This window comes from Dromiciops gliroides, chromosome 1 (assembly GCF_019393635.1).
Source record: "Dromiciops gliroides isolate mDroGli1 chromosome 1, mDroGli1.pri, whole genome shotgun sequence".
In the NCBI taxonomy this organism is placed as follows: Eukaryota; Metazoa; Chordata; class Mammalia; order Microbiotheria; family Microbiotheriidae; genus Dromiciops; species Dromiciops gliroides.
In genome coordinates this window covers 651779805-651923983 of record NC_057861.1, presented here as the reverse complement: position 1 = coordinate 651923983, position 144179 = coordinate 651779805, and the positions used below count along the sequence as shown (strand labels likewise).

The window sequence follows — 144179 nt, the reverse complement described above, 5'->3', positions numbered from 1 at the left end:
ACATGTCTTTAGATTAGAAATATATTTCTTTAAGTTTTTGCAAGCCCAAGTAGGATTTAACTTTCAGGTTTTTCTTAGTTTTATAACAGAAAGTCAGAGAATCTGGACTCAAACCCTGTTCTGACATTACCTATTGTTATTGTTGTTGTTGTTGTTTGTCTTTCATTCCCGAAGAGGACAATGACATCAGGGTGATGTCATGACTTACACTGAACTGGATTTAAGTAAGGGAGGGCTGTGCAAAGTCACAGCCTCACTTTCTCCTCCATAGCCATCTGGGTCCAGTGGCAAGATATACATCAGGATGCTTAAGGGAATTGGGTTAAGTGGCTTTCCTGGGGTCACACAGTTTGTAAATGTCTGAGGTGAGATTTGAACTCAAGTCCTTCCAACTTCCGGGTTCACAGTGAACAGTGAACATCCACTGAACCACCTACCTGCTATGACACTATCTATATGATCTTGGGCAAGGCAGTTACCTCTTATGGACCTCAGTTACATTATCTTTCAAATAAGAGGGTTGGACTAACAAACCTCAAATGCTCCCTAAAGCTTTTATAATACGTATTGTCCTAACCAACTATTTTATGCAACTGTAAAGAAGAGTCTAATGTTATTTTACCATCTGTTGTTTTTTCAGGTTCGCCCATCATCTGTTTATAGAAATGGAACAGATATCACTTTTAGAGTAAGAATTCTCTGAATTATCCCATTTGACACTTGGTTATATGTCGTATGTCATGCTTTGACTATACTTAGGGGTAGAGATTGTTTCACGCAACAACCATTTCCTTTCTTTCGTCTAGATGCATTTTCCTTTAAGGACTTTTTTGAGTTTTATCTTGTAATGTTTTGTAGTCAGAATTTTGAAAAATTGGCTATTTTTTGCATTTAGTCAAATAAGAAGTAGCTGATTTTTGTCTTGTATGAATATTTGTTGTTTCTGTCTTAATGTTAAGTACCATGGTATGGTTGCTGTAAGAGTAGAGGATGACAGCTCTATAATAAACATGGAGAAGGCCAGAGCGTCTACTATTAATCAGAAGCCACAAAAGCAAAGCCGGAAAAAAGAACCCCTGCCGACAGATAAGGTGGAACAAATGCCCTATTTGCACTCCCCCAGTCAGGTAGGAATCATTTGTGACTTTTCCTTAAGCTTTCCACAAACTATTTCTTAAGTCATTGACACCTGTAAGTTTCTAGACTGGTCCCAATATTTGGGGCAGTTGACTTAGCATAAAGGCATGCAAACCAAACTTAGGGCTTTTTAAAGTAATAGTTTTAGAGCTAAATCCATTTCCACCGTCTTTTGTCATCCTAGGAGCAGCCACCATCCTTTCCAAAGAACTGCACATTAGCATTAAAGGGACTGTTTCATTTTGAGGAAAGCCTCCAAAAATTATATCACTGCAATGGAACTTCATGGCAGCCTTGGAGTCCAAAAGACAAGGTGGGATGCATGCTTTATATCTGCTGTGGAAGCCTGTGCTTGTGTGGGGTGGGGGAGGGCATTAATATGGCAGACAATGTCAGCATTTTGTGTCAAAGATTGTGTGACCATTCATTCATTTAACAAACATTCATTTAAAACTCACTAAATGCCAGGCAAGCACTGCGTTAGGCACTGGGGAAGACATGAAGGTTAAATGAAATTTAATTCCTGTCCTCCTGGTACTTAGAGAAGGAATAACACACAAAAAGGTTATAAAACACACTCTTTCATGACCAGTATGTCAGATTCGGAACTAAATGCCCTGTGAGGACCAGAGTGAAGATTGTCCTAGCAGGTTTTTGGAGAAAGTTGCATGTGGGAGGTAACATTTGAGTTATGCTCTGCACAGGTAGGTAGAAATTTGTCAGATTAAAAAAAAGAAACTATGTGTTCCAATGGGAAAAATACTCCCCCCAAATTTTTTTTTCAGTAATTCATTCATTAACTGGTTAAATACACATTTAAAAATTTTTTTTTACATATAAGGTATTTTATTTTTTCCGTTACATGTAAAGATAGTTCTCAACTTTCGTTTATACAAGCTTTACAATTTCAGATTTTTCTCCCTCCCTCCCCTCCCTCCTCCCTCCCCTAGACAGCAGGTAATCTGATATAGGTTATATCTATATATCTATAGACATATACATATACACACACACACACACACACACACACATATATATACACATAATAACATTAATCCTTAAATACACATTTAAACTTCTATATTGATGATAAAAACAATCAGAGGAGAAAAGCTATAACCTATAAGACATTGCCTTATTCCACGTTGCTTTTGACGAAAGCTACTCTTTGTAAAGGTGAGGGATTAGCATACCGTCTACTCTTTAAATAAATACATGAACAGGGAGCATTCATCCTGCCAAGGGATGACTGTAGATTGCAAAGGGCATGACCGTGTGAACATTGACCACTTCATTTCAGGAAGGGAATGGAAGAACCTGTCCCATTGGATGGAGCCATCAAAACAGACACTGCTATTCCTTGATTACAGAGCAGAAGGTCACCTGGAATGCAGCTGCTCGAGCTTGCAGGGAGCAGTAAGAGACCTTCTTTCATATTTTGACTTCTATTTCCTTAATCAGTTTTCCCTTTATGTAGTTTATGTGAATGTATGTGTGGTGTTTTGGACATGGAATTCTGGGGGGGAGAAGTGGGTGCAGATGGATGGAGGCCACAATCTTCCTTTTGCCTCAGAGGACTTCTGAAAACTCTACCGTAGATCAAAGATTGCTGTGATAACCTGAGAACCAATTGACCCTTAGGCTCAAGTACTTGGATACCAGTCCTTGCCTGTCTTGACAGTCCCTCTTCTCTGGCAAACTTCATTCCTTACCACCTCCACTCTTGGCAAGTGGGAACAGAAGGAGGTTTTTTTTTTTTTTAGGTCATCAGCTTTACAGGCTCCTGTTTTACAAGATAGGACTCCGGGCAATTTGATTTGAAAATAACATCAGATGATAATGAAAGGCTTGTAGCATCAGGCCTGGGGCAATGCAGAAAGCAAATATCTGATGCTGTTGAAATAATAATGTTGCAGAACATTATAAAGAGTCCTGGCTAGTGTTTGGTGTTATGAGACCTGGGTTCAAATCACACCTCTGAAAATTACTGATTCAGCCACGGTTTCCTCATCTGTAAAATGAGGGGGTTGAAGTCAGCTTCCAAGGTCCCATCCAGCTCCAGAGATATGATTCTGTGACCCTAAGATGATGTGGGACCAGTTTAAAGAATGAAAAATTATTTCAGTGCCATTGAGAACTTTCTGTGAAGGGATTCTTCATTAGCCCTTTCTGATGCTCTGTAGCATGGAGAGAGCCATGGGTCCTGGAAGTCTCTGGAAGCAAAATGGCCCTGGCCCATTTGCACAGCAATTTCTAAAGGATTGTGATCTGCACCAGTAAAGGGAGAGCTCACACCTCCGAAACCACAGGTCTTTGGAAGTATAAAGTGTTATTGGCTCTCGTGTCCATTCCTGACACTCTGGGAACGGGGTCAATGGAATGCAGCCAGACCTTCATCCTACTAGCTGCCACTTCTGGAAAGATTGAGTAGAATGAATAGTCTTGCCCCTCGTTAAATTCTCTTTCATGTTCCACCTATCAGCCAAGCCCTAGAAAAAGGAGGCTTGGGGTTCTAAGTTGCCCTGTTATTGCCAAGGAGGTAGGTTGAAGTGAACCCAAAAAAATGTTTAAAATATATATCCTTCTGGCACTTGTTGCTAAAAGAGGAATAAAACATTAATTTTGTGTTTCCATTTATAAATAGGGAGGAAAAGTGTCATAGCTCTTTTTCCTCACCTCATCAAATCTGAAAACTGCCTTAAATTTTCTAGGAGAGCTCCTTTCTACTTTTTGGGTCTACCGTGCCTTACTTTCCTCCATGTATTCTGTGATGCAGTGACACTGGTCTCCTTGTTGTTCCTTGCACATTACACTCCATCTCTCATCTCCAAGCATTTTCACAGACTGTCGCTCAGGCTGTGAACACTCTTCTTTCTCCTCTTTGTTTCCCAGAATCCCTGGCTTCCTTCAAGTCAGTGAAAATCCTACCTTCTGCAAAAAGCTTTCCCTCTGACAATAGAGCTGTTGAGAGATTCAAATAAGATATTTGTAAAAAGTGTTAAGCACTCATCATGTGTCATATAAATGCTTATTGCCTCTTCCCCTTCCCTCTAAGATTACCCCAGTGTATCCAGTACATTGCTTGTTTCCATGCTGTCTCCCCCAGTAGACTGTGAGCTCCTTGGCAGCAGGGGCTATTTTTTGCCTTTTTTTGTATCCTAAGCATTTTGTACAGTACCTGGCACATAGTAGGTTCTTAATAAGTGCTGGTTTACTTATTGACTGAATTAGACTGTTGCATTATGGTATAAAGGAGAAGGTTTTGGCAACAGCTCCCTTGAACTGAACAACAAATGTAGCAATTGCCCTTTTGCCAATTATAACAAAGAAATCAAGGGGCACCTGGGATTTTCTGGTGTACTATGAGGAAGAATCAATAAGGTAAATTTATGTTATTCAGGGAGGCATTGTAGTACAGTGAAAAGTATCAGAAGTTCTCGGTTCAACTCCCAGTATTTATCACTTACTACATGAGTATTCTTGGGCAAGCAACTTAACCTTTCTGGGCCTCAGTTTCCTCATTTACAAAATGAGTAGATTGGACTAGAATGCCTCTGAGCTTCTTTCCAACTCCAGATCTTCTATATGGTGATCCTACTGGCCTATACTTTATGCAATAGCAAATATTCTCATGCATGTACTATAATTTGTAGTACCCATTACTTTCCTAAATGCAAAGTTGGCACCCTCTGGCACATGTTGGCTGTAAGACTCTTGGCAAGTCACTTACACTTTCAATATCCCAGACAAAACTATCTAAGACTGTAAATTGCAGAGCAGATGCCCAGCTACATTAGTAGAGTGAGGTTCTTCACCAGGAGTTTCCTATATTATTGAAATCAACATTTATTAAGCACCTACTATGTGTCAGGTACTTTGCTGGGGACACAAAAGGAGGCAAAACACAGCCCCTACCCTCATGGAGTTCACAAATCACAGATCAGGTGGTTTTTGTTCATGCTTTTACAACATAATGTTACTAGATTGTAATCTTCATACAGAGAACAGTGCCTTTATCTAAAGTTGGTAACCTCCCTCCCCAAACTAGTGTAGGCCTTAGCATCTATTTGTCCATTGAATAAATGAATAAACGTGCTTAATTTCCACCATGTTTATTGACTACCTCTAGGATGCCTAAGGTAATGAAACTCTGAACTATTACAGTAATGGAAGGATTTAGGAAAAAAGTTGCAGTTGGGATTTTAAGGATTTTTTAGGAGCCGCTGCCCGATTTCATAGGTGTGAGTATAATTCCCTTCAACGGTGCAGATAACAGATGCTCGACAAATTAGCAGATGGTCTTTGAGAGCTGCTGAGGCCAAATAGATGATGAGCCTCTCTGAACTTTGCTAGGCTTGTCCCTGGGTAACATAAACAAAGTCCATCATGGCTCGTAGTCAGAACTTTTCCAGCTGGATGGAACCTGCCATCCAAGCATGCTCTTGTGGCATCACTCTCAAGAATCCAGGGTCACCCCTGACCACAACAGGAGGAGACAGTCAGTTAGGTCTAGTTATTTTCTCACTTCTCCACTGAAGTCCTGACTATTTGCTTTGCTATTTTCTTACTCCTTTACTGGGCTAATTACACAGACCTTGGTTTGTATTATTCTTTCACACATGCACACATGCACACACACACACACACACACACACACACACACACACACACACACATACACACAGATCTCAGTTGTAAATCTGTAGCCCTGTTATTGTATATGATACTTCTTTATTCCCAACATCTCCCCACAACTTAATTTTAAGCACCTACCCTCTACCTACAAAAGGAGCCCATGCAGATTCACTATTTATTTACCTAATAGAAGACATTTGTGCAACAAATAAGTAGTGTTAAATGCCCTCCATTGTCTGGTTCCAACCTGCCTATACCACCTTATCTTAACAAGGCCCTTTGTAAGTCCTGTGGGCTACTCACAGTTCCCTAAACACATCCTTCACTTTCAACAATTCAATTCAATAAACATTAATTAAGAGCCAAACTCATAAACATTAGATATACTGGAGAACTCCAATGGAGTATTATACCAGACTGCATATACAAAGATGAAAAACTACACAGTCTCTGCTTTCAGAGAGTTTACATTCTGTTTGGATAAATGGGAAAAAATCAAGGATGTACAAGGATATAAGGAGTGAAAAGTTCAAAGAAAAACTTAGGCATGCAGAACTTTTATGAGAAATGCTAGGAAGAAAAACCCACTTTCATCTGGGAGTGTGCAAAGTGAAATCAGGGAATGGCAGTTACTTATGGTTTCTCTCCTCTGCATATATTCTTCTCCCTCATCTCTGGCTATGGAAATATCACCCATCCTTTTAGGCCTAGATAAGACCTGTGAAACCTTCTCTGATCATCCCAGCTGGAAGTGACTTTGCCTTCAGTAAATCTCTATAGTTCTCTATTTTTTTTCTTAAAGAACTCATCACATACTATCTTGTATTTGTGCTTATACACATACACAAAGACACAGGCACACACATAATCTCCTAGTAGACTATGAACCTTTGGGCAAATGGTGCATTCATTTCTTATACTTCCCAATACTTCTCATCAGACCTTGTATAAATTCAATAAATATTTATTGAAGGAGTGAAACTATAAATGTATTATTTTACTTGCTTATGTTGTACATATTCTTCAAATACACATTATTTAATTGTCTCAATACCTTGCTGAAGTCCTCCTCCAATGCCACCATTTGCCATGAAGGCAAACATTAGTTCTCAAAGCTCAGGTCAGCTAGAAAGACCTCTAAAACTAGAGATGCTTTGAGGACTAGCCCAGGAGACAATGGCTGACTGTTTTCCAAGGACCAACCTAGGTCAGATTGGAAAGGTTTGCTATAAGGCACTGAATCTTTCAGCCTCCCCAGCTCCCAAATACTATCTGTTAAGGCTTCGCAGGAGGGGTGTGCTGGAGCCAGCTCAAAGGGCTCATGTCTATTGTTAAGTTTGTTACATAAGCATTTACCCTCCAGAAATCAGCCAAAATGTAAATCAGAGCCTATTTATTATTTCGTTGATTATCTAGACTTGAGAAAGGGATGGAAAGACTGTTTCTATTTTAGATTATACTTAAAAGTGTGCTATGAGTATATATATATATGTACATGTGTATATATGTATCTATGTATGTATGTGTGCGTATGTGTATGTATGTATGTTCCTCCCCGAGAACTGGCTGTTAAATGTCTACTAGTACATTCCTACTTAGAGGAGTTGTGATCTTTATCTGATCAAAGAATACTTATACCTAACCCACATGTCCTCGAAATATTGAACTGTTTTGAAATAATTTTCTCAATTGCCCTGCTAACCTAATTAAATTCTGAGGATTAGAAAGGCTATCTGTCAACTTTGTTGGAATAAAATTTGTATATAAGAAACTAGATGTCACAGTGGATAGATAAGATTGTTGAACTAGGAGTAAAGAATACCTGTCTTTCAATCCTATGTCGTTGAGTAAATCACTTAACCTGCTCCAGGTTTCATGGTCTTCATCTGTAAAGTGAGGGCGTTGGACTAAATAACCTCTAAAACCCCTCCCAACCAGAAATATAGAATACTATGACTGTCCAGGTGCCCCTGATTGGGGATGACATGGCACTGATTGCATCAATCCCCACAACATTATGGGACCTCCTCAGGGAGATCCATCATAACTCAAAAGTTCAGCCAATGATCCATTCAAGAAAATGAATGAAAAATGCCCATTATCCAAACCACAGTAGTCAGCTATACAGCTAGTCCATTAAGTTAATACATATATCTTGGACATGTGCTACAGAGAGACAGTAAATTTGTCTAAGAATTGATTAGGATGAAGAGAGTAAACTGGATTGCATTTGAGAATTGTATACAATACTTGTAATGAATTGTACAGCATGAATAGTTATGGATCAATATCAGAAGAGGAAATATCCACATCAATAATATCATAGTTCATTGAAGTAGACACCAAGTTTGTATCTCTTTTCTGCAGAACTTTAAAAATCCAACAATATCTCCCATTTGGGACACAGAGAAAACCAGAAATCAAGTTTTAAAAAGCTTTTGAATGACCCATATAGCAGTCTCAAAGTCCCTATTCACAAATTTATACATTTTACTTATTAGAAAATACCCTGGGGTAGCTAGTTGGCACAGTGGATAGAGCACCAGCCCTGGAGTCAAGAGTACCTGAGTTCAAATCCGGCCTCAGACACTTAACACTTACTAGCTGTGTGACCCTGGGCAAGTCACTTAACCCCAATTGCCTCACTAAAAAAGAAAAGAAAAGAAAAGAAAATGCCCTTTCAGGGGCAGCTAGGTGGTGCAGTGGATAGAGCACTGGCCCTGGATTCAGGAGGACCTGAGTTCAAATCCGGCCTCAGACACTTAACACTTACTAGCTGTGTGACCCTGGGCAAGTCACTTAACCCCAATTGCCTCACTAAAAAAAAAAAAAAGAAAAGAAAAGAAAATGCCCTTTCAGGGGCAGCTAGGTGGTGCAGTGGATAGAGCACTGGCCCTGGATTCAGGAGGACCTGAGTTCAAATCCGGACTCAGATACTTGACATTACTAGCTGTGTGACCCTGGACAAGTCACTTAACCCCAATTGCCTCACCAAAAAGAAATGCCCTTTCTCTGAGCCTATTTGCTTTTACTTTACACACAATTCTAGCAAGCATAGAGACTGACTTCTAATCCCATAGTATATTAGAAGAGCAAATTTAAAAAGTGCTACTACATACAAATAAGTTGACTAACAACTTCAAGAAGTGACATCAGATACCTCGACAGGGAGTATATACCAAAAAAAAACCACAACAAAGAAAACATTAGAAATTAGAGAACATGACTATCTACTAAAGAGGTTATTAACTGGGATCCAAAGACCCCCAGGGGTCCCAGAAATTAGATTAGGAGGGAAATGACATCTTTATTTCATGTATTACTTTTAAGTCTATGTATTTTATTTTACATATTTAAAAATATTCTGAGAAGGGGTCCATAGACTTCACCAGACTGTCAAAGGGATCCACAACATAAAAAAAGACTAGGAATCCCTGATCTCAAGCCATTTAGTGTGGTGGTAAAGAGGCCTGAACACTTAACTGGTCTGATGTCATGTCTGTATTACACAATAGTTAAATAATTAATGTTCATAAAAATGACCTTGACTCAACGAGAAAAAGTTAACCTATACTTAGTATACTCTGTTTAAGAAGCAGAGATATGTTTAATATATTTTCAAAAGGCTCCAATCCAAAATGGTTAAATTAAAAAAATGTTTTGGCACTTAAATGGGTAAATCCTCAGCTCTTCAAAATTATTCCTTTCCCTGGAGATCCAGAAAGCTGAGGTTTTACTGTGGAAATGAGGGCTTGTAATCTCAATCAGAAAATAAAGGTTTGTTTGGGGTTTTGTTTATATATAATCAATGGCACTGGAGATTTGGCAGTTATTCTGTTAATGTGATACATATACAGAATAAAATTGCATAGAGTCCAAAGGGATTTTTCTTTTTCGTAAGGGGAGTGGGAGAGAAATCTTAATGATTTGGTCTGGTTGTGAAATTGATCAGATTAACTGAACAATTGCCAAGTCACCATTTCAGTTTGCTGATGAATTTCTTAGATAAGTGGTATTGTATTGCCTTTAAATAATTAATATAACCATGTAGTTTCTGGTTTCTGATTTTCCAGAGATTTTAAAATAATCTGTTGAACAGTCGTTTTGTTTTAAAAGCACAGATTCAATAATAAAATATATTGAATGTGAGGACATCATCCCTGTTACCACCACAGCTGGAAAGAACATTTAATATTAAAACACCTGGAAAGAGCCTTAAGTTAATTTTTTCCCCATCATTTTCACTCACATATTCCACGTTAACAGAAATATGTCTTTTCCCTAAGAAATGTCGACTCTTGGGTTCTGATTCTTTCATTTCCTTTTGTTTGAGTCTAGACATCAAGGCAACCTTGCGAGTGTGTTTACAAAACAGCATATGCAGTGGCTATGGCACTTCAGTGGAAGAAAGTCGTTCTGGATAGGCAAGTATCCATGGGCTCTTTTATATCCATTTATCTGGTGTAACTATGATAAGTGATCTAATATAATTCCACTTCTTAATAGGTAGAGAAGGAAAAGGACACCATTTATGAACAAATTAATCTCATTAGTGGCTTACAACTGACTGATCTCTTCCTCCCAATCAGAAAAGTAGGATAATTGTCTTTATAAAATTCCTTGGGAAAAGTATGATTTCCACAGAGCCTTGCTTGTGCCACGAGATTTACTGGTTGGGGAAGTGGAAAGGCTACTGGAGCATGGTGGCCAAGGCATTGTCCAGGGAGAGAAGGCAGAGGTGAATGATCAAGAAAGAAGTATGGAGACCCGTGGTTTCTACCAGTTCTGCCACTAATTCACCATGTAACCTGGAATGAGTCATTTTGCTCTCCTGGGCCTTGGTTCTCTCCTTTGTAAAATGAGGTGATCAGATTAAATGATCTCTAAGGCCCCATGACTCTCATTCTTCTGATTCTAAGGAATTTCAAAGGATCCTTTTTAGTGCTAAAATTCTCCATGTTCTTATAAATTTTCCATGTACAAGTACAGAACTTATTAAAAACTGAGAAATTCTTATGTCCACTGAACTGAAAATTCAGTAAATCCAAAGGGTCCCCTGCTTCTGAATCCTAGTAACCATAATCTACATTTCTCTGGTGATATGAGTTTTATAAAATACTGCCTTCAGAACTCAATGAAATAGGTAGTGCAGATATCATTGCCCCCATTGTACTGAAGAAGAAACTTAAGCCCAGAAAGGCGAATTACCCATGGTCACAGAGCTAATAAGTGGGAGAATTGGAGTTTCTTGGGACAGTCAGGATAAGAAAGCAATTTGAGATGGAAACCAAAAAAAAAAATCATAAGTCATGAAATTTGACTTTTCTTTTGAAATATGAAAGTCAAGATTACCATTTGTAGATAAAATTGAAGAAAATCAAACATGGGTCCCACCTGATATATACAATGAAGAAAATGTTTCTAAGAGTACAGTAAGTACCCTTTGTCTTATGATTCAGGCCTCAATACATTTTTTTGCATATGGTCTATACGGTCAATTGAGAACAATGGTCTAGAAAAGTATCCGTCCCAAGAATAATAAATCAATTTGTTTGTGTTTCTTTGTTTCATGGTAGGTTTGAATGACCAAGAGACTTCTGGTCACTGGGAATGGGATGGAGGTGAACCTGTAACCTTCACAAACTGGAGGAGAGGGGCCCCTCCACATTTAAAGAAAAGAAAGAACTGTGTTTTGGTCAAAAGAAGGGGAAAGTGGCAAGCTAAAGACTGCAGGAAGGGTAAAGCTCACAACTATGTGTGTGCCAGGAAATTATAAACACAAGTGACATTGGAGACATCCACCAGAGCTCCCTCACAAACTGATTCTTTTTCACATAGGATTTTCAGTGTTCGTGAATTTATATGTTTAAAAAAATCAATGACTAAGGTTTACTTAGTAAATTAATATCCTGTGGACTATGAGCAACTTCTGAAAAAATGAATTGTGACTGCAAAGTTTGTTCAGTGGTTTCCCTTCTTACCTATCCTGGTCTCTTGCAAGAAAAGAAGCATTTTTGTACCTTATCTTGTCCCTATATTCCTTTCCCACCCCATCCCCGCAAACAAAAGTTGAGTCTTTTGTCAGATGTAGAATTTTGCTTATTTAAGTAGAAACCATTCCAGGCCTCAGTCATAGCTGGCTTCTTACTCTCTTAATGTCTGGCTTATGGTTTCAATGCCCATCACCCCAGTAGAGACTACCATGAAACCTGTATTGCAAGTTTCTTCTAATGAACCTGTCTCTCTCCCAATTCAGCCCCCATAAAACCAACTATACCAGCCAGACAAAAATTGAAAAACAATGAGAGAGTTGGATCTTTTATCACCTTTAAGAAGGGTGAGGCTGCGAGTGGGGGGTCAATAGGCTAAAAAGTGGCAGTTCTCAGGGTAATAAGTAATAGTTGAAAAGATAGGCTGTAAATGGATGAATCATGGTGCATGTGATTCTCTGAAAAGTCAGAGTTACTTTGATCCTGGATATGGGTTCAGATAAGCATAGAGATGTCAACAGACTGGCCTGCCAACTCTTTTGGTGAATCGTACATCACATATCACCCAAGCAGATCAATTTTATGAAAGGAGGGTTAGTTTTGATTCATTCTGAGAAAATGGTTTGGTTTCCCCATGCAGAGCTATAACAAACCCACATAATCTTCACTTTTTTGGCATTTGTGCCATTGATTGGCATTTCTCAAAGATATAAACGGTCTTTCAAGAGATAAAAAGGCTATTTCCTCAAAAATAAATGACCCTATATGGTTGATCAAAGATCCCTCTTGAACACAATATTCTTGTACATTACATTGCTAATTACTCATGATCTCTGAAGGGAATCTTGATGCAATGATGAATCCAGAATGTTCTGACCCGGTTCCAGACATGCTCTTGGAGAGGATTCATGAGTGTCAACACACTTACCTACATGTGTGTACAGTATCAATATTAAACATGTCAATGGTGATAGAGCAAGTGGAATTCTTAGCAGGCTACATATTTTTGTTACCAAGATTCTGAAAGAAGTTTCAAAACATAAGAATTTCATTCCAAAACCAATTTGCCTCTAAAAATGTTTCTTTTCTTTTTTATCTTTTTTACGATTACTACAAAATATGTGATTTACCTCAGTAGTATAATTTTAATATCAAAATTTCTTAAAAGCTCATTTAATATATTCATGCCACACCACACATTTTATGAAAATCAGGTAAACTGACAGCACTTGGACCAGGTCCTTCCTGTAACCTAGAAACATAATAGGCCCAGGTCCTATTTCTGTCCATAGAAATATCATTTTGAAAACTAGAAATTTTGCTCTGTTTTTATAGTTTGCCAAAAAAGATACCAGGTACTCTGCATTAACTCCCAGACAATTATCTGGGTGAGTTCTCTTGACCAATATTCACCTGACACAATGGTATGAATATGAGTTGTTGTAAGAAAGAGAATTTGGCCAAACAGGGATCTGACTAGCACTATCTCCTACTCTACCGTGTTCTGATATATGAGGAAGAGTGTGAGGCAAAGAATATTTGAAGTAAGGATTTTTTTTTTATTTGAAGGATCAAATAGTTGAAAAAACTACATACTTGGGAAGCAAAGTTCAGTGTGTGAGGAATGTGTTTGTAAAGAGATGGAAATCTCTTTGCATCTCTACCCCAGAATTCATGAGCTATTGTTGTTTACTTGGAATTAAGAATTATTCCAAGGAAAGAATTTAGAAAAATAAAAGTACAAACTATAAAACTGTGTGAAGAGTCACCAAAGTTTCTTTGTTAATTTTAAATATTTAATGAAATTGTGGATATTATCAAAATGATAGAAAATGCAAGTTTTTATAGTCATAAAGATTAGAACAATTTTGAAAAAAAAACAAAACCAAATTATTTCTGTGGTCATTAAACTTTTAGGTTACCAGGCATTTATTTTAGTGGTCAAAACAAGATTTTCATTTCCTGTTTAAAATTACTTAAATGCAATTAAAGAATAAAAAAACATATACTGTAAGATCACAGAGTGGGTTATGGTGGTTAACCCCACTCTAGCCTTGAACAGAGGTGATGTGGGAAAGGAAGAATGGTAGCACAAAGAACAGAGTAGAAAAACGAGGAAGGAAAGAGGAAGAGAGAGAAATGTGATAGCTTCTAAAGTATCCAGGGAAGGTAGCAGGAGAAGTTGACAGATGACTCAGAATTAAATCCTCCTGTGAAAGAACTCTTCCCAAACTCAAACCTCGACTCAGAAAAAAATTAAAAATGGACTTTGTCATCCCGTGTCAACAAGAAAAGTGATTTGGCATAGTGGATAGAGAGCTGCCTTTGGAACCAGAAAGACCTGACTTCTAGTCTTGCCTCTGACATGCTCATTGGCTGTGTGACTACACAAGCCACTTAACTTCTCAAGGCTCTATGCAACTCAGACTATAATTTGTAGTGGTTCTGATGTGCATTGTAGAGGGAGTTTCCTCACAGCAGAGTTCCCAATACCAATGAAATCACAGGTCCAAGCCCTCTCCCTATCCTATGTCTACAGACAGGAAGATGGGTTTGTAATTTTTAGGGATCTTCAACTTTTGAGAAACAAATTCTCAGCCCATGTTCGTTAAAAATAGACTTGAAAATACTTACTAATCACTGTTTCTTTCACAAGGGTGCTGGGAAGGAATTAGAAGTTTATTTACATTTCTCTTCATGTTTACATTTTTTAATACAACAAAGAAGACGATGGTTTTACTTTCATGAATACTGGTTCTGGATAATTGAAATCACAGATTCGTGCTAATCCTGTTTCTGTAATAAAGTAGCATGCCATGTGCACTATATTTACTGTTATACCAAAGCTAATAAAACATATGTAATTAATGGTCATGACTGATACTTCCTTCAGCTTTCCACATTAAGAATTTTTTCTGGGACCCAATATGTGAAGACAAAAGAGTCTGCATCCCTAATGACTCCATTTCAGGCTCAATGTGAAAGGATCCCAGCATCACCTTAGGTCATTTTTTTCTATCCAGAACTTTTAATTGTATGTGATACAAATATGATACCATAGTATAGTACTATAATACCAAGTGCTGAATACTCGTCGAAAGGTGAGCTGATTTCTCAGACTTCAGTTTCCCATTACTACCTTTCTAAAGTGAGAAAAAGGAGTATTCCACCTCTTTCTTCCACTGGACACATTGTCATTGTCACTATCATTTTTTACCATTTTATTCCTTCCTCAAGGAATTAAGAAATTGGCCTGTTTCCTAACAAATTAAGTAATAATGGTGGCAGCAGGCCCTCAATTTTTTTTTTTTTGCCTTAAGAGGCAGGTGGGCAACTAGAACTTTGAAACTGTGGTATGTAGTCTACTTGCTGAAATGTTTGAAAAATAAGTCTGGAGTTCATTAAAAAGGTGGTTGAAGAAATTGATGACTAGGCCATAGGAGGACTGATTGAAGGAGCTAGGAGAGTTCAGCCTGAAGAAGAGAAAACTCAAGTAAAACAGGTTATTATCTTTAAATACTTGAAGAACTATAATGTCTAAGAGGGATTAATTTTGTTATTTTTCAACCCCAGAGGATAGTGGAAGATGCAGAGATGCAGATTTCAAAACAACAGAAGAAAAAAATTCCTAATATTTACTGTTGTTCAGTTAGTCCAGTTGTCTGACTCTTTGTGACCCTATTTGGAGTTCTCTTTGCAAAGATACTGCAGTGGTTTGCCATTTCCTTCTCCAGCTCATTTTACAGGTAAGGAAACTGAGGCAAACAGAGCTAAGTGGCTTGCCCAGCATCACAATGCTAGTAAGTGTCCGAGGCCAGATTTATCATGAATATGAGTCTTCCTGATTTGAGGCCTGGCACTTCACCCACTGTGCCACCTAGCTGCCCTTCTAAAATTTTGGGTGGCCCAAAATGTGAAACAGATTACCTCAAAAGAAAATGAGTTCCAATCGCTGGAGGCTGGAAGAGCAGATGTCACACATATTGTATAAAAAGTTATTTCTTTGATTTAGATTGGTCAAGATGACTTCAGAGATTCCTTCTAGCATTGAAATTCCATGATTCTGTGATTGAGATTTATCATTCATTCATTCATTCAGTTAAGTTCATTCAACAAGTATCTATTGATCATCTTTAATCCCTTGCAAAGTATTTTAATATGTCAGGACTTACAAAGATGAACCATTCCATTCAACAAACATTTACTATTGTACTGTAAGAAACGATGAGCAGGCAGATTTCAGAGAAACCTGGAAGGACTTGCATAAACTGATGCTAAGTGAGATGAGCAGAACCAGGAAAACATTATACATAGTATCATCAAGATTATGTGTTGATCAACTGTGATAGACTTGATTCTTCTCAGCAATACAACAGTACAAGATAGTTCCAAAGGACTCATGATGGAAAATGCTCTACAAATCCAGGAAAAAAAGAACTGTGGAATATGGATGCACATTGAACCCTACTGTTTCTTTTGTTTTTGGTGCTGTTGTTTTTCTTTGTTGAGGTTTTTCTTTTTTGCTCTGATTCTTCTCTCATAACATGACTAATGCAGAAATATGTTTAATGTGATTGTGCATATATAACTTATATCAGAGTACTTGCTGTCTTGGGGAGGGAGGAGGGAGGGGAGGGAGGGAGAAAAATTTGAAACTAGAAATCTTATAAAAACAAATGTTGAAAACTATCTCTACATGTAACTGGAAAATAATAAAATACTTTTATAAAAAAGAGTCATATGTACAAAAAACAAAACAAAAAACAAACATTTACTAAATGCCTACTATGTGCAAGGAACTGTGGGATTCGGAGACAAAAATAAAACAGACCCTCCCCTCAAGAAACTTGTTTTCTATCAAGGAAATGCAACATGTACACAGTATGTAAGTATACATATACAATAATTTCAAGAAGGCCTGAGTAACAACTGGAACTGTCTAGTAAGGCTTCCCAGGTGAGGTGGTACCCAGGTGGTTTTGAAAAACACTAGGGATTCTAAGTGGCAGAGGTGAGGAGGGATTGTAAACATAGGGGAAAACCTTTGCAAAAGCATGAAGATGGAAGGTGGTATATCTTATAATTCCTGTATCTGGTCAGAAAGTCAGGAGAGCTGAGTTCTAGTCCAAGTTTGACCACGAATTAACTATGTGACCTAGGTAATGATGATAATAATAAATGATAATAAATAATGTCACCCATAAGGCTTTACCATTTACACAGTGCTTTCTACCAATTATCTCATTTAATGATTTGGGTAAGTCACAACTCTTCTAGACCTGGGTTTTCTCATCTGTAACATAAGGAGTAGGTGATATTTCAAGTCCTTTCCAAATACACGATTCCATGACTTTAGAACAGGAAATGAATATGGTAGCTTCATAACTTCCACAGAACTTACTTTTTATTCTCTGAGTATGTGTTTTATGGATCTTATACTCAGCTTAGCAATAAAACTCGGTTTATTTTAATAAGACAGAAAGGAATAAAATTCAACCAACACTTTCTGTATAAGGCTTGCAATAGTAACATTTTCCCAAACCATGTAGTATGCTTTTATGGTCCCTTTTACTTCAGAATCAATCAACCAGTCCACAAACAACACTTTCTATATGCCAGAAGCAGGGGTAGATGGTGGGGAGGGAGGGAGGAAGGAAGGAAGGAAGGAAGGAAGGAAGGAAGGAAGGAAGGAAGGAAGGAAGGAAGGAAGGAAGGAAGGAAGGAAGGAAGGAAGGAAGGAAGGAAGGATGGATGCATGCCAACTTTTAGGACCTTACTTTCTGTCAATGGGAGACATTCATATAAAGTATATATAGAATAAACATATACAGAAAAATACCAAATAAATACAAATAGTTGAATAAATGAGAGAGAGGGAGAACTCTAGCAGTTGAGGAAATTAGGAAAGCTTTGTGTAAAAGGTGCGTCTTGAAGGAGTTTGAGAAGGAATGAATTTAGTCAGTCACTAAGCATTTATTAAGCACTTACCATTTTTCCAGGCACTGTGCAAAGTCACCAGCCTCACTCTCTCCTCCAGAGCCATCTGGGTCCAATGACAAGACATACATCAGGATGACTGGAGATGGCCAAAGATGCAGTGGGAGACCTTGCCCTTTTTAAAGCTAAGGCCCTTCCCGGGTCTTAGTTTGTGTGAGGCTACACCCATTCAGTGAGTAAGACTAGGTAAGAAATAAGGCAAAATGGCTTCTTTTACCTATTCCAAAATAAAAATCAATCTGGGAGGGGATGACCCTCAGGGTTTTTGGCCAGAACAGAAACAATTGCTATTTACACTCACTCTGAGCCAACAAAACCTAAATAATGACCAACTGGGGCTTGGACTGGGGCCCATTATTGGGCTATCAGTGAGAGCCAGAGTGATTGGGTTTAAGGCATAGTCAAGTGGCTCCATTTGAAACCAGTGGGTTTTATCAAATCCTGGTTTCCCAGAGCCTATTTCAAGAAATGTATGTTCCTTTGGGAAGAGGGCCCAAATGTAAGTGTATAATTTCCCATAGGGAAGAAGATAGGAAGGGATGGAGGAAGGAAGGAAGGAAGGGAGGGAGGAAGGGAGGAAGGGGCATCATTGCCCAACTGGAACTGACCATTCTTGACTTACAAGTGAATTGGATTTAAGTGAGACAGGGCTGTGCTTGAAATAACTAGGTACACACAACATATATGCAGAGTAGATAGAAGGTGATCTCAGAGGGAAAAGTATTAGCATCTGGGAGGATTGGGGAGGTTGAGATCTGAGCTAAGTCTTAAAGGAAGCCAGGGAAAGAGAGGTGAAGGTGAGGAGTGAGAAAATTCCAGGCACAGCATTCACTACAAAGGCATAGAAACAGGAGATGTTCCTTGTATGCACAGGACAAGAGTTAGGTCAGTGTGGTTGAATCATAGAGTATGTGGAGGGGAATAAAGTCCCCTTCTCTCCTCTGTCACTGCTACTACCATAACACAGTCCTCCATCACTTCACCACTGTGCTATTGCAATAGCCTGCTGGTTGGTCTTCCTGCCACAAGTCTCTCCTCATTCCACTTCATCCATTTCTTGGCAAATAAAAATACAAGATAATATCTAACACAAGGATTGATCTGGATCAGGCAAAAATTAGCTAAAAGGAAATACATGGTGTAATGGAAAGACCACTGGACTCAGAATCAAAATATCTGAGTTCAAGTTCAACCTTGAACCATGACTTGTGTAACTTTGGTCGGCACCTCATTTCTTTCAGTCCATTTCCTTATCTATAAAATATGGAGGTTGGACTAGACCATCTCCAAGATCCTTTCCAACTCTAGAGCTTCAATCCTTTGATCCTATTGGCCTATAATTTATGCATTAGTGTATGTTGTCGTTGCTTTGTTGGAATCTGTAGGAACCATTATTCCTCTTGTTATAAAGGTGCCATACCAACACATGCTCACTCTGTGACCTTAGACAAGTCACTTAAACTCTTGCTTCTGCAGACAATTCTTTAAGATGAGAGATTGCAGAATAGTTGTCAACCTGCAGTGGAAGAGGGAGTTCCCTATACCAATAAAATCATAGGTTCACTTCTAAATCCTTCTAAGTATTGAGATAGGAGAAGAAAGTAAGTGAGGGAAGAGATCAGAGTATAAGCGGGGAGACTAAGGTTCAGGCATGATTTATCCCATATTATTGCCCTCTGTATACTCCATACTCTAGACTTGTTTCTTTTTCCTCTGAATATTCCCAAATTTTCCTGAATCTGTGCTTTCTCTCACCTTTCTTATACCTGGAATGTCTTACTTCTCTGTCATCACTCACAGAATTCTGAAAGATCACTAGATTTAGAGTCAGAGGACCAGCATTCAAATCCCAGCTCTGACATTGTTTTAACTAGGTAACATTCAGAAATTTAACTTCTTTGAGCCTCAGTTTCCTCACCTGTAAAATAAAGGGATTGGACTGAAAACCCTTTAAATTCCTTCTGGCTGTGATCTCTATGACCCAACTAACATACTACCTCATCCAGAATGTCTTCCCTGATCTCCCCATTGCTTATGATTTTTTTCTCCCTCAGACCTCACATGGCACTTGATTGATAGTACAAAAGACCTTCCCTTAGAATCAAAGAAGCTCAGAATTGGGAGGGTACTCAAGGAGGCAGCCTAGGTGGTACAATGGATAGAGTACTGGAGTTAGGAAGAGATGAGTTCAAATCCAGACTCAGATACTTTACTAGCTATGTGACCATATGCAACTCTGCCTCAGTTCTTCATCTCTAAAGTGGGGATAATGATAGCATCTACCTCCCAAGGTTGTTGTGAGGCTAAAAAAAGATGATATTTGTAAAGCACCACATAAATCTTAGTTATTTTACTTCTCTATAGTACATTTATTATGTAGTATTATATTTCTTGATTTGCCTATCTGTTCTATGAAGGTTAAACTTTGTTTCTCCCTAGTGCTAAAGGTAGTGTTCAGTGCAGAATAAGTGTTTATTGAATGCGTGACTGAGCAAATGAATGAATGAATACTTTGAATGCCTGGTGGGGATCTTCAAGATAGCGATACCAACAGGAACTGTGATCAGCATTGGGGAAAATGTTCTCCTTGCCTGGAGATTTCATGCCCTTATGACCCACTGGGATGTGCTTTTGGTGATTCTTAGCAAATAGAAGCTTTCTTAGAATTTCCCGTTTGTTCCAAACCTAGCTAAACGTCCCCAGATTTGTCTGAGGGTTCACCAACTTTATGGCAATTTGGGGTCAAGATTCAGGTTCACAGAAGAAACCAAAGCTAACTGGAAAGTTTTGCTTTGCTTTCAAATTTCCTTCAATGTTTTTCACAGTTTGTCTCCTACCACGTTATTATTTAAATTCTACACCTCAAGTGGGGAAAATGTATAACATGTTAATATTTACATTATAGACACTTTAATAATATTTCATTTCTGCACGAACATTGCCAAGATAGTCAAGCCAACTTTTTATTTATAAAGACTTGAAGATATAAATCTGAATGAAAACCCTTCATAAAATGACATATTAATATTTCCTTTACTTACCTCATTGGATTATTATGAGAATCAACAGTATGGTTTCCCCAGCATCCTTTGAGTGCCTTGGAGGAAGGCTTATCAAGGTAAATACAAAGGATGATTATTTCTAGCTGTTCCCCATTACTTCCTTGCCCTCCCCCATCTGCCCTGTATTTTGGCATATTTTCCTCACATTCTGTCCCACATTTGGCCCTGAGTCAGTTGAAAGCTGTGCAAGTTGTTCTCTCATTCCCATCTGAATTTTAGCTTAGCCGTGGAACTGTTTTCCATGTGCTCTTAATCATTTGTCCATGTGTTACAAGATTAAAGGGACAATGCATTTTGCCTGAGCAGGCTTCCTTGTGCATTCAGGGGCCAGGTGAAGTAGAGGAGGGTTCCAATGGGAAAGGCACGTTCAGACATAGATGGTGTCCCCATACTCCTGACAGCTGAGAACACTGCACCTCCATCACAGAAGTGACAGGGGAATCTTTTCTCAGCTACAGAAAGGTATGGCCTCATTAGCTTACATTTCAAAGGAAAGTTAGTATTGGGCAGGGTGCTATCAGTATGGTGATATTCATAGATTAAGTGGGAGGATGTGACTAAGTTCAGAAATGGAGCCTTTTAATATCTGAATAATTCACTGGATATTTATTAAGCACCTATTATGGGCAAGGCACTATGTTACACTGAGATTTATATCTACTTATTTCAAAATCTAATAATATTTATCTATCTATCTAATATCTATCCACCCAGGCCAGTGCCCTGGAGAGGACACTCCAGCTACTCTTCATGGGGTAGATACAACATGGGATGCGGCAGTTACCGGTTATAAGTCACTCAGGAGCAGCAGCTCCCATATTGGTCTGCACAGCCACACTGTGGCCTGTGGCTCTTCAAGGCACTGATCCGTGGTCATCCGCGACTGGTGGAGGCCTTCTATCTATCTATCTATCTATCTATCTATCTATCTATCTATCTATCTATCTATCTATCTATCTATCTATCTATCTATCTATCTATCTCCTTTTTAGCCTCTGAAATCCAACTCAAATGCTACCTTCTCCAGAAACCTTTTCTGATCCCATAGTCAAGAGCTTTTCCCCCCTTGGACCTCACTATTTGGACCTTTCTGATGAACTTTTGTAGTATTTTTTCTTATAGTGTATTTGTCATATTCCCCTACCAAACTGTCAGCTCCATAAGAGAAGAAAATATATCTTATCTAAATTTTGTATCTGCTTCCATCACCTAGCACAGTACTCTGTCCATTAATTATTTAATAAATGTTAGTTGAATTGAATTGGAAACTAAGGCAAATAAGGCATAGTCTCTGCCTTGGGGAGGATTTGTAATCTAATGAGAAGCTATTCTGAGAGACCTCACTAGATTCAGTGATAGCACTGTGAAGCCTATGGCCCAAAGAGGTCAAAAAAAGAGGAAAAAGACCTATATGTACAAAATATTTAAACTAGCTTTTTTTGTTGGGAAATGGCTAAACAAATTATGATATATGAATGCAATGGGATATTATTTCTTTGTGAGAAATATAAAGGGGATGGTTTCAGAAAAACCTGAGAAAAATTGTAATAAGTAGACCATTTGACCTTCATGAAGACCTTATAGTTATTTTTTAATGTTTTCCTTATATTTCTTCTGCATGAATTTTCCAATGAGTTCTGGTCTTTTTGTTACAAATACCTGAAAGTCTTTCAGTTCATCAAATGTACATTTTTCTTTCCATTCAGGACTATATTCAACTTTGCTGAGTAAGTTATTATCTCATTGGCCCTTCAGACTAAAAATTATAGCCTGGGAGGGGGCAGCTAGGTGCAGTGGATAAAGCACTGGCCCTAGATTCAGGAGGACCTGAGTTCAAATCCAGCCTTAGACACTTGACACTAGCTGTGTGACCCTGGGCAAGTCACTTAACCCTCATTGCCCCCCCCAATATATATAAATATGTATATACATATTGCATTTCTTTGATATATATACATGTATATATGTATATGCATATTGCATTTCTCATATATATATATATATATATATATATATATATATATATATATATATATATATATATATATATATATATATATATATATATATATATATATATATATATATATATATATATAGCCTGGGAAATGTGATTGGTGACTCTTCAGAGGTGAAAGAATGGAAGTGTGAGCTGAGGCAGAAGTTCAGAAATAGGATGGTTATATTCTCAATGCATAAATAGTATATATAGAATCCTACTTACTGACTCCTACCTGAGAAGTAACACTTTAAGAAGATTCCCCTATCTTTAATGAAAAGCCTTAGAACCCATCTGAAAGAATTCCTTTTCAGTAGAGTCATGAGAGTCCAACAGAACCACAAGCATCAACCATAGTGTAACATGGTACGAAAGAAAAGTGGGTAGATATGACTGTATTTTTTCTACCAGACCCTGAAGAAGGAAATTAACAAAAACCAGTTTACCATGCTAGGACTTCTCTGTTAGGCAGTCCCTGGTCCTCTGTGTTGAATTTGTGTAATAGATACTATCAGAGTGGTTGATTAGTTGGTGTCCTTCATTCTCCAAGAGTACCAAAATGACATCACTATGTTAGAGTCAAGTTACAGTGTATCCAACTGTGGATGATCAAACCAATGTGAGCTCAGAATGTTCTACCACAGGTCAGGCACAAATAATCCATATGAACATTTGGGTTAGATCTTCTAAATTTGCATGTTGTGTTTCTTTTGAGCTATTTCAATTCCACTTTGTTCAGAGAGCCCAGCACCTTCTTTGATGAGGGCATGACGATGGGTGGTCTTGTGCCAGTGTCTCCCATGTCATGCAATCAATTCCAAAGTTCTTAAGAGAGACCTTGGGAGTGTCCTTATATCACTTTTTCTAACCACCAGTGTGGGCACCTGATTTCTGTAAGTTCTCCATAAAATAGTCTTTTAGGTAAGCATACATTTGACATTCGAACAATGTGGCCAGCCCATAAGAATTGTGCTCTCTGCAGTAGTGTTTGAATGCTTGGCCGTTTAGCTCAAGAGAGAAACTTAGCGTCTGGCATCTTATGCTGCCAAGTGATCTTCAGAATCTTCCCAAGATAATTCAAATGGAAGCGATTCAGTTTACTGGCACGGTACTGATATACTGTCCAGGTTTCACAGCCATACAACAATGAGGTCAGCACTGAACAGCTCTGTAGACCTTCAGTTTGGTACTCAGTCTGTCTAATACCTCTTCTCTCCCACACTTTCCTTCAGAGCTTCCTAAATGCTGAGATAGCTCTGGCAATGCATGTGTCAACCTCATTATCAATGTGTACATCCCTGGAAAATATACTGCCAAGGTAAGTGAACTTATCCACAGAATTCAAAACTTCTCCATTTGCTGTAACTGATGGTTCCACATATGGATGGTGTGGTGCTGGCTGATGAAGCACCTGTGTTTTCTTGGTACTAATTGTTAGGCCAAAATTATCACAAGCATCAGAGAATCAGTCCATATTTTGTTGCATCTCAGCTTCAGAGGCTGCACTGAGTGCATTATCAGATTATTGTAGCAGAAGAAGACAAGAAGATAGCTTTCATTGGATAAGCTGCATTTTACTAGTTGCTCCAAGGCTTCACGAGGTCACCTGCCAATTTCCAATGATTTATAGAAAAAGTAGATGGAGACATGAATTTCTTGAAGGTATTAGAGCACCTAGATGACCTCATTGTTTTTGAGAAAGCACTGGGAAGAACATTAAGAGAGAATAATGAATATATTAGTGCAGCTAGAAGAAGTTGCTCTGAAGCTATCAATTGACAAGTGCATGAATAGGCAGCGTATAGAGTAAATCAACACCACATCCATATGAACATCATATAAACAAATACTTCATTTAGTGCATTTTATAAGTGCAGCAATGACAGACACTTTTAATTTATTGTCCTATGGTGTGTTGATCATGAATGAAAGAATGGCAGGGGAAATTCCAAAAAAGGGGGGAAATATAAATCCTGAAAGGAAGCTTCCCTATATGGAGATCTGTGGAAGTGTTTATGTGTTGTGATGCAAGGCTATGAACACTATACTCAGAGGGTAGTGAGTCTACCTCCACTCCTTAGTCTGCTACTGATCAGTCTCCTTATAAATTTTCTTTCACCATACTCAAAAGCTACCTAGAATAATCTAAACAATTATCAAAGTTACAAATCTCACTAATCTATTCAATGTCCACCCCTAAGTTAAGTAGGGATATCTCCTTCCCCATGAGCTAATTTCCCCTTTCAATTTTCAACTACAAATTTTTTTTGCTTTTTAAAAACTTTAAAAAATATTTTTAAAGTTTTGAGTTCCAAATTCTATCACTCCCACCCTCCCTCTCTTACTCCCTTCCTGAGACAGTAAGCAACCAGATATAGGTTACACATGTGCAATTATAGAAAACATTTCCATATTAGTCATTTTGTACAAGAAGACTTGAATAAAAGAAAAAAAATGAAAAATAGCATGCTTCAGTCTGTATTCAATCAATGTCAGTTCTTTCTCTGGAAATGAATAGTGTGCCCCATCATTAGTCCTTTGGAATTATCTTGGATCATTGTATTGCTGAAAATAGCTAAGTCATTCACAATTCTTTATCAAAAAATATTGCTGTTACTGTGTATAATATTCTCCTGGTTTTGTTCATTTCATCATGCATCAGTTTGTGTCTTTCCAAGTTTTTCTGAAATCATCCTGCTTGTCATTTATTGCAGCACAATAATATTCCATTATAATCATATACTACAGCCTGTTTAGCCATTCCCCAATTGATGGGCATCCCTTTGATTTCCAACTCTTAGCCACCACAAAAAGAGCTGCTATAAATATTTTTGTACAAATAAGCCATTTTCCCTTCTTTGGATATATTTGGGACATAGACCTACTAGTTATATTACTGGATCAAAGGTATGCACAGTTTTATAGCCCTTTGGGCATAGTTCCAAATTGCTCTCCAAAATGGTTGGATCAGTTCACAACTATACCAACAACAGTACATAAGTGTACTGTTTTCCCACATCCCCTCCACCATCCACCATTTTCCTTTTTTGTCATATTAGCCACTCTGATAGGTGTGAGGTGATACCTCAAAGTTGTTTTAATTTGCATTTCTCTGATTAATAGTGATCTAGAGCATTTTTTCATATGATTATAGATAGCTTTGATTTCTTTGTCTGAAAACTGCCTGTTCATATCCTTTGGCCATTTATCAATTGGGGAATGACTTGTATTTTTATAAATTTGATTCAGTCCTCTATATATTTGAGAAATTGAGCCTTTATTAGAGATAGTTGTTGCAAAATTTTTTCCCTAAACTTATCACTTTTAATGCCATGTAATTTATTAGCAGAATCAAATAATAAAGAAATAGAAATAAACATTTAAACAAAATATAGACACTTCACTGAGGTTCTTAGTCACATCTGTTTTCTGGGAAAGCAGGGCTGCCAACAGTATTTCACTATCCTTCACCGTAAATAGTTACATCTGCTGGTTTAGCCTGGTCTCAGCTCTAATCTATTCCTCTGCCACCTGACCATATTCTCTCCTCTTTCTCTATGGTTCACATACTCACGTGCTTTCACTTTACTCTTGCCTCTCAGTCTTCTCAAATGGTCCCTCCATACTTGGGGGAAAGTCACTTAAAGTCATGAGGGGGGGCGGGGGGGGGGGCAGCAACTAGGTGTCTCAGTAGATAAGGCACCACTGGCCCTGGATTCAGGAGGACCTGAGTTCAAATCCAACCTCAGACACTTGACACTTACTAGCTGTGTGACCCTGGGCAAGTCACTGAACCTTCATTGCCCCACAAAAAAAAATTTTAAATTTAAAGTCACTGGGACCCTATAACAAACTAAGTTCTTCAGGACTATCTGAGTTCTTTTTAGGATGTCTGGGGGTTTTTTGTTTGTTTTGTTTTGTTTTTTGGTGGGGCAATGGGGGTTAAGTGACTTGCCCAGGGTCACACAGCTAGTAAGTATCAAGTGTCTGAGGCCAGATTTGAACTCAGGTACTCCTGAATCCAGGGCCGGTGCTTTAACCACTGCACCATCTAGCTGCCCCTTAGGATGTCTGTTAACAGAGTAAGCCATGGATTCTCTCTCCTTCAGAAAAATCTTCCAAAGTCTCCATGGTAGTATTAAAGGTACCACATAAGTATCCAAAGTCTCTGCAATATTGGAACTCTCTCATAGATAATGTCAAAAGATCTAGTATGTTGGGTGGATTTGTGAGAGAACATGAACATGAGTCAATGAGGACAAGTAGGCTTGGATAGATTACTATATGCATTATCCTAAGGACTACTCACATCAATGAAATCATAGGATCATCATAGTATCAAAATAATGTAACACATTTCTCTAGTGGTTGGAGGTTTGCAAAATGCTTTCCTCACCAACCTTAGGAAATAAGTAATACAAAAATCCTTATTACCATTTGACAATTGAAAAAAAAAACCTGAAACCTGGCTAGGTGAAGGGAACTTGATTAGTCTCACTCAAATGGTAAGCACTAAAACCTCGATTTGAACTCAAGTATAAGATTGCCACAATCGTTGTCAGGAAACATGCTTAGCTAAACTCACTGGATAATGAGATGTACCATAGATAAGGGGTTTGGTTGGATTAGATGATTTGGGATTGCTTGGAGGGTGGGCTGGAGGAGTGCAGTGGGTCCTGGAAGCTAGAATCAGGGAAGACAGACATGGATGAGATTTTGGATTGGGGGACAACCTAAGGGAAGATGGGGTAGGAGCAAACATGGCAGCCCCAGAAGCCTGAGTCAGCACTTAGTCATGAAAATAAAGTGAGAGGGTGCCAAAGCAAATTTGACTGACTTCACAGTTTGTCATAAGGGTTATCTGAGTTCACTGTGAGTAAGCTGTTCAGCCATATAGTCGTTTCAACCTGAAGTGCAATTAACAGACATGCACAACCTTGGCATACCCCAAAATGAAGTGATGCTCAAGGAATGAGGTGTAGATATTTGGGTAGACACCGTCTATTATCAACAATGGGAGATTGTCCCACTGCTCCATTTAAAATCTCAAGAATCATTCAATTTCAAACTGGTTTGGGGCACCTAAAGGTGAAAAAGGACAAAATTAAGTGGGAAGTATTTGAGGTCAATCAAATTATTATGGTATGGTTTTTATCTTTACTTCTTGTTCATTTATTATGTGCCTGGTTTTCTTTGAGTAGTTACTAAAACACACTGTATAGATCCATTTTCTTAGGATATACACGTGTGTATATTATATACACAATGTAATATACATAAACATGAATCTTAATTATAATCATATGAATGACAAATATAAAAAGCTTTGAAGTTCATAAAACACTTTACATAGATTATCTCATTTGATAATCATTTACAATACCACAATATCACATGTAATGTGTATATATGTGATCTCTATTGGGCTGTGAAGAAAATACTATCACTAGGATTCAGTTTTATCTATATTAACATATGAAGTGTTATGTGCATATGTATGACATGTATATAGGTAGAAAAATGCACTTTACTTTCCAAAAGTGCCTACTTGCAAATCCTCACATGCCACATCCCATCTTTGGATTTCTAGTCTCAGTGCCTTTATATAAGCTGTGCCATTTGATTGTAATCCCCTCTCTCCTTACCTCTGGCTCTTAGACTCTCTAGATCCCCTCAAAACTTAGCTCAAATGATACCTCCTCTATGAGATCTTTCCTAGTTTCCTCAAAATTGAGTTGGGGGAGGCAACAAAGGACTTAGTGTTTACTTTCTATATATTTTGTATTTACCCCATAGAATGTAAGCTCCTTGAAGGCAGGGACTGATTTGTTTTTATCTTTGTATCTTTGGCACCTAGTACACAATGCCTGATGCACATCACATCTCACAATGCCTACCTACCACATGGTACTCTCATCCATGCTATCCTATAAGTTCACGCAGGGGGTCCACCAAAAGTGCTGAACTCTTTCCTCACCTTTTCTTGACATAAAAAAAAATCTACTGAAGCTCAGGAGATGTAATTCTCCCTGTCTACCTCCCCACCCATAATATATTCTGCTTGTCAGTTCCTTAGTTGTAATATGTTGGAGCCTGCTCTTTCTCACCATGTTCCTTTCCAGTTCATCACTCTAGTAGTGAGCCCCCCATTCAATGTATTTTCCATGTGTACAACCAGGCACTCACAAGATAACACATCCATGCAGTGTGTGATATTTATAAAATAAGCCATTCACAATAATAACACCTTTAGATTGTAAACAAAGCCATTTACTTAAGGCAAAATATGATAGATATAATATATTAAAGCAAATAAGCAAATAATAAAAATATATCACAATACATATATAAACTCAGACCTCATATACTCTCCCCCCCCACCATGTACACAAAAGCTATGGTGAAGAGTGGGCACACACTTAAAGAAATCTGGCAGCAAAACCCATGAGGAGGAAACCTAGAGTAATTCAGAAGTCTAGACTCCAGACTTCAATATTAGTGGATATTCGGGGGCAGCTAGGTGGTGCAGTGGATAGAGCACCAGCCCTGAAATCAGGAGGACCTGAGTTCAAATCTGGTCTCAGACACTTAACACTTACTAGCTGTGTGACCTTGGGCAAGTCACTTAACCCCACTTGCCTCACCCGCCCCAAAAAATATTAGTGGATATTCCAATCAGATATATTTGCGCCACATGAAACTGTTTCTCTGCTCATTGCTTGACTCCTTATCATTCTCCAGCTGGGGAAATCCTCTTCTCTACTTGAATATAGTCTTTCCTATATCTTTCAATTAAGCACCAATCTTAAAAAGGGGCTTAGAAAATTTTAGCTTTTAAAGTAAATAGCAGTTCTCTTCAAGCCAGAGAACAGTAGAGCTGAACACTCCAGCTATCTCTGGAATATACATACAAAACAGTCTAGGCAATTATTTACTCGCTTGGCTGCTATCCAAATAGAATGGGACTCTCAGGAACACAGGTTACAGAAGCAGCTGCAAAGCCCACTCTGCATTTCCTTCTCGAGCCAGAGGCGACAGCAGAGAGTAATAAGCCTTTATGAAAAACTTCACCTTCCTTTAACTCTAGGGCAATTGCAAGCCCTAGAATTCTTGACCAAATGAAATCGATTTTCTCTCTAACCCATCAGGAATTGCTCAGCTGAAGCCTTCTTTAGGCTGACTGCTTTTACCTGCCACAACTCCAACTGAAACGCCTTTCTGCCCCTTTCTCCATTTCTCAGGTTCCTCTTCCTCTCCGGCTGCTGATTTCCATGATGCCTGCCCTGTTTTGGTTTTTGGGGGGTTTTCCCCTGTTTTCATTGGCTTAAATGAGATCTTCTTGACTCTGTGACTCACTTTTTAACTTTAAACTCTCCAAATTAGCGCAATCACACAGAAAGACTTTGTGAAACCATAACTCAACATTTCCAAGTGATTATGATTCTAATTTTGTTTGTTTTTCTCAATGTACTTGTAAAACATGTGAATGAAAATTATTAGGGGAGCCCCTTATACCTCAGATCCAAAATCTCCAGCAAGTTAGTGTAGCTCTTGAAACTGTTTTTCTTAATCACTTTTCCCCTAGTTTTTAATAAACAAAGGATCTATCTCTGATTCTTTATAACATAATTGCTCTTGGCACTAGCAAGGCATTATTCCATCGTGTTAACAAAGATTCCAGTCCTCAAATCTATATAACAGATTGTTTTCTCTCCATAACTGTCCAAATCCCAATTGAAAGCCCTTTCTTTATATTAAATTATGTTAAAAGTTATTTTTCTTCTCATATTAGGTATCAAAATGTTCATCTATAACAGTAGCAATAGCTATACCCTTTGACAATTAATAGAAAATTTACCCTTTATACAAATCACTTTTTTTCCCACTTTTCTTCCCTTCCCTCTATCATCAACAGCTCCTTAGGAAAAGGGCCTTAAAGAGACAGATAATTTTACACCTAATTTGCAGGGTTGTTATGATAATCAAATGAGATTACCAAATGAATACACATTGGAAATGAAAGTGTTATAATCCTGATGTAGTCTTCTACTTTCCTCTATGTTTGTTCAGCTGTGTATATATGTTCAGGTATATTGCTTGTGCTTTGTCAAGTAAAGGGGGATGAGATTCAGGAGACTGGAGTTGTCCTCAGCTTCTCTTTCTCACTGGTACATGTGAACACTGAACAGACTATCAAATACTGACCCATTATGAAAGATGTAAATAAAACAGGGCTAGGAGGGTGGGCACAATGACTGATGCACCGAGCCCCAAGATTCACTTTTATCCCCTATATTAAATGTTGTCGTTGTTCGTCCTTGATGCTGGAAGAGGACAAATGACATCACAGGGAAGGGGGGATGTTTTGACTTTTGGGTGAATTGCAGGTGAGACAGCTGCGCAAAGCTGTCAGCTTCACTCTCCGATGGCTCTTTGAGGTCAAAGACAGTTTTTTGTTTTGTCTGTGTCTCCCCAGCACCCAGCATAATATCATGTAGATGCTTAATAAGTGCTTATTGAATTAGATCGGATCAGACTAGTGGATCCTTCTTCATTTGAGTTCTTTAAGCAAAGGCTGGAAAACCATTTGTCAAGTATGTTGTAGCATATTCTTGTTCAGGTACAGACTGGATTAGTCAACCTCTGAGATGATGTAAAAGGGGAAATCATTCTTTTGAATTACTTTAATAAATTACATTCTAGGGGGCAGCTAGATGGTGCAGTGGATTAAAGCACCAGCCCTGGATTCAGGAGGACCTAAATTCAAATCTGGCCTCAGACACTTGACACTTACTAGCTATGTGACCCTGGGCAAGTCACTTAACCCTCACTGCCCCGAAAAAACCAACAACATTCTAATCAGAGTTTCTGATTACATTATATATAGTTGTATGAGTCCAATGTATACATGCATGTTATGTGTATGTGTATTACATATACAAGTATATATTATATGTGTATGTTTTGTGTGTATGCATCATTCTGTACATATATAATAATACATGTAAATGTGTAATAAATATATTAGCCTGTGTATATGTATAATTTACAGAAATGGATATGTATGATATATGTATATATTAGTCTGTATATTTGTATCCTGTATCCTTTTATTGGGAATAGAAAGATAAATTCATATATTATATATACAAATTATACATATGTTTATATATTTTTGTGTATACATTTATATTAATATACATAATGTGTATATACACAGATCATTGACTGAGGGACTCAGTTAATACAATGTTGGAACTGGAGTCAGGAAGACCTGAGTTCAGATTCAGCCTCAGAAACTTAATAGTGACTCTTGGCAAGCCACTTAACTAGTTTGCCAGTTTCTTTATCTGTAAAATGGGGGTAATATTAGCACCTAATTCCCAGGGTTACTGTGAGGTTCATGGCAATTGTTATGTAAATAACAATTAACATTATTATGAGCAAGGAGCAAGCAGACAGTAAAGTAGCAGGAACTAGAGTCAAGAGACCCGAGTTCCAGCCTTGACTGTGTCATTAATCAGCCTTCTGACCTTGGGATGGTCCTTTCCCATCTCAAAATTTAGTTTTCTCATCTGTGAAATGTGAGGATTGGAGAAGAAAGTGTATAAGTTCTCTTCCACTCTAAGATTTTTTTTTTATGGGACAATGAGGGTTAAGTGATTTGTCCAGGGTCACACAGCTAGTAAGTGTCAAGTGTCTGAGGCTGGATCTGAACTCAGGTCATCCTGAATCCAGGGTCGGTGCTTTATCCACTGTGCCACCTAGCTCTCCCAGCTCTAAGATTTTATGACTTTTTGACAGAAAAATGATCATTACCTTCACTATTTCCTGCAGTCACAAAAGAAGCTTGAGAGGCAGTTACCTACTTGTGCTATTGTTTCAGACTCTTCATGACCCCATTGGAGGTTTTCTCAGCAAAGTTATCATTTCCTTCTCTAGTTCATTTTTGTTTGTTTGTTTGCTTTTGGGTGAGGCAATTGGGGTTAAGTGACTTGCCCAGGGTCACACAGCTAGTAAGTGTTAAGTTCTAGTTCATTTTTACAAATGAGGAAGCTGAGGCAAATGAGGTTAAGTGACTTGCCCAAGGTCACACAACTAGTATGTCTCTGAGGCTGAATTTGAACTCAGATTCTCCTGATTCCAGACACGATGCTCCATCCACTGCACCACCTAGCTGTCCACTATTGGCACACCATATTACCAATACTAGTTATCATGACCTCTCTTCTCCTTTCTCTTTAAAGTGCAACAAGTCGCTTAATTTTAAAATAAAAAATAAATTATAATTACCTTTGATTTGAGAATTTTGTGGGACTGTGTATGTGTATGGGCCTCAGATATAATCGAAGATATCCTAGGGTTTCTCAAAACCAGTGCCAGGAAGCACTACAGAAATGAGTGAGACAGATTCATGCTGAGTGTGAGTAGTACTAAGGCACGATGAATTATGAGACTGATGCTTTCTAAACTCTGTTGTTGGTCCAGGAAGCAGGTTTACCATGCTTATGGTCACAAACTCTCAGGGCTTCCTCTCTCTGCAGCATCAAGTACTAATTGCTCTAACAGTTGTGTTATTCTTTTGGACCAAACAACTTCCTTGATGTTTTCAGATGCTTCCCCCCAACCCCCTCCCACCATCCTGCTGTCCATTTGCCCTCACCAAATTGGGAGAAATCTTAACGTGCCTATTAGGTATGGATCTGGGAGCAGATTGTTTTTATTAGGGAGCTACAAAACTGTTGTTCCGTTTTGGGGTAATTAATGATAACCACAGTCAAGTGAATTTATTATGTACATGAAAGGAACATCGTGGTGAGGAGCGACCTCTCCTTAGCAGTACAGTTTAGGTTGAAAATGAATTTTTTAAATATTCTGTTGTTGTAGTCAAGGAAACTTGATCCTTTCGAGCAGAGGTGTCAAACAAGCTTGTAATGTTCCTGAGTGCAGGCAGATGAAGATGTTTCCTCCAGGATACCAGTTTGTGACACAAAGATAGGATTACGATATATGACCTTTGTTTTCTTTTTTTTTAATTAATAAAGTATTTTATTTTTTTCCGTTACATGTAAAGATAGTTCTCAACTTTTGTTTATACAAGCTTTACAATTTCAGATTTTTCTCCCTCCCTCCCCTCCCTCCCCCCTCCTCTAGACAGCAGGTAATCTGATATAGGTTTTATATATATATATATATATATATATATATATATATATATATATATATATATATATATATATATATGTGTGTGTGTGTGTGTGTGTGTGTGTATATATATATATATATACACACACACATAATAACATTAATCCTATTTCTGCATTAGTCATGTTATAAGAGAAAAAAATCAGAGCAATGATGGATAACCTCTAAATAGAAAAAAAACAACAGCATCAAAAACAAAAGAAATAGTATGGTTCATTTAGCATCTATACTCCGCAGTTCTTTTTTTTTTTTCCTGGATTTGGAGATCCTCTTCCATCACGAGTTCCCTGGAACTCTTCTGTGCCATTGCATTGGTGAGAAGAATATAGTCCATCACAGTAGATCAACACTCAATGTTGATGTTACTGTGTACAATGTTCTTCTGGTTCTGCTCATCTCACTCATCATCAGCCCACGCAAGACCCTCCAGGTTTCTCTGAACTCCTCCTGCTCATCATTTCTTATAGCACAATAGTATTCCATTGTATTCATATACCACACCTTGTCCAGTCATTCCCCAATTGTTGGGCACCCCCTCAACTTCCAATTCTTTGCCACCACGTAAAGAGCAGCTATAAATATTTTTGTACATGTGGGTCCCTTTCCCCCTTCCATTATCTCTTTGGGAAAAAGACCCCAAAGTGGTATTGCTGGGTCAATATGACCTTTGTTTTCAAACCCAAGCAACAGGTTTCAAATGGACCTGACAAGAGGGTTGAGCAAATCCTGGAATTAAATAGGATTTAAGTCATAAAAATTCAATTTAACAAACACATCGAATATCCAATATGTAAAGAGCACTGTACTAGCCTCTGGGGGATGTATAAAGTTTAGGTAAAACTTTGAGAAGTGACCTGACATAATGAGGTGGTTTCAGACTTGGTTTCAAGTCCTCTTTCTGACACATAATTGATTGTGTCACCTTGGGTAAGTAACTTAACTTCTCGGACCCTCAGGCAGCTCTCTAAAAGGGAATCATGGGAATCTGAGAACCTGGGTTTAAATATCAGCCCTGCTATTTGTTACCTGTGTGACCTTTGGAGAGTTGCTTGACATTTTGGGGGCCTCAGTTTCCTCACCTGTAAAATAAGGGGGTTGGATTAGATAACTCTAAAGTTCCTTCTAGCTCAAATTATATGCTCCTATGATCATCATGAAACTTACAGGGGATATACGTTCATATAATCACAATATTTTGTAAAATATGTTTAAGAGCTAAGGAAAAAACTCAAATATTTATTTATTATGCACTCATAGTATGCAAGGAACTATCCTAGGTGTTGGAGATACAGAGATAAATGATGAAGGTCATGCTTTCAAGGGACTCTGATCTCTGGGGGAAATGACAAATACACAAGTAGCGATAATATCTTTTAAAGCATTTTATCCCTCATTTTTATTCCATAACTTCCTAGGAAGGGGCCTAAAAAAATATCTGCATGGCCCAAGTGGATACTGAATTATCACGATAAAGAGGGAAATGCTTTTACAATGGTGATGGAGGGAGGAGCCGGAGAGCCAATTTGTGGATTCCATTTTAATGTATAACTCTTTTTGTCAATGGTGGGGAATGACGGGATTCTACCTTGGCATAACCTGCAGTGAGGCTTCTTCCATCCTGCACTCACTCCACTGAAGCGATTCTCTCAAGTTTACCAAGAATCTCAGCTGCTAAATCTGCCTTGAGCTCTCTGCAGCTTTTGTCAGTGAAAACATCCTTCCTTAGTTTCCATAACAATGCTCTTTTCTGATTCTTCTTCTGGTCTAACACCTGCTTCACAGAGTCATGCTAGAACACAGTCCATCTCCTGTCCCCTAATCACGAACACCTGCTTCACACTCTCTTTTGCTAGAATATGCTCCATCTCCTGTCCCCTAATCATGATCAAGTCCACCAAGGCTCTGCCCTGGGGCTTCTTCTCTCTCTTATCTTCTCTTTTGTCGATCTCATCAATTCCTAAAGCTTTACAGCTAAGATTCATCAAACCAACTCTACTGTCTCCCAAATTATAGTTTGCATTAAAAAGCTCCTGTTGAACATCTCCACCTGAATGACCCATAGACAACTCAAGCTTAACATGTCCCAAAATGAACTCATTATTCTCCCCTCCCACAAACTTTCCCTTCCTCCAAATTTCCTTATTTATGTTGAGAGATTGCCCATCCTCCCAGTTACCTGGATTTGTAAACTTGAAGTCATCTATAGTTCTTCCTTTCTCTTTACCTTCCATAACCAATCAGTAGTCAGAATTTATTGATTCTGCCTTTACAACATTCCTCAAATCTGTCTCCTTCTCTCTATTCATATAGTCACCAGCCCACAGGCCCTCATCATCTCTCACCTGAACTATTACAAAGGTCTTTTTCTTCCAATCTTTTTTGTCTCCAATGCATCCTCCATACACCTGTTAAAAACAATCTTCCTAAAGACTCATGATGGAAAATACTCTCCACATCCAGAAAAAAGAACTGTGGAATCTAAATGCAGATTGAACCATACTATTCCTACTTTTTTTGTTTTCTTTTTGGAGGTTTTTCCCTTTTGTTCTGATTCTTTTTCCACAAGATGACTAATGCAGAAATGTGTTTAATGTGATTGTACATATATAACCTATATCAGATTGCGTTCTGTCTTGGGGAGGGGGAGGGAAGGAATAGGAGGAGAAAAATTTGGAACTCAAAAATCTTATAAAAACAAATGTTGAGAACTAGCTTTACATGTAACTGGAAAAAACCCAAAATACTACTAAGATTGAAAAAAAATGTAAAATAATCTTCCTGAAGCTTCCTAAATTTAAGAATTTTCAGTAGTCTTCCATTGCCTCCAGGATAAAATAAAAACCCTTTACAATGTTGTTCCAGCTGACCTTCTCAGGCTAATTTCAGAGTACAGTTTTCCCTTCCACATTGCAACTTTCCCCATTGAGGTTTTGATATATCGCAGGTGGGCCTAAGAATATAAATGGGTATTTTGGGGGGGGGGAGTTTGGCAGAAGTCACAGTCGACACTCAAAGACCAGCGGACAACACAGAGCCTATGACCAAATACTTAACCCAGATTATACAATAAGGTACCATAAACACCCCATAAAAGAAAAAGAAAAAAATCAGACTTTTTACTCTGGTGCAAAGGGAGGGCCAAAAAATTTTACATGGATTGGCAGGGGAGAGCTGTGCCCCATGATGTAGAAGGGATAACTGTACTCTTTTCAAGTACTTGACACTCTAAAGAAACTACCCCTTGCTCTTTCTTGAGCACAGTATTCCCTTTCACAGATTCATGTCGGCTCTCCTCCCCTCTCTGTCTTAGAATCCTTAGCATCCTTCAAAGCTCAGCCCAGTTAACACTCCTTCAGGTACAGGTTCTTAACCCTTTTTTAAAAAAAATGTCAAAGCCCCTTTGGAGGTTTGGTGAAGCCTGTGGATCCCTTCTTAGAGAAATGAGTTTAAATGCATAAAATAAAATACAAACAAGGAAACCAATTATGTTGAAATACAGTTATCACAGTATTTTTAACAAGCTCAGATTCAAAGTCCTTCCTGCCTTAAAAATAACCTCTTCCTGATCTCCTTAATCATTAGTGATCTCTCCTTTTTTCACATTTTTGTGTATTTTCTTACCCGTTTATTACCTCCAAGGAACTTAGAAGAGTGCTATTTGTTCTTGTATTTCTATGCCTAATACCTAGTCCTGTATTTTGCATATAGCAGGTGCTTGATAGAAGTATGTTGAATAGGGGGCAGCTAGGTGTCAAGGTGGATAAAGCACCTGCCCTGGATTCAGGAGGACCTGAGTTCAAATCCGGCCTCAGACACTTGACACATACTAGTTGTGTGACCCTGGGCAAGTCACTTAACCCTCATTGCCACCACCACCACCCCCAAAGTTAAAAAAAAAAGAAGTATGTTGAATAAATTGTCAGGTAGAAGAGAGTGGTTGAGGAAGGAGTGATAGCTTCACTGAAGAAGTGGTACTTGAACCAGGGCTTTGAAGCAATCAAAACATCTTGACAGACCTAGATAAGAAGAGAGGCACAAAGAATGTGCAGAGGTGGGAGAGGATGAGAGGAACAGTCTGTGATTCGGTCTGGGTGGAATGGAGAGTGTGGAGGGGAGTAATAGCAGACAAATCTAGGAAGACAGATTGGAGCCAGATGATGGAAGAACACAAATGATTTGTTGGTGTTGTTTAGCCATGACCCCATGGGCATATTCTCTTCATATTGGAGTGGTTTTCCATTTTCTCCTCCAATGGATTAAGGCAAACGGAGGTTAAGTGACTTGCCCAGGGTCCTACAGCTAGTAAGTTTCTGAGGCTGAATTTGAATTCAGGTCTTCCTGACTCTAGGCCCAGTGTTCTATCCACTGAGTTACCCAGCTGCCTCCTGTGCAAACAGGATGATTTGCCTAAAATCACATAGTTAGTAAGTGTCTGAATACAGATTTGAACTCAGGTCTCCCTGACAGGTAGCATTCTATCCACTAAGTCATTCTCTCTCTCTCTCTCTCTCTCTCTCTCTCTCTCTCTCTCTCTCTCTCTCTCTCTCTCTCTCTATATATATATATATATATATATATATATATATGTATATGTATGTGTGTGTATGTATATATATACACATATAATGTATGTATGTGCATGTATATATGTATACATAGATGTTACATAAAGGAGTTTATATTTGTATCTTAGAGGCAATTAAAAAAACAACCCAGAATTGGTTGAGTACGAGTCTCAGTTGGTCAAATCTGCTTGAAAGAAAGTTACTATAAGTAATGTGTAAATATACTTAACATGATTTTAATATATAGCCTATATCAGATTGCTTGCTATCTTGGGAAGGGAGTGGAAAGGAGGGAAGGAGAAAACTGGAACTCAAAATCTTACAAAAAGGAATGTTGAAAACTATCTTTATATGTAATTGAGGGGAAAAAATAAAATAAAATACTATTTAAAAAAAAGAAAGTTGCTTTGTTGGCAACATGTAGAATGTACTGTGTTGGAGAAAGACTGGAGGCAGGGAGACCAATTCAGAGTCCTTTTCAGTAATCCAGGAAAGAGATAATAAGGAACAAAACTAAGGTGGCAGCTTTTTGAGTGGTAAGATTTAAAAACCTTGGCGACTGATTGGATATGTAAGGCAAGGAGGAGTGAGGAGAAACGGGTATGATAAGGCTACAAAACTGGGAGACTATAAGAATGGTAGTACAGAAACAGGGAAGTTTGGAGAAGAGCAGGGTTAGGGGAAAAGATGATCAGTTCAGTTTTGGACATGTTGAATTTAAGTTATCTCTGGGACATCCCGTTCAAAATATCTATCAGGCAAATAAAGCTCAGGGAAGAGAATGGGTCTGGATCTATAAATCTGAGAGTTATCTGCATGGAGATGGTAGTTAAACCCATGGGAGCTGATGAGGTTGCCAAGGAGAGTATAGGGTGAAGAGAAATGTTAGTAAAACACTCTTTCCACAATATCACAGTAATGTATTCAGATTTGTCTTTGATATTTTGATGATTAAAAAAATACGAATTCTCTCTTCCCCTACAATTGTTTTTAAAATGTATTGACACATTTTGTTACGACACAGGAGACACCCCAAAATCCCACCTTGGAAAGTGTATTTCCTGAGAAAAAGATAATTGATTCTTGAACTATTTCTCAATACAGTACAATGCATAACGAACCAGCTGTCGATAACACTTCTTGGTTTATAGTATGGGAAATAAAGCCCAACAATCAGTTGATTGAGCCAATAAACATTTTAAAACTTCCCTTAGTTCCTAGACAATAGCTAAACAATGCATCTAAACTGTTCAGCTAATTGCCCCCTAGGTAAAAGGCTTTCACTGAGGTCTTCAAAAATACACAAAACACATACAAAAAAAGCAGGAAGCCATTAGCACTTCATAATTGAAGTCAACAAGAAATCTGTTTATTTTGTCAGACTCTAGGCCACCTGCTTTCCCACCATCACCAAGGAAGTGTTATATATAGCCACTACTCCCTTCCAGTCAAAATCCACTGGATTGGCCGGGTCTTTCCTTTCCCCCTGCTTTCTTAGAAATTAGAAAATAACTTGAAGGAAGCATGTATCTTCTGCTGCTTCAGCTGCTTATGATCTCAGGGCTGGGAGAGGCCAGGCAACGAATGCTACAAAGCAGGGACAAGAGAACCCAGCATCCGTCTCACGCTTCCAATGATCAAGGCCTTGGAGCACTATCTGTTGATGTTTTCGAGGATGCCCAAGAAAAGCCAGACTTGTTTGTAGCCATACCCCACCTGATAGACCCTGAGCTAACAGAAGCTCCCAAAGAGCAAAGAGAAATGTTGTTCAGGTTTATGTATACCTCTGAGAAACAGAAGCCAGAAAGGCATCTAGAAATAAGGGATCCTGCTAAAGAGGCCTTCAGACCTAGGACCCCAGCAAATGCCGAGCCTGATGGCAAGGAAATTGAGAACCCCCATCTCCAGGAAGAAGCACAAAAATTCTGGCAGTACTTCTTGTTTAGAAAGAGCTCGGCTTCACAGGAGGTCATCTTGCCCATCAAAAGCGATGAAGTATACCAGGAGACCTGTAGGACAGTACCCTTCTCCCAGGTAAGTACTAGAATGAAGCAGAGGATCTCAGAACTGAGTTCACTTGTTCCCTTTGACCTCACAGTTTTGGTTCTCAGTCATAAACCAAAGTCTCATTTAAAGCTGTGACTTTGCTGATATAATGTATGGGAAATGCGTTTGTAACTATTAAACTGTGTAAGGCATTACTTTTTAATTATTATTATTCCTTCAGCAATTTCCTCAGAGATTTTTCTAGCGTTATCGTGAGGCCTGGCTAATGGGTGCAAAGGTAGAAGTGACAATGGTAACAAAATACTAATAATTAACATTACTAGAAATGGGCTTGACTCTTCCTTTTGTGTCAAGGTGAGATGTGAGAGGATTGCAAATTCTATATGATAGCAGAGAAGAAACATATTACCTCCATACCTCCAAATAGTGCTCCCAATTCTTGTCACATGAACTAACTCATGGTTATCATTTCTAGTCAACATTAGGAAGATAAAGTCACAGTCTATTATCTTCTTCTTCCAATTTGTGTGCCCCTACATGCCGAATATTAAATTAAAAATGAGAAGTCTGAGTTACAGATGTGACAGGTTGAGAAGCAAGTTCTCAAAGGCAGGGATGCTGAACTGGAAGCAACACCGTGCAGCTTAAAATTTTATAGTCTGGTAATGGTAGCCAATTAAGCAGACAGTATTACAAGGTAATTGACTGTAGAAGGCAGTTAAGCATTCTGCCTGAAAAGGCAAGGGTATGTAACAATGACAAGTCAATTATGAAATAATAATGACCGCTTTGTTGCCTGTGTGCAATTAGAAAAATTGCTCACAAGAAGCAGGCAGTCAAATTCCCTTCTCAACTCTTATTTTGAATCTATTGCTAATTAAATTAAAATGAAAGAATTCAATATTTCCATATTTTGAAGGACACATAAGGCCAGGTACACAGGATCTTGTGTGTGTGTGGGGGTGGCAAATATTATAATCTCAGTGGGGATTTCCATGTATTTACAACATCTCTGCCACATGGTGAATTTACAAGCTCTTCAAAATAGAGGAGAATGAAGCTTGTTATGTTTTAAGCTTCAAAATTATATGTTATAAAAGGGATAATAGAATAATTTTGATTGGTACCTCCCAAATAAAAAGTAAATTATCTAACACAATGTCTAAATGTTCTACCTCACCTTTTTTTAATACATCCAGAAATACGTATTTCTGGGTGTCTTAAAAAGGTGAAGTAGAACATTTTTTTAGCATTAACTCTCTTTCCTAAGGCTAGTTTTTTTTTAAATCAGATTGATTATTGCCTCAGAGAAGGGGGAAGGAGGGAAGGAGGGGTAAAATTTTAAACTAAAAAATTTAAATTAAAATGTTTATTATTAAAAAAAACAAAGGCTAGTTTTTAAAAAATATTTACTCAATGGAGAAAGTTGTTTTGAGCTAATCCTAAAATGTAAGTGTCTATTGAAAAACTGACATGAAAGGCTTTTGAGACATAGGTCTTTATTTCTGTCTTATGTGAGAGGGTTTTTAAGTGCAGTGATGCTATTGCTAGCTATCAGATCTATGAACCTAACCAGTAATTGAAATCCATTTGCCTTTTTAGACAATCATACATGATGACTGTGAAAAAGTGGTCATTCAAAACAACTTATGCTTTGGGAAATGTCGGTCTCTTCGTCTCTCTGAGGCTACAGATCACCATCATGCATTCTGCTCCCACTGTTCACCTACCAAGTTCACAACAAAAGAATTACTATTGAACTGCACTGGACCTACCCCTGTGGTCAAGGTGGTGATGGTTGTGGAGGAATGCCAGTGTCAAGTCAAGCAAGGTGAAGATGAGGAACATTTTCATTCTGACTCTCATGTGTAAAAACATAGTCAGAATTATTCTGTTCAAGGGTTATTTTGTAAATTTGGGGCCAATGCTCTCTCCTCCCAGAAACCAAAAATGAAACAATGGCAAACAAATTGACCTTTAATGGCAGACCACCTGTAACAGCTGGGAGAAGTCCAATTGTATTCGGCCTTTGTCAGTTGACAGTGTTTACATGGAGATAAAGAACTATTTTGTTGGTCTCTAGTTTGGGGTCCTTCCCCTCTTAAATTCTCAGGGTCTCCTCCCTTCATCAAAGAGACTCAGCTTGACTTCATGGGCCTCATCTCAAGCAATTGACCTTTGGTGATTTGCAACCCACACATTGTTGCTTGTGTAGCAAAAGTCATTTTGAATATATTTTCATTTTTGTCTCTGTTTACATCATAGGTTCTGAACCTGGGATCTTCAGACCAGATTTCAAGGGCGGGGTGTGAACTTAGATGGGGAAAAAATACATTTTTGTTTTCACTTACTCCTGGTTTCCTTTGCAATCCTAGATGCATTTAAAAACATGATTCTGAGAAGTGGTCAGTAGGATTCACCAGACCGCCAAAAAGGTCTGTGACAAAAGAAGGATGAGAACTCTTGGGTTGCGCAATGTTCCTATACTAATAGATCGTAAGCTCTTGGAGAGCTAGGTATGTTTTGCTTTTATATTTGTATCTCTGGTGCCTAGAACATTGCCTATCATGAAGTAGGCACTTAATAAATTCTTCTCGAATTTAATTAAATATTGAAATAACTCTTCAGAATTTGTAGGTGAAAGGGGATTCACCACTAGTAGAAACTACATGCCTATAGATAAATAAGGATTTAATGAAAGTAAGAGTGTGAGGGGAGATAGGTGGTGCAGTGGATAAAGCACCAGCCCTTGATTCAGGAGGACCTGAGTTCAAATCTGGCCTCAGACACTTGACACTTACTAGCTGTGACTCTGAGTAAGTCACTTAATGCTCATTGTCTCCCCCCCCCCACCAAAAAAAGTAAGAGTTTGGTTTTTAGAGGCAGCTACGGGCCCAGTGGTTAGAGCACTGGGCATATAGGCAGGAATATCCGAGTTCAAATCTGTCCTCATTTATTAGCTGTGCGACTCTGGATAAGTAGATTAACTTCAACCCACTGGAGAAGGAAATGGAAAACTACTCCAGTATCTTTGCCAAGAAAATCCCATGGCCAGTATTATCCATGGGGTCATAAAGAGTTGGACTCGACTGAACAAGAGCAAGTTTTTGGTGTTGGTTAGCAAATTGGATTTCCAGGTTTGGATGAGGCTTTTCTTCTAATGTAAAAAAAATAATCTAAACTGTGAATCTTAGTTATGAAGTGATGTAATGAAACTGGGGGCAAATGACCAGTGTTGGAAACTGAAGCATGCTGGAAAAGTTAGTGGCATTTTTTAAAGCTTCTCCTGTTATCATTGTCAAAAATGTTAGAGCTAGAAGAGACCTCAAAATTACTGAATGCAATCATCACATTTTTATGGACGATCAAATTGAGCCCCAGGACATGACCTGCCCAATGTGACACAGGTATGCATGGTCAGAGTAGAATTCGAACCTGTTTATCCTGATCTTCTGTCAAACGAGTAATCTCTGTATCCCAAGTTTACTGGTCCTGACACATGGACCAGTGTTTAAGTGCCAAGTTCAGGGATTTTCCAGTAAACTGTGCTGCTTTGCTATTCCATATGTAAAATAGCCCAAATGTATGTATTTAGTTTTGGCTCGTAATCTCCCATTCTTCCATCTCTCTGCTCTTGTCTCAGTCTGCTTTTTACAATTTTCATGGCAATATGTATCTTCTATGTAATAGATTTTGCTTTCTATAATAAATACCTATTGTATAGCATCCATTCCCAGAGTAATGAGTCGTCTTTGAGTTTGAGAAGGATTTGTTTTCACCAATACCTAATGAATATCTGCTATCTTCTTCAATGTGGGTATCCCCTTCACTGATACGGATCACAATGCATTCATGCCTTCTCACCCTGGGTCAATTTTGTCCACATCCTCCCATGCATCCTCCATAAAGGATTGTGCAGCAGAGACATTTCTCTAGGTATTTTTGCATTTTGGGAATACTGGGACAATGCATGACTCTCTCCTTTATTTTTCTATCAGTAGTTCTTTCACAAGATTCCTCACAAAACTACTTACACAAAGGACATCACCAGAACTTTGTTGTGTCCTGCTTGTACATTGTTTCTTTTCTTTTCTTTTTTTTTGCGGGGCAATGAGGGTTAAATGACTTGCCCAGGGTCACACAGCTACTAAATGTCAAGTGTCTGCTTGTACATTGTTTCTTTTCTTTTTTCTTTTCTTTTCTTTTCTTTTCTTTTTTTTGCGGGGCAATGAGGATTAAATGACTTGCCCAGGGTCACACAGCTACTAAGTGTCAAGTGTCTGGGGTTGGATTTGAACTCAGGTCTTCCTGAATCCAGGGCCAGTGCTCTATCCACTGTGCCACCTAGCTGCCCCTCCATTATTTCTTAAGATACTCTCAAGTTCAGATCTTTGGAGAATGTGGTTTTCTGGAAGCCACAATGAAAAATGGCTTTTTGTCCCTAATAGCAGCTTGTGTTTGTGGAAAGCTCTTTGCAGTTTCCCAGATGCAAGCCAGCATATAGAAACATATCCACATATTTCAGTTAATACTGATGTAGTAACTCAGTGAATTGTCTGACCATCCTACTCTAAGACACAGTCTGTACAAATAGATAGATTCCCCACACATTCAGCTTTTTCTTTGTAGATTATTAAGTCAACCTCTTTTGAATATTCATGCATCTCATTGAGGAGGCTTGGGGCTTGGTTAACAACAACACAAAATCATCACAAATGGGAAAACTGAAGTATTTCAACATTAACAGAGGAATCCTCCCTTCCACTGTGCATCTATGTCCTTAACATTGACCTCTATCTTGCCCCCATCTCATTTCTCAAAGAATTCATTTGATTATTTGGATGATTTTTTGTAGGAACCCCAGGAATTAAACTGGCATAAATTCTGACTGACTCCCCTAGTACAATGGCTCATCATCGTGTTTTGTTTTTGTTTTTTAAAAAATAAATCAGTTTGTACTTTTAGCCTACTTACTTTGTAACTGAAAAACTAACAGGACCCACAGAATAAGCTAGTGCAGTCAAACAGAGTAGATTCTACAACACATGTGCATACATATAATCCCCACAACATGGCTATACATGTGACATTTATATTTAAAAATATTACACCCTTTGGTGTCCAAAGTCAATCTAATTGGCCAAGATGTGATCATAAGGATAAAACTGTTCAGCGTTAACGACCTCCCAGCTGGTCAATATATTATGGTGCCAAAAGCTATTGACCAGCTGTCCAGTCGTCAATTGACTATGCCTGATAATGTGGTCCTTTCTCAGCCAATTGGATCATGTTTTTGGTTTCAGAGACCTCCATGTCTCCTGCTTGCATATGTGTATATCCCTTCCACTAGCCTTGCAGATAGATTTTTTTGTCCCCCAATTTTATGCCATACTGATATTTCTTTTTTAATAGCCCATCCTTCACTTGTGTTTGAAAAATCATAAGATTAAAAAAACTAAATAAATGCATATTAATTGCTTATCATAAGCAAGGTGCTATGGAAGATAAAGGATGAATTAGACACAGTTCTTGCTCTGATAGAGCTTATTGTCTTATAGGAGGAGATGAGACTAATTTACATAGCTATAATACAAAGAAAAATGTGACAATGCAATAGGTGAAATACTAAAGGAGTTCAGAAGAAGGAGAAATTATTTCTGGTTGGTTGAAGAAAGTAGCCTTTGATATGGTCCTTAAGGTAAGCATTTTAGCGGGGAAAGACAATGTGAGCAATGACACAGAGGTGAGAAAGCTCATGGTCCATTTGGGAAACAGCAAGGAGAATCCAATTTAGCTACCAGGTAGAATAAATGCAGGGAAATAGCATGAAATACACCCGGAAAGAGAGATGCCTAAATGCTAAGCTAAGGAGTTTGACTATACTTTGTAGGCAATAGGGAACAATGCTATTTTTTCAAGCAAGACACAATAATACTATGCTTCTAACATTAGGGACACACAAGGGAGAAGCAGAATTAGTTTGGGCCTAGAAGACCTAAGTTTAGTTACTCTGGCCCTAAAAAGCTGCATAGCAGGTAAGTGAAAATTAAAATAAAAAATGGAAAATATGCCCCATTCCTCTCGTATTCCACTTATTTAAACTATCATACGGACATCAGAAGCATCAAGCATTGGCCACCATAGGCTTTCAGCATAGACTTTTGCAGTAGGAAGGCTAATCTGACTGCTGTTTAAAGAATGAATTGAAGAAGCAAGAGACTGTGGTAAAAGGCCAGTTAAGACATTATTACAGGGGCAGCTAGGTGGTAAAGTGGATAAAGCACCGGCCCTGGATTCAGGAGAACCTGAGTTCAAATCCGGTCTCAGATACTTGATGCTTACTAGCTGTGTGACCCTGGGCAAGTCACTTAACCCTCATTTCCCTGCAAAAAATGAAATTATTATACAATCTAGGTATGTATCAATGAGGACATGAATTATGGCATGAAATGAAGAAAAGAGGATAAATATGAAAGGTAGATCAGAGCTATAATTGATAGGATTTACTGACTGATGGCCTATGGTATATAAGATGTGACAGAATTGGAGTTGTAAGCAGTGAGAAATGTATGTATATGTGAGATTTTTGTGGAGGTAAAAATGACAAGCCTTGGCAATGCATTGGTTATATGGAGTGAGGGACAGTAGTTATATGGAGAGAGGAGTTTAGGATGACTCTCTAAGCTTGTAAACCTGGGTGGGAAAATTCAGAGGAGTGAATTTTGGAGGAAAGATAATGAGTTTTGTTTTGGACACATTGAGTTTGGGATGCCTAATGAAGAGAGAGAAAGGGAAGAGAACCAGAGAAAACTTTGCGGTATGCTCATAGTTAGGGTCATCAGAGAAGGCTTCCGGGAGAAGGTGACAAAAGCTGAGCATTAAGATGAGTAGTATTTTAGTAGGTAACCATTGGGAAGAGGAGATGGTGTTTTAAGTGGAGGAAATAGCATAAGGAAAAGAATGGAGACAGGAAAACACAAGGTATATAATATATTATTTTGGTTGAAACAAAGGGTTTGTGTGTGTGAGTAGTGAGATAAAGGTTGTGAAAGTAGCTAGGGACCTGATTATAAAGGTCTTTGATGAAAAAAGTATGTATGGCTTTTGAACCTTGTACAGGGGTGTGTAAATGTCTAACAACCACCTATCTGGGAAAAAGAAATGTAAGCAGGACACACTTTTAAGATTTTTTTTTTTTTTTTTGCAGGCAATGAGTGACTTGCCCCTGCAGTTTTAAGATTAATCTGTACTCGGGGGCAGCTAGGTGGCGCAGTGGATAGAGCACCGGCCCTGGAGTCAGGAGGACCTGACACACCTAGCTGTGTGACCTTGGGCAAGTCACTTAACCCCAATTGCCTCACTAAAAAAAAAAAAAAAAAGATTAATCTGTACTATAAACAGTTTCTTAAGTTTAGAAATTTGATTTTAAAAAAATAAAATAAGTTAAGGGCAACTAGGTGGCGCAGTGGATAGAGCATCAGCCTGGATTCAGGAGGACCTGAGTTGAAATCCAGCCTCAGACACTTGACACTTACTAGCTTTGTGACCCTGGGCAAGTCACTTAACCCTCATTGCCCTGCAAAAACAAAATAAAACAAAAAACCAAACAACAACAACAAAATAAATAAGTCAAGCCCCTTGAGCCAACTTGAGCTGGCTCCAACACACCCTTGCCTGTAGGTAATGGGGAGCCATGGCAGATTCTTGAGCAGACAAACTATATAATAATGAAAATGCAGGTTTAGGAAAATGAATCAGCATGGATTTGTTATGCAGATTAGAGAGAGGGAAGGCTGGAGCCAATTCTGAGGTTTAACTTTTTAAGCACACTGTAGTGCTGAGGTGGCTGAGCTTTCCCTAATTTAGGACGTTAAAGGTAAGTGGAATAGCTGAGTAATAAAACCTTAAGTAAAGAAATGATCCAGTAACCTGTAATTCTTGTTTGCTAAGGGTGTGCCTCCCCAAAAGTATCCCTACCCATCTACCCTAACTCCCTGAGGAAGGCCAGAGGTTTTCATTCCTTTGATTTTTCTGTTCCTTTCCTCTGAAAAGAATAAGCTGCCAATGATGCATCCATTGGTGGGAGCATGAGCCAATCTCCTCTAAGGGAATATTGCCCTTCCCTTCTTTGTATCAGACTGTGGAAAGATCTGTTCTTTACCCAACCTCCAAAGAACAAGAATTTCCAGTAAGTGCTTTTTATTTTTACTCATCATTACATCACTTCAAGGACTCCTGTATTCTGCCCATCCTTCAGGCAGAAAACAGGGGGAAAGGTAAGGTCTTATGTTGAACCCCATCACATCTGGGCCCATATCCTCCCCCCACCTTCTCACATTCCCATTTCCCACAGAGGGATGCTCTGAAAGAGAAAGAATTTTGTTTCATGACATTTATTATTTTGACTAGTATCTCAGAATAGGAATGAATACCAATCTGAACTTTTGGAGGGACTATGAGATGATGGGAATAGTAATTATTATCATCATAAAATTCACACTTGTATGATGCTTTATAATTCATAGCACTTTGATACAGCAACTCTGGATGGTAGGGGATCATTCTGAGCATCCGATAGCAAAGATGCGATACTGAAGGAGGTTTCAAATGCAAGAATGTTAGAAACAAGTAATTCTGTGTGTCTGTTCACCCAATCATTTCCCAATATGGTTGTAGGTTCCAGGTTGCTTGATTCTTGAAAATTGTTCAGTAGGAAAAAAAATTGCCTTTGTTTTCCTCTTGCCCTACTTTCAAACCGGATTGTTCCCCTCTGTTTCTCCTTGTCTCCTCCAGCTCTGAGTCCTCACAATGCTTACAGCAGCTGAGAATTCTCTAAACTAAACTTTTCCTGACTTTCTTCCCTGCTAACCCAAACCTACCTTGCTTGTCTTCCAAATCACTCACGACTAAACAGCAAGCCAACCTGATGTATAATAATGTTACTCTTCCTCAGTTAATATATTTTAAAGGAGCTGAATAGACATAATACCTTAAAGAGTAACTTTAATGGTGGAAATTTCAGGCAACATGGCAGGCTGGTAGAGAAGATATTTTGGGAAGCAGATGACACTTCTGACACTCCTCAAATCATACTTTGTAGGTAGGCAGGCTAGGGCAAGCCTAGGGTGGATTTCACAAAAGATGAAAAGCCAAGTTTTCATTTTGCAAGGGAGAAGACATTCATTCCTTTTGGCCCACACAAGCTAAGGTGAAACAGACAGGTCATACAGCTTTCCTGGGGATCTCCCACGCATTCTTTAACTCTGAGAAGGGTGAAATGTCCCTCCTTCCCCCCCTGGACAACATCAAAGAAAACCATCCTGCTCTCATTCTCACCACCCAAATTCCAGTGATTATTATGAGCCAAGAGAAAACACATCATTAACAACAACAACAACAACAAAAAATGGTTTGTGGAATAAGATTTACTCCTGGAGTAAGTGATCAGTAAAACTCCCTTCTGCCATAATTAAAGAGTTAAAAATTGGAGCAGAGCTTCATGCTTTAGGGGAGCTGTAGGAAACAGGAATCATGGGAATTGTAGTGCAATACTTCTGTTGGCTCTCGGAGATTGTCCCCATAAAATGGCATCAGCTGCTGCTACACATGGTCTGATTTTAGCATGGTGATTTAATATTTACAGGGTGCCAATAAAAGATTTTCATGATGACAGCTGGTGGCTCCCGTGACAATTCATAAACAACAACACAACACAGTGCCCAGGATGCTCTAGGAAAGAGTCTGTCATAGAATGCTTCCCCCACCCCCACCCCCATAAGCCATGCAGACGCATGATTTGTTCCTGGCTACAGGTTTTTCCCTTTTCCCCAAACCTGGTTTCTACAATGCTTTCCTATTTGCATGCATAATCCCTCGATACATAAATCCCTAGGCTCTTCATTGAATAGGAAATGTGAAAGGAGAAGGAGAAGTGAAACAGAAAACAACCTGGCTGTTCGAAGGGAGAGGGCCGAGCTTAAGAGTGACATCTGTGGGAAATTACTGCAGTGACAGTGAACAAATCTACTTTATTCCACACTATTAGTCAAGTAGGAGAAAACAGAAATTCTGTGTATTTGGGAATAGAAAGTCAAGTGATTTAAAAAATCTAAGTAGTCAGTCTTGCCTCAGAGGAAGTGGGGTCCTTTTTACCATAGGCCTAACTGGATTGTGTCTTTATATCAGGGAATTTTAGGGCTAGAAGGACTCTTAGAGATACTCTCATCAAAGCCCTTGGTTTGTGGGTCCTCTTCCCCCATTTTTATATACAGATGGAGGGACGGAGAAGGTAAGGGCTCTGTCCAAGGTAGTACACCAAGGTGGGGGTAAAAGCAGGAACAGAATCCAAGTCTTTTGGTCCCCCTCTCAGTGTCCTTTCCCCAGATCACCCCATGTTTGCTGTCATTGCTGCTTTTGTCTACCAGGGCACCATGCCCCTCCTACCCTACCATGCCCTCCTAGATTTATCATTATCACTGTTGTTAGAGTCAGCATGTTGGACTAGGAATCCAGGAGATACGGGTTCAAATCTCACTTCAGACACTTACTAGCCATCTGATCTTGGCAGAGTCACTTAGCTTGTAGGAGCCTCAGTGTCCTCATCTTTAAAAAGTGAATAGTCATAGCGCCTACCTCACAGGGTAGTGCTACATATAAAAATGAAAGCAGTTAGTGCACTGACATATGTATGTGCATATAGGTGTGTTTATACACACACACATATGCAATACACCCATGCATACATGTACACATGGGTGTATATTTATATAAGGATCCATGTATGTATAAGCCAGGTAAAGCAATGCCTTCTAGATGTGGTACCTGATGACGTCAAAGGAAATTCATGGCGACCTGCATTTGTTCATGTGTTGTTCATTTGGGGATAATATTACTTATGTGCCCCCCAAGAGGGTAAGGTGAATTAGTACATTTGGAAACTAACAGAAGTTAATTTGCTAAAGTGCTTTAGAATAATAAAACGCAGCAATAAGTGCTGTGATTATTTCCTCTGGCACCTGGGTTTTTCTCGAAGTACACGTGCTGCCCTCTGAGGTTATTTTGTTCCCTTAGCAAACATTATCTCCACATGAGTGATGTGGGCTGTCTCAGTGGCTGTTCTTCTCTTTCCCATCCTTTGCTGGCTCAGATCACACTCCTACTGCCTTCCCTTTTGTGATAACTCAGCCAGTCTTGACAATTCTTTCCTTACAGCCTGTTGGCCTCTTTAGAAGCTTTTCCTAATATCTCACCTCAAGCTACAGCTTTTGCCACATCAGTCTGTCCCTTACTAAGGAGTCAGAGCAGAAAGGGCCTCTTCCCTCACACATTTATTTGCATTCAGGACTTCAGACTGGACCAATCTGCCATTGTCAGTGGAAGTTTGTTATTTGATTTTCTTATAATTATAGCTGGGGGCAGCTAGGTGGCGCAGAGCACTGGCCCTGGAGTCAGGAGGACCTGAGTTCGGATCTGGCCTCAGACACTTAACACTTACTAGCTGTGTGACCCTGGGGAAGTCACTTGACCCCAATTGCCTCACTAAAAACAACAACAACAACAAAAACAAACAAAAAAATAATTATAGCTAACATTTATATAGAACTTACTGTGCAAAGTGCTTTACAATGATTATCTCATTTGATCCTCACAACAAACCTGGCAGGGAGGTGCTATTATTATCATCCCCATTTTACAGATAAGGAAATTGAGGCTAACAAATAAGAGTTAAGTGACTTGCCTAGAGTCACACAGCTAATAAGGATCTGAGGCCAAATTTGAACTCAGATCTTCTTGATTCTAGGCCCAGCACTCTATCTACTATGCCACCCAGCGGCCCCCTGAAGCTGGGGAATGTTGTCTACTTTTTACATTTCCCTAGAGTCCTTTAGATCTTTTCTTTTGTCTCCATCACACTCTAGCTTGTTATGTGTATGTGTATTCTATATTCCCCTTAGTGGATGGTATGCCTCTAGAAGGCAGGGAGAATGTCATCCTTCATCTTTGTATCCTCAGTGTCCCATATAGCTACTTATACATATTACATAGTAGGTTATTTGTTTGTTTGTGAGGCAATTGGAGTTAAGTGACTTGCCCAAAGTCACACAGTTAGTAAGTGTTAAGTGTCTGAGGTTGGATTTGAACTCAGGTCCTCCTGAATCCAGGGCTGGTGCTCTATCCACTGCACCACCTAGCTGCCCCCATAGCAGGTTATTAATAAATTGTTGAATTTATTTTTTTGCTTTTAAAGTCCTTGATAGCAAGAGCAATGTAAGATGAAGAAGATTATGATGAGGATGAATATGATGTACTTACTTTGCTGGACTATTGTGAAGAAAATTCTTTGTTAGATATAAGGTACTCTATAAATGTTAACTATTATTGTTGTTGCAATAATCAACCTCGTGGGTGTTTTGTAAGTAAATCTCCCTTTAAAGTACTATATAAATGTAGTTTACTATAAAAAAAAGATGAGCAGGATGCTATCAGAAAAACCTGGAAAGACTTATATGAGCTGATGCAAAGTGAAATGTACTGTATACAAAAGAATAGCAACATTAAAAGATGATCTGCTGAAAATTACTTGGTTATTTTCAGCAATGCAATGATCTGAGCCAACTCTGTTGTTGTTGTGAGTTCCTTTTTCTAAAGTGTTTATTGTCTGCTATGTTTTTCATGACTGCACATGTATAACTTATATTGAATTGCTTGAGTTCTTAAGGGGAGATAGGGAGGAAGGAAGAGAATTTAGAACACAATATTTTAAAAATCTACGTTACAATTTGTTTTTACATGTAAGGTGGAGAAATCTCCTAAATAAATAAATAAATTTAAATTTGAAGTCCTTGATATATAACCTGGCCCTTCTTGCCTTTCCAATCTTCTTAGACCTTATTCTCCTCTGCAAATTCTGCTATCCAGGCCATTGGCTTCTTTGCTGTTCCTTGAACAACATGACATTCCCAACTCTGAGTACTTTCACTGGCCTGGAAAGCTCTTCCTTTACTTCTCTACTATCATCTTTGGCTTTCTTCAAGTGTCCGTTGTATGGAGTCTTTATAATTCCTCCTTAATCTTAGTGTCTTCCATCTGTTAATTATTGCCAGTTTGTCCTGTATATATCTTGTTCATACATAGTTGTTTGCATGTTATCTCCCCCATGCAATTGGGAACTTCTCGAGACGTAGGATTGTATTTTGCCTTTCTATCTCCATCTCTATATACAGTGACTGGAACACAGGCACTTAATAAATTCTACTTAACTGACTGAATTGAATAGTCTTTTTTTTCCCTGTCCCATTCTTACAGATTTGATTTAGGGATAATTCCCTCTTGTATTATTTAAATAGACCCCACCTTTTTATGTAAAAAAAAAAAAAAGCCTTAACCTGTGCCTTGAAGTTGTCTTTTCTCATTATTTTCTCATTAATAAACAGCAATCATTGTCTGTTCTGATCTCTATACCTCAAGGGGGTTTCTTCATTCAGAAGAGCATAGATTGTGTGGTATATTGGAAAGAACACTGAATTTGGAGTCAGATGACCTGAAAGATTTGGATCCTACTTCAGACACTTATTTGTGACCTTAAGCAAGTCATTTAATGCAGTTTGACCTCAGTTTCTTCACCTATGAAATGGGGGTAAAATAACACACACCAAAGGGAATTATTGCAAGGATTAAATGAGATGTGTGTGAAGTGCTTTGCAAACCAACTACTTTGCAAATGAACTACTACAACTAATCTAACAGCAAATGACACAGTGCACATAAATCACTTGGCAACCATTTAAAGTGCTGTATAAACTTCACTTACTAATTAATCTAAGCTTGACTCAGTTGCTAGTAATTTTCCTAAATTATAGGTCTGCCCATATCATGCCCTCTCCCTCCCCCCAACTCCATAAATTATAGTGGCTCTCAATTATCTCCAAGATCAAATATAAATCTCCCTGTGAGTAGGAATTGTTTCATTTCCACCACCTAGGACACACAGTAGGAGCCTTAATAAATACCTGTTCATTAATTGATTGCTTGGCATTTAAGATCTTTATAACCTGACCCATTCCCTCTTTTCCAGTCTTCTTATACTTATTTCCCTCTACACATCCAACCACAATGGTACCCTTGCCTGCTTCCTTGAACGTGATACTTCATCTCCTGATTCCTTCCCTTTGCAATTGTTGTCCCTTGTGCCAAAAAAAAAAAAAAAAAAAAAAAAAAAAATCGACTATCTCATTTCTACCTCTTAGCTTTTCTGGCTTCTTTCAGAACTGACCTCCATTCCCACCTTCTGCAGAAAGTTTTCCCCAGTCTTTTCAGGCAGCTAATGCCATCCCCTCTGAGAATACCTGGCACCTACTTTCTTTTTTTCCATCTACTTTCTCTCTATCTTATACACACTCAGTTACTTACCTATTGTCTTTCCCATTGGAAGGTGAGGTCATTGAGGGTAGAGGCTGTTGTTGCCTTTCTTTGTACCCTCAGTACTTAGCCCTGTGCCTGGAACATAGTAGGAGATTAATAAATGCTTATCCATAGACTATTATCAATCCTATTTTTTTTTTAGTATTTAAGAAAATCTATGATTGCATCAGTGCGGGTATTCTTTCCACTGACTGAGAGAGCTATCCTTCTATGCCTTAGGAGACAGTCGTCATGAATTGCCAAGGAAAAATAATTCTTCCTCGGGTGGTCCAGCTTCTGACACTCTCCAACCTTCATCTTCAGCCAGTGAATAAATGCTCCATTGCTGAACCTGGGAGAAATCTACTAAAACTTGTGCTCTACTGGCATAGCCTTAGCGAATCCAGGGTCCGACTTTAATAAAAGCATTTTGCTCCTAACCTTCTGGGGCAGCCCCTTGTAGTGTCTACATAATCTCCTAAACTGCCCTTTGTCTAGCCTATGAAGCAGCTTTCTACTACACCTTGAAAGGATAAAGCGATAGATTAGAATGTTTCATTTTCACCCACCTCCCCTGGAGACCGATTAATTTATTTACTAAGACCTGCTAGAGCTGTATCCATTTGAATATGTACTCACAAAATCTAGAAATTAATGTCTGTTTATTTTTTAATTCTCTCTTCTATTTCACCTACTAGTGAAGGACCACTGTTAGGGGAGTGAGTGGGCAGCAGAAAGGTTTGAGAGTAGAATGTACTTCCCTTCATTGAAAATCCCTTTACATCTATTCATCCGTACCCTCGAACTTATTATTTGGAACTGCACCACATCTAAAATTTCAAACTCTGAAATTTTCTATCCTGGTCATAGAGTAGTGCGATGTTCAAATTCTATTTCAGCCACTTAATACCTGCAGGACTGTAGGCAAGTTGATTTACCTGCATGGGCGTCAGTATTTATGTGTGGAAAATGAAGGGGTTTGACTAGCTGACTTCTGAAGTTCCTTCTAGCTCTAAGTCTATTATCCTATGAACTACCTCTCCACCTTTATCAGCCCCTTCACTCCTAGTGAAACTTGTTTCTTCTTCACTGTGAATGTCAATCTCTTCTTCCTCTGCAGTCTCATAGGCCATTAGCTCCCATCCTGAATCCACTTGATCCTACCAGGTGGCACTCATAGTCAACCATTTTATGTTTTCTCTCCCATAAGAATGTAAACCTCTTAAGCGTTTCTCTTTTCCTTTGAATTCTCAGGTAACACAGTAGCACAATAAGAAATTAATAAGTATTTGTTGACTCATTTTCACTAATACCTCTGATTCTCTTTCTTCTAAGGTAGGTATCTACCATGCCAACACTAGACCCTGGATAGGCTCTATAATACTGTCCACGGCAGTTAGTCAATACTAATTAAACTTTGGACTGCCTTGATGTTAGACAGCAATAAACCCATTCCTCTCCAAACGTCATCCAGAAGTACGATGAATTTCTGGCCTTGGGCATAGATTAGAGTTCCTTATAATATCCTTTATCAAGAATCTGAATAGGAGGAAGTGAAAAACAATCTTGGTTGCTCTTATTTATTTTTTCTATTTCCAGATAAATATTAGTTTGTTAATAATCAGTTTGCAGTGAGTCACAGCCATCTTAAAATAGAATGAAAATTTGGAAAAGTGTGCATGTGAGAGACATATTCCTCCCCCACTTCTATGAATGCAATTATTTTTGAACCTTTCTAGTCATCATCTAGTCCTACTTATTGAATACATTTGATGAAACCCAAGACAAATACCATAAATAGGAACGCTCCATAGAGAATTGACTTATGCACAAGACAGTGGAGTGTGCAATGAAATGAATACTGGACTTCTGGTCAGAAGGCCTGGGTCAAATCTCTGCTCTGCTTTCAATTTCTCCTTCTGTAGGGTGATATTAACACTTGCACTTCCTAACTCAGAGGGATTTTTTGTGAGTCTCTATTCACTGCAAGTCAGAAATTAGTGAGTCTCCATTTGTTGCCAGAAAGCAGACTTTCACACTCCATAGGCCAAGGCAAGAAAGCAATACAATATTCTTTAGACAAAAAGACAACAAACTTGTACCTGTCTCTCCTAATTCTTATGACCTACCCTTTGTTTGTTATTTTCTTCTATCTTTTCTTTTTAAGCAAACTAAGCTACAAATCACCAGTTGCACAGTTTCATATATTTAGAGTTGGAAGGAGCTTCGTACATCATCTAATTCCAAGAAGGAGACTGAAACCTATAGAGGTTAAACTACTTGCCCAAAGTCACATAAGTCATAGAGCCATCACTTTATTGACTGCGTTGGGATCTTATTATTAAAGTCAAAGTCTTTCAAACAAGACAGTCTTTGATCAGGGTTATGTATGAATGAGGGAATTGGTAAGTCAGTTCGGATTGTAACCTCACTCAGATCCAATCCATCCATCAACTCTTTACTTCCTATATGTGTTGTCTTCCACCACCTACCTGATAGGACCTGTCTTTCTTTTATTGATTTCCCCAGAGCTTAGCACAGTCTGGCACATTTATTTAGTTGTTTTCAGTCGTTTCTGGCTCTGTGACCCCTGCTTCCTTCTCCAGCTCATTTTACAGATGAGGAAACTGAGGCAAGCAGGGTTTAAAGTGACTTGCCATGATGGATCACATAGCTAGGAGGCAAGTGCTTAATAAATGCATCCTTCCTATCTACCTCTGCTCCACGCCAGCCAAGACACTATGCTAAGCATAGCATACTTGAGATTCAATCCTTGGCCACACAGTTTTTAAGCTAGTTAGCCAACTATTAACTGAGATTGTAAGTCCAAATGGATGGTAGAGAAAATAAGCATAGTAAGAACTTAGGGAAGGGAGAAATTATTATGGTTGGATTGTCAGGCTAATGATTCAAGGAAAAGATGAAACTCAAGCTAGGCTCTGAGGAATAGATTTGGATAAGTGCAAAGGAGGTGGGGGCAGAGCATATATTTAGAGAAGGGAGCAACTTAAAGTGAAGTCAGAATGAAAAAGGCAATGTTGAATAAACCAGCCAATGGAAGAGGAGGATTTATATTAAGTGGAGGGAGGGAGAAGGGTTGGAGAGATAGATTGTTTCAAATTGTTTCATATAATTTGTTATAATTGTTTTTATTTTCATCTACTACTGAAATCTCTAAGGCTCAGCATTAGCCCAGATGTGTCCAACCTTCCAAAGTGTGGAGGACTCCCTACAATGAATGTACTCTCTGGATGCTTATGGCTTAACCAACTTGTGCAAGAGAAGTGAGAAAATTTTCAAACTTTAAAAGATCTTTGCGGGGGGGGGGGGGGGCAGCTAGGTGGCACAGTGGATAAAGCACCGGCCGTGGATTCAGGAGCACCTGAGTTCAAATCTGACCTCAGACGCTTAACACTTACTAGCTGTGTGACCCTGGGCAAGTCACTTAACCCTCATTGCCCCACAAAACAAAAACAAAAACAAACAAACAAAAGATCTTTGATTTCATCGAATGTGAATAACCCTGCCATTGTAACTTCATCATGACATTAATAGTGAATTTCTGTGAGTTCCTGTAGCCAAACTTATTAATGACCTTCAGGTAATGAGACTCTAATCTTGGCAAAGCTGGACCTCAATAACCGACATGTAGTTCTTCCTGAGGTGAAAAGTGTCTAGATAAATTTAGATTTCACATCAGGAAAAAAATATCCTAAAAAAGAAACTACCCAAACATGGAAAGGACTATTTAAGGAGGTAGTTGGTCCCTTCTCCTTGGAGGTCTTCAAGCAAAAGCTGATGATCATTTGTCCAGTATGTCAGAGAAGGGGTTCTTTTGGGGATGTGGCTTGGAGAAAAGAGCTGCTGACATTCCTCATAACTCTTGACATTTTGTGATTCAAAGCCTTTTCAGGGGAGTGGATCCTGATAGAACTTTCACTTTGCTGGCTTAGCGGATACCACAATAAGGGATCCAAAGAGGTTATTAATGAAGGAACTAGAAACCCAGTCCTAAATCTCAGTGCCTTCCCTTTGAAATTCTATCAGTTTATCTTGCATATATCTTCCTTGCACATGGATATTTGCATGTTGTCTCTCCATTAGATTGTGAACTACTTGAGAGGAGGGACCTCCCCCCACCCCTTCTTTGTATCCTCAGAGTGTCTGGGACATAGAAGGTGTTTAATAAAAGCTTGTCGACTGACTGAGAAACAAGAAAACCTGGGTGCAATAAGCTGTGACGGTTGTGCTCTGAATTGGGAAAGGTTAGCTTGCTTTCCTTGACTCTAGGTATAGGGCAGAAGTGGAGTGGAAGAGGTAGAAGCTGTGTGATATTGTGCAATGGGCACAAGATTTGGATTCTGAGGACCTGGGTTCGAATTCTGCCTCTGCTCTTTTCTGTCCTGTGTGTCCTCTTCCGTAAAATTAGTAAAATGGATTAGGTCATCCCCCAGTTCCCTTCCAGGTCTAAATCCTATGATGCTCTGAGCCTTTCACTCTTAAGATTCCCTGGGCGAGGGGCAGCTAGGTGGCGCAGTGGATAATGCACCAGCCCTATATCCAGGAGGACCTGACTTCAAATCCAGACTCAGACACTTGACACATACTAGCTCTGTGACCATGGGCAAGTCACTTAACCCTCATTGCCCCGCAAACAAACAAACCAACCAACAAAAACCCAACGAAACAACAACAGCCACCCCCAACATACACACACACACACACACACACACACACACACACACACCAAAGAAAAAGATTCCCTGGGTGACCTAGAAAAACTCGGTCTTAGGAGCAGAAAAAGGAATCAATCGAGGAAGTGCTTGGGGATGGGAGACAGAAGAGGATCATAAATTGGGAATTGAGAAGCCCTTGGAGATGGAGAGATTGAGACTAAGATAAGGAAAGTGACGTGTCCAAAGTCCACGACTCCTCAAGTGGGGAAATGATTCTCCAAATAGTCAGGGCACTCTTCAAAGGTTATCTGAAAAGCCCTAGCACTTAACACCATACAGTGCATACCGTAGGAGCTCAATAAATGTTGACAAGATTGAATTACCGAAAGCAAAAGTCACTTTTCGGGAACGTGAATAGGGTGGGTATTAATGATTGAATGTGAAGTTGGTGGCATAGCGGCGGGGTGGGGGGGATGGTACGGTGGGAGAGGTGCGGTGGGGGGCCGACGGGGCTGGGGGTGCCTTTGCCTCCTGAATCGCGTTTCCTCTCATCTCAGGACTCTTGGCCCTTGGCGGACTCCGTCCCAGGCTACGGGCTCGGAGCTCCGACGGTTACTGTGACGGCGGCGGCTGAGGATCGGCGGTCCCGCACCCCTCGCCGAGCGGCCGCGGCGGCCCAGTCACCTGCCGGCCCGGGGCAAGGCCTCGCGGAAGCGGAAGAGGGGTGTGGACGCGACCAGGGCGGCGGCGGTGGCTGCAGCAGCAGCAGCAGCAGCAGGAGGAGGACTGCGGGGAGCGGCTGGTGGCCGCGGTAGCTACAGAAGAGGCGGCCGAGCCAAGGCGGCCCAGGCCGAGGGGAGCGCGGCCCCCGGTGCCCCCGGTGAGTGCGAGCGGGACGGGCGGGGCGGGGCGGGGCGGAGACAGGACGGGGATGGGGGGCTGCCCCTGCGCCTCCGCCCGCGCCCCCAATCCTTATCGGGGGCCCCCTCTCCTCTCTGCCCCCTATTCCTCCCACCCCGTCCTCTCTGTCCCCCAATCCTCCTGCCCCCATCCTCCTCCTGCCTCCCCTCCCCTCTCTGCCCCCCATTCTCCCTGGGCCCCTACTATGGTCTCTACCTGCCCTGTCTCCTCTGTCCTCTCTGCCTCCTGGGCCCCTCCTCTCTGCTTCCCACTTTCCCGGCCCCCCTCTTTGCCTCATGTTCCTCCTGTGCCCCCTCTGTCCTCTTTGCCTCCTCTGTCCACAGTGTCCTTTCGGCCACCCATTCCTCCTGGGCCCCTCTGTTTTCTCTGTCCCCCATTTTGTCCTCTCTGCCTCTGCTTCCCTCCTATTGCCCCCCCCCCCCCCCATTTTATTTATTCTTTGCTTCCTCCAGTGCTTGGCCCATAGTAGGCACTTAAACGTTTATTGGCTGACTGACTGCCCTCTATTCCTCCTCTATTCCTGATTCCCATTCTTCTCCTGCCTCCTTTTCTATCTTCCTCTTCCTTTTCCTTTCTCCTCTTCCTCTTGCTTTCTTTCTTTCAGAATCCTTCTGTTTCCCTTTTTATTTCTTCTCTTCATCCACTAGATCCTATTCTTTTATCCTCCTGTTTCTCCTTTTCCTGTTATTCCTGTTCCTTCTCTCATTCTTAGCAGGAGTCTTATTCCCAACATTCTTCCTTTTTAATGTACTTCCTTCCCCCCCCCCCATTCCTCTTCTCTTCTGATTTCTTCGATTCTTGAACCCTCAAATTATCTTCTCACCCTCTTCTTTCTCTCTTTTCCTTCTTATTCGTTTTAATCCTTAATTTCTTTTTGCCTCATTCTCGTCTGTTTCACCATCTCAGATTCCTATACCTTTTTGATTGCCTGTGGCCTCAAACCTGGTTGGATGAACCCCCACCTGCCAAAGTGTAGAGTCCTCTTGTTAGGTGCATTTCTCATTCCCCTCTTCATCACTTCTCTTTCCTGTGTGTGCATGCTTTGTCTCTTTATTTCTCCTGCTTTTGTGTCCTGGCAACTACCTTCCAGGGTCCACTTCTCTGCCTGTGTTTTACTTTTTTTGTTTTGTTTTGTTTTTGTTTTTTGCTGAGGCAATTGGAGTTAAGTGACTTGCCCAGGGTCACACAGCTAGTAAGTATTAAGTGTCTGAGGCCAGATTTGAACTCAGGTCCTCCTGAATCCAGGGCTGGTGCTCTATCCACTGTGCCACCTAGCTGCCCCTCTGTGTTTTACTTTTTAAAATCCTTATCTTCAAACTGCTGTTTCCCCCAGCTCTTACTTCCTTGTGTCCCTGGACTCCTTGCTGAAGAAAAGTGTAAAAATTTCCAAAGGCTTCCTTTTTCCATTTCTTTGTAGATATTTTCTGTAGTCTTGTTTTTGTTTTGTTTGGGGGTAGGGCAATGAGGGTTAAGTGATTTGCCCAGGGTCACACAGCTAGTAGTTGTCAAGTGTCTGATGCTGGATTTGAACTCAGGTCCTCCTGAATCCATGAACATTGCTTTATCCACTGTGCCACCTAGCTGCCCCTTTTCTGTAGTCTTAATGAAAATTTCAAAAGTTATGAGTGTCACTGGCTTGCTCTACCTCGCTCACTTTCAAGACACTGTAGTCTAGGATTGATAAAATGAATCAAGCACTGGACTTAGAGATAGCATTTGCTTATTAGTGGTGTGACAACCACTCTGAGCCTCAGTTTCCTCATCTGTAAAGTGAATAAAATTATACTTGCCCATCACTGAGGCATAAGGACAGTGTTTTGTAAAGTGCAAAGCAATATAAAACTGTGAGCTCTTATTCTTATTCTTATTAGTGGCATAAAACCTCTCAAAGAAACATGTTTTTATAGATATCATTTGAGAAGATTTCCTAAAACTAATAAATATAAGATATGAAGGACAGACCAGGTGTTAGGAGGCCTGGGTTTAGTTTGAATTTAGCCACTAAGTGGAAATGTCACCTTGTACAAATCACTTAGTCCTTGGGGCTTTGGTTTCTTCATTTGTAAACTGAAAAGTTGGAGATGGTCTATGAGCCCTTACATTTTTGATTGTCATTTAACTTCTTATTCTACTTCTCTGCTAGACCAGAAAATCAAGTTGTTATAACCTTGTGAGGTATATGCTATTTCTCCCATGGGTTTCAAAATGGTTAAGTGACTTGTCTAAAGTAGTACAGGTAATAAGTAGTAAAGCTGAAGGATTCATAGTTCTTGGGCTCCATCATTGCTCTTGCCACTGTATTACATCCACCTGCCATGTCCTCTGTAGCTCTTCAGTTAGCTTGGACTTAATCGTACTCTTCAATATAAATCACAGCCAGAGTTTCTTTTTCATTAAACCTTGTTCTGAGGTTCCAGTTACTTGTTAGTTTTCATTTCTGCCTCTAATACACACACACACACACATAAATTTGCTTTTTATGGGGCTGATATTCTTGAGTTTAGCTATAAATCTTGGGCAAAGAAAATGGTTCTAATATAATAGTTTGCAAGTTATAATGATGAAGATTATTATGAATAAGTGTATAGGATTTTAGACTCACTATGTGAAACGTACAGCATATTTTTTGGAAATTCAGAATTATTATTTATCATCATTCTCATAGATATTGAGTTAAAAGGAAAGAAATTGAGGTGTCAGTACGTGACGTGATTCACCTAAAGTCCCACAGGTAATAGGTGTCCAAGATATGAATCTTGGTGCTTTGGAGTCCAGAAGAGTTTTTGTAAACAGGGAGAAAAAAAGGAACCTAGTCAATCAGCAAGCTTCTATAATGCTTACTAAGTGCCAAGGCCTGTGATGAATCCTGAGAATACAAAGAAAGGTAAAACAGCCGCTGTCCTTGAAGAACTTACATTCTAACAGAAGAGGCAGCCTCTACATAATTCGGTATATGGGAGATATACCCAGTGTATAGGGGATAATCTTCAAAGGGAAAAGCATTTGCAGTGGGGCAGGTAGGAGATGGAGAAGATGAGGAAAAGCCTCTGGTAGAAGGTAGTATTTGACCTGAGGCTTGAAGGAAGCCAGGGAAACCAGGAGGTAGAGGTGAGGAGAGAGAATTTCACCCTTGAAGTGCAGCCAGGGTGAAGGCTAGAGAGCAGGCCTTCATTCTAGTCCTCCTGCACCACCCCACTGGCTCTCCCTTGCTTTCTCATAAAGTAACAGGAGATGCCGGAGGCCCTGTCTGATAACTGGTGTAATTAGGAACAGAACCCATAGTGTATCTCTGGGTAAATTTGAAGCAGTATATTACCCTGACTTAAAGGCTATGTTCATGTGTAGTTTTGAACCCTTGATAGTATTAAATGGAAATGGATTTATTTAAAATATCCACTTAAAGAATCATTATTAGATTTCTATTTTAAAATCATGATTTTGAGATTGTAATAATTTTATAATTCTATCATCTTTTGTGTAATCTTTTGACATTTAGTGTAATTAAATAGAATTTTGGAGCTTTTATAGAAAATAGGGCCTAGAGCATATTTCAGAATAGCACATAATAACTACTGATAGTCTGTCAAACTTTTAAAAGGTGAAAAGCACTTTACATACCTCATGTTGTAGGTCCTGATACATGACAGGTTGACTTCCTCCACAAAATATAAGCTTCTTGAGAGCAGGAATTTTCCTTTTTGACTCTGTATCTCCAGTCTTTGATCACTTTGTCTGATAGATAGTAGGCACTTCATATGCGTTTGTCATCAATCATCTCATTTCATGGTCATAGCAGTTATGAAGTAGGGACTATATTTTATCATATAGCTAACAAGTGGCAGAGTCAGTTTTCAAACTCAGGCCTCTCACTCCACATTCATCACTTTTTCTTTTGTATCACTTTCCTTCCCAGTGACAAAGCAGAGTAAAACAGTGTCCATGGTGCATGGAGCTGAGACCTGTTTAATTTGTCACAAGAGATGAAACGTTTTCAGACATGGCTTAAAACTGGCTTTGCTAATACTCTGAAAAATTATTTGTCTGCAAAATTTTTCCTCCTCCTTGCATTCCTAATGCCCTAATAAAAATGCCCCTCTTAGTGCACTACTACTGTGGAATGACAGAATGTCAGAGTTGGAAGGTAGAATGCAGTGCTACAACCATGTCCAGTGCTATGGGTAATAATACTTTTACTTCTTACTAACCATGTGAGCTTGGACAAGTCACTTACTCTCTCTGAGCTTCAGTTTCTTCATCTATCAAATGGGGGTAATGATACTTTCATTACCTGCTTTACAGAATATTCATGAGTTTTTTAAACTATAAAGTGCTATTTAATGGTGAACTGTTTTCATTATTACTATTTGTCTTCAGACTGATTTCTTTAAACTGTGGCCTAACCTCTGCCAAGTAATGATAATCATATTAACATTCAGCTCGAGCTTTAGGTTTCATAAAGCTTTTTGCATACATTATTTTATTTATTTCTTAGAATACTCCTGTCAGATAGTATTATGGATTCTATTATCCCCATGTTTACAGATGAGGATCCTGAAACTGAAGAAGTTAAGTGACTTCGGCAGGGTTACACAGCTAGTGAGTGCCTGAGGTGGGTTCAAACACAGATCGTGCTGACCTCAGTCCAGGACTTGAGCCACTACACCAACCTGCCCCAGGTAAGAGTCACAGAACTCGTTGCAATGACCCAGTATTCAAAATGTCAAAAACTGATTCAACTTTGGTAGCGTGTTATGGAGCTTTCTTCTAGAGTTCATTATAGGAGGTAGGTCAATGTAAACTTTCTTCCTCCAAACACAAATCTTTATGGTAGACAATCTTAGTTTCTGGTTGGGCATATCAGTCAGTGAAACAAAGTATCTTTTCGTAATGTGTTGGTAGGCTAGCTCCGAAAATGAGGGGAATTATCTTTTTTAAGAAATACATGTTCAGGATGCTTATTAATATAATTTCTGGACTGTCTGTAGCCATTAACTTAGCTATTGACACTTGAAATGAGAGATCCTTTTCTAATAACCAGTGAGTAGAACTATTACAAGAGGAATTGAATCATATCAATCTTGATAGTCTTACTATAAAAAAAGTTGTAGCTAAATGAACAACAGGTTCTCCTTGGTCAGCCAAGCAAAGTAGTTGGCGTACTGGTTTTTATTTTGAGTCTTTAGGCAACAAGAAACATCATTGCAGAGGACACGTGATCATCTTGTGTTACAGTGTTCGTAAGATTATGCATTTGCAAAAAGGCCACCGTAGATCAGTCAATCCACTAAAAAGCAATTTTCAAGGTATTGCTGTATGCCAAACGTTGTCTTAGGCACTGATGATATAAATAGTGGAGTAGAGAGCCCCTTCCCCCAAGGAACTTACATTCTACCAGGGACAGCTATGTGTGCAGCACACATATACATGCACACACACATATACATATGTGCTCATGTACACATACACATATACACACATGAATGTTCACAGAGAGGTAAGCACAAGATATATATGAAATGAATACACAGTGATTTGGGAGTTGGTATGTGGGAATTCAGGGATCTGAGGGAGTCAGGAAAGGCCTCTAAAGTAGTTAACACTTGGAGCTGAGCTTTTAATGCAAAATAATTGGAACATGTCAACATGTATTGAAGAGGAGGAGACAATTATGTAAAGCAAAGGTTGGTTTAGGAGAGGACAGTGAAAATTATGATTTATGTATTAGAAATGAGAGCATCAAAGGCTTTTAGATTATAGAGAAACCTCATTCCTATATGACATGACTTTCTTTAAGAAAAGAATCGTGGATGTGGTAGATGCCAACAAAGTGATGAAATTAACTGTATCTTAACAGGCAGGAAATATCTGATTACTTATGTGGATTGTTTTTATGTGAATGGTCAGATTATTGACTTGTTAAAGAAAAGACCAAAATCATTATCAAATTAGAAGGAAAAAAATGACCTTACAAGTAAGGTATCTCAGTTAAATTCAACAAAAATTAAGGTTTAGGGATACATGCAACTTTTTTGCCCTCACAGAGCTTAGATTCCACTGTGAGTATACAGTTTATAAGTAAATAGAAAGTATATACAGATTTTCTCATCCATTAAATAGCAAATTAGACTTGATAACCTCTAATAAGGCCCTTCTTGATCTCAATCTATGATACTTTGATCTTTAATTTCAAGAGCAGAAGAGTATTTTTATGCGAGGGGATCAAGAATGGCCTTCTGTTTGAAGGAGCACCTGAGATCACTTTAAAGGAAGCTGGAAACTCTCTGAGGCATAAGTGAATCCCACCCCCCCCACCCCCCAAAAAAAGAGCTCCTTGAGAAGAACTAAAATTCTCCTGGGAGATACAATGGGTAACCAAACAAGTAAGTACAAAATAATTTGAAGAGGGAGAGACTAGTAACTTGTAAGATCAAGAGAAGGCTTCATGGAGGTAGTGGCATTTGAGATGAACCTTAAAGGAGGCCACAAGGATTCAGAGAGGCAGATATAAGAAAGAGGTGTGCAGTAGGCACAAGTGATAGCCTATGCAAAGGCATAGAGGGGAGAAATAGAATGTGAGCTTTAGTAGATCACAAGTAGACTAGTCTGGCTGTAGTGAAGGGCTTGTGAGAGGTGGATTGGGGCTATATTATAAATGCTAGACTGAGAAGTGCATATTTATTCTAGAGCAATAGAGCCTAACTAAAGATTTTGAGTCAGGATGTGACATGGTCAGTTATGACTTCAAGAACTGTTCCCTAGGGACAGCTAGGTGGCGCAGTGGATAGAGCACTGGCCCTATAGTCAGGAGTACCTGAGTCCAAATCTGGCCTCAGACACTTAACACTTACCAGCTGTGTGACCCTGGGCAAGTCACTTAACCCCAATTGCCCCCCACCACACACACACACACATACACACAAAAGAACTGTTCCCTGGTCACTCTACTTTGGCTGCCTCCAAACAGGAGGCTTTTCTAATAGTCCAGAAGAATTTGAAGGCTTGAACTAGGGCAGTGGCTATAACCAGAACAGAGCAAAATCAAAAGGTATTGTAGTAGAATTGAGAAGATGTGGGTATCGATTATTTGGATGTGGGGGAACAGGGAGAAGGAAGAGTCCAAGATCACTCCGAGGTCACCATCTTGGCCCCCTGGCCTGGTGGTAGTTTCTTAAGAGAAGGAGGGTCAGGGAAGACAATGACTTCCACTTTGCCTATGGTAAGTTTGATGTTCAGTTTTCTAGCAATCACTTAGTAATGTGGTACTGGAATTGGAGAGATTAAAGCCAGATATTTAGATATGGGATTCATCTGTATAGGAATGATAATGAATTCCATGGGAGCTGATAAGCTTGCTGAACAAGAGTGTCAGGAGAGAAGAAAACCCAAGACAAAGACTTGGGGGACACCTACAGTTAGGGTGCAAAAAATTAATGGTGATCCTGCATAGGAGCCTTAGAAGAATTGGCCATAGAAATAGGGAAAATCCAAAGAAAGTAATGTCATCAAAACTCAGGGAGAATATAGTATTCAGGAAGTGGGGGTGAGTGGTCAAACCGTGGAAAACTTCAGAGATCAAGAAATTGAAAAGTAATTGAAAGATTGGTTGCCTATGAGAGAATAGTTTAACTTAAGTGGTTTCAGAAGCCAGATTGCAAAGGGGAGAGATGAGAGTAGGAAGTATGGTAGTGAAGATAATAAGTAAAGTTGTTATTTTTTTTTTCTGTAAGTGTGGCTGTGAAAAGGAGAGTTTTAGGGTAAGACCATGAAGGTATGGCAGGTTTTTTGGAGTAGAAGAAGGGAGATAACCGAAGGGGGGCATGGTCCTGAATATATTTATTATACATGTATAATTGGACAGAAGATAGAAGAAAGCTCATCAGCATATTATTTCCTAAACATTGGCAATCAGGATTTCAGGAGAGATAAGGCGACTTGTTTTTGGAAAAACTACAGAACTGAGTCATCTGTTCTTGTTGGTCCTAAGGTTAAATCTGTACAACTGGTGTGTGTGTGTGTGTGTGTGTGTGTGTGTGTGTGTGAGGGTTAAGTGACTTGCCCAGGGTCACACAGCTAGTAAGTGTCAAGTGTCTGAAGGCAGATTTGAACTCAGGTCCTCCTGAATCCACTAAAATTTTTTTAAAATAAAATTTTTTATTTTAAGTTTTGAGTTCCAAATTCCATCTCTTCTTCCCTCCCTCCCATCCCTCTTCCTTGAGGCAGTAAACAATCAGATATAGATTATACATGTACAGTTATGTAAAATGTTAGCATATTAGTCATTTTGTATAAGAAAACTCAAATAAAAAATGATAGAAAGTGAAAAATAGCATTCTTCAGTCTGTGTTCAATCAATATCAGTTCTTTCTTTGGAGGTAGATGGTATGCTTCATCATTAGTCCATTGGGATTGTCTTGGATCATTGTATTGCTGAGAATTTTTAAGTCATTCACAGTTCTTCATCAAACAGTATTGCTGTCACTGTACAATGTTTTCCTGCTTTTGCTCACTTCACTATAACATCAGTTTATATAAATCTTTCCAGGCCTTTCTGAAATCATCCTGCTTGTCATTTCTTATAGCACAATAACATTCCATCACAAACATATACCACAGCTTGTTTAGCCATTCCCTAATTGATGGACATTCCTTTGATTCCCAATTCTTAGACACCACAAAAAGAGCTGTTATAAATATTTTTGTCCAAATAAGTTCTTCCCCCTTTTTGTGGATGTCTTTGGGATATGAACCTAGCAGTGGTATTGCTGGATCAAATAGTATGCACAATTTTATAGCCTTTTGCACATAGTTCCAAATTGCTCTCCAAAATAGTTGGATCAGCAAATGGTATTTTCATAGAACTTTTAACTACTATTTCATTCATCCTTGTGAGACATGATTTTTTAAAATTAAAACATTAATAGGCTTTCATGGAGAACTGTTATTGAAGATGGATCCATTTGGTCAGATGTAGTATTAAAGAATGAAGAAAGAAACAAATTTCTAATTAGTGCTACAAATTACAAGTAATTGCCACCTCAGCAAATTTGCTATTGGTAAGTTTTTGCGTGTCAGATATTTATAGTTTTTGGTTGATTATTTTTATATTTTTTTATCAGAGTCATCTTTGATTAGAGTTTGTTAAGATGAAGACTGAAAAAACAAGTGAATGGGAAGGTATGTAAACTGATGCAGTGGGAAAAAGCAGGGAACTGGGAAAATAAGATAGAATATCCTATACTGTAGTGCAGTTGTAAGCTTTAATAACTTAAGAAATATAAATGTTACAAACTTACAAAAACATCATTTGAAAACTTAATTATTTTAATTTATTTAGTTTTTTGAAATTCTGAAAAATACATTTTACATTTAAATTTTTACAAGACCAGGTTCCCTGTTATTATTTTATTGTGTGTGAGGCAGTTTCTGGATGACACTTTCTTATGCTGATAGAGAAAGTCCTCTTGTTTGGCCATTTAAGTGACCTGATCTGTCTCCTTTAGACTTTTTTTCATGGGGTCATGTCACATTTGTAGTTTATATATCAAAACCTATTTCTTTGGATATTCTTAAGGCCAGGGGACAGCTAGATGGCACAGTGGATAGAGCACTGGGCTTGAAATAAGGAAGACGCTTCTTCATGAGTTCAAATACTTACTAGCTGTGTGACCTAGGACAAGTCACTTAACCCTGAATGTCTCAGCTTCCTCATCTCTAAATGAGATGAAGAAGGCAATGGCAAACCACTACAGTATCTTTGCCAAGAAAATTCCCAATAGGGTCATGAAGAGTCAGACACAACTGACTACCAGGGCTAAGATTACACATGCAGTCCTTTTAGTCATGGAGAAATAGCAGATTAAAGTTTTTACCAAGTTTGAAAAACAACTAATGTATAGCACAAAACAGTGGTTATGTTGGCTTTTAATAAGAAACATTGATATTTTAAATAATTAACGTTTGCAATATTATTTTGAAAAAATTGTAGCATTTATACTTTTAGGATTATAAAAGCTTAAAAATGCACTATGAATTTTGGGATGCTCTATATTGTTTCCCCAATTCCCTGCTCACTTTACATGCATCAGTTTATGTCTTTCCATTCACCTGCTTTTTCTGTTTTTATCTTAAGTACCATTTTGACTTTCTCATTTAACACATCAGAAATGAAGTGTTATGGCCCAAAGGTGGTGGTTTCACTGTCATGCATGATAAAAATAAATAATTACAGAAATGTTGACCCTTCTGTTTTATTTTCAATGGATGTTTGTTGACCTTGTGATAGTTTTATCTAAGAATTCACTTGGAATGATGTGAATTTTGGGGGTATCTTACCAGGCTTTCTCTAGACTAATTTTTACATATTTTGCTTTATTGTTTTATGGTAGGGTACTACTTATAATCTTATGTTGTCTTCCTCCAAAGTGTTTTACAAATGAATTTATGTTCCAGAATAGTTGCCCTCAGGTGCCATATCTCTCGGCTTGGCAAGTGTTTACAGGCTCAGTTGATTTCTGAGTTCTTTTGGCCTCCTATAGTCAGTATGGTGATTGCTTTGCATTCATTAACCTTTTTCAGTAAAGATGATTATCATTGATCAACATCATTACCTTTTTTCCATTTCCCATTGTTTAGCATTTGACTAGGTTATGTTAAAAATGTTGGAATTGTACTTATTGTCTTCTCATAATTATCCTTTTTTTCTAATTAGATATTTATTTTTTAACCTGAGGAGAATCTGTTGTTGTGAAATGCAGTTCTCTGATAAATCAAAAGGAAAAGATCTAGTTATTAAGAAGAAGTCAAATAATTTGTAAATATTTACTCTAATTTAGAAGAGTTGAACTGTAATTTTTCTGTTGTAGTAATTTACGTGTTTATGAAATGAATCATCCTATTGAAGTACAGTGACCTGATAGCAATCTTAAGAAATGTTGAAATGCCAGTTGTGTGTCTTCTAGTTAAATAAAAGTTTGAGTTATGAGCTCACCATTTAATTTACAAATGACTATGTTGGAATCATAAGAGCTAATGAAAGTATTTTACAAATGCTACTTCTGCTTCACTTGCTTAAGATGAGTTTACAGCATTGTGTTAAGTTCTGGTTGCTGCCTAGGATGTGTAATAGTTTCTGTTTAGGTACTGGCCACACCTACTAGATGTTGGCTGAGTGGAGAGACCTTCTAAATTTGCCAGTTATATGTTTGCTCTTTTAATCTAATTTAGAGCTGTTGAAGACAACTGTTTCTTCTCATACACTCAAATTAGAAGGATTATGCTGTGCTACCTTCAACTAACCAGGTAATTTTTCTGTTTGCTATTTTTTTCCTTCCTTTTCTTTCTTATCAGGTTTTGGTCAGAAATAACTTTAAAATTTTTTCTTGTTTCCATGGTATATGAGGCAAATAAAAACTGACACAAGTATGCTATGCACTGTTTTGTGGCGGTCTCACCTTAGTGATAAGAAACATTTGCTCTTCTGTGGAAATTCATTTCAATCCATTTCAACAGAGAAGAGAATCAGAATGGATTAATTCCATTGAGAAGGCTAAGTTCTTTATTATTTTGCTTCCCTGTAATTTTGCTGATTTGAATGATAGTGAATTTAAGAATAGGAAATTAAATTCATGTCCTATTTAGTTATTAGGAGTACTCTTAGATGTTTAAATGTAGAGAGAAGTCAAACACTGCTCCCCCCCAACATCAATGAAAGTAATTGTAACTGTTGAAAGAACTTTTTGCAGCCTGAGTTTAGCATAAAATGAATAAGAATATTAAAAAGTTAATATGTTTAAAATTGTTTTATCAACTCTTTGGGATTGATGTTATCTAGTACATAAGCTTCTCTAGATTTAATGATGATGCAGAGCAATTTGTAGCATGCTTCATCCTCTGGAGCTGTCCTGGTTTTAATCAGATCAGCATATATTTTAGCCTTTCTGATGTAAGGACAGTCAAATTCATCCTTATTTTTTGGACACTATTGTTATTTTTAGAATGAGTATAAATGTGATGCTTCTTTTTGTCTCCAGTATTCTACTAAGAGTTTTTGAAATTTGATCACTTGGGAAGACTTTCATTCTGATGATTTGTATTTTTTGGCTTTATCATTATTTACATATTTATAGGGGGAGAACATTTTAATAAGAGAAACATTCACTGTAACTTTGCATCTAGAATAGTTGCTAGCTTTAAAATTAATTGACACATGATTGCAAACAGCCTTTCATTTGATAATATCTTCCAGTATATCAGCAGGAAATGTAACAGAAATTGTAGAATTCCACCAAAATCCCCCTCTACCAAAATCATTAATTTATGTGATAAGAATTTAATTTTACAAGTTGTATCTATGCAGTGTTTCAAGATACTTAATTTGGTACCATGCTTCCAGTAGAAGCAGCATCTGATTGCATGGTCAACCAAATGGTACATTGGTGGCATTGTAATAAATATAAATTGAAAATATAGTCCAGAAATATTTAATAGGAATATTGCAGTATTTTTTTAACCTAATGCCTTTCCTTTGGAATTTTTAGAGAGTTACATTTCACTAACAGATTATTTTAGGTTTTTACTTCCACGAATCCAAATGTATCTGGTTATAATTTCTCTTAACTTGAAAGGAAAAGTTTTATTCACCTCCCTTAAAATATTTTAAAGATTAAAAATTTTAAGTAAATAATTTTAGACTTATCAAATGAATCAGCATGGTATAAAAAGGTAGAGAATTGACCTCAGAGACATGTAGATGTGGGTTGTACTGACTGAATGACCCTGGGCAAATAATTTCTTTCCATGCCTCAGACTAATACTATAAGTGCAGAACAGTTGTTAATCTGCATTGGTAGCGGGACCATCTTCATTCCCTGTTCAGATCATAACCCTTGCTCCTACTCATCCTGACTCCCTGAAAAAATGCTTATCAAATAAAAAGTGGTTTCATGTCTCTTTCCTTCTTCTTACTAGCAAAGTTTGGATAGATTTACACTATTTGTATTTCATTTTCTTTTTTTTTAATTTTCTTTTTATTTTTGTGGGGCAATGAGGGTTAAGTAACTTGCCCAGGGTCACACAGCTAGTAAGTAAGTGTCAAGTGTCTGAGGTCGGATTTGAACTCAGGTCCTCCTGAATCCGGGACTGGTGCTTTATCCACTGCACCACCTAGCTGTCCCTGTATTTCATTTTCAAAAGAAAGATTAAATAATAAATGCAGAAAGCTCTAGATTAATATTATTTATAGTTGAGCAGAAATACTATTCTGCTCTTTCACATATAATCTGTTTTCTTTTTTCTCCTTTTAGGATCACCTTTCCTTGTTGACTAGTAGTCACAAAATTATACAATGGGTCTACGGATTCACTTTGTTGTTGACCCACATGGTTGGTGCTGCATGGGTTTGATTGTCTTTGTCTGGTTATACAATATTGTCATAATTCCCAAAATTGTCCTCTTTCCTCACTATGAAGAAGGACATATCCCAGGCATATTAATAATATGTAAGTTTATGTCTTTGGTGTTTTTTAAATAGATATATAACAACCTTTTTCTCCATATAAATGTTTTTGGATAATAATGCCTTTGTGATTATCTTGTTGATAATACTAGAATATTTCAGTAAATTGAACATTGAGAAAACATTCAGAAAAAAAGTCTTTCTAACATTTGTAGCATGGTATAGTAGATAGGTTTTTGTTTTGTTTTTGCAGGGTAATGAGGGTTAAGTTACTTGCCCAGGGTCACACAGCTAGTGTCAAGTGTCTGAGGTCAGATTTCAACTCAGGTCCTCCTGAATCCAGGGCTAGTGCTTTATCTATTGCGCCACCTAGCTGCCCCATGATGTAGTTAGTAGATAGAGGTAGAGGAGTCTTAGGAATGGGATGGGGAAACATCATTAGGAAAAAGAACTGAATGATCTGCCATTACCCATGGTGATATTAGGCATAAGTTCATTTCTTTAAGTAGTTCTTACTTTCTTCCTCTCCAAAAATGAGAGGATTGAATTAGATCTCTAAGGTACCCTTTAGGTCTAACATTCTATCACTTGTGCCAGTTTGGGAGTCCACTGTAGAAGCTTTGTTCATGACAAAGGAGTAAACTGAATCCTTTTATTGAATTGATTTTTTTTCCTTTCCTTTTTTTTTTTTTTTTTGGTGAGGCAATTGGGGTTAAGTGACTTGCCCAGGGTCACACAGCTAGTAAGTGTCAAGCGTCTGAGGCTGGATTTGAACTCTGGTACTCCTGAATCCAGGGCCGGTGCTCTATCCACTGTGCCACCTAGCTGCCCCAATTATTTAATATTTTAAAAGAAATGCAATCTTTATTATTTTGCAATTGTACACATAATAATGATGATTAAATAACACATTTACATATTACCCGATTGACTAAGGGTTTGTTTTTGTTGTTGTTGTTGTTTTGGTGAGGCAGTTAGGGTTAAGTGACTTGCCCAGGGTCACACAGCTAGTAAGTGTTGTGTCTGAGGCCAGATTTGAAGTCAGGTCCTCCTGAATCCAGGGCCTCCTGAATCCAGGACTGGTGCTCTATCCACTTCGCCACCTAACTGTCCTGATTGACTAAGTTTTTAAGCAGGGATGCAAAATAAGTCTTCTCCCTTTGATACCACTTTGTTGGGAGATGTGTTTTAGGGAATAGAGTTTTCGTGAATGCTTGAAAAGTTTATTTTGCATTATTTTAAAGATTTTCCTTTTCAATATTATTTAGATTTTTTGTGTTAATTTGCTCAGTATATAAAATTTCTTAGGCTAAACTTAGGTGAAATTAGGAGTATATTTGTTTATGAGGTTTTTCCCAATGGCTTCTATCTCTTGGAGAAGTAATGCCATGTGAATGATACATAGATAGATAGATAGATAGATAGATAGATAGATAGATAGATAGATAGATAGATAGATAGATAGATGGGTAGATAGATAATACCTACAAATTCTTCCAATCAGTAAATTATGCTATTGTCTACCACTGTTCATTGGAACTTTGTGGCATGCGTTCTTTGTTTTTCACGTTTTTGAACTCTAGAATTGTAATTTCCTTATTTTCCTTTAACTTTTTTTCATTTTGGAACTAGGTTGGTGACAGAGTAGGTAGAATACTAGACCTGGAGTTAGGAAGTCATGAGTTTGAATCATGCCATAAAGTTACTTAGAAATGTGACCCAAGGAATGTCACTTAAGCTCTCTGGGCCTCCTTTCCATCATGTGTAAAATGAGGGAGCTGGACTCATTTGGCATCTAAAGTCCCTTCCAGCTCAAAATCTATGAGCTTTATTTCTTTTGCTTTCTTGCATCATGTTGTACTCTATTGCCTTGTAGTTTCAAGAGAAACTCTTTAATCCCATGTGACTGGCTTCCTGATTCAGCTGCTTATATTATTATTTGTAAAAATGGATACAGACTTGCCTGATTTTGAATCTTAATTCTGCTTGAATAAAGAATAGGTTTGTAGAAGCTACAAAGAATAATTGACAACAAAAAGATCTATCTACTCCATGAAAAATGGAGTAATATTAAATCTGACCTACATCTAGAGCACATTTCTATCACCAGAGAAAAGGCTGATAAAAATATTTCTAACCTTTAAAATTTTTTAGCTGCTATAATAATCTACTAGGCATTGATACGCAAAGGTTGTTGGAAAGATTTTCTCATAGTCTGTTTGTCAATTGCCAGTGTTTCAATAATGTTTCTGTTGAGATATTTGATTATTTGGTTTTGTGAAACTCTGCTTTATTCTTATATGATAATAGACTTTCTGAAATTGTAGTTTTACATTTCATTGTCAGTTATAGCCTCCTAGGTACCTCTTAATTGGAGTTCTGAACTTCTCTGCTTTTATGTAGAATCACATAGAAAGCTGTCATTTGAGGGACTTGTAGAGATCATTTAGGACAGTCCCTTCATTTTACAGGGTAGGAAACTCAGGCCAGGGAGACTTGCTCAGTTCACCAATCCCATAAAATCTATATGTGATGACAAGATACTGGGCTTTGTGTCAGATGAGCATGACAGACTTTTGTCCAGACCCATAGTATATATTTGTTTTAAGTTTGTGTTCTAATGTATTTGTACTATAAGTACTAGTATCCAAATTCTTGTTTCTCCCCCCAGATATTTGATAATAAGATTATAAATCCCAATGAACTGCATCTCATCTGTGGGTTTGGTTCATGGTATATATGGTAATAGTCAAGGAAGATCTGAGGAGGAACTTAACCTGGGATTGGATGTTCAGAAAAGGGTTCATTGGAGCAGCTAGGTGGCGCAGTAGATAAAGCACTGGCCCTGGATTCAGGAGTACCTGAGTTCAAATCCGGCCTCAGACACTTGACACTTACTAGCTGTGTGACCCTGGGCAAGTCACTGCCCCACCAAAAAAAGAAAGAAAGAAAGAAAAGGGTTCATGGAGCAGGCATTGCTGGAGAACAGTTCTTGTAGGATAGGTGGGGAATTTATAGGAGTATTGGAGGGAAGAAAGCATTCCAGGCTTGTTGGAGAGTGTGAGTAAAGGCACAGTAAGTAGGCCAGTTTGTCAGGAGACAGATAGGTTATATTGATGTCAGACTTCAAAGGACCTCCAAAATTAGGGTGAGGAGTTTGTTTGTTGCACACTAGGTAATGGGAAACCATTGAAAATTTTTGAGCAAGGACTTGAAGTGATTAGAGTGGTATATGCTGGATTGGACTGGGGAAGATACTAGAGATAGGAATATTCACATGAAGCTATATGGTTATAGTTCAGGTGTGAGATGATAAATCTGTTTAAGGCTGGAGGACTTAGATTAACCCTTTCATACATATTGTTTGCATGAATTGGTCACCAAATAAAACTTATTTGATATGTCTTCTTAGAAATAATTATTTTGTTTATTTTTATAATGTATACTAAAGTATATATTTTACAGTGTTAATGTAGTAAATGATAATGTACCTTTAAGGTAAGTGGTTGTCTCTCTTTTTTTCAGTCTTCTATGGTATTGCCATGTTTTGTTTGGTGGCCTTAGTGAGAGCCTCAATAACTGATCCAGGAAGACTCCCTGAAAATCCAAAGATTCCACATGGAGGTATTCTATTCTTCAGAAATACTGTACTTAATTCCTAGCTGATTAGGATTTTTATGATACCCTTATTTTTATTTAACATGTTGTAGTGATACCATTTATGTCTTTATGACATAGTCATTTCAACCCTCCCTCTCTTTCCCCTGGGCTTAAATGTTCCTCTGACAAAGAAAAAACAGTTAAGCAAAACCTTTTATCTGAGACAGTGACTGCATCTGACAATGTATACAATATTATATAATACCTGTTAGTGCTCTTATATTTTTAGCCAAAGGGGATACATTTCATTATCTATTCTCTGCAATCATCATTTGTTTTCCAGTTACTCAGTTATTTCATTTACCTTTTTGTCTTTTCATTTACTTTGTTGTCATTGTTGATACTGTCCTTGGTTTGGCTTATCTGTATCAGTACATAAAATCTTGCTTTTTTCCCCCTAAATTACTTATATTTATAATTTTTTTGCTCCATACTTAGTAAGCCATGATTTTTTTCAGCTGTTCTCCAGTAGATGGACACCAAATTTATTTCTGGTTCTTTGCTTACTGAAGAAATATTTTGGTGTATATTAGACCTTTGTTTCTGTCCTTCCCTTCCTTGTAATTTTTTCTGGGTTGTGGAATTGATAAGTCAAAAGGTATGAGTAGTTTGATGACATTTCTTACATTATTACAAATTCACATTCAGAATAGATAACTTCATAACTCCACCTGTGTGTTTATCTTCCCATCTTGCAGTATTGCCTGTTGCCATTTTTGCCAGTTTGCGTGATAGATGACTCCACTATATTGTTTTAGTTTATTTTTCTCCTAATAGTCGTGCTTTGGAATCTCTTTTCATGTGCTCATTTATAGTTTGCAGTCCTTTATAAAACTATTCATTTCCTTTGGTCACTTGTGTATTAGAATGTCTCTTAGTTTTCCATATTTTTGTCAGCTCCCTCTATAGCTTGTATATCAGTAATATTTGATAAAAATTTTTTCCCCCTTTACCATTTCTAATTCTATCTTCATTGCTTTTATATTGCAAAAGCTTTCAAATTTTATAGTCAAAATTGCCCATTTTATCTTTTATGATCTCCTCTGCCACTTGTTTCTTTAAGAATTCATCCCTTAGCTGTAGTTGTTAAAGTAATCTCATTCTCTTCTAATTTGCTTTATGGTGTGACCCTTTGTATTAGGATTATATTTCCATTTTGAACTTTTTGTGGTCTGTGGTGTAAGATGGTGGTCTAAACCTAATTTCTAAAAAACTTATTTCCAGTTTTCCCAGCAGTTTTTGTCAAAAAGAGAATTCTTCTCCCAGTAATTTATGTTTGGGGGGTTATGAAACACTGGGCTACCTTTTTAATTTGCTTCTGCTTCTTGCCTAGGTTATTAGTTTTTTTAATCAATTAATCGATGAACAAGTATTTATTAAGCACCTATCATGTGCTAGGTACATTATTAGACACTAGGAATACAAAAACAAAAATGAAACAGTCCCTGCCCTCAAGGATTTTATATTTTTTTAGGGAGAGATAACATTTACATAAGCATATGCAACAGAAATCCACAAATGCAAGATATTTTGAGATGGAGGAGGAAAGCACTAGCATTTTGGGATCAGGAAAGGCATCAAATAAAGGCTGATGCTTGAGCTGAGCTTTGAAAGAAATTAGGCATTCTTAGAGGTAGATAGGAAGAGGGAGTGTATTATAGATTTGAGGGACAACCTTTACAAAGACTATCCTTTCCAGTACTGGTTGCACTCTTACTCATATCTTCTAACTCACTAGTTGTAGAGAGTGAGTTGGAATACTTCTTGCTCCCCATTGCTACTTTCAGACTTTCCCCTTTGCCATCATCACTCAGCACCTTTCCTTCTTTAAGCTTTTATTTATAGACCCTTCTTCAACTTTTGCCCTTCTATTAGGGAATTTCATCATATATGTTGATAGTCCCTCAAACACCGTTACCTTCCAGTTCCTCAATTTACTCATTTTTCATCATTTACCCCACTATCCCACTATAGCTATACAGTCTAGCTATTTCCCACAAGTGTTCCATATCCATGTTGATGATGAATCAATGAGGGAGCAGTAAATGAATTGTCTTTCTGTAGTGAGGATGCATTTGAAATCATGTACCATAGACTTGTAAGGGATCCTATCTGGATAGTTTTATGATTTCCTTCAGCACCACATGAGCAGGAGTGAAAACAAGAGATGGTGGGAGTCATCCAAGTCCATGGTTTGGCAAGGCAAGACAGGATAGATAAGCAAGACATTCAGAGAAGTGGACAGTATAGAGGTGAATTGGTTCACCAAGTGATCAGGATGGAGAAGGGAAGAAAGTACAACCAAACCTAAGGGTGATGGTCTGGGAAAGAACACAGTGATGGGGCAATTTGAGGTGTTACTGAGGACAAAGAACAGGGTTTAGAGTTGAAAGGCAGAGGAAGAGGTGAAATGACAACAGATTAGTATCAGATAAAGGCATTTCAGAGTTCATCAACATGGATGTGTAAGTAGTAGATAAAGTGCTGGACTTAGAATTAGGAAGGCCTTGGTTCAGAGTCTGCCTCTGACAGTTAATAACTTTGTGCCCCAGGACAAATCAGTTAACCTCATAGTGTTAGTTTCTTCATCTATAAAATGGGGATAATGGTATCAATACATGGCAAGGATGTTGTGAGGATCTAATGAGATAACATGTAAAACCTTTTGCCAACTTTGAATGTTATATAAATATTATTATTATTATTATCATTAGTAGTAGTTGTAGTATTAATGATAAAGTTTAACATTTAGACATTTTAGAGAGTTAGCTAAAGTTAAAACCGTATTTGTGACTCCAACTTTAGGTTGACATTGTGAATGATTTTCAATCTGGCATAGTTATTAGTTTTAATTCTTTCATGTTGAGCTTTTATGTTGTTGTGCCATGTGATATAACTTTCTATTGAGATAAGAGTTGATAGGAACTATGAATTTAAATATTAGTTAAAATACATATCTTAAATTTCATGTAAAGGTAGAGAGTTGTTCAGTCCCAGTACTGAAATTAGTATACATTTTATCCACATTGTTGATGCCTTCTTGTTGATGCCTTCTGCAGATACATCTATAGCAGAATATATAGCAGTTAATTCTTGTTATTAACAATTTAGAAGCCAAAACAAATTATTTTAATCATAAAAATATTTTATTATTTTCCAGTTACATGTAAAGATAGTTTTCAACATTTGTTTTCATGAGATTTTTGGTTCCAGACTCTTCTCCTATCCTTCCTTCCCTCCCCCCTCCCCCAAGATGGAAAGCAAACTTATATAGGTTACATATAAAACAAATGCTTTTAAGGTAATCAGTTACTAATAAGTCAGTTTTTTCCTTTTTTAATTAATAGTATTTTATTTTTAATTATTTAAAAAAACTTTAATAATCTTTTTCAAATTAATAGTATTTTATTTTTTCCAATTACATGTAAAGACAATATTCAGCATTCATTTTTTGAAAGATTTTTAATTCCACATTTTTCTCCCTCTCTCCCTTCCTTCTCCCTTCCCCAAGATGAAGGCCCATATTTTTAACTGTTTTTAGGTGATGTACTATGGCTATGAATCATGGAATACTGTAGTCTCCAGAGAATTGAAATTCAGGATCATCCTAATGGAAAAGGGGGAGGCTCATAGTGGGTACTAGTAGGCTTTAACACTCTACAAATGAGGAGAACTTTTATAAAAGATGTCAGCAGAGAAATATTTACTATAATCAGAAAAAAAAAAGTGGTTTGATCACATAGCTGACATCCCTGATTTCCATCTAGATTGATTCCTCCAAGTGCTAGTGCTTTCCCCCTTAGAATGACCTGGTTTTAATTTTTCATCTATTTTATGTATGCTTATATTGGTATGTATTATTTCTTCTGATAGAATTTAAGCTCCTTGAGGGCAGGGACTGTCTCACTTTTGTTTTTTTATCCTTGACACCTACCACAATGCCTGGAATATATTAGATGTTTAATGAATGCTTGCTGCTAGAGGGATAACTTTTAACTTTTATGTTCTGTTGATATCCACATAGTATAAAGAGTATGCAAAGAAGGCCCTATAATATTCCTTGGATCCTTTCTGTCACATTAGTGGGAAGATACGGATGAAAGAAGTCTCACAGCATAGGCAGGCATGGTTTACCATATTCATTTTTCAAGGGAATACAAACGTCAGTGAGATCACAGATTTACTGGATTATTGGAATTTCAAATCTATTAATGTTGTTAAAAGATTGGCTTCCTTTCAAAAACGTTGGTTCTTTATGAAGAACATTGTATTGTTCCTTATTAAGAAAGTAGCAGTTCTAACCATAATTATTATTAATTTCTTGGGGGTTTTGTTGGATAGAAAGGAGTTGTTCATTTTTATTAGTGTTGGTATCTTTTTAACCTCTTATGGCTAATGTAACTACATAAAATTTATTTGGTTTTGTTCTTTGGCTCTTTTCTTGAGCTAAAAAAGAGTCAGAACTAAAGAACAGAGATGTGATGGACAAAATTTCTCAACAATATTCATCAGAACAAATGATGCTTTCATTTTGCATTTTCATAATGATACTTTGCATTTATGTACCATCTTTTATTTGAGATTAATATGTAAAATGGTTTCCTTCACTATTAATATTGTTAGGTTTATATTGCTGTTCTCATTGCATCAATGAGGAAACACTGGTGAGGTCTTTTTTTTTTCCTTTTAAACTCAAATGATGAAGTAAGATGATTTAGTACAGGTAAAAGTTCATTTCTCTAAATTCCATAATAAAGAAGTACCCTGACCAAATGGATGAATGGAAGGGTTTTTATTACATGTTTACTATGTTCTAGGCCCTGTACTAAGTGGTGAGCATACAAATACAAAATTGAGACAGTTTCTGCTTTCACAAAGCTGATATCCTAATTGGGGGACACGGCACACACAAGAGAATGGTGACCAAGGAAAGGTATTTTGGTCTGAGAATTGCTGTATTGATGAGTAGTATAATAGGACATTTGACTGATGTGGTCTTTATGGAAACAACAGTAGAGTTGATTTGACTGCTGTTCCAGAGCAAGAAGTAGAAAGGGTGGTAAGATCAATGGCCAGAGGATGGCCTGAATGAAGCATGATATAGGTCTAGAGCTAGACAGGTATATCAAATGAGGTAGTATTTGTAACAACTGTTGGGTTCAGTGCCTGGCATCTATAAGTGCTTTAGGTATTATATAACTACTTATTCCATTATCTTCCCTGAGATACAGTAGGCTATCCCCAATCAGGGTGAGATCTGGGGAAGGAGTTCAGAGCTTATAGCTCTCCCCAGGGCATGATGTTTGGAGGTACTTATAATAGCCTTGCAGTTGATCTCCATGCCTATTCTTCCTGACTTTACCAATCCAACCTTCACACAGCTACCAGAATTTTACAAATATATTTGGCCTCATCCTATTATTTCACTACTTGAAAAACCTTAAATGGCTTCCCCATTGCTGTAGGATAAAATTTAAACTTCTTAACCAAGTAATTAAAGTTATGAGATCATAAGATCAATCTAATTTTCTAGCCTTATTTCATTCTTCTCTTCTTTGTGTACTCATGTTTCAGACAAACGAGACAACTAGGCCTTTCCTTAACTTATTCTTCAGTCTTGTGGTTTCGTATAGACCCTTCACCATGTTTAGAAAGCTCTTTGTCCTTGTTTCACTAATCATTAAAATTCTCTTCCTTCAAGGCCTAGCTCAGCTGTCAGCTACCACTTCCTCCATGAAATTTTCCTACTCACACTGCTGCAAGTGATCTCTCTTCTAATTTTCTTAGAGAATTCTATCTGAACTCCTTTCCTTTATAAGGGCTAACTTGTATCACACTTACATCTGTTTCCCTGTTAGATTATAAGATCTTTGAGGCCAGAGACTGTCATTTTTCATTTAGCATCCCTAGCAGCTGCCATGATGCCTTTCAGATCACAAATGCTTAATAAATGTTTATAGAATTTGAGTTAATCAGTAAATTTTAAATAAAATACATGAATAACAAAACTGTTTCCCTTTACTTGAAAGATGACCTTTCATAAGCTTATGGCTACATTAAATTCTATACAGAATAACACTGTAGCTGCTTTTTTCTCATCTGTGTCAGTGTCAGAGGACTTGAGAAAGTGAGCAGTTTTGATTGTAGGTTAGGAAGAGGAGCTGAGCTGTAGCTGAACTCTGTGATTTATCGTTCTTTATAGCCATCATTTCAGTTACCACAACAAACACTTCTACCCTCTAAACAAAATTCATTGACATTTTCAAACTTCCGTTAAAACAAAACAGCAGAAACATGTTTGATATAGTAGGATAGAGTTGATGTATACATGTTATCTTACCTCTTTACTAATGAATTCAAAGTATTTTAAATAGTTTTTCATTAGAGACAGAGAGGGAGTCCACTGTTTCATTTTTCAGTTTTGTAGATTGGAAATATACTTTTTGTGAACATATTAATTTTAATAAAATTTCATTACAGTAAAAAAACCCTTGTATGTCACATAGAGTTTATCATTAGATATTACCTCTATTATAGATTATTAGTCCCAAGCAATTGGGATGAAACAATATTTGTATTCTATACTTACTGTGACCATTATTTACCTCTTTTTAAAAAAGTAACATTTAGAAGTACAAGTAATCTGAAACAAAATAGTTATCATAGGGAGTTGTTGTTCAGTTCTTTAGTCATGTCTGACTCTTTGTGACTTCTTAGACCATAATACACCAGGCTTTTCTGTCCTCCACTATCTCTCAAAGTCTGTCCAAGGTCATGTTTGTGGCTTCCATGACACTATCCATCTCATCCTTTGCTATCCCCTTTTCCTTTTGCCTTCATTACAGGGAGTATGGGTTAGCAATTACATCTCCTACCCTTTGGGATATCCTGTATAATTTATATATGAAAATCAGTCTCATAGATTTCTTAGAATTTACCTTCCTATGAAATCTTGATAATAATTTAAATTTGTAATAATGTCATTAAACTTTTTTTTTTGTAGAAAGGGAATTTTGGGAATTATGTAATAAGTGTAATTTGATGAGACCAAAGCGTTCCCATCACTGCAGCCGATGTGGTCATTGTGTTAGGAGGATGGATCATCATTGCCCATGGTAAGACAAGATTAATTCATTTTTAATCATACTAGATCCTTTTACATGCTGGTTCCCTCTCTAATTTGTTAAATTTTCCTCCTCATATCTACCCTGTAAAATAGGAAGGGTTTTGTGTCGATGGCAGACATACAGTATCTGGACAGTAAAATGACCGATTTTCCCTCCTTTCCTAGGCACCCCCCCAAAAAAAAACACTACCTTTTTAGTCCCTTGAGATTTATTTTCTCATATTAAACTTTTATCAGTATGAATACTTAGTTTGATTTAGTTTGAAAATAACCTTATGTATATCCCATACGGTTTTCTCTACTTCTAAAATTCTATCATCATTTAGTGAGAATTTGAGGTAGGGTTAGGGATTGAGAGCTATGTTGACCTTTTTTGGTCAATAGGGGGCTCTCTTGTAACATCTAAACACTAAAGAAAATATGCTTTTGAGCTACATTTTTTTCAAAACTTGAAATTTTATAGATTTCTGCATTGCATTACTGTTACAAAACTTGAAAAAACAGAAAAACAAGGAATTCTGTAATTCTGTTTTCTTTGTATTGCTCTGTGGAAACATACTTGGGTATAAATATATCTAGGTATATATAAATTTATATATATTTATATATTAGTTTGTATATATACATACTCACAAGGACCACATGATATATGTGGTATTAGCAGTTACTCAGAAATTGAGTCTATGTCAATCTTGCCCCTTTACTTAACAATAGAAATAAAAATAAGTTTATTTTGATAACTTACCTAAAAATTGACTGGACAATGTCTGTAAAGTTAAAACTCATTTAAAGTTGTAGATTTACTGACATTAGAAAAAAATATTAAAAAGCTGTGGCAAAACTACATTATTATAGATACAAAATCAAAAGTTTGCCTAATTTTTTTGGTCTGTGACAGATGTCAATAGTACATTTTTTCTCCAATGTATTAAATTGGATTAAGACAAAATAGTCATTATCCTCGGAGAAATCTAATTTTAAGTGCAGTTTCAAATCACATGCACAAAAAATTAACTAATTGCTTCACACATTTGAGAACTAGTTCCTGTTCAAAGAAGTGTTTCTGATTATTGAATATGAAAATGTAGAAAATGTGCCAGCTTTAAATTAATCCTTTCTTTAAAAAGAAAACAAAATTTAAACCTTATGGAGAATAAAAAGCACAATAGAACCAGCCATTCGTAAACTTTCTGAACACTAGAAAACAATGTCATTTTTTAAAAACAATGAAAAAAATAACTAATTTGGGGTGACAGTATCATCATTTCACTAGTTATAGAGGTGTAGAACTTAGTCTATATTTGTAATCAGCTTCTTGGGATATAGGAGAGTGGGGGAGAGTATATAGATAAAGGATATTTCATTTAGCCTTTTTTCTTTGAGAGCTGCTAAGGCATTCAATATATATGCCTATAAGGCTAAGTTTATTGACTGACATAATTAGGGGCATGGGAAAAGAAAGGATGATAGGGAAGATGAAGTGAATTAGAGAAGAGTTAGTACTGTTTGGGGAAATCTTTCCTGGGCTCTTTCATTTCATTTAGCAACCTTAAGATTAAAAGACCAAAACTCAGGTGGCTCTTTGATTTTAGTATGTTCATTCATTGTTTTCATTTTCCGTGTCAGACCTTTATTAAATAAACATTTATTAAATGCTTACTATCTGCTAGGCTCTGTGCTAAGTGCTTTGGTTACAAAGAAAGGCAAAAAAAAAAAAACCCAAACAAAGAAAGGCAAAAAATAGTCCTTGTTCTCAAGGAATTCATAGTCCAGTGAGGGAGATCACATGCAAATAGCTATGTACAAAGAAGACATCGTATTTATACATACAAATTACACACATGTGTACATGTTTGGGTATGTAGGTATATAACATGTCATCTTCAATTATTATATGTGCATACAAACTTAACACCCATGCATGTGATAGATTTATGTATACACATGATTAATTGCACATAATTAACAGAGGGAAGGCACCACTATTAAGGGCAATTGGACAGGCTTCCTGTAAAACGTGGGATTTTAGTTGTGATTTAGAGAAAGCCAGGCTAGTCGTGAGGTGGAGATGAGGAAGGAGAAAATTTATAACTTAATGAGTAGATTCTTTACTCTATACATCTCAAAAAATAAATGCTGCAAACATTGCCACATGAATTGTTTGGAAAGGGAGACAGGGATGAAAATAGAGATATCTAAAGCACCAGGATTTTAAAGTATTTTGTGTGTACATCTACACACTCTTACATAACTTAGCATTTTAAATTATTTAATAAAATTTGTTTTAAATGTAAATTATAATTTGGGGCAGCTAGGTGGCACAGAGGATAAAGCACCGGTCCTGGAGTCAGGAGGATCAGAGTTCAAATGCGGCCTCAGACAATTAACACTTAATAGCTGTGTGACCCTGGGCAAGTCACTTAACCCCAATTGCCTCACTAAAAAAACACAAAACAAAAAATGCAAATTATAATTTAAATGTTATTATTGTGATTATCACAGATATTCCTATTTCTACTAGATTAATCTATATTTAGATTAGAAAGTGAAATTGTAGAGAACTATTTCCTTCTCAGAAAGAACAATATAAAACGATAATTCATCAGAAATGTGATTAATATTAGCTGCTATTGTATCCTTTTTTCCCTAGAGGGTAACAAAATAATGCTACTTTGATATGATGAAATAATTTAGAATTCTTTATCATATTGGCCTCAGGGTCTTTGTTGGTCTTTGTTACAATTAATTGAGGAATTTTGGAGTTAAACTGCTACTTGGTAGTGAAGAAATTAGCTAGAGTTTAAAAAATTGAAAATGTTTTGGATAAAAACTGTTTAATTTTGTTCTAAACATAAAAATCTTGCCTCCTTTTAAACTGTATTTTGGAAATATTTGGGATTAGCTTATTCATATTAGCAGGTATATTCTAGAAATATTTCTAACTAGAATTGGGTAAGATCTAGTAAAGATATGACATGATTTTTCCAATTTTTTACAGTTAAGGGTGTGTTATTTTTGTAAGGAAAATGAGTCAGAGTGAATCACTTCTGTTAGGCTGATGAGTTATCAGGCTTATAATTTAGGGGAAGTTATAGTGTATATCTAATTGGCCTTGAGCTTTATAGTGGTTAATATGCATAATTGGATTTGAGCTTTATAATAGTCAGTATGTTTGATGCAGTCTTTGAAAAATTTTCCAGGATTGTATTTACACATGAAATAATGAAATAGGGAGTTTTCTGTTTTAACTTTTTAGCCATACTATTAATAAATAAATAAATTTTCAAATAAAATTTCAAAGTGAGACTATTCATCAAAAGGTTAATGGATATGATGCAATCTTTATTATCTTTTGTTCCCCCTCATCCTGGTCCCCACAAAGTAAACCATGGACAGAAAAATTTGTTAGTTTAAGATATTCCTATTTTTAAAAAATAAACAAATAGAATGAAAAAAAAAAGGCTTACCAAAATAAGAAAAGTTATGTTCAGGTTTGACATTGTGCTTTCTAATTTATAGCACTTTGATTCCCAAGAAATAGAACTGTCAAACAATAGCTCTGGAAAAGTTCCTTTTTTGGGAGGGGAGAGGGTAGTGATTAGAATTACCTTTTATACTAGAATGTAGAAATGTATTATCATAGAGAATCCAATGAAGCAGGAGTCAAATGAACTAGATCATAATCCTGCTAATGTCACTAACTTATCTTACTTTCAGTTCCCCATCTGCAAAAGAAGACTGAGACTTGCCCTGTTGACCTCACTGCATCCTTGTGAAATAATGTATGTGAAAACATATTTGACATACATTATTATTCTTTGAATATAAAGTATATAAAGTACAAAATGCTCTACAGTTATATTAGGTTATTTTGTATTGTAGTTTCTTCTATTTTCTACTTCCTGTTTGTACTGAGCGATTCTAGCAATCCTATGTCTAGTTTGAATAAAAGTGAAATTGTATCTTCTTTTTCTTCAGATACTGCTTCTGAACATTTCTAAATTGGCCTACTTTCAATTTTAAAATTTAATCTCGGGGCAGCTAGATGGCGCAGTGGATAGAGCACCGGCCCTGGATTCGGGAGTACCTGAGTTCAAATCCGGCCTCAGACACTTAACACTTACTAGCTGTGTGACCCTGGGCAAGTCACTTAACCCCAATTGCCTCACCAAAAAAAAAAATTAATCTTCATTTGTTTTTTGTTTTTTTCTCTTTCTGCAGGATTAATAATTGTGTTGGTGAAGATAATCATTGGCTTTTTCTGCAACTATGTTTCTACACAGAGCTTCTTACTTGCTACGCATTGATGTTTTCTTTCTGCCACTATTACTACTTTCTACCATTAAAAAAGCGCAATTTGGTAAGAGGGCAACTACCTTCTATAGCTGATAGAATGTGAAATGCAGGTATTTGGGTTGGGATGGCAAGGGTTACCCTTAAATAAGTTACATTCAAATAATGTTGAGACTCTCTGTACACTATGTGATAGAATCAAATAATGTTACTGCATATAGTATGGGAGTATTGAATTTGGTAGAAATGCAGCTCCCTTTTACAGGAAGGGAAAATAGGAGGAGCAGTTAGATATTTGTTCATTTGCTTTTTGTAATGCATTACTTTTCTGTCTAATGGAGAGATGACATGGCATAGTGGATTGAGAATACCTGAGCTCAGGTTCCACCTCTGACATACTGATTATGTGATCCTTGACAAGGCAGTTAGTTAACTTCTCTGTGCTCTAGGCAACTCTTTAAGATTTTAAGTTGAAGAGATTCTCACTTTGATCCTTCCTACCTCCATTTTTATTCCCTCCCCTCTGCTGCTTTCCCTGTTCTCTAGCAGGCTCTCTTTTTGCTCAGAAGCTATAGAAATCATTATCCTTGTGCTATTTACCCATGGATTTGATAAGGGTATATCACCTATTTCTCTCTGACATACAGCCTGGCTCTCTATTATTGCCCCTATCTCTCTGCATTTTTGACCCCCAAAATACATTGATTCACCTGTAGGGAAATTGGCCAGTTTAGTTCATGGTGCTTCATTTCTGTTTCTTCACCTTCACTTCTGCTATTTCTTTAAATTCTGCTTAAATTTTTATTTCTTTGTGTGCTTATAAAAACAATCTCTTGGTCCTTTTACTATACATAGTCATTTTTTCTTTCTCCTTTTTTTAAGGTAACCATCATACATTGGGGTAATTTACTTTATTCCTTATTCTTTCATTAGGAATTTTAGTATTTCAAATCTATTCACTTTTCCAGTGTCTTTGAAGAAAGTCTCCAAGTTTTTGTTTCAATTTTTAAAGTTTTAATTATTTTAATCTGCTAATTGAGTTTTACTTTTGCATTGGGAGCTATAAATTTTGATGTATATTCCTTATATCTTTTACTTATTTAGTTTCTCTTTTAAACCATTTTGGCGTTTTTTATTATTCTGGGATTTCTTGGGATTTCACAGGATTCTGTGTTTTATCAGTCATTGCTTGGTTTTCTTTTATCTAGTATTATTTGTTGAGAGCTTTGTAATTTCTTTGCAGATTTAGTACTCAGTTCCTTCTTTTTCTCTTCTTGATATCTATCTTGTTTGAGCATTTTTTCCATAGTTTATCCAGCTTCTCACTTTTTGATATCTACCTCTTTTGTTAGTGAATACAAACCCCAGGGCTGAGGTGTAAAATGCTTTAACCTCTTTCCATTTTAGGTTAATTCATGTTCACCAGTAGGTCTTTGCCCTGAGTAGTCTGGGATGGCATAAGACTAGGTCAGCTGTGTTTCACCCTTCTTTCCTTCAGGTTCCATGTAGAATGCTATTTCTCTGTGACATTTTCTACTTTGGGTCTCCTCTTTTCCTTTTTGGGGTGATCTTAATAAGTGTCTTCCACTTTTTGAAAGAACAGAGTATTCCAGGCATAGTCTTTGTAGTCTTAGAATCCCCAACCTAGTGGGTAGCCCCTGGCAGAAGGCAGCACATTTTCCTGTTGTCCTTCCTCCTTTAGTGAGTGGCTAATCAGTGTCCCCTGATTGTTGTTGGCTGGTAGGAGGTTGGGTAGTTGGGGCTGAGATATGCCATCAAAGTCTCTGCCAACGTCCTAGTGGTCCCTGCTACGAGTACAAAGGGCTAGGGGTTTTGAGTGAATGTTTTAAGTATTAGTGCTCTCTAATTAATTTATGAGGATTTGATCTGGTTGTGATTCTCTCTTTTTTTGTCCTGTGGATTCAGCTGTAATTGTTATATACTTGGGGTAGATTTAGTGTTTTGGGGAGGTTTAAAAGTTGATGGGGTTTGTAAAAAGTGTCTAGTCTGCTATCTTATTTGTTCTAAGACCTTTGTATATATTTATCTACATGATAACTCCCCAGTGTAATGTAAACTACTCAAAAAGAGTAATTGTTTAAATTTTATTTTTGTCTTTGTGTCTCCAGTACACATAGCAAAGTGCCAGGCTCATAGAAGATACTTAATAAAAGCTTATTGCTTGATTGCTAACAGTAATAGAGTTGATTATATAAATATTTGGGGAAGTCTATACAGAATGGTATAAGAAATTAGATGGACAGATTATTTCTATGTGAATGGGAATAGAGGGGTGTTAGGGAAGGCTTCACAAAAAAGATGGACCTGAGCTGGGTCTCAAAGGATAGGAAAGATGTTAATAATTATATTGGATGAAAACCATTCCAGGTATGGGTATAGCATAAACAGAAGCACTAAAGTAGGGAAATTCGACAAGATGACACAGGTGAATGATGCACAGTCTAGTTTAGATGGAATATAAAGTGTGAAGAGGCAAGTAAGAAGGCTGGAAAGGTAGACCAACACAAGTTTATTGAATAATTTAAAAGCTAGATTAAGTAGTTGGGGTTTTTGTTTTTTGTTTTTTTTTAATTTGGTATGTAATAGGGAATCATTGGAGGTGTTGGACAGGGGTAATGTTCTCCCTATACTGTAAGAAGATTATTCTGAGCCTTGTGTGAAAGGAGAATGATGAGGGCCTAGATGAAGATGGCTGCAGTGGGAAAGGATAGGAGAAAAGAGAATGCTATTGTACAGTTAAACTCAGTGTCACTTATTAAATGATTAATATAGAGGATGAGTTAGAGAGAAGAGGCAAAAATGATGTATAGGCTCAGCTTTGGGGAAGTTTTGGAGATGGAAATATTTTTGAGGAAAAGATGAGAATGTTAACTCCTTATGAGTAAGTATTTTTTAATTCATTGCATTTATATCCACAACACCTTGCAGAGTGCCTGGTACATAGTATGCACTTAATAAATATTTAAGTTGATTGAGTTCAGTTTGGGCATATTTAATTTAATACAGTTAATTGCAGGACATCCCAGGAGAGAAAGTTACACAGACAGTTGACTGTTGCATACTTCCCAACTGTATAATGTCTTTGCCCTTGCTTTGCATGACACTAATACTCTTCTGGTTTTCCTTCTAATTCTATGATTGTGCCTTATTTCTTTTTCATTATCCCACCCTCTAAATGTGGGCTTTCCCCCAAGCTCTATCCTTAACTGGTTTTTTAGCTATACTCTTTTCCCTGGTGCATGCAAATCAACCAATAACCATTTGTTAAGTACCTACTATGTGCCAGGTACCATGCTAAGTGTTTTACAAATACTACTTCATTTTATCCTGACATAGGTGCTAGTATTGTCCCCATTTTACATTTGAGGAAACTGATGCAAAGAGAGCTTAAATGACATTTAGTAAGCATCTGAAGTCCTGACTCCAGGCCCACCACTCTCTCTGTTGAGCCACCAAGCTGCCTTCAAGGCAGTATTTTGAAGGAGACTGGAGGGAGTGGAATCAAAAACACTTTATTATCTAATTAAATTTATTTATATTTATTGAATACCTATGAAAGTACTCTAGAACTTTGTTCAATATAAAGTAAATTCTTTTTACAACTAGTTCATCTGAGAAATACATTTAAAGGGGTTTCTTTATTAGAGTGGTAGAGACCCTATTATAAGATAGTGACACCTATCTTCCCCATTGAATAAAATTTCCAGAAACAACCTTAAAACAAACGTGTTTTCTTTCCATTATCCATTTCTGTTAGTACAGTTGTTTGGGTTTGGTGTTTTTTTTTAGCAACTTTTCATTCTGAATACCAGGTTTTCCTTCATCTCACTTTGACCAAATGTTCAGGGCAAATACACATAAATTGAAACTTGCATGGGGTATTTTAGTTAGCTTCCAGACTTGTACGTTATCAGAATGGTTTTAGAATACATTATTATTATTATTATTTTTATTTAGTATAGCTCATGGAAAACTGTATTAAACACTTTATTTTTATGTTTTAAATTTACTCTTACAAATCTGCCCTCTGTTATTTTGAAAGTACTGGCAAATTCTTCTCTCCACAACCTAAAAGATATTATCTAATATCATTTCAGTCTTCAAATTAGGAGAACTGGGTTTCTCAATGACTTGTTGAGTGCTCTTGGCAAGTCAGAACATCTCTATGCTTCAGATTCAATATGAGTATAATTATACTAACCTCCTTCTTTTCTTGAAATGAATGTTGTGAGAAATAATAAGATAATGGGACAGTTCCTACTTGACAAGTAAGCGATTCCTTGGGTGCAATTTGGTTATTTCTGAGTATGCATGATTCCCTCAAGTCACTAGAACCATCTATAAATTTACTACTTATAAATACCTAAATTATAACTAACATAATGTGATAAATTATTTTTATTTTCTTTTGCATTTTTATTTATTGCATGAACAGTAAAAGAATCTGATTTTTGCCATAGAACTTAGTTAACTCTAATTTCCTCTTAAGCTCATACTGTGATTAAAGACCAACCATATTAAAATGTGGAGACCTAAAAAAACCTGTTTGTATTGCTTTGTTGTCTGATTAACAAATAGAATTGGTGGCTGCTGAAAAGAATTAAGTTCCTTATTTGACAGAGAAAACACATTTGACCATTTTTCTAAATGGTTGTTCTTAATATCTTATATTTAAATGACTGAGGCTAATTAATTGATCATAGGATCATAGATTTAGAGCTGGAAGGGATTTAGATACCATTATTTTAGAGAAATTTTGGTTTTGGTTATAGACTGGTTTTTGTTTTTGCCTTAGTATATATTAGAAAATTATAGACAGACATTTTGATGATATAGACAGGCTTTATGAAAAATGTATAAAAGATTTAGAGTGTCAGACATTTCTTTGGAAATATGGTTTGTGATTTTTTTATGGTGTACTAAATTTTTAGACACACACATATTTATACTCTAGCTTATGGAAAACTGTCAGAAATTTCCCTAAAGTATATTTTCTTTAAAGAAAAAACAAGTTATGTGGGGGTAGGATGGGAAGGAACAAGGCAGTCAGTAGATTGAAACAGTTTAGAAATCATTTGAAACATTACAATTCACATGATTGGCCTGTTTACATTAAAATGAAAAGTTGCTGGTAGTTTTTCTAATACAGATCTACTAATGTGGTTTGTAGGTATGCCTGTTATCTCCTGTAAGATCACACATTGAATAAAGGTTTCTAAATATGTACCTGCTGGTAACTTTATACTATAGAATATTTTTTTTCTCTACAATGCTAAATGAGGAAAATTTTATCAGTTGTATTGATTTTTGATAAATATGTAGGTATACATGCTCTATCTAATTTACAGATTTGTTTTGAGGATTAAATGTGATACTAGATGTAAAAATGCTTTATCAAAGAAAGAATAGGGGCAGCTAGGTGGCACAGTGGATAGAGCACAGGCCCTGGATTCAGGAGGACCTGAGTTCAAATCCAGCCTCAGACACTTAACGTTTACTAGCTGTGTGACCCTGGGCAAGTCACTTAACCCCAATTGCCTCACCAGAAGAAAAATAACTACAATAAAAAAAAGAATTATATAACAATTAGAGGATTGTTGTTATTAATATGAATGGTAGAATAGGTACAATGGTAAAACTCCTTAGGTTTCTTTTTCATAATCATTTTTAGGATATTTAATTTTAAATTGGTCATTTCTGATTGATTTATTTTTGCATATAGGGCAGCTTACAGACTAGCTACATTTTAGATCCTCAATTTAGGTTTTTAGAATAAAGGACATGGTTCTGATATTCAGGAAAAGGAAAATAAACATTGTTTGGGATATCAGCCAACTCTTCTGCTAGGAAGATATTGACATTATTGTCCTCATTGGCTGATTCTAATAGCGTTGCTAGGGACTTGGTGTCAAATATAACTGGCTTACAAAGAAGAGAAGCAGCAAGAATATTTGGTTATAATTAGCTTGGAATTTAGGCAAATCTACAAAATTCATTTTATTCTTTTCACACAAATTATTCTTAAAGCACATTCCATAGATCCCATCATGCTTACCTTTTATATTTATTCCTTTTTGTTCAGGCCAGTTTGGGCTTTAATCAGTAGATTTTGTTTACTTAATATCAATAAGGGCTTGTATTATGATAGGGAAAAATGGATGAAATTACTAAAATAAGTGTCTGACCATCTGGAATTTTAGCATCATGTTGGCATGTTAAGAATAGTTGTGAAATTATGACTGCATGCCATCAGATTTATTTGTATTCTTTAGGGTTATGATGGAGGAAGCAAGAGATAAGGATGGAACCTTTCTAATCTTGTTTTTTTTTTAATTGGTCTTTTATTTGTATATACTGAAATACTAACAGTTAAGGCTTTAACATTTCTTTTTCATTTCATTTCATATTTTAGCTTAAAAGGATCAAATTATAAGTCTGAAATATAGTTAAATAATTTACTAGTACAAAAACTTTATTTTCATATGTGTGTGTGTGTGTGTGTGTGTGTGTGTGTATATGGAGAGAGAGAGTAAGAGTGTGTATGTGTGTGTGGGTGGGTGGGTGTAGGCAATCAGGGTTAAGTGACTCTTGCCCAGGGTCACATAGCTAGTAAGTGTCTGAGGCAGGATTTGAACTCCAGTCCTTCTGACTACAGGGCTAGTATTTCATCCACTGTGCCACTTACCTGCCCCAATAGTATTTGAGGGGGGCAGGGCAGTGAGGGTTAAGTGACTTGCCCAGGGTCACACAGCTAGTGTCAGGTGTCTACGGCCGAATTTGAACTCAGGTCCTCCTGAATCCAGGGCCAGTGCTTTATCCACTGCTCCATCTTAGCTGCCCCCTCAATAGTATTTTTCAAATGTATCACCCATGTCCAAAGGGGTAGACAGTATACATAATTATCTGTAGAAAAACCTATATTATATCTCTGTATGCTCAGTGCTTAGCGTAATACTTTTATGGCATAGACCAAAATGACTATTTAAATGAATCAAAAGTGGCTTGATTAATCTTGAGTTTCCAGCAGATATGGAGTGGCTGTGGTGCTGGAGTGCCTGAGTCTTATGGTCTTGTGGGGTAGAATGGAAAGGGGCAGTAAGCTTCACTTCTCAGTGCTCAGGTGATCTGACCCGTTTTCTTCTCTTTGCTGGACCAGCCTGCCTCAGCCTGTCTTCCAACCACCTTGATCCTGAGTCTGCTCCCAGCTGCCTATCTATATTTGAGCACTCTGGTAGACTAATCACTGGCTATAGTCTCTCTCATAGTCACTGGGGGCTTGGATAGGTTATTACTGACTTTATAAAGAGATATGTTGGGAAAAGGAGGCAATGCAGGTTTCTTGGTGCTCTCATCCATGAAGTCTACACTACTCTGTTATCTCAGCTATCTTGATTTTGACATCTTGAAAAGCTATTGTGATGCTGTGCATAATAACCTCTGACCTCCCTACTGTCTGCTAGGGAAAAGAAATGTTTATATACTCATTGCTTCTACTCTATCACCTTATTAACTAATGATAATGAGAGGAAAATAGCTATGAAGTTGTGTTGAGATCTCTCCTTTTCTCCTGTCAGGCACACAGTTATTTCAACATTTGGTATCTGTAAAGAATGTAATCCAAGTAAGACTTGATTATGGAAATTGTGAGATAATTCGCATGTGTCTCAAGTATTGATGAGTCACTGAATTGTCTCTCAGGATTTCATGAGTGGATAGAGCTCTGGGATTGGAATCAGAAAGACCCAGGTTCAAATTTGGCCTGAGACACTTACTAGCTGGGTGACCCTTGGCCAGGTCACTTAATCCCGTTTGCCTCAGTTTCCTCATCTGTAAAATGAGCTGGCGAAGGAAATGGCAAATCACTCCAGTATTTTTTGCCAAAAAACAAAACAAAAACCCAACCCAAATGGGATCATGGAGAGTCGGATAGGACTAAAATGATTCAACAACATAGCTTGTTTAACTCTTATTAGCTGCCACATTTTAATTTATAGATATCTTAAGAATTCAGCTGTTGTGGCTATTAGCCTATTGTGACTAGAATTGTTCAACAGCCATATCCTTCTTATAAAACTTAGTGTTTTGGTGAATACTGGATAAAAGTAAAGGACTTTTCTTAATTTATGTAATTAAAAAATGCAGCAAATGGAAAAAAACAAATTAAAGTTTCATGGAATTTTACTTTTCTATTTACCAGAACAAGAAAAATTGTTACCTGGACCAAATATGGATCATGTAGAACATTTAACTGATAGTAAATAGCCTGATTTTATTTTAGATAAAGATATCTAAAATGTTTTGTTTTTATTTTAAAAAAAAAAAAAGAAAATGACAACTTCCAGGTAGCACTAAAGAGCATATAGAAACTTTTCACTTGTCCTCTTGCCTTATTGTGGTTACCAAAACACTGAGAAACACAGAAAAATTGCTTTGAAAGGACCAGGTTCAATGAACCCATGAATTTAGGATGTCAGTTAGATTTGTAAATAATATTTGTAAAATAGTTTTTCCATATGGGTTGTTCATGGTATTGTAGGACATAGAGTTGGAAGGAACCTTAGCGATCCCCTTTTCTAGCTCATTTTTGTTTCAGATGATAAAGCAAGTGGAACTTGCCCTAAGATCGCCCATGGCTAAAGTAAGCAGCAGTACTTGATATTCCAAATCCTATTCAAACATCACAGCATAGTTTACAAATTCACCACCAGGCAGAGGTCTGTTTGGTTTTCAAAATAGTTGGAACAGAATTTTCATGAATTTAGAGTTGGAAGGAATCTTCGATATCTAGTCTAACTCCTTTATTTTCAGTTGAGGAAAAGACCCAAACAGGTTAAAGGACTTTCCCAAGGTCACATCTATAAGTGACATAGTCTATATTTGAACACAAATCTTTTGATACCAAATCCAGCACTCTTCCCACATGACCATGCTGCCTATGAATAAAATCAATGAACAGGAACCCAGATGACAAGCAAAATGTGACAACCTTATTTATGTCTATACTTGTGAAATGCAGCACAGATTGAAAGTATTTAGTGACTGTCCTAAAAGAGCACAAAAAAGGGGTAGGGGATAAGGGCAGAGGAGAAAATGGTGATTATTTCATGGAAGTCTGTTGCAGACTATGGCTTTATGTATCATTTTTGCTGTCTCTTCCTTATTGTTGTGTGGGTGGGCCCAGATGGGGAGGGGTAGCTGATTTTTGTGCTGTGGGTTTTCTTTGTCTTTTTCCATTTATCCCCTCTGTTTTTCTGTCAGTTTATCATTGTGTCTCATTTCTCTTCCTTTCTACCCTTTTCTTTCTTTTTTTTTTTTTTTTTTTTTGCAGGGCAATGGGGGTTAAGTGACTTGCCCAGGGTCACACAGCTAGTAAGTGTCAAGTGACTGAGGCCAGATTTGAACTCAGGAACTTCTGAATCCAGGGCCGGTGCTTTATCCACTGCGCCACCTAGCTGCCCCTACCCTTTTCTTTTTTTTACCATGACTCTAGTTCATCCCCTTCCCTTGATATGTCCCACTTTGCCGGGGGGGGGGGGTGTGAGGGGGGGGGCAGTGAGGGTTAAGTGACTTGCCCAGGGTCACATAGCTAGTAAGTATCAAAGGCTAAGGCCAAATTTGAACTCAGGTCCTCCTGAATCCAGGGCTGGTGCTTTATCCACTTTACCACCTAGCTGCCCCTGTCCTACATAGTGTTTTGTTTTTGATTTTTTGGGGTTTTTTTGTTTTTAGTGAGGCAATTGGGATTAAGTGACTTGCCCAGGGTCGCACAGCTAGTAAGTGTTAAGTGTCTGAGGCTGGATTTGAACCCAGGTACTCCTGACTCCAGGGCTGGTGCTCTATCCACTGCACCACCTAGCTGCCCCCCACATAGTTTTAAAAAATATGATTTAATATATTTCTTACATAGTTTTATTTCTTGCTCCTAAATTTAAAAAACAAGTTGATGGAGTATTTTATATTTTTCTCAAAAATAAAAGGCCCAGTCCTGCAAAAATAAATTTTTACTATGTGACCTTCATTGATTCACACAGATTTCTTCTTGTCCTAATTGGCTGATTCTAATAGTGTTGTTAGGGACTTGGTGTCAGATATAACTGGCTTACAAAGAAGAGAAGCAGCAAGAAGATTTGGTTTATAATTAGCTTGTAATATCTGACACCTAATATAAGAAGAGTTCCCCATCCCACCAGCCAGGTGACACAGTGGATAGAATGCTGGACCTAGAATTAGGAAGACCAGAGTTCAAAATATGCCTCTTATATTTTTACTAGTTTGGGACCCTGGGCAAGGCAGTTAACCCCTCTCAGCCTCACTTTACTCATTTCCAAAATGGGAATAATACTAGCCCTTAAGTACCAGAGTTGTGAGGATAAAATGACATAGTATTTGTAAATCTCTTTACAGTCCTTAAAGTGTTATATAAATACTAATTTCATCATAAAATAAATTGGTAGACATTACTGATGTTAGTTGCACATATTGTCAAGATTGTAAGTTGTCAGGCTATCCACACCCTCAAAGCTTCAGCATTACTGCTGTTACCAGCCTGACTGGGATAAAACCATGAAAACAAAATTTTCTTTTCTTTCTTTTTGGGGAAGGGTAGAAAGTGAGTAAATGTCAAAATAAAACCATTTGCTTATTGTAATAAGACAAATATATCAAAGTTAAAATTGGCACTCCTTTTTTTTTGACAGTTTAAGTTGCAGTAGTAAAAATGTTCTTAGCTCTTAGGTCAATACCTGGCCAAAAGTAGGGACTTAATTAAAGCTTGTTGGTTGATTGGAAATCAGTGTTGGAATGAGTCTAACAGTGGCTATGGGGAGTGTAGCTCTCTAGGGGGCGCACTTTCACCAAAAGTGTGTTCTTGTAGCTAAGCCTCTGCTGCAGAGTCTGACAAGAATGACTTCCTCTGCCTCTGGGACCGTAGGAGCAGACAAGGAAAGGTGAATGAGTACAGGCCTAGAAGTGACTTCCCTTTGCCACTGTAGTCATTATCCTTTAAAAATCAACTTAGCATCAGCAGGAATTTCTTCCTGTTTGCATATAATAGACCAAAAGGGTAGAATGATTATCTTAAATGCTGCTATTTTAAAAATAAACATCTGACTGATATTTTATTTTGTTCTTACACAGTATAATTTCTTTTACTGTAATTAACATAATCGGGTTTTTGAGTCCTTTGTTTTATGAGGAAGATGGATAGGTTTGATTCCCTCGTATTTAAAAAATTATATCCTTAATTATCATCTATAAATATTTTTCTTTAGTTAAGAATTTAAATATTGGCCTTTATTTTAGCTAAATTATATAAACAAATTTAAATAAATTGACATGGAATTTATAGGAACGAATTTATAAATAATATATGTAAAGTATAAGTATTTGTTGTTAGTTCAGAATTTAAATATTGGGCCTTTAACTTAGACTTGACAAAAAGAACTAAAAGCAGGAAGTAAAAAGTATGGATTCTTTTATATGTGTAGTAATGAAAGACATCTTTAAAATGCTAGAATTGGAATAAATGAAATGGAATTACACAAAAATCACTCATTTTTATGTTATTGGTTAAATTCCATGCTCTTGGCTACAAAGGTGTGGCTGGCATTTGTTGGAGGAAATTAAATGGGTTTGCTATCTCCACAATAAAACATATCATACTTCCTAACCTTATAAAGAAAGTATAGGATGAAATGCTTCATGTTTTTCTGTATTAATTAAAATTTATTTTATCATGGAATTTCTAAAAATTCAAGGTTGTTTTTTTTTTTACCATAGATTCAGTCATGTAATTAAAAATATTTTTTCCATGGCTACATTCATAGAGATCTGATTAATATCATTTACTAATAATAATCAACTACTAATAATCAACAACATAATTGTTGATGAGCTATTTTGATGGCTATATTTCATCAAATGGTGGTAAAGTGAAAAGTGTTTGTAAAGAGAAAAATAACTTGTGAAGGTCATTCCTATAATCATAGAAAGTAGAAGTTTAAACCATATACACATATACAAAAATTAATTTTAAAAAATCTTGGAGCCCTAGTAATATTTCTAAAGTAAAAGGGTTAGACAAAGAAGATTTAGAAGTTTTCTAAAGTTTCCTTTCTACTCTGTCTCAATGATCCTATGACCTATGAACCTATGCCTGCTGCCTTCTAGTATGGAGAGTCAGCAGAAGTGATGGAGTAGAGAAAGAAACAGATATGAGCTGGCTTCAGAATTTACCATGCATTTCTATTAAATAGACTGACTAATACCAGAATTTAAGAGTTATTCTCTGAGTTAATTGAAATAATGACCCTAGCTCTCTCTCAGTTAGCTACCAGAGTCCCAAAACATTAGTTAATAGCCTTTTGTGTTGTACTAGAGTTCCTAAAACTAGTCAGTCAACAAGCCTTTATTAAGCACTCACTGTGTATCACACATTGTGCTGAGGACTTAGGAATCCAAAGAAAAGCAAAAACACTGCCCTTGCCTTAAATGCCTCACATTTGAATGGGTGAGATGTAGTTATTTATTATATATATGAAAAATATATACAGAGTGGATGGAAGGTGATAGTGGGCTGGGAGGAAATAGTGATGGAGGAGTGGGGTGAGGAAGAAAGAACACCTGTTGAAGCTAGGAAATTAACTGAGTCTTGAAGAAAGCCAGGGAAGAAGAGAGGCAGGAGGCAAGGGGAACAGAATTATTCCAGGCATGGGACCCAGCCCATACAAAGGCATAGAATTGGGAGCTGGATGGTAATACATGAGGAGTAGCCACAACTAGACCAGTGTAGCTGGATCCTAGAGTATTTCAAAGGGAGTAAATTGTAACAAGATTGGAAAGATAGGAAGGGGCCAGGCAGTTAAGCATTTTAAATGCCAAATAAAGGCGTTTCTATTTGATCTGAAATTAATAGGAAGGCTTTGAGTACAGGAAGGGGTGGGTAGCCTTGGTCAAATGGTCAATCAGACTTAGAGTTTAGGAAGATTGCTTTGAAATCTAAGTAGAGAAGGCATGGAGTGGGGAGCTTTTTGAGTCAGGGAGACCAACTGGAATGGAATTGGAATAGTCAAGGCACGAAGTGATGAAGGTTTGTACCATGGCAATGCCAGTGTAAAAGGATAGCAGGGGACATAGACACTTTGTAAAGGTAGAGAGGGCAGTACTTGACAACAGATTAGATATGGTAGGGGTAGGGGGAAGCTTAAAAGTGAGGAGCCAAGGAAACATCTTCTGACCTAGGTGACTGGGGTTGATGGTGTCTTAAGCACTAATAAGGAGGTTAGACAGAGGAGAAAGTTTGTTGTCGGGGGAGATAAGCTCAGTTTTGGGCATTGTGATTTTAAGATGTCTACAGAACATCCGCTTTGAGGTGTTCAAATAGGTAGAGTTGTGAGACTGTATGTCAGGTGAGTTTAGGTCTAGATAAATAGATCTGAGAATCATCTGTAGAGAGATGATAATTGAATCCACAGGAGCTGATGAGATCACCCATCAAGCAGAATGTTATAAAGGGAAAAGAGAAAAGGACCCAGGTCTGAGCTTTCAGGGATATCACCATTAGTTGATATGACCTGTATGAAAATCCAGAAAAAGACGCTGAGAAAGAACAGTCCGATAGCTAGAAAGATAACTAAGAGAGAAGAGTGTCATGAAAACCTAGAGAGAAAAGAATATCAAGGAGAAAAGGGTGATTGACAGTGTCAGAATTCAAGAATAACGAGGTTGGAGGAAAAGGTTATTACATTTGCCAAATTAGATTTGACAGGAGAGAAACAAACACAATACTAGTGTATCACTTAATCATAGCATTTAGAACCGGAAGACCAGAGATCTTAAGGAGAAGTAGTTTTATGTAGTAGAAAGAACATTGAACTTGGAGTTGGAAAAGGATCACGTTCATATCCCACCTCCCACACTACTACCTGTATGACCATGTGCATATCACTTAACTTTCCTGTTTTTCCATTATCTTCATTTTAAAAATGTGAATAATTATATATGTACTTCCACTCTCACAGGACTGTGAGGATAAAACATAATACTGTATATAAATATAAAATGTATTGGAAATTTTAAAGCACTAAATACCAGCAGTTATTATGTAGTCTATATCTCCAACCTCCTCATTTTATATTCATGGAAACTGATCCATAGAATTAAATGACTTGTTTTCAGTTACAAAGGTAGTAAGTCAGAGTCAGGATTTAAACCCAGGTATTCTGACTCCTAATCTACTATTTTGCATGCAATTATTGATTCCCATGTTTACATAAATACATTTTTTCAGGTACCATCCTATGAAGTTCAGCTAGGATTGAAAACCCTCTTATAGTATAATGGGCTATTTATTACATTCCAAACTAGGACTTCAGTGACCATCTGGGAATGAGGGTCACATCTTTAATGCTATTTGCCACTGTAGAAAATAAACTTTAATTGAAGGAAATAATCCAAAGTCTAGCAACTTTAAGCCTAGCACTCAAGCTCAAACTAAATAAGTGGTAGAAGGATGGTAAAATTTGAAGCCTACACAAATATGCTCATTTTCTTATCACTTCTGATGTAATTATATTAATAAATATAACACCACTGTGGTATATCAGTAAATGAGCATCTACACAATTTCAAGATATAATAGACATGGCCAATGTGATATACATTTAATGTATATTTCAGAATATAAAGAATGTCAGTTGACATATGTTTACATTATCAATGTTTACAATGTAGATATCTAAAGATCTAGTAGGTACTTTTATTATCCCCATTTTACAAATGAGGAAACTGAGCCAAACAGTTTAAGGGACTTGCCCGGGGTGATGCAGCCAGTGTTCAAGGTCAAATTTCAACACAGGTTTTCCTGACTTTAAGCCCAGTGTTCTATTCTCTGTACCACCTACCTGCCCCTAAAGGAATGGTTAGTGAACATCTAAAGAAGGAAGAGATCACAAAGAGCCAAGAGAGCTTCATCTAAAAAATTAGTCATGCCAGACCAGATTTCTTTTTTTTTTTTTATAAGGTTATTAGATTTGTAAGTGAGTGGAATTCTCTAGACATAGTTTATCTAGATGGAGAGATAAAAGCTATATGATATTATAGTTAGTTAGATTTAGGAGTAGTTAAATAGCTGGACTCCAAAATAGCCATTAAGTGATGTGATGTCAGCTTGGGAGAGCAAGTCTCCAATGTACTGTCCCTTGGATTTCTGCTTTGTCTTTTGTAACTTAACATTTTTTATGTATCGGAAGGCATGTTTTTATTTTTAGAAGAAACGATAGGTAACAAACTAGATGACAGTCAGGGTCTAAAAGGATCTTGATGATCTGCTGTGAATGACTTGGTTATTTTCATCAGTGCAGTGATCCAACACAGCAGTTGGAAAAATGCAGTCCATCTACAGAAAGAGAACTGATGGTATCTGGATAGAGATTTTTTTGTTAGTTCCTTTATCTGAAGTTTTGTTTTTGTCTGTTTTCTTTCACAACCTGGCTAATGTGGAAATGTTTTGCATGACTTCTCATGTATAGCTTACACTGAATTGCTTGAGTTCTTGGGGTGGAGGGAGGGTGTGGGGAGGGAGGGAAGAAGAGAATTTGGAAGACAAAGTTTGAAAAAAATTGATGTCAGAATTTGTATTTTACATGCAATTTGGAAAAATAAAATTCTAAATATTAAAAGGATCTTGACAGGAATAAGGTAAAATATGATAGGAAGAGTTGTAAAATCTTGGATTAAAAAACAATTTAAAACTTCACAAATACAGGATAGGGGCAATACATGGCTAGACAGCAGTTCATTTGAAGAAGAATCGCAAATTCAATATGAGTCAGCAATGATATGGCAGCCACAAAAGCTGATGCAAAGCTTCATTAAGTAGAGAATGGTATGCACTGATAGTCCTACTGTTCCCTGTCCTGTATAGCTTCTGGCTAGAATATTCTATTGAGGGCCACATCTTGAGAAGGATGCAGATAAATGAGAGAGCATACAGTGAAGAAGACATCCAGAATGGCAAAGGCCCTTGAGATCATGTTATATGACCATAAGTTGAAGAAACGTGATATTTAGGCTGGAGAAAGAAGACATAGAGTGGAGAGGTAGAATGACATGATGGCTATTTTTAAGTATTTAAATGATTGTTATGTGAAAGAAGAATAAGACTTGTGCTTCTTGGCACCAGAAGCAGTACTAGGTGCATGGGATAGAAATTGCAAAGAGGCAAATTTAGGCTTGATATGAGGAAAAACTTCTTAACAACTAGAACTATGGGAAAGTGTATTTCTTTCCTGATTTGTAGTGATTTGTAATATCACTAAGTTTCAAGTTACTTGAACTTAAATAATATGAATTTTTATGTTTCTAGATCCAAGCTATTAAAGTCTTTACAACAGAATATTTTAATTCCATTCCCCTTCTTTGGATTAATATTCTTCCACTAATGACTATGCCTCATCATTCATTAGAGGTGACTCTAGAATTTTAAAGGCTATAACATTAGAGCTTAAAATCTGTCTGGAAGTTCCTGTGACCCTGTATGAAGAGCCTTAACAACAGAACGTTGGCTTTTTTTTTTTGACCACAGGAATTCATAAAAAGTTTCGCTAAGCCATAGTTAAATTGCTATCTAGAATGCCATCACAAATCTTTTTAGCTATTAAGGACTAAAGAATGCACTTAGTAACTGTTGTTGCTAATGGGGTCAGCGTGAATACCCACCCAAAATAAATGAAAATGAAGCATAGCCAAGCCCCTTGTTTTATAAATAAGGGAACTGAGGCTCAGGAAGATTGATTTGGCTAAAGTTATGTGTGGATAAGGTAGGATTCCACAGCTATGCTCACTTATTATAGAGCCAGTGATCATCCCACCACACCATACTGGATAACTCTGAGCTCTTGGTTATGGATTTGGGTTTTTAGCACAGTAACATTGGAAAAATCACAATTTTTGTCTGCCACATAGTATAATTTGAGAACATTTCCAAACCAGTCTCAATTATTTATATGTTAACATGGTAGAGCCTAATGCATTAAAATAAGATACTGCTTTAAAATAGCGAAATTGTTATGATTTAGCTATTGAACAGTAGTGCTTGTTACTTTCAGTGATTCTTTAGATTACTTTTTAAAAGTGTTTTTCCTTCTTCCATTCTTTTCAGGATCTCTTTTTAGTTAGACATGAATTGGCCATAATGAGACTAGCTGCTTTCATGGGGATAACTATGTTAGTTGGAATAACTGGACTCTTTTATACACAACTAATTGGCATCATCACTGTAAGTATGACAAATGGTGTTTTTTTTTGGACAAATGTTTTTCTAAGTAAAATTACTTTGTGAACCGTAGTGAATAAAAAGCTTTATGTAACTTACATTTTAAAAATCAACTAAGCTTTCTTCATTAAATATGGATTTGATAGATTATATTCCTAAGTAAAGAGTTACTTGAAAAAACAAATTGGTGATAAAAAAAAATCTTAGTAAATAAGAAACAGATTATTGATTCAGTTGGTCTGATAACCTATTTGATTATTTATCTTCATTTATGATTTATTTTATTTCAACTTGGACAATTTGAAGTAAAAATTGTGGTGGATGGTTGAATTCAGAGTTGTTATCACTCTGATACTTTGTAAGAGTCTTTTTTCTTTGTGATTTTTTTTCCAAATAGTAAGTTTTTAAGTTTGCTTTTTTTTCTGTATAGCTATCTCCTTTCATTCATCAGTAATTTTAAAGTCTTTCTATATGAAAATAATATGCCAGATACCAGAGGTGATCAGAGATGATTAAGATGCTGGCTTGGGCCTCATGGAGCTTACAGTAAGAAAGATAAAACACATGAACACATACATAATATCATACTATAATTGTACCACAGATTAGAAAATAATGAGCTTTAGTTCTTGATCATGATGGCCTATTGAAAAATTACAAACTGTATGTCCCAGAGAAATCTCAAACTTAAAATCTTTTCCCTCTAAACCCTCTCCAGAGTTCCCTGTTTCTGTCAAAAGCATCATCATTCTTCAGTCCCCCGGGTTAGTTATCTTGGCATTACCCTCCTCACTCTCATTCACTCCACATATCCATCCATTCAGTTGCCATATATTTCCATTCTACATTATTTCTTGCTTCCAACCTAACGCACACAGCTACCACCTTAGTTATCACCTTCTTATTGGCTCACCTAGATTGTTGAAACATCATCCTAATTGATCTCCCTGTCTCAAGTTTCTTACCATTGCACTCCATCTTACAGAATTCTGTCAGAATTTTTTCCTTAAGTATAGATCTGACCATGTGACTCCTGCATTAAGGAACTTCTTATTGCTTCTAAGATAAAATATAAACTCCTTTGTTTAGTTTTTAATTCCCTTCACGGCCTGACCCCAATCTATCTTTCTATCCTCTTTGGACATTACTTATCTCCCTGTATTCTGTGATGCAGCCAGAATGGTCTTCTCTTTGTTTCTCACACATGATAGCCTTGGCTACATGTCTTTGCATTGGCCATCCCACGTTCTTGGAGTACACTGTCTTCTTTTCCTCTTGTCCTCAGAATCCCTTTCTGACTTGAAGCAGTGGTGCATAAAGCCCTTTCCCAATTGCTAGTGCCTGAAAAGAAGAAATAACTGGATGTTACAGAACTGAACTAGGACTGAGAAGTGTCTAGGTCTTATGGCAGGAGCCTTTGAGTAGCACTATGTAAGTACTAGGTATAATTAGTGGAGAGGAGAAGGTGAGATGTGTCATAGATAGAAGAAATTCAATGAGCTAGCACCCTGAGATTTGATTTAGCAAATCAAATGATACTTCAGCAGACTGACTTGTACAAAAATGCTAAATTCTGGAGTAAGGAAAAGAAAAAGATTTGAAGGGAAATCTAAATATATGTTGAAAATAAGTTGGGCGAACTATAATAATACTAATCATTTTGTGTCAGTCTCTTGATGTTTTACATGGAAAGACTAATCTTAAAAGATTAGTAATTATTCATCCCACAAGACTTTAAAATTCAAAATCCTACATTATTTTTCGTATATTTACTTTTAAATAATAGAGCTAGTGTGGAATAATAGATAGAGTTTGAAGCTAGGAGCCAGGGACACCAGGATTCAAATCCCACTTCTGATTGTTACTGTGTGACTTCAGACAATTTCCTAGGACTTTTCTCCTGTCTTTATGAATGGAATTCCCACATCAGGAATTCCCAGACAAAACCCAAAATTCCTTAAGGGACTCTTGTACTTTTAAGTAGCTTCATACTTTAGTGCCAAACAGTAATAAAGAGTGTTCACTTGAGCAATAAGAGATGTGATTTCAAGTTCCAGCTTTGGTACTGGCTATGTGACTATGTGCAAGTCATTTAATCTAAGTCTTAATTTACTGAACATTAAAATGTGAATAATGATACTTGCAATTACCCATCTTTTCAGGTTGTTGTGACCCATATGGTGTCACATCACTTACAAAACAATCAATCAAACAAACAAATAAAATAAATGGGTGAAGGAATGAATAAATAAAAGCCACTCTTTAAAAGTCAATTTCTTACTTTCTGTGAATTTTCATTATAAATAACCACTTAATGCAAATCAGAAATTTCTCTCTTATAAAAGAAGGAAAATACTATCTCTCTAAGGTTAGTGAAAGGTAACAGGGTAATCATTTTGGCAGTGATCCTTTGCTGTCATTATATGACCCAGCAAAAACAGATTATCTGTGACCCAGACAAAATAATTAAAAATTACTCAAACTTTAAAATAACAGATTTACTAATCTCCTTTTCAAAGTTAAAAAAGGTCTGTCTCCAGATAATGCTGCCAGATGTTTCATTTTATCTGCATAGACTAATCTGAACCCCAGTTTTAAAGGATTACCTCTGATTATTTTAATGTTTAAATACTAAACAAGATTCAGGTTTCGTGCATTCTTATTAAAGCTTAGTAATAATTTTTTAAACATGTTTTCAAAGTAGTCTGAAAATCACAGTATTATGTCCTACAAATATATTTAGTCTTTTTTAGTGGCAATTATTTCCACTTTGCTATTCTAGCTACTTTTGAGTTTATCTATACTTAGGATCATAAATCTAGAGCTATACCAACTTTCTTATTCTGTTATTTATTAGTTCTGATAATGTTTGATGGCTCTTTATTACCATAAGTGAAACCCAACAGTGGTGTTCTCAAAGTGATTAACATTGTCAGGTTGTTGGAATTTTTTTTTTTCCATCAAATCCCAGTCTACATGGTGTACAGTAAAAATGTCAGTATTGTTGAATATCAACCTGGAAAATATAGGATGGATTTATTGGTTGTTTTTCTTAGTTACTGGGATAGGAAAGGAACAGTGTAACACCTTGGGGGGTTTGGGAGTCAATGGTAGAGCAAGCAGCCTGATGATGCTCTCTCTGATATTGAATTCTTGTATAGCAGGATTCTGTTTCTGACAGCTATCTAACTTTTTGTAGTTTTCATTGTAAAGTGAAGTATTTGTCGTATGTGCTGTTGATTTTGTCTTTTTGCTACTTAGTACTTTTTGCAGTGATTACAAAACATAGAAAAGGTGTTTAATGGCCACTTTGTCAAAACCTAAATTTTCAAAATTTGTTGACATTTTAATTTCATCCTACTTGGACAGGCTCTGTTTTGGATTTTTAAAGATGGTTTTATTTCTTCTTAGCTCAGTTCAACTGAGAACCATCAATTTCTCTTCAGTTAAACAGTAGTTGGTACATAAAGAACTCAGTAAATATTTTCCTGAGAAAATATTAAAGATACCATCTATACATAAATGATTGAACATTAGCTTGGATTTTTCACAAGTGGGCTACCTTGCTTCTCTCTCTCTCTCTCTCTCTCTCTCTCACACACACACACACACACACACACACACATACACATGTGTATATATGTATGCAAGTATGTGATATAAACATTAATCTTCATAATTAAAGTTACCCACCTATACCACAGAATTAGGGTGGTAAATTAGCAGCATTCATTCAATATAATCTCTATAAATTATTGGGTATGGTGAACCCCATATTACCTTTGCAAATGTGAAAAGCATGTTTAATTATGTTGAATACAGTTGTACTTCTTTAAAGCACATTCCATATAGTTATTTCATCTAAAACCTTAAAAGTATTTTAATAATAATCTAGTTTTTTATGAATTATGTTTTTCTTTGACAAAAATAATAAATTTCATAACCCCTGAAAACCTAGAAAAACAGATGAAGCAGTGTTTTTATTTTTGGTGATATTTCAAAAATCAGAATTTTCTGTCTTGCTCTTACTCTGTTTAAATTCAAAATGCCATGTGATATAATATGCAATTCAATAATTCAAGTATTTTCAGTTAAATTTTGTTACCTTGCCAGTGAAAATTAGAACTGTCAATACCTGCATTTTGAAGTATTTCTATTTATATATATATATAATGCATACATATATATATATGAAACTTCATATTTTTATGCTATTATCAAAAATCATTAAAGGTTGAAATGTTTCATCTATATGAAAATATTGTATATAAAACTATATTTTAAATACCTTTATTTGCTCTATGTGATAAGAAAATGTTTCTGGGGCAGCTAGGTGGCACAGTGGATAGAGTACTGACTCTGGAGCCAGGAGGACCTGAGTTCAAATCCAGCCTCAGACACTTGACACTTACTAGCTGTGTGACCCTGGGCAAGTCACTTAACCCCGATTGCCTCACCCCCCCCCAAAAAAAAGAAAATGTTTCTGATTAAATGATAGCTAGCATATAGTGCTTAAAATTTGGAAAGCACTTTATACATGATATCTCATCTGATTGTGATGATGAAGCAGGAACAGGTAAAGCTAATATTATATACTTGTTATTTTCATGCCTAATTTCTGGAGAAAAAAATCAGAATTAAATAAATGTAAATTTCTGATTTATACAGAATTTTTTAAAAAATTAAGCTCTTTAACAGATTACTTTTTTCATATGTCCCTGAGTTCAAGTTTCTGCTCTGACAACTATTCATTACATCTTGTGTAAATTATCTAATCTTTGTGAGCTTCCATTTTTTTCCTTTGTAAAGTACAGATAATATTGCTAGTACTATTTAACCTCATAAGATTATTGTGAGGAAAGTACTTGAATTTTGTCCCCTTTTCAACCCCCCCATTAAAAATAAAGAAAAAAACACCTTTGCAATAAATATGTATAGTCAAGCAAAACAAATTTGTACACTGACCATGTCCAAAAATATAGGTATCGTTTAGCATATTGAGACTATCACTTCTCTGTTATAAATGGTAGGTAAGTTCATTTCAATTTTTAAAATGTAACCTTCTTGTGGGCATTACTATGGTTTTGTCTTTCTTTGTATTTCCCAGGGCTTTGCATAGTGTATGGCACTTAGTAAGTGATGTTTATTGAATTTATTAAGTACTTATATTGTTCCAGATGCTGTTTTAGACACTGAGAATATAAAGAAAAAAATGCAACAGTTTCTACCCTCAAAGAAACTTTAAAATGTCGAGGAGGAGTAAGAAATGGCGCTTTAAGTGAGCATTAAGAGGAGCTAGGGTTTTCTAGTGGTAAAGGGGAGTAGGGGAAGCTTTCCAGAAATGGGGGACATGCCAAGGCATGGAAACAGGTGAGTGAATATTATATACAGCAATAGCATGAGAGAGAATAGAAAAATGCAAACTATTATCACAACAGGATAAATAGTACATAGATGAAGAGAGCAGTGCGTATACTTCAAATGTGCTGTTAGGGGGCAGTTTTTGTCCTCTCCTTGAGCTGTGAGCAAACAGCTTGTACTCGAAATTTAAAGATTTTATTTTCTTATTTCCTTTCAAAAATCACACTTCCTCTTCATTCTCAGTCACAGTGAACGTTTATTAAGTGCCTGTTATGTGACAGGCACTGTGCTAATAATAGGTGCTAGGGGTACAAAAAGAGGCAGAAGACAACCTTTGCTCTCAAGGAACTCACAGTCAAATGGGGGAGACAGTTAACAAGAAAATACATACAGACAAGCTATGTACAGGATAAATAGGAAATAAACAAAAGAGGCAAGGAACTAGAATTAAGAGGAGTTGTGAAAGGCTTCCAGTAAAAGATGGGATTTTAGTTGACACTCAGTAGGCAGATTTGAGAAGGTAGAGCATTCCAGGCATGGAGGACAACGAAGGAAATGCCTAGAGGCAAAAGATGAAGTGTTTTGTTTGGGGAACAGCCAGGAAACCAGTATCCTGGATCAAAGAATGTATGATGGAGAATAAGGTGGAAGATTGGAAGAGCATAAGGTAGAAGAAGGTGGGAGGGGGCTAGTTGATAAAAGGCTTTAAATGCCAACCAGAGCATTTTATGTTTGATCCTGCAGGTGACAGGGAGCCAGTGGAGTTTATTTAGTGAGGGCAGGGAGGAAAGGGCGCAGAATGACATGAAACTGTGCTCCAGGAAAATCCCTTTGGTGGCTGAATGGACAATGGATTGGAGTAGGCCGACCCTCCAGCAGGCTGTTTCAGTAGTCCAGGCATGAAGTAATTGAGGGCCTAAAATAGAGTGATGGCAGTGTCAGAAGAAAGTAGGGGGCATATTGGAGAGGTGTTGTGAAGGTGAAATCAACAGGCCTTGGAAAGAGTTTGGATGTATTTGGGGGAGTTGAAAGATAGTGAGGAATTAAGAATCACACCTAGATTATGAGTCCAAGAAACTGGGACGATGGTGTTATACTCTGCAGTAACAGGGAAGGTGGTCTGAGGGGAAGGACTTAGGGAAGGACTTAGGGAGAGAAATAATTAATTTGATTTTGAATATTTTTAGTTTAAGATGTCTATTTGACATCCATTTTGAGGTGTCTGAAAGGCAGTTGGAGATGTGAGATTGAAGGTTGGCAGAGAGATTTGGGAAGGATAGATACATTTGAGAATCAAAAGCATGGAGATGGCATTTGAATCCATGGATGCTGATGAAATCTCTAGCGAAGTAGTTTAGAGAGAAAAATAATCAATTCATTGAAGATTTGGAATTTATGAGCACTGTAGTGTTTGTGTTCAGTTTTTCACAGGCATAAGTAAGCTCTGTGCTTTAGAGTTAGTCTTCAGGGAAAAAGATGACTTTCAGTGAAAATGCATTACATTGGGCAGCTAGGTGGTGCAATAGATAAAGTACTGGCCCTGGATTCAGAAGGACCTGAGTTCACATTTGGCCTCAGACACTTGACACTAGCCGTGTGACCCTGGACAAGTCACTTAACCCTCATTGCCCTGCCCCCTAAAAAACAAAAAAACAAAAATGCATTACATTTCTACAATTACAATATTATATATAAAATATAAATATAGTATAATAAGGAAATAATATATAAAATGTTATTTCTTCATTAACTACTAAGTCTTGGTTCCTAATATTATGTTCCTTATCTGCCATATGTAATACTTACTTAGTTAAATTAAAAATATATCACAGAATTTTTTTTTTAATCGGAGACCAAGAATCTAAGAGATCTAAGTCAAAGGCTATATGGTCTATAGCATAGTTCACCAAGAATTCCTTCTGTAGCATCCCTGAAAATAATTGTCAAGTTTCTGTTTAAAGACTTCTAGTGATCAGGGACCCAACTACTTGCCAAGAATCCCATTCCACCTTCAGCCAGCATTAATTGTTGTTTATTAGGGTTTGCATTAGCTCCCAAATTGATATCCATGAAGTGCATGTCTGACCGTATCTGGCCACCCTTGCTAAGTGGCTGTCACCTATCACCTATAAGGTGTGGTAAAATATGAAAGTTTTTACCAGTCGGTTAGGATAACTGAAAGACCCCAGTTTTTGAAGGACCACCCTTTTGGGGAGGAGACAAACAGTCCGCCTGCTGCGCATGTCAGACTGCCTGCGGGGCACTTGACTTCCGGGGTGGAGAGAACGGAAGTAGGGACTTTTGCCTGCTTGGCGGGACTCCTGACGGCGCGGCACAGACAGTCTCTCTCCAAAGGTGGCCTTTTCGGTTTGGTGAGTTTTTATAAGGAATATAGACTAAGCTTAGACTTAAGACGATTTGTATTGTATTTCTACTTTCCTATCCTTCTAATCAACATCACCTTGTGACTACCATAACAATAAATAAAAAGGTCTATCTAGAAAACCAAAAGCTTCTTCCATTTACTAGTCTGGGAGATAAATTAAGGGAAAGGTTAAGTAGGGGAGATTTATGATCTAATATCCAATTTTAAATCTCACAGTTTTGGCGACCACGAAGGGACGTGGATTTAAAATTGGATATTAGATCATAAATCTCCCCTACTTAACCTTTCCCTTAATTTATCTCCCAGACTAGTAAATGGAAGAAGCTTTTGGTTTTCTAGATAGACCTTTTTATTTATTGTTATGGTAGTCACAAGGTGATGTTGATTAGAAGGATAGGAAAGTAGAAACACAATACAAATCGTCTTAAGTCTAAGCTTAGTCTATATTCCTTATAAAAACTCACCAAACCGAAAAGGCCACCTTTGGAGAGAGACTGTCTGTGCCGCGCCGTCAGGAGTCCCGCCAAGCAGGCAAAAGCCTCCTCTTCCGTTCTCTCCACCCCGGAAGTCGAGTCCCCGCAGGCAGTCTGACGTGCGCAGCAGGCGGACTGTTCGTCTCCTCCCCAAAAGGGTGGTCCTTCAAAAACTGGGGTCTTTCAGTTATCCTAACCAACTGGTAAAAACTTTCATATTTTTTTACCACATTTGAGCCCACTGTTTTACCTAGGTTTAGAAGGCAGTGTTAATGTTCTGGTGACTAGGGTAACCAGGTGAATTACTTATTCTGAACACCTTTGACCTGTATCACCTGCTTAGCTTTCACCACCTACTTGTTGCAAATTACTCACCTCTCCATTTGTCTGTGGAATGATCTTTGTAGAATTTGTGTCTGAATCTTGTCACTTGGCTTCTAGAAAAGCTGTGTTGTCTCCACTGAAGTAAGGACTTGCAGCCAAGCACCATACGAACTACTCTATTTGGAAATTAAAGTTCTTAACATTCTAGTTTCAGTCTTTCCAGATTGATTTTACATTTTTTTCTCCTAAAGCACTGTTGTATTTTGGCCAATCTCTCCTCTTGCTGTCCTCCAGAATGCTCTTTTTGTTCACTTGCTGTCTCAAATCCTTAGCCTCCTTCAACACTGAGCTCAGGCACCTCCTCTCACATTAAGATTCTCCTCATCTTCCCCAAAATTACTTGTATTTATATTTAGTATTTACTCACTGATATACTTACTGGGCCCACCCCCAGTAGAAGAATATAAGTTCCTCATGGACAGTTTTATTTTTTGTCTTGGTATCCTTTGTACCTGGAACAGTGCCTAGTATAGGTGCTTAATCAATGCCTGTTAGATTGAATTGAAATTCAAGTCTCTCTGCAATTTATACTCCTTTTTCCTAGTTTTGCAATCAGTCAGTGGCCAAGAAGACCAAGTTTAATCCCCTTTTCCATGATCCCCCTTCAAATACTTCATGACAGGTATCGTGTTCCCTTTACATATTTTCTTCTCCAGAGAAATGTGGAGGTAGCTAAACATGTACAGTTCTTGTAACTGATCTTTGTATAACATGTTTTACAATCGATTTACCATCCTCTTAGAAAGGAATACACTTTAGCTTATACATGTCTCTCCTAAAATGTGATGGCCAGAACTGAGCACAGTATTTTCAGTGTTACCTAGCCAAGGCAAAATATAGCAGAACAGTTATTTCTCTCATTTTGTATACTGTACTTGTCTTAACCTAACAATAGCATTAGTATTTTTCCCATTTATTCATTTGACAAACATGTATTAGTTGTGTACTGTGTGGTAGGTACTGTTTTAGGCACTGGGTATACAAAAAGTATATAAACACAAAAAACAAACCTGATAACATTGATTAATTAAATGACAGTCAGTTAATGGACAGTACTTGATTTGAGAGTTAGTTGCATGATCACAGGCAAGTCACTTAATTCTGAGGATCATTATCCTCATCTATAAAATGGGAATGATGAAATTTAGGGTCTACTTCACAGAATTATTATGAAGAGCAAATGAGATAATATATGTAAAATAATTTGTAAATTTTAGCTATTATTATATTGTTCTTATCTAATTATTACTCTTTCATTCTTTGATGGATTTCAGACAGAAACATTCTGAGGATAAGCCATTATCTTGTTCTTTTTAAAAAAAATTATTCTGGGGATATAGGTGGATAAAATAGCTTCTTTTTGTTATTGAATAATAATCTTAGGATGTAAGCCCACCTTCTCTAGACTCACTGAAAACATCTTTAGGACAATTCCAGTAGCAGGCAGGACAAGAGGGATGATGTGTATTTTTCCTTAGGTTTTATTTTCTTCCAATATGTCTCTATATTTTGAAAATTTTTAAAATTATATTTAGTATTATAACTATTTGGTACAATGACATCTTTTTTTAAAAAGTTATTCTTAAATTTTTATAGATCCATGTCATGACCTAGTACTCACAATTATCTATAGTTCTTTATGTAATGATATTCTGGTTCCAATGCAGATTACTTGTTGTATTTCTAAGGATATTTAGGGGTTTATATACAGTACAGGGATTTGCAAACTATTTGTACATAAAAGAAAATGAGTTCCTGCTGAATACTTCTAGCCACCTGATTTTATCATTCTAGGTATCCAATGGATGCTAAATTTTTTTCAACTAGTGATAGATGGCACAGTTTCCACCATTTTATTATGTAATATGTATTGACCGATAAGTCTGGCCTCCTTAAATATACTTATTATAATTTTTGGTAACAGTGACCTGATCCTAAATTGCTAACAAAAACTACTCCACTTTTATAAACCAGTCTGCATGACTTAGAAATTTATTCAAGGATTTTTTGTGGACATGTTGGTAGGGTTTATATGGCTATTGTTCATGGGGTGCCTTTTCATTCTTTTCTTGAATCTTAACTGTTTCACGTTCCATCCAAATAGAAACTGTTTTCTCTTACATTTTACTTCTTTCGGGAGGAGAGATTTTTTTCCCATAGCTGCTTTGGGATGATGATCCCTTAATTCTGTTAACATTATATATGTTATTTTTTTCAAACAAGTTCTAAATTCCTTTCATCTTTTTTACCAAGCCAAAAATATACCTAAGTTAAAATTAGTATCATCAGTATTCATTAATCTAAATGTGTTCTTCCCATTAAGCTTTGCCTTTAAGGTGCCTTTACTTGACACATAAAGTCTTTTTTTTTTTTTTTTTTCTGGGCAGCGGGGGTTAAGTGACTTGCCCAGGGCCACACAGCTAATAAGTGTCTGAGGCCAGATTTGAAGAAGTCCGGTGCTTTATCCACTGTGCCACCTAGCCACCCCCGACACATAAAGTCTTACCAGGGGAAGACCAAGGTGTTTCCTAATGTCACTTTTGTCCATTGATTTAATTTGGTGGCTAGGAAATTCAGAGCCTTCAGTTTCTATTCTTCCTTGGTGCACATTTAGAATTTTATACTCATTGAGTTCAGATGACATTTTGTAGTTGAGCCATGTAACTCAATGTTATAAATGTATATCACATGAGTGATAGGGTGTTTTAGTACAGCTCCCTTTAAGACTTAAAGCCCATATACTTCTATTAAGGAGTGATGATAAATAGATTCAAATCTAGGCAAAACCATAGCATATTTATTCTGTCTCCCTGAAAAAAAAAGTCAAATTTTGTCAATTGTTGATATTATTATATTGGTGATGTGACAGGTAAAATTAAATGTGTGGTCACCTTACCTGTCTCCTGTGTGGGGAAAGCTAGCTAGGATTTACTTATAAATTAAAAGTTTCAGCAACAGTTTAGGCATTAAGCATTTATTAAAGTATATTAGAGGTTAGTAAAGAGAGAACAAGTGTCTCTGAAAGAATAGGAAAACCTATCTACCCTAGAGGAGAGATCAGAGTTCAACCTGACCTGGTTCTTCTGCCACCCCCATGAGGTTCCAACCACCAACTGACAAAACAAACACACTGATTCAAGCTGATTGGTTGAGGGTGGTCTCATGTCAATGTGAGGTAATTTCTGAACACTGAATCAACCTTAGAAAGGTCAAGCCATGCTCTCTCAGCAGGGGGCCCTGGTAATAATATTCCCATGGTGGTATGTTTTAAATATAGGAGTTTTCAATGTAGATAATAAATATTATAACGTTTTCACAGTGCTTGGATTTATTTTATATATTTTCACTATGTTACTAAGCCATGAGTGCTCAACAAAGTCATAGAAGGAAATTCAGTAGAGCCACCCAGGAATATTTCCAAGTATAGACATCAAACTTGACCATGACACAAGAGATTTGAGTGCTAATGAAGATAAACAGAAAGATAACAGATTATATAAATTTCTAGTTGCGCACATAGTATAAAACAAAAACACTGCACCGTCCAATTAAGACCAAAAAAGAGGAATATATGGAAAGGGGGTTGGAAAAGAAAAGCATATAAAAAATTTAACATTAATCAGTAATTGGAAGCAAGAGATCATTAGTTTATAGAAACATAGGAGTCAAAGGAACACAAAGAACAAAACAAACAATTCTCCATCAATCAAAAAAATTACAGAGAGTTGATAAGTAAGGAAATCAAAGGTGAGAAATCAGCCTTAAGGGAGAATGTAGAAATTTCTGGTCCCTTGTAGAGTCATAAGAAATGTAATACAAAGAAAATGCAAGTTAGATCAAATGAGAAACAGAAAGTGTGTGCAATGTTAATATACTAAGCAACAGAAAAGTTCTGTTTAGGGAAGTGACAAACTTTAGCTTCCCCCCAAAACTGAAAAATATCAGGGCGAGATAAGATTCGATACATTGTTGTATGACTTGGAACCTATGGCATTAGTGACAAAAAACCACCTAACTCACAACATGGGTTAGGCTTTGAAGGGGTTGTTGCTGTTGTTGTCATTGTTGTCATCATTATTGTTTTTGCTACCTTTCCCTGGACTCTAATTGGTGAAAGTTCTGATTAGCCAAAGGTTGAGGCAGGTTAAAGAAAAGCCACTCTGCTTAGTGTTCTATTGGTTGAATTAATAGTTTTGGAATAATCAAGAATGGATATAAAATAATCTACATAGTAAGTCTCACAATTTCCAGGAGAGTAAACTCAGGACTAGCTTTTGAAGACCAGGAAAAGGAAATCTCATCGATTATTTATATTGCCACACACAGGCAGGCAGCTGCAACCTTTGTTTAAGCACATGTGATCCATTGCATGCCATAAGCCAAGCACAGTTCTGAGAACTGTTGTACACCTCCCTGATGCTTCAGGAATAGCAGCATTACTCTTACATCATCAGGCTTTCTCTCTATACCAATTCCTTCTCCTTAACCTACTTAAACCTCCCCATCCTTCAGTTCAGTTAAAAATTTATTCAATGTTATCAAGTGCTTACTTAATAAATAACAGTACCAGACAGTCTTCTAGGCCCTGCCAAAAACACAACCAAAAATAAAACCACACCTGACTTCAAGGAACTTTACCCTGCTAAGGAGGGTAGATACAAAATAATTTGAGAAGAGAGGAAGAAGTAAGGGAGAGCCACAAATAGTGGAATTAATCAAGGCTTTTTGTAGAAAATAGCCCTACAGCTGACCTTTGAAGGGCTACCTATAAAGCACTATGTCTTCCAAGAAACTCAGGTGAAGAAAGCAAGAATTGTGGGTATGGAGACAAGGACTAGCAAGAATAAATCGCACCGTTTGGCTAAAATGTAGAATATGTGAAAAAGATACTTCCCTTGGCCCCAATACCACCTCAAGATTATCATATTCATCTCATTTCATTACCAAAGTAGAAGAGTCTGCACTGAATGGCTTAACTTCCTAATTCTGTTCTCCCTTCTGAGTGGAGAGAGTGGAAATCTAGGTGTAACTGCTCTCTTAGAGGTCACCCTGTCATTTGAAACAGCCCACTTGGTATATGGAGTAATAGAGAATCTAATGGAAGGAACTTAGAAGACCTGGCTTTGAGTAGCTGTTTGACCTTGGGCACAATTCTTCATCTTTCTTCATCTCAATTTCTTAATCTGTAAAAAAAGTCAAGAGCTTTATTAAGAGACTAAAACTTCATCTTAGTTTCTAAATCTATAAAATAAAGGGACTAGACTATGGGATTTCTTAACAGCTGTGCTTTAATCTGAGTTCAAATCTTGACTCTTCCAATTAAGTCATGTGACTATAGGTAAGTCATACTGTTCCTTGTAAGTGACATTCCATCTCCTATCACTGTAACTTAGCATAGACTATTCCTCCATGCCTGGAATACTTTACTTTTTCACCCACATGTCTTGGAACCATTAATTACCTTCAGTAATTACCTTCAGCTCAAATGCCACATCTCCTTTCTCCCAATTGCTAGTACTCAACCCAAATTACTTTCTATATATTTTGTGTTTACTTACCTAGGTAAGTGTTATACTGTCCTCCTCCTCCAATCGAATGTAAGATTGGCAAGGAAAGAATGTGTTTCCTTTTTAATTTTGTATACAAAGTATCTAGTTTGGTACCTGACATATAGCACATATATTTGTTGAATTGAGTTGAACCCCTCCAAACATTAGCTTATCTATAAAATGGAGAAAATAAGCTTGTGACACCTACCTCACAGGCTGCTTTGAGGAATGAGCTTTTGTAAACTAAAGTGCTATAAAACTATTTGTTATCGAGCTCCAAATTGCCAGATCTGATTCTTCTTTCTTATTCCTCATCCTCTTTGATAGTTGTGCAGTATTTGACATTTTTTACCATTGTGGGGTTTTGTTTGTTTGTTTGTTTGGTGAGGCAATTGGGGTTAAGTGACTTGCCCAAGGTGACACAGCTAGTAAGTGTCAAGTGTCTGAGGCCGGGTTTGAACTCAGGTCCTCCTGAATCCAGGGCCAGTGCTCTATCCACTGCGCCACCTAGCTGTCCCCATTGTGTTTTTTAATATCCCGTCCTTTTACTTCCCACACACAACACTCTTGGTTATTCTCCATGTTGACATTTTTATGAACAATAATTATTTTCCAAAACAAATTTAGTGACATTGTCAGTTTTACATATTTTTGCAAATCTTTTTTAATGTTTGCCTTAATAGAAGACAACTAGATTCTTATCTGCTCCTGAATTCAATTTGTTGCATTATGTTATTTTAGTTTAGTAAATAAAGAAATCCAGCCTCACACAGAGATAAATAGTTGGATAAGGGAGGAGTATTTTAATATTCAAATAATATGTTAGTATTATTATGAAAATAGTTGTGACCTCAGTGACCCCCTAGAAATGAACTTGATCTCAGGGAACTCCAGATGTCTGCATACCATACTTTGAGAACCACTGAACTAGACTTCTTTTTCTTATTAAAAAACAAAAAATAGTTTTTGTATTGAGGAGTCTTTAAAGTTGATTGGTTTTACAACATAAACAGCTAATTGAATGACCCAGTCAAATTGTAGGTCAGGATTCTACCTTCCAAAAATTTCCCATTATAATAGTTCTTTTCCATATTGCAATTGTATCACTCTTCTGTGACATGGAATGGCATAGAGATTTTTTTTTAATTATTCCAAGCTACAGGCCTTAAAATTCATCCTCCTTTCCTAAATGTATTATTTGACCTCATAACACTTTATACCTTGATTCCAGAATTTGGCATCTAATCCAACATCTCCATTTTACTGATAAGGATACTTTAGACTGTGAACTCTTTGAGAGCATGGATACCTTTCTTTGTATTCCCATGCTTACTACAGTGCCTAAGACATAGTATGCACTTAATAAATGCTTATTTACTGACAGTGGCTCAGAGAAATCAGTGATTTGTCCCTGTTCACAGTGATAATGGCAAAGCTAGAATTAAAGCCTCATCCTCCTGATTCTTAGCATGAAGCTTTTTCTTTAACAATATACTGATTCAATGCTGATGGGGATGTGGAAAAGTTGGGACATTAATGAACGCGCTGTTAGTGGAGTTGTGAACTAGTCTAGCCTTTCTGGAGATCATTTGGAACTATGCCTAAAGGGCAATAAAACAGCATATGCCATTTGACCCAGAAATACCACAGCTAGGTCTGTATCCTAAAGAGAGCAAAGGAAAGGGAAAAGGACCTATTTGTACAAAAATATTTATTGTGGTGACAAATAATTGGAAATTGTGAGGGTATGCCCATCAGTTGGGAAATGGTTGAACAAGTTGCGATAGGTGGTTGTGATAGAATATACTATTGTTTTATAAGAAATGACAAGTATGATGCTTTCAGAAAAACTTGGGAAGTCCGATGCAAAGTGAAGTGAGCAGAACCAGGAGAACATTGTACAAAGTAATAGCAATAGTGTAAGGATGAACAATTGTGAGAGACTTAGCTACTCTCATTAAGACAGTGATCCAAGACAGTTCCACAGGACCCATGATGAAAAATACTGTCTAACTCCAGAGAGAGAAGTTAGAATCATACTTTTAATTTTTCTTCATTTTTATTATTTTTTGTTTGTTTTTTCTTTTTGCAACATGGCTAATATGGAAAGATATTTTGCATGGCTTTACATGTATAATCAATATCAAATTGCTTGCCTTCTTAAGGGAGGTGTGGCAGGCAAGAGGGAGAGAATTTGGACTAAACTTGTTAAATGATTGTTAAAATTTTTTTACATGTAATTGAGAAATACTTGACAAAATAATTAGAAGTAATTTTAGAAAATACACTGATTCTCCTTGGTGTTTGCTGATATGTTTGGCTGTCTTTATTAACTATTTATTAGAAGTTAAGTATTTTAGTACTTTTTTTACATTTAAACCCATTTTATTCATTAGTCAACTTGTCTATCATAATATAAGGAGCTTCTGAAAGTTAAAGGTCTTTTATGAGTACTACTGGAAGGTGATAGAGGGGGAAATGATCACTGTAACTACATAGGAGAACATGATTTTTATATTGTGACCTCATGTATTGTTGCTGAATTGTGTTATCTTGCAACACTTGATTGGAGGGTCCACGTCATACTTATTCCTAAACACTATAGTTGTAGAAGCATTCCCAGTGTAGAGTAAATGAAGGAACATTCAAATGAACATGTCTGAATTTTAAATACATTATTTTACTATTTTAAAAGATTGATGTTGCTAAAATATTTAAATGTAATTATTATAGAGGATATAGTGAGAGAGGATGGAGTAAGGGTTGGTAAAAGACAGAGACTATTGTAGTAGCAGTTAATGAAATAAATAAAATAACTCTTTAAGCTATAAAAGTTACTATAAAGGATAAATATATTTTATTTACATATTTTAAAGTACTTGTTATAGTTCATCTGGTTAATTATAGACCCACTGCCAATACAGATTAAGTTGCATACCTAGAACCTAATATTTATTTACTCTTAGAGGGAGTTTTTTTTAAATATTTTATTAGAGCTGCCTTGATAGCAAAGGAGAAAATTACAACCTTTTGATAATAAGTTTTAGATGGGAATAAGATATATTCTATACCAAAATTGACTGTCATATTTTAGTATAATTTAACTGACATTGACCAATGAATAGATATCTGTTTGAGGTATTTGTTTTGTTTTGTTTTATTGTTAAGATTTTTGCTGTTAAATATCTCTTCATAATCTTGTTAACAATAGCTTCTCTTTTAAAATGCAGTTACAGTGTTTCTCAAATTATGCCTATTTATTATTTTCTATAGAAAGTGCATTTTATTCCTATAATTTAAAAATAATTTTCAGAGAGGAAATGTAGTAAGATATTATGCCTTAAGACTAAAAATATTATAAGTCTTTTTATGTGAATGTTTTATTGTAATAATAATGGGTTGGTTCTGTTCTTATAATAAATTAAAATTCAATAAGTAGGATTTTAAAAAATCTTTAGTATCTGCATTTAGTTGGTTTGTCTCATTTTGAAAGGTATCAAAACCATAATATTAATAGAGAATAAAAGACTTGAAAACTTTTTCATATATGAGTACTTTCAAATTTTACTTTACAAAATTTCTTATAGGATACAACATCTATTGAAAAGATGTCAAATTGTTGTGAAGAAATGTAAGTATAAAAGTTTCCATCTTTAAAAATTAAAAGGACTAGCAGTTTGAAAGTGTGCACGTGGAGATAGAAATGACAGCTTTTTCTTGCTGCCCTGCCTGAGGTCTTAGAGAGAGAAGCATATCTCCAGCCCTCCAGTTGTGATATTTTTTAATACAGAGTAAATACTGATGATTTTTGTTCTTTATCTAACCAAAGTAAGCTAAATTATTTTGTCCCCAAAGTACATCAAAAGACAGTTGCTACTGTGTTGTTGACATGCATTCTGTTAATCGTGAGATTCTCCTCCGCTTCAAAAGTTGCCCTCGGTTGATTGACGACCCAGATACAATATCTGGTATCCAGAGTTAAGTCTCAGCTGCATGCCATAATGAAAGAAAAGCTGTATTTGTGATGCTGGGACACAATTCATCAGAGTCCAGTAATGGATCCCCAGCCAACCCGCATTGTTTTAGCTGACTGAAGTGCACCATGGGAGTGCTGTCTTTCACTAATAATGCTGTCTTCTGTAGATCGAGGCCCCGAAAGCCATGGCAGCAGACCTTCTCAGAAGTTTTTGGCACTCGTTGGAAGATCCTGTGGTTCATTCCTTTCAGGCAGAGGCAACCACTGAGAGTTCCCTACCACTTTGCCAATCACGTCTAAACAGATGGATGGTGGGCACAGATGGGTCCTCCATGCTGGAAATGCGTTACAGGTTTTATGATAATAGAACTATGACAGTCTTCAAGTCAATTAAAATCCACCCACCAATCTTAGGCATCATAATGTGCCCCAGGCTTTATTTTAATAGTGATCTTGATCCTGTTGTGGGACTGATACAAGATCTATATTTAAGTTTTAAAGCGTGTTTACTTTCAAATTAGCTTTCCACAGGGATTTCTTTAAACTCATTTGTTGTTAAACTCAAAAGGTAATGATTGAGATGAACTAATTGTACTTGGTTTCTTTTAGTACAAACTATTAGTAACTTTATTTTGTGCAAAATTACAGATGTTTACTTAAATTCTGCATTTTCAAATAGTATGATCAGATCTGAATTTTTTCAGGGTTATTTTTTTTTAAACAGACCTTCTATGCAGATTTTCTTTTCTACTGTAATTGTAAATCTTTAATGCCTCCTTTTTCTTTATACTGCATGATATTAACCATACAGCATAGCCCTGAAAACAGGCAGTATATTTTATAAGAAGCAAATTTCTTCCTAATGGTCCCCTCCAAATTTTTCCTACTTCTTTCCCCCAAAAAAGGTCTTTTAAAAGAAAGACTTAAAATTCACATCTTTTAAGTATGACATTTCAAGAAAAGAAAAAAAAAATAACCTGCACATTTTTACTATTAAGGTTATCACACTTGTGTTGATAAAAGATATTTAGGGCAAAGACCAGAAGGAAATAGACATATTTTCTTGTTTTCCACTGAAATTTGTTTTGTTTCTAGTAATTTATGATAATTTCATTTCTACCTTTTCTCACATTATGATTCATACATTTGGAAATATCACTTTAATTTTAATATATATATAGTATATAGAGGAATATATGTGTTCAAAAATAGGCAAACTTTTATCTTCTAATAGAACTACAATTGCTTTTGAGTGTTTATATTTAAGAATATTGACCAGTGAAATATTTTTAATGTATTATTTTATATACTTACTGTTGTTACAGATAAGTAACCAATTTCTGGCTGTCACTAAACAAAACTGGAATTCAATTTTAATTGGCTAACTGAATTAGAGCTTAAATATTATTTTGTGGTTATTGGGGTTCCTTTTTATTAGAAATGGCTACTGTTATGAGATGGACTTAAGATCATTAGGGAAATATAATTGTTTGCAACTTATATTAGCCTTTCTAATTTTTACCAAATTAAAATACGATCATAGTGATAGTCTATGTGGAAGACAGGGATATGGGGGGGTAAATAGCATGTTTTGAGGAGTTACATATGTTTTATTATAGCATTTTTTTAAAAACCACGTTTTACTTTTTGGCATTTTTCACCTGTTTACCTTCTAATATGTTGGTTTTTTGCTTTCTCTTATCTTGCTGTTCAGGTAAGGGGAATCATGAAACAGAAATTTGACATAGCCTGAAATTTCATTATAGACATTGCTTTGAGATATTGTATATAGCCTTTAAAATATTCTGTCGTAAGAGTAATAGCCCAAGAAATATTGGCACCATGTTTTCATGGTCTGAATATAGTGCTTAAAAAAAAACTTATTTAATAGAAGCAAGTGAAGGTATTTATTGGTGCTGACAGGGTACATAGTTTAATATAAAAAATAACCTTGTTGTTCCTGGCCAAGTGCTAAGATAGCACTTACAAGAACTATTTAAATAAAGAATTCATGTGAAACCAGGCAAATAATCAGGATTCTCTACATCCTATATGCTAAACAAATTTTACCTGATTGATAATTGGACACTTGGAGATATGAAGCCAGTTCTAGCCAATACATAAATGTCAGAACAGTTCTTTGTAAGCCAGGACCAGAAGGAAGCAATAGGTCCTCTTGGAGAGCTCACAGATAGGATACATAGGAAGGAGGATATGTTTATACTTTGTACACTGAAGGGAGCCACCCAGGAGGACACCTAGGAGAGAGCTACCATTGCTACTTTTAAATTAAAGTGAAGAAGCCAAAGCATCACTGCCTTCTCAAAGGACAAGGGCTGAGGCTGGTTGGGTTTGGGACCCAGGGTAGAGGAGGTAAGGATTGCTTACATTATGTTCCAGAATAGAATTGAAAGTGTAAAATGGGAGACCTCTCACTCTTTCCTCCTTCTTTCCTGTTCTTCCATCTATATAACTATACTACTCTGGCCTTAACACTATCTCTGCCAGACCCATGGAACACAAACCCAAGGACCAGGCAAGGAATTATATTATTTATTTCAGTGGCAGATGTATTACATATCAGTATATATGTATTTACATACATATATACTCATAAAGAATACATGGAAATACTATATTTTTCAACATTCCCAAATTGTCCAAGTAGCACAAATTTATCCTGTGATTCTTGATATTCATCTATTAGAAAAAATAACTAGAACAGTCTCCAAGGTAGAGCACAAACTCTGATGTTCCCTATGCGCCCTCTTTTGGCTAACTGATGCAATTATATTTAATGACTTGAGAGATTTGTTCTTTTACCTTGGTTGTGACAACTAAGGAACCAAACTTTTTCAGTGATGGAAAACTAAATTTTAACAAAAGCATATAGGGAAAACAGCCTTTTAGAATGAATGTATATATATGTATATGTGAGTTTCCAGTTAATAAGTTATTGTGTCTCACTTAAATATATTTTATATTATTATTTAGTCATGTTTTTATTATAAATTTTCAGATAATATTTCATGGCCATAATCATGATTTTTCTTTTGAGCTAGATACAGTATTGACAATTTCTTAATTCTCAAGAATTAGAAGAATTTTACTTTACTGCAAGATTGCTAATGCATGGAAAAATCTATTAATTTTATTTGATTAATCTATTTGAGGGAGTTAAAGATGAATACTGATACTGCAATTAAATCAACAAGTGTAGGCATTCAGCGCTTTAAAACATTTAAATGATGATTTTTTTCCCCTATCTCTTTTTAAAAGTTTACATATCTAATAAGAAATGTATTCTGTTTTTCATTTTTGTCTTTTCATTGAGAATCTAAATCACTTTAATATTTTTATCTTTAATATTTGATTAATTTATTGTAAGCTTTATATAAATATTAAAACAATATATGTTAAGAACTGGAAAAGAATTACTGGCAGTAGAAAAGATATGATGCCACTAGCATTATGGCTGATAGACTCTGCATGTTGCAAAAAAGTAATTCTTTAGAAATACCTCATTTTTTTAAATGAAATAGAATGTGTCTAAGGAGGTACTAGTCCCAGAAAAGTCATTGGGGTCATTAAAAATAAAGTTTTTACCTTTTTCTAGTGTAAAAATTGGAAAACTAGGCCTCCCAAGTAACAAAACTTATCACTGTTTTTATTTGCAAGCAGATTTACTTATGTAAGATATAATACTTAGCTTAGTGTGTACAAATGTATATGGCACTGCCCTGAAGTACTCAGAGTATATTTATGTCCCAAATTTAGTTTAAAAATGCGAATGAACCAGCTTTCTGTTATGAGAAATCTATTGTTCTATTTAACAATTATGCTGAAAAATTATTTTGGTTGACATAAAGAATTTAAAATTTCAGTTAAATCTTTAATCTTAATTTTTCTGCAAAAATCGTGGTTTACTTTAAAAAGTAACAAATATTGAATATGAACAGGATTTCAGTATTCTTAACTTAGTAAGTTCTTTTCTGGCAGAATTAAATTGAATGCCTTTAAAATTCCATGTCATTGATGACTTTAGTGATGGCATGTTAATTATAACTTTTATTTGTTAAACTTTTCCAAGTTACTTTTACACAAATCACTAGTTTTCGAAAGCTATGTACTTGTCAACTCCATTATTTCTGAATGTGGATCATAAGCTTTTGTCTGACTACTCTCCCGGGCAAAAAGAATAAACGACTTTAAATAATGGCAGTATAGACAGATTGTAGGTTATTCCATTGCTCTTGTATGTATAGGTGTTAAGATTTTACTCTATCAATTGTTTAAAATATATGGTTTTATAGAGGATAATATGGCCCTTAATCATACGGCATTAATATTAATTAGCAAAATTACTGATCTCTGGGATTTTTTCTTCTTTTTCTTTGTTTTCTCTGTGTTTCCTGTGTGACCAAGTTACCAGACTCACTTTAGTAAGTCATAGCTTGTATAGGTTTTAAACATCTGTTTTGAGAATGGATATAAGGTTAGAATTTACTTAGAATTTTAGTTTAATATTTAGAAACATCATATGAAACACTGACAGACATAATCATCATTTGTTTACAATTAGATTTTTACCTGGCTTTCTGTGAGCTTTCCATTATTTGTATATAAAATATTGGCACTTTGAAGAGTGATACCTTAAGTATTAGCGAGTATGTACATATGTTATAATTTTTACTTTTTGGTGTCCTTTGACCATTTAGCTGCATAATAATGTGCATACTTTTTAAAGGCTTATGTTTGTTCTGTTGAATTCCAGAGTCCATCTCCAATTTGCTAAATAGAATTATCCCTTCTAATTCTCCATCTTCAGAACACCACCAAGGTGTTCCACAGAAAGATCACCTGAGAAAGAAGCAAAATGAACTTTCTAGAACCATTGTGATCTTTATTGATTGTAGTATATACCTCACTCAATATTGGCAACTCTGCTTCAGTGAAATGGTCGGCTTTTTAGCATAGTTCTGCCTGGAAAGGGCCTGTTACCTCAGACTTCTGCCTTTTATCATCCTCTAGAACACAAATGCATAATGACATTTAAGTCGCAAATTTATTACTTTTATCTGGTCTTCAGATGTTGTAATATAGTGAGCTAACAGTTATCTGTGCTAATTTGGATCAGAAATGACACTGATATAAGTGTACGGAATACTTCAACTTTTTTTAGCAGTCTTAACTGCCTGTTTCATCAGGGCTTTTACTATGACTGTGAACAAGTGACAATTTCATGAATTCTCTCTGTACCTCCCCACCACATACAGATGAAGCACTAATGAGTAACGAACATTCTTCCCCAAAAGAGGGGTAGCGGGGGTTGAAGGAATCAACAATAAGGAGGATGAAAAGTTTATGTAATTAATAATCAGCTTCCCAATAATGGACTTGTCCATACTGTCTTCTGTCTCACCAGAGAATTTAGTAATTTTGCTCACTATGGAATCCCTTTCAGTTATCCTTCTGCAGCATAGTAAAATTAGTAATTACCCAAGCCAAATATATTTGTTTTACACACTATATGATACTTCAGTAATATATTGAAGAAAAGGCTGCCTACTAGTGCTTTTTCATCACTGAGCTGGATTGACTTGCTGCTGATAGTTACTTGACTGTCAAAGTTCTTATTGCATGTGAACTGTTTCATTCTGGTTAAGATATTTAATATGAGTGAGGAATTTCTGTTGTTGTTTCTCTCCAGCCAGATCAGGTTATCTTTTAGAAATAGTTTTACACTTTAGACTGTACATTGTAGTGATGTATTTCTTAACATGAATTGTGAGGAATAAAAAATAATGTGAATTTTGAAGCTATTTTAACAGAGAGAAGACTTTAATAGCCTCCACAAAGTTAGACTAGAAACAGTGGGACTGTTTCCCAAATGCCAGGAGTCCAGCTTATATCCTCGTTTAGATACTTTTTCTGATCATGCTAATGAACTTGACAAAAAGCCCTTGTCTCTTGTTCTGGCAGAGGTAGAGTCACTGGTTTAGAAACATAGTGATTATTGCTTACTTTTTTTTCTCTGATACTCAATACCTCAAAATCCCTATTCCCTTTGGTATGTTGCAGTAACATTGTAAGAAGTTAGGGCTGTGGTTATGAGAATTACTGAGCATTCTGGGAGAGGTTTGATTTATTGGTAATTTTATACGAATTAACATATGGAAAAATAACATGTTTTTGTGTCTTGGTTTACTCTGAATAAATGCAGGGTTTTGTTTGTAGAATTGTAAAGTGAAGTCAAAGCATACCTATGAATCCCAAGCATTATATATTTGCCAATATGCTTTGTGTGTTTTAACCTGATGGTACTCAAAGTCATTGTTTCCCAACCTCAACCACTAAGATAGATCCTGGTGCTACTTGCTTAGTATTGTGCATCTGATATTTCTAGCTCCTGCACCAAAGAGTTGAAATGTTTTGTTGTTGTAGACTGAAAGATTTTTTCCCCTGTGTGAAGTGACTAAAAATATGTTTAATTTTATAAAAATTTAATTTAATGTCAGATCAGTTTCTATTTACAGGTCCTAATTTATATTCATTGTTGCTTTGGCATAATAAATTTTAAATAGCTCTTCTTCAGACCTTTTTTCCCCCCAGTTAGGCCTGATAGTGATAGATGTTTTTTAATTTAATTTTATTATTCTAATGTAAATTTACTACCTTACAGAGTAATTTAACAAACTGCTTTTAAAATAGTAGAAGCTTTTCATAAGAGTTATACTTTGCTTTTGTGTAATTGAAGAGCTTCATTTTTATTAAAAGAACCATATACCCTAATAGACCTCTATTAAATTATGCTGGAACAGTGTTGTATCATCCAAAGTTTTTCCTATCCATAGTTGAAGGTCACTTTGAAGTTATACCATTTGCCTTGCTATTAAAGACAAAAATTAACTTACACTCTTTTTTTAAAAAAAGGCTCATGTTTCCCTAAGAGGTACCCTCCTTGAGCTAAAGCAAATATGGTATGTGAAAATTCATTTTTACACAGGATATAAATTTGGGAATGGTTATTTACTTTACAGATGGATTTACAGTATAATTCTTAGTGCAAGTTCCTTTAGTGCAGTGCTTTCCAACCTGTGTTCTCCGTGGCCTTGCTATGTGAAAAAGGAGTTCTGTGGTGAAGAAAAAAAAATAGGTGGCTCACTGAAGCTGCAGCTAACTGAACACCTTATCCCTGAAAGAGGAGCAGAGCCATGGGTAAAGATGGAGGAGAGCGCCCTTGGCTAGGAGCTCACAGGAGTCTAAACAAGCCTTTACTGACTTGAAAGGGAATGGGGTCATGTGTGAGCCAAAGTCCAGAGATCCCCAATTCCATCCCACTCCAGCGTACTTAAGGGTATCAAAGTGGCAGCCTATGTGCCACAAAAATGTTCTCAGTATGACTTAATCCTGTTTTCCCTGACTTTTTCACCCACCCCCATTCCCAAGACTCTGGTGCCCAGCATTTTTTTTTTCTGTATGAAAGGTTTCTGAGACCAAATTATTTTAGAAAATAAAACCTTCATATACTAAAAGATAGGATTTGTTTTATAAAAATTAGATGTTACATAAACTTCTGGAACACACTAATAGCATAAAAAGAGGTATATTGTAAATTAAACGAAGATGGAGTTCTTTACTCTTCATCCAGGATAAGGCATTACTTGAACTGGGTGAGTGCCCATTTTTTGTAGGATTATTTCCCTTATTTTTCTTTTCTTTCCATTTTCATCATACAACCAATTAAGTCTCTTAAAAATTTCAGCTGAAATGTTACATCAAGTTTATCAGCATTTATGTTAATAAAATAGACAATCAAATTTAAAATAATGTTTTACATTGTTCTTGGTTAAGATTAATCTTTGCTAAATATAGGTATAGTGTGTGGTATTGCCATGATTTTCCCAGATACCTACTTGAATTGAAAATGCAGGTGGAACCTGTGAATTAGAAGTATTTTAACAGAATCTTGACATCAAATTACAGTGAAATTCTAGGACAAAGTAAGAGCAAACAATATGTCTCTCCAGGTTGCAACATTATGTAGAATGTGTTGCCACCATGTTAATTCCAAGCCAGGTGATTTATTTCTGAATTGTTTGATGTGCCCTCAGTGAGTGTGATGATTTGGGCTAACGTTGAGCAAGGTGGCAGAAATTGCCCCATAATAAGATAAAGGAAAAAAGGACATTTTCAGACTTTTGCAAGGATAGGTTAAACCAGTAGAGGGATACAGTGGGACCAGATTGAAATACCATAACAGAGGTATTGAGACTCGTGCAGATTTAATTTAAGGTATGAGAAGAAGGGTCTCTGTCATGGGGCAGAGTACAGATTGGCCAGTTTATTTGACCATGTTTTATGCCTCTAGAATTTGTCATTTCTTTTTAAATCCTTAATGCCCTATGCCAATCAAATTTGACTGGGAATTGTTAGTGATAAGGCCAAATTTGTGCTGCTCTGAGATACAGAAAATGTATGTCCACTCGTTGTTTGTGTGTGCATATTTGGCATATATTCCTGAGACCATGTTTTAACCGTTTCTATTCTCTAAGTGTCATGCAGAAGTCCTCTTCCTAAAGTCCCTAAAAATAATTTACCAGTCTTGTGTAAAACATTTTGTAATACATTTCATTGTAAATTTGTGTACTGTTTTGCTGCTTTGTTGTCACTACTATAACATGACTGTTAACATAGGGCATTGTATAATAAAATCTGTGCTGGCAATTACTTATAATGCTGATGATTAACAAGGGAGAGACCTGCTTAGAGACTGAGAAATAGGGAGAAGTGGAAGAGGGGAAGGGAAATGGAAGAATCTACCTGGGATTTATTTGTTTAAATAAGCAATCTGCACTGGTTCTTTAAATGAAAAAACAAAATATGTATCTACCTTATGAACAATGATTTTTGTATTTTGTTTTTGTTTTATTCATGTAATATTTCTATTTTCTTTACAGATTATTTTAATTTAAATTGTGAAATTTTTACTTCTATTGAAATGTATTATGTATTGTATTTTTAGAAATATTATTTTTAAATAAATATTTTTAAAAACAAAAGTTGCAGGGGGTTTTTCTTCCCACACCACCATTTATTTAAATCAGCCTATAGTCTATGTTATAGGGCTGCATGTCTGATGTTTGCCATTTGCTTTTTATACTCATGGTACTGTCTCCTGAGGGTAATTATCATTAACTGGGAGGCTTAGAATGCTGTTGGACCCATGAGCCATTAATACCATTAGCTCTGTGGGGAAATAATTTCTGAAAAAAAAAATACTTAGCCAACCCCAAATTGGGAAATGTACTAGGTGATGGAAAAAGAAAACACCAATAAAAACACCTTGAAAAAAAAAAGACCAATACAAAGGTAGAGAAACTAAGCCTTTATACATAGACTTAAAATCAATGAAAAGTATACCTGAGCCCATGTATACTTTGAAGAGTATCTCCTATAGGGCCTATTGTTCGATGTCTTTATCTCAAAGGCAAAACAGAGGAGCAGCATGGAAAAGTTCAAAACATAACCCATCCTGAAAAAAACAATTGAGTACTTGTCCTGAAAGTAAATTTTAAACATCATCTTTTTTAAAAAACGCATCATCTTTTTGTACAAAAGACAGTCACATTTTAATTTGAATTTCCCTAAGACTTCATGAAGTCTAACAAAAGATTAACTACTAACATACATACATACATACTATCTAGTTACTACTTAAGTAATTTTATTTCCCAGTCTTTATTATGAGTACACATATGATATAGATAAGCTGTTCTCCTTTTTTTTTTTCAAATCCATTCTCTTCATAGTCACCAGGTATAAGCTTTGTATGGAACAAGTCTGACCTTGTCAATCTTCCCCAAAAACCTTAAGGGCTCCTCCATATTGACTATAAAAAATGCAATTTTCTCAGCCTTTAAGAATAATTCGGGGGCAGCTAGGTAGCACAGTGGATAGAGCTCCGGCCCTGGAGTCAGGAGTACCTGAGTTCAAATCCAGCCTCAGACATTTGACACTTACTAGCTGTGTGACCCTTGGCAAGTCACTTAACCTCATTTGCCTCACCAAAAAAATAATAATAATAATAATTTGCACAATCTGGCCCCATCCTACTTTTCTACTTTTATTGAACTGCCTTTTTTTTTTGCGGGGCAGTGGGGGCTAAGTGACTTGCCCAGGGTCACACAGCCAGTAAGGGTCAAGTGTCCAAGGCCGGATTTGAACTCAGGAACTCCTGAATCCAGGGCCGGTGATCTATCCACTGCACCACCTAGCCGCCCCCTATTGAACTGCCTTTCAAGCACACTTATATTCCCATCAAAGAGGCAGCTCCATGGCCCAGTAGATAGAACACTCAGCCTGGAGTCAGGAAGACCCGAGTTCAAATTAAGCCTAAGACACTATATCACCCTGGGCAAGTCACTTAATTTCTTTGCCTCAGTTGTCCCTGCTGTGAAATGGGGATAAGGACAACACTTATCTCCCAGGATTGTTGTATCAAATTAAATCATATTTGCCCTAGCACAGTACCCAGCATGTAGCAGTTACTGTATTTATGCTCACTCACTTCCCTTTCCTTTCTCAGCAAACTAAACAAGATAACCCCCTTCCTGGAATGTAGTCCCTCCTTATCCTTAGAGTCTTTTTGAAACTCTAACTTCAAGGTTCAACTCAAGTACCACCTCCTCCATGAAACTTTCCCTGATCCCCCTTATTATTGTTCTCTTGGTCATATTAACTTGCATAATGCTCATCTGTTATATCCCATACCTCCAAGTAGAATAAAAGTTTCTTGAAGGGAAGAGCTCTGTTATTTCTATCTTGACTTGAGCTCATCATCTAGAACTGGGCTTCTTAAGCCTTTTCTACTTGCAACCCCTTTTCACCCGAGAAATTTTTATGTGACCCTGGGTATGTAGGTTCATAAGATAGGTATACAAATCAAACATTTACTGCCAAATTTTTCTCAACTCCCACATTCAGTTATGTGACCCCATCTGAAGCTGTGATGCACAGTTTGAGAAGCTTTTACCTAGAGTAAGGTAAGTGCTTAATAAATACTGAGTTCCTTCAGTACAGATAAGTTTGATGAATTTTTGTAATCAGACTATGAAATACTAACCAAATTGTCATCACAAGGTAAGCTCCTTAAGAACTTGTGTTTTATTCCATTGTCATTGTATCCTCAGCATCTAGCCCAGGGCTGAGCACCTAATAGGTATTTAATGCTTGTTGAGTGAAGTTCTGGTTTACTTTGGTTGCTCGAGGTAATTTTTTAAAAACACCTAAAATTTGTATCTCTTAAAAAATTCCCTTCTTTTCTTTCCTAAGTGGCATTGATTTGTAATTACAGTTTTTTCACTGGAAGTGTAAAGTGGCCATTAAAGTTGTACTTGTATATGTGTGCATGTGGGTGTGGTATATATACACATACACTTATAAAATGTGTGTGTGTATATCATGTATACTTGCAATATATACAATATATATCTATACATTGTATCCATGTTCTCTCTACATATATATATCATATATGCAAGATAAATATATATTTGTATGTGGGGATATAGATATAACACGCATATAGCCATGTATATATGTGTATATTTATCATGTATACATGCAATATGTACAATATATATATATGTATGTATAGTATCTACAGTTGGGTATATGTGCATATTTACGTGTATATATGCATGCATATATGCATGTATATTGTGTATACATGTATAAGTTTATAGATGTAGGTGTCTGCATAGTTATATACACACATATACCATGTCTAGAAAACATGCATATGTTATATACACACATATAACATGCCTAGAAAACTGTTATATACATGCACATAACATGCATAGAAAACATACATACTGTGTACATATATATGTAGGCATAGAGTTACAGGTATGTGGGTTTTCATATCTATGTCTATACATTCACATACATACACTCACCTACATATAGACATTACATAAACAGAGAGAGATCTATATACATAACACCCACATGTTATTGTTATTCAGTTGTTCAGTCATGTCTTTGTGACCCTACGGACCATAGTATGCCAGGCCCTTGTATCCTCCACTATCTCCTGAAGACTATCCCAACCATCTCTCCATCTCATTCTTTGCCATCCTTCTCCCTTCAGTTTCCAATGAGTCCTGTCTTCTCATCATGTGGTCAGAATAATTAGGCTTTGAGTTTTAGTATTTGACCTTCCAATTAAATCTGAATTAATTTAAGTATTGAATACCCATGTATAGATACACGCGTATACTGCATATATACATGACATATATAATATATTCACCAAATACATATCATCAACATCATAGAAGTAGAATTTTAGGCTGACTTGGTACCTGAAGTAAATGTATATTAAAAAGAAAAGGCCTCATGTAGGTGGCTTGAGGACAAAGGCAAAATAGGATGGGAGGGGGGCGGCTAGGTGGCGCAGTGGATGGAGCACCGGCCCTGGATTCAGGAGTACCTGAGTTCAAATTCGGCCTCAGACACTTGACACTTACCGGCTGTGTGACCTTGGGCAGGTCACTTAGCCCCCATTGCCCCGCAAAAAAAAAAAAAAATCAAACAAAACAAAACAAAAAAATAGGATGGGAGGAAGCAAAACAGTGAAAAGAATACATAGGTTTTAATTCTGGTTCTGCTACTTATTATTTGGGTCCTTCCTAGCTCAAAATCTGACAGACCTATATCCTCAAACTTCCCAAAAAAACCCAAACCACAGCAAAATGTTGTAAAAGTGACATTGATTTCTTATATAAATGTGTTGTCAATTTGTGAAATTACTTTCACTACTGGTTTTTTTTGTTTATTTTTTTATTCTCAAGGAAAAATATTGTACTTTTTAAAATCCAGAATTGTATCAAATCTTTAATTTAGCTCAGTCATTTGGAGTAAGGGAGGGGTTGAATAAAGAGGCTTATGTACATTTGAAATAATGTGGATGTTACTGTATTTTAAAATGTTTTTTTTTTTTAAAAAGAGCTCCTTTAAAGATTTATTAGGTTGTTTAGCTTTTATGTGAGGAGACAAAAACTGAAAATCCATGCTAGTGCTATGAGCCTACAAATTCATTTGAGAAGCTGCCAGATACTGCAGATGAGCAAATGCATACAAACGCTGCTGTAGGCTGACCAATTACCCATATGAGCAGCAATTATATTAGTGTGCGAGGGCAATTGGAGGGAAAATTGGACCCTGTGGACATCCAGCTGAGTAAACAGGGCTAAGGAAGGATGGAGGATGTGTGTTAGTTTGAATAAAATACATTTAAGCTAATTAAAAAAAAACAGACCAGAACTTGTATCAGTCACAGCACATTCTTTGTGTGTCTTCTAGTCTCACAATATTTTTCTCATTAGACTTCTCAGAACCAAAAAAAAAAATCCTTTTGCTTAAAGATCAGTCACATAGACTGCCGCATCCATTGTATTACAGAAAGCCTCAAACAGGGTAGGAAATACTGAACTATGTTGAACAGACAAATTGAAATAGACAGGTGCAACTAAAGTAATAAATTGAGCTTTCCAACTTCCAATGTCTGCTTGATATGGTGCAGAAATATGGAACCAGGTCTGGATGACGCTCATTTTTAATGCCAACAAAACTAATTCCAGTCTTTAAGTAAGGAAAGCTATTATTCTTTAAAATACAATTGTTTTCCAGCACTAACCTCTCCTGATTCTTGGCAAAAGTAATGAGTGGCTCCGTCGAGAATTTGAGATAATATTAGGTTTCATGGTTCCACTCTGACACCATGGATGGGTAGTCTTTGATGAATTAGTGATGACCATTTCTAGTTAATGAGACATGTTCTTCTATGAAATGTATAAGCTATGTGCCGAGGGCACTCTCAGTTCTATTTAGCAGGTTCATTTTTTACTGACTGGTAAAGTGACCAATCCTGAAAATTCTTTGTTTCTTTGTTGCTCTTAAGACTAGAGGCCTGATTTTTAAGAGACCTCTTGGGTACTCTAAAAATATTTGAAATATATTCACAATGTTAAAAATGGAGCAAAAAAGTAAAAGTCGTTTAATGACTCCATCCAATATGGAATGGTCCACCTGGCCTGCCATATTAAATATATAATGTCCTCTATAGGTGAACATTATGAAAACGTGCCTATTAAAACTCATTTGGAAGCAAATAATTCAGTGAAGATACTAGGATTTAAAAATGGCAAGCAGATTTAGTATTCTACTTTTAAGCTCAAAAGTCTTAGTATTAACATTCTTAATAGAAAATGTATACTTATTATACTATGAACCAGGCACTCTAGGTGAATAAAACAGCATTTAAATAAATAGAAGAAAGCAGAAATTGTTTTCTATACATGATTCAGGAAAACCAGCTTTAAAAAAACTTGAATCTCTGGTTTCATCGGTATAAGGAACTCTTGGTGAGGATTTGACTTTGCCCCTATGGATCTGTACCATTTCAGCAAGTTGTATTTTAGAGAGTTGCCTGGGGGCAATAAGGGGTTAAGTGACTTTGCCAAGGTCAAACAGCCAGTATCTTTCAGAGGTGAGACTTGAACCCAGGTCTTCATAACACCAAGATCAGTGTTCTATTTCACCTAAGCTAATAACATTTTAATATATGTTAATATAATAACAGCACTATACTTTTTGCTCCTGCAAGACAGGGATAAAAAAGACAAGTTAAATCTACAAATAATTTAAAAAGCCCACAGCTAATAATTTCAGTGTGACCAAACTTTTAAATAAGAGGCAAAATTGGCTAATAAAGAGTTTATGTTCCACCCACCCCCCTCCAATTCCCATCTAGTGTTGTGGTGGAGGGACTAATGAACAGATATGTAGAGATAGATGAGTTTTGGGAAATGGGGTGGGAGGAAGAGGATGAAGAAGTGAGAGTTCTAGATAGTCCTGAAATGAAATTATCTCCTGAAAATTGAATTGATTGTATTCAGTGGGTTAATGGGCAACAAAATAAGTGTCCTGACTTCAGAAAGCACTTAAGCTTTTCATTTAATTAATGCTGGAACAGAAATAAGTCTTTTATTCTTTTGTTCATCTGCTTTTAGTTTTCTCAGTCTTTCTAATGACTTAAACCTTTGTCAAATTATGGTAGTGAATGCTGAAACTATATTATGAAAAAAGACACTGGAAGACATATGAATTGATACAAGGTGAAATAGCAGAAACAGGAAAATGATAGTGAAGGACTACAATAATATAAGTGGAAAGAACAATACAATAATCAAAATTGAATGCTTCAAAGCTCTAATGAGCAAGCTGGTCTGAAAGAGGAGTTGTGAAAAGCTCCTTCCTAGACTCCCTCTGCTTTTTTGCAGAGGTATGGGACTCTGGGTGTGGAACATTGCATTTAATGTCAGATTTTTGATATGTTCATTAGTGTTGTTAGTTTTTTCCTTTCTTTATTATTCTTGAAAGAATGGCTTTCTGAAAGGGGAGGAAGGAGAGATAGATTGGCAATATAGGTAATATGAAAATAAAAGATAATTCATTTGAAAAAACTCACTTGTGACAACCTAAAATAATAAAAAAGATGAAAATCTTATACAGATGCTTTCACTGATAGAATATGTTGTCCATTACAGTCATGGTTGGCCTACCTCTATGAATACCTCTTCTCTGTCCTTGCCCATCCTTCTGTCCCTCACTTCTGAGATTTTGGCTTTGACCCTCTTCTCTTCTTATATTCTTTCTTGGTTACATTCATGATTTCAGTTTTCACCTTTATGCAGATTTTTACCCCTAAATTTAGATCTTTACTCCTAAACTCTGTATCATTTATTTATTGCACCCTAAGGGATATCTCCACCAGCATGTAAGTACCTTAACCTGATGGACAGAGAAAGCTTAGGACAATAGAGAAGTTTGGGGGTTTTTGAAAGCTATTTTGGGAGGAAAAGGAGGATCAAGGAAGGAATAGGATCTTTGCTTGGGGCAGATGGGATAGTGATAACTGACAAGAGAGAGAAGGTTGGGCCACTCAAGTATTTTGTCCATGTATTCTTTTCAAAGGAGGACATGTCCAGTGGAAATGGCAGAATCAAAAAAGGACTAAAAGGAAGTTAATGACCAAGATGATGAATTGATGAATTAAAGTCACCTGGCCCAAATGAGCATTATTCTCAGATTCTGAACCACCAAGTGATACAGAAGAGAAATTACTAGACAAGAGAAAAGTAATTGTTTTATAATTTAAAGGAACTATAAACTATAGGATAGTGAGCTTGACTTTCCATTCCTTATAAAACTCTAAATCAGAACATTAAAGAAATGTTTGATGAACATTTAGAAAAGGAAGTTGGTGAATACAAAAAGCCAACATGGCTTCCTCAAAAAGTATTATGCCAAACTAACCTCATTTTCTTCTTTTTTTGGACAGGATTACTGAACTAGTAAGTGAATAGAATAATATCACTATAGTTTACCTTGATTTCAGCAAAGCTTTAAGTAATGATATTTCATATAATTCTTATGGCAAAGATGGAGAAATGTGCATTTGATGGAAATACAATCAGAAGGATACAGATTTAATTGATGGTCCAACTGAAATAGTAGTTGTTAATGATACCATGTTAGTGTAGCAGGTGGTCTCCATGTAGTGGGTTGTTTAACCTTTAATTCAATGACTTGGATAAAGACATAATTGGGCCTGCAGTCAGGAAGACTTGAATTCAAATCTTACCTCAGACACTTACTGGCTATGACCCTGGGAAAATGATTTCACCTCCATCTGCCTTATTTCCTCATCTATAAAAAGAGGATGATGATAGCACCTATCTCCCAGGATTGTTTAGAGAATAAAATGAGATAATACTTGTAAAGCACTTTGCAGACCTTAATAAACAATAGCTATTATTATTATAATCATTATTTTCTTTTATGTGGTCATATTGATGTCTTTTATAATATTGTATTTTTAGGTTTTTAGAAATTAATTGCTCAGGTACAGGGAAGGATAGACCCTAGTTTGACAGAAGTTTTCAGAAAAAAGATTTGAGAATTTTAATTAACCACAAATTCATTTTGAGCCAAAAGCGTGTCATGGCTGAAAGCTAATGTAATTTTTGGCCACATAAATAGAAGTTGTGTCCAAATCAAGGGAGCCCCACTACACTATGCATTGTTCAAGCCACATTTTAATTATTTTGTTTAGTCGTGGATACCACATTTTAGGAAGGACGGTGGTGTTATTTGTCTTTCATTTTTTGAAGATGACCAATGACATCATGGAGTAATGTACTGACTGAGAAGGCTTAGCAAGCCCTCACACCAGAGGTGCTGTTCCTTGCCATACACCTGTGGTCGGGATAACGAGTAGCATGAGAAAATATACAGAACAACTAGAGGAACTCAGAATGTTTAGCCTAGAGAAGGGAAGACTAAGAAGCAGAGGGTGAGACAAGATAGCCAGCTTCCAATATTTAGGGTCCTGTCATATGGAAGCAGGAGCAGAGCCAAAAGCAACAGAGAATAGTTCAAGGGAGCCCAGGTTCGGTTTCATATAAGAAAGTGCTTCCCCACAATGAAATCTGGCTAGCAGTAGGAAAGCAATGAGCAGTAATATTGAATAAAGGTTTGGTAGTAGGGCATTTGGAATACCGGCAAAAAATGAAACAATTCCTAGGCTCAAAGGTAGGAATCTTCTGAGATAGGGCTCCCTCCACGAAAACTGGGAGCTTCCATCATGAACATTTCAGAAGAGTGTTGGATTTAAAGCCCGAAGAGATCTTAGAGATCATCTAGTCCAACCTTCTCATTTTATAGATTGGGACACTGAGTCTTGGAAAGATGAGACAACTTGCCTGGGGTCACATAGTAATCCTTTAAGATCTGAGAGGGGGTGAGCATTATTATCCCCAACTTGAAAAGAAGTTAAATGATTCTCTTAAAACCAGGCTAGAACCAGTATCTCTCAGCCATTGGTTCTTTTTATTTTCCCTTGTCCTCTGTCCATCACACCTCCGTGAACCCTATACACACAAACCAGAGTGTAGCATGTAATAATAATAGTGATAATGATGGTAGCATTAATACAGAGCCTACTATGTGTCAGGCATTGTGCTAAGCACTTTACAAATATTATCTCATTTGAATCTTCACAACAACCTTGGGAGTACTATTATCCACATTTTACAGAACAGGAAACAGAAGCAAACAGATAAGAGGTTAAGTGACTTGCCCAAGGTCATACAGTTTATACTCTGTCTGCTGGGATACCTAGCTTCCTCTATCTAAATAACTTTATCCAATTTCCTCTCCATTGAAAGGAGGCTCCTAAAGACACTTGTGTGTCTGTGTGTGTGTGTCTGTGTCTATGTGTCTGTATTATAGTTCTAAGTTCCACTTGAAAATAAAGACAATTTACCATAGTTGTGCTAACTCACCCTCCTTGAAATGTTTTTTTGTTTGTTGTTTTTTGCGGGGCAGTAAGGGTTAAGTGACTTGCCCAGGGTCACACAGCTAGTAAGTGTCAAGTGTCTGAAGGTGGATTTGAACTCAGGTCCTCCTGAATCCAGGGCCAGTGCTTTATCCATTGTGCCACCTAGCTGCCCTCCCCCACAAAATGTTTAACAAATGCCTTTGTAAACCAAAGCATTTCTCCGAAGTCACCCAGCCAACGTGGTTGGCTACTCAGTATTCCTTATGGGCAATCCAAGGCACCTTAAAGGGAATCCTACACTGTGCCTCACCCTAAACTCTAAGATGTGATCTCTTCCCTTCTTAACTAAGGGAATAGGGAACAAAAGGACTATCATTCCTTATTGTGTTTGGAAAGTACCAGCAGTAGCCCCAGCCCTGTGAAGAATGAGAGAGAAATCGAGGGGGTGAGGATGGGGGAACGGGAGAGGATTCTGTTACATCACTGGGCGGCATTCTGTGCCCAGCTCACCCGAGGGGAGGATTTTAAAATTTAGAGACAAGGTCAAACAGTGGTCAGCTATTGAGGGATCCATTTTCCTGGAGGAGTTCCCCCACCCTCACAAACAGTAGAAGGGGAGAGCCGGGGGGAACTTATATACAGCCAGAGAAATAACACCACCCCAACATTTGCCTTTCTTGGCAAGGGCATTTGTGAGGAGCTTCTACTTTTGTGGGTGGTTCTCTTGACTTCTCTCCCTCCCAGGAGAAACCTAGCTCCACTTCTCCCTTCTCCAACTTCTCATGCAAGGATTTGCCAACACTTCCATTCTGTTGCATGACTTCAACAGCTCAGAGATATTGGAGAGTAGGGTAAACTGGTTATTAGTTGTATAGTCTACCCTTAGAAGGCAGGTGGGGATATTGGAGAGTAGGGTAAACTGGGAATTAATAGTATAGTCTACTGAGGAATTCATAGACTTTAAAGATATTAGCTTGAAAAATGGTCCTAAATCCAAGCCAAGTTGTGAAATAAAACACTCTCCTTTGTGTTTGTGGTGGCTTGATTCCAATTCAATGTTAGACTTGTTAAAAATTAGAGACATTCTCCACCAGAAAGGGTTAGCTTCCCTCCTGAAATGTTGCTTCGCTGGAGTAGGTGTATAAAGAAAGGATACAAATGAAATTAGTATGAGAACAGACATTGTTTGTAGGGCTGCTTATATTAAGAATAAAATTTAG

General features: G+C 36.9%; 3 protein-coding genes across 7 annotated transcripts in view; all 3 read left to right on the top strand.

Annotated features, from left to right (window-relative positions):
• The window catches only part of FREM1 (FRAS1 related extracellular matrix 1), a 176920-nt gene extending 161432 nt beyond the window's left edge, over positions 1-15488 (top strand). For all 3 annotated transcript variants that reach the window (XM_043978303.1, XM_043978304.1, XM_043978305.1), the window contains 6 exons: positions 641-688; positions 960-1127; positions 1322-1450; positions 2438-2553; positions 10111-10196; positions 11349-15488. In XM_043978303.1, coding sequence (XP_043834238.1) covers positions 641-688; positions 960-1127; positions 1322-1450; positions 2438-2553; positions 10111-10196; positions 11349-11548 — 747 coding nt within the window. In that variant the 3' untranslated portion in view covers positions 11549-15488. The remainder of the gene's footprint in view (positions 1-640; positions 689-959; positions 1128-1321; positions 1451-2437; positions 2554-10110; positions 10197-11348) is intronic.
• A 24625-nt stretch (positions 15489-40113) lies between these two features.
• Positions 40114-44252, top strand: CER1 (cerberus 1, DAN family BMP antagonist). Its single transcript, XM_043978498.1, has 2 exons — positions 40114-40623; positions 42199-44252. The coding sequence occupies exons 1-2, from the start codon at positions 40114-40116 to the stop codon at positions 42466-42468; spliced, it is 780 nt and encodes a 259-aa protein (XP_043834433.1). The 3' UTR covers positions 42469-44252.
• Positions 44253-59838: 15586 nt separating this feature from the next.
• ZDHHC21 (zinc finger DHHC-type palmitoyltransferase 21) lies at positions 59839-133097 on the top strand. 3 transcript variants are annotated; one of them, XM_043964855.1, is made up of 12 exons: positions 59839-60091; positions 60230-60552; positions 65136-65269; positions 69515-69646; positions 71817-71891; positions 73895-73972; positions 77572-77670; positions 84710-84821; positions 89054-89192; positions 106305-106421; positions 124159-124202; positions 124715-133097. In XM_043964855.1, exons 6-12 carry the CDS (start codon positions 73936-73938, stop codon positions 124845-124847), a joined length of 681 nt encoding a protein of 226 aa, XP_043820790.1. In that variant the 5' UTR covers positions 59839-60091; positions 60230-60552; positions 65136-65269; positions 69515-69646; positions 71817-71891; positions 73895-73935; the 3' UTR covers positions 124848-133097. The 3 variants fall into 3 exon arrangements, with proteins under 3 accessions (XP_043820790.1, XP_043820788.1, XP_043820789.1); XM_043964853.1 differs by having other exon boundaries at positions 59841-60091; positions 73895-74089; XM_043964854.1 differs by lacking the exon at positions 69515-69646 and having other exon boundaries at positions 59841-60091; positions 73895-74089.
• Positions 133098-144179: the final 11082 nt, after the last annotated feature.

Bases quoted from the DNA above. Each gene is read 5' to 3' on its own strand.
- CER1 (XM_043978498.1), top strand. From the start codon at position 40,114: ATGTATCTTCTGCTGCTTCAGCTGCTTATGATCTCAGGGCTGGGAGAG. The intron at 40,624-42,198 runs GTAAGTACTAGA...TTGCCTTTTTAG, and splicing joins GGACAGTACCCTTCTCCCAG to ACAATCATACATGATGACTG.
- ZDHHC21 (XM_043964854.1), top strand. From the start codon at position 73,936: ATGGGTCTACGGATTCACTTTGTTGTTGACCCACATGGTTGGTGCTGC. The intron at 84,822-89,053 runs GTAAGACAAGAT...CTCTTTCTGCAG, and splicing joins ATGGATCATCATTGCCCATG to GATTAATAATTGTGTTGGTG. The intron at 89,193-106,304 runs GTAAGAGGGCAA...CATTCTTTTCAG, and splicing joins CATTAAAAAAGCGCAATTTG to GATCTCTTTTTAGTTAGACA.